The following is a 109066-nucleotide window of genomic DNA, read 5'->3' as shown; positions in this document are numbered from 1 at the left end:
AGAGATGTTTAACTGTAAGCAGCATTGTTCTAGCCAAGCCGCAACATGAACCAGAGATTCTGTAAGTTAATTTGCAACTTGTGACACTACTTCCGTGTATATAAATAACAGTGTCATCTGCATACATTTGAATGTTAGTATTAGGACAGACAGATGGAAGATCATTGATGTACAACATAAAAAGTAAAGGACCCAAAATAGATCCTTGTGGAACACCAGTGGATATACTTAGAGGAGCTGACTTATAATTCTGTATACTAACAAACTGTGTGCGACCTGACAAGTATGATTCGATCAGTGGCGGCTGCTGGTCTTTCAAAGAGGGGAAGCTCATTTTCGGCCTACATTATAAACTTATTTACCCTATTTTTTGCACTAAATCAATCTTAGGTGTTGATCTGCCCTGCTGTTTAATTCTAATTTTTTCCTCGTAAGGAAGACTTTCAAATGGCTTCGCCAAAATCAGGTCGACAATATTAGCACCGTCTGCCATCGTGCGCAGTTTCACCCGTACGACGCTAGCCTAGCCTACTGTATGAATGAATGAATGAACGAACGAACGAACGAACGAACGAACGAACGCTCTAAAACAAAATATATTAAACTTGGTAAAACTGAAACAAGGAATGTGGTGTATAATTGTGTGAAATGTATTATGCAAATTGACTAGCAATTTCGCCAAACAAATATAAAGAAATAGGTTGCAGCAGTTTGTCTTTCGACTACACTTGAGAAATCCGCGATGGGACTGAGCGCGAAATAGCTTCAGTGACTTCTTATAGTACAGATTCGCTGTCAATCAAAAGGAGATGCAGTCTTTCGACAGATCCTCCAATCATCACGCGGAAGCCCGGAGTCCGGGCCAGCCCACTCCTCATTCACCCCCAGAGACGCTGAGCATCCGTGGGCGGGACATAATCACAGCATTTATCCAATGACCATCTATTTTCGGAGCACTGAAAAAACTGTTCAGAGCAGCCCCATTGAAGTCAATGGACGCTCGGCTTCAACAGGGAAATGCACTGACGCTACGGGAATGTATGAGAAGTAAATCGAGTCAGCCGACCTGCTATATGTAATGTAGCTGATTCTGAACGAACTCGTCTTCGAGATGAACGTGTTCTAACGCATTTTTAGTCAATAAATTGTTTACACAATAGTACATATTTGACCATTATTTTTTTGACATTATAGGGGAAGCTGAGCTTCCCTTGCAGTCTTAAAGAAATCCCCACTGGATTCGATCCATCTCAACGTATGTGGAGAGAAATTAAAACTTAATAATTTAGACAACAGAATTCTATGATTTACGGTGTCAAAGGCCTTCCTGAAATCAAGAAACACAGCCCCGACAACCCCTCCTTTAACTAATAGAGACTTAACTTTCTCAGTGAAATAGCAATTTGCCATCTCAGTTGAATAGTTTGCTCTGAAGCCAAATTGCATTGGATGTAAAACAAAAGATCTGTTATTCAAATAATTAGTGATTTGTGCAGCCATCAATTTCTCTGCAACCTTTGAGACTATAGGTAGAATACTAATAGGTCTGTAATTACTAGCAGAGTGAGGAACACCGCTTTTGAATATAGGCACAATAACAGATGACTTCCAAGCACATGGGAACATCCCCTGAGAAATTGAAAGATTGATAATTTTAGTGATAGTATTAACTAACGACTCACTAAGCTCTTTAAGCATTACCACAAATATGTCCTTTGCTCTGGATGGTTTAAGAGATGTAATTGTTCTTATGACGTCTAATTCAGAGACTGCCCTTAGAGTAAGGGCTTGTTCACCTGTATTAACTGTATACATTTCTGTATACTTAGGGGAAAAACATTGTGTAATTGTGACTACCGAGTCAACAAAATAATAATTTAGTGCTTCGGCTACATCAGCTGGATTGTTAGTCAGCTTCCCGTTAACCATCAATTCAAGTGAAGACCTATCTTTTCTTTTGTCACATTTTAAGTAGCTCAACTTATTCCAGATTGTTTTTGAATTACCTCTCGCCTCATTAATTATCCTCAGAAAAAAATCAGCCTTTGCTTTTCTCAACGACTTTACCACCTTGTTCCGTAACATAGCGAAATGTAGCGTCTCTCAGCTGTGATGAGCCGTAATGCTGAAGTTGTTCGTTTAAAGCCGTTTAAAGCTATTTTCTAGTTGTAGTCGTGTAGTAGTAATACGAGCGATCATGGAGCAAAAAAATAAATACATGTAAGAGAAACTTATACAGTAACTCTTAACACATATGCACTACTCGTACACTCTTCTATGAGTTGCGCGAATGTCCCGATCTGAGGGGGGAGAGACTGAAACTGCATCCAGCTGATTCATACTCTGTCGTGTGGACACTTGTCACTCGAGCGGACACACTTGCTGCAGCTAGATTATAATGTATTGGCTCACGACTTACTGAATCATAATATATGTTTTAATATATATTTCTTATTTTGAAAAAAATTGGCAATATGCAGCTTTATTAATATGAGAGAGTTAGTTTTTTTGTGAGTTAAAGATGGATTGAAGTGAACGGAAAGATGAGTGAGGGTAGTCTTCGCCCCTTTATACACAGCAACAAACTATGTTTTTGATTTGGCTTGTTTTCCAATATAAATATAGAAAACTCTTTTAAAACAACGTCATTTTTTTGAACAACTAAACTGCAGAAGAAAAAATTGTTATCTGAGAAAGCTGAATATAATATTAAAAATACAAATATTTTAAAATATATATAAAAAAAATATGCAGCATATAAGATATTTATACTTTTAGAGGATAGATCGTGAATATAAGTATATTTTGTTTTTACTGCACTCGCAGAAGTATAACCAAGTAAAAAAATACACTTGTATACAAAATACACTTACTGTATATTTAAAATACATTCTCTTAAATCAATCTAAATATCTTATATGTCGCTTCTCAATTAAATGTATCTTGTTTTAAGGGTTTTTAGAGATTTTTAAATGGAAAACAAGACTAAAACACTTGATTACAATATTTTTTTTTTACAGGGAATTTCTTTACTGAATTAAATTTAAAAAGTATTTTTTTTTTCCCCCTTTAATTCAGAGAATGTCATTTAGAGGTATTTTTAAAAGAGGATTTTTTTTCTCGAAAGCTGTGATGAGCCTTAATGCTGAAGTTGTTAGTTTAAAGCATTTATTTCACATCTTTAGTAGTGTAGTAGTAATTGAGAAATCACAGAGTGCAGATGAATGAAAATTCTGACTGACAGACTGACAGCGCTGCCTCTGACTTAATGCACGTCACCTCAACTAGCTCATTTACACACAAAAATTTGCCGCCACCTGCTGGCTAAAATTTGAAGTCACAAAAACATATGTAAAGAGACACATCTAGCTTTTTAAACATCTGCAATGCTCTTACACTTTACTTTAGAACGAATCTCAGAGGGGTTCTGAATAAACCACACAGAATACAAAAATATATTTTGGGGTTTTATTCTGACGGCTGTTTATAAATGTGTTTTTCAAAAACAGAGGTTGATGGGGCTGTACAATTTTATTTGATTATTATTTATAATAAGGATACAAAAAGGAAATAAAAGGAAATGTGGTAGAGGCTAATGTTAAATTAAAATACAAACAGGGATTTAGCCTACCCATATGCCCATATTTTAATCATACTGCCAATGCAGCAGCTGACAGTGGAACAAAAACTCTGACAGTTTCTTCCTCAGCCTGGATTCTCTTTGTGGTTGCACTTGATCTTGCATTCAGCCACATTCAGCCAAATTTTTACATATTTGTGCTGAAAAACAGGCAAGAGTTTCATTACATATGCCAAATATGAGTTAACCATGACTGTGGGCTACAGTTCCCATTTCAAAACTTCCCCACTTATAAATAGATCTCAGAGGAGGATAAAGCATCATTAAAGCAGAGACATTAAAACTTAGAATTTTTCCATTTTGGGAGATCAAAGACTCTGATCTGGTAAAGAGTCTGGTAAAGCACAGCTGCGTTGGAAATCTGAAAAAATTAATTGTGAATGTTCGGTTCATGGCCTGCAGAAAGATAAAATAGAGTCCTCGTTGGCTTCAAAACACTCTAAAATGTTCTGAGCATGGTCTTGAGTTGTACCGTTTCAGCAACAGAAATCCGGTCGTGGTAAAAGCTCAAACCCGTCAGAAGCTCAATGTCTCGGATTCTCGCCACATGAAGCTGAAGCCACTCCTGGACCCATGAGTAACTTGTGCCATTCTGCAATAAATAAATAAATAAAATAAATACATTTTTAAACATTTGTTTACTAACAACTCTAACACTAATGAGCATAAAAATGGACAGCACCCACACATTTTGGGTAAAATAGTCAGTTTGTCAGTATTGAATGGAAAATAAGTAGCCTATATTTTTTTATCTAAATTTCCTTTGCTTCGTCCGCCATCTTGGATACATTTTTCCGCCGAGCTCACCGCAGTGCATTATGGGATCGCCTACTGGGGAAAGGATTCATACAGTACGATGCAACCTTAGAATTTGGCCAAAACGAACATCTTAGAAGGCAGCATAATTAAGATACATACTGTACCTTCTGGAATAGCCTGTCGGGAGTGCGCCTATGATGTCTTAAAATTCTGCCTCCGGAGGACTCTCACTAGGTTTTGGAACAGACCCAATGAGTGAACGAAATGAGTGAGTAAATTCAGACTCTGACGTACAGATTTGTCACATATTTACTTGTTTCTTACATGTATGCAAGCTTACTGTGGATGATGATAATAATAATCGTTATTTTTATTAATACAATAAAAATTTCCTTTGCTATGTTTATTTTCAAAATGTTTAAAATAGAATAATTATCTTAATCTTAATAATAATAATAATAATAATAATAACCGTCAACAAGAAAAAACACAGATGAACAAGGATATTGTATTTATTTCTTATTATTTAGTATCCTAAAACTTTCCTTTCCAAGCTGAGACGATCATGTGAACATAGTGCCCTCATGTGACCATGAAGCAATTCTAAAAATAAACCTAATATGTGAAACATCAAGCAAATTATAATTTTCACTGCGTATAGTTAATATAATGTCACCTCTGTAAATAATGAAATAAATTAACTTGGCATAATGCGGAGTTAATAGCAAAATGTTAAAATACTTAAAAAAAAAAAAAAAATCAATATAATTTCATCTGCATAATCTTACAAATATCTGTATTATTTTGGCTTGCTATATTTTAACATAATATTTTTCATCAAGTTTTTACTTTTCAGAAAGTGAAAAACTATAAAGCATGAAATAAAAGATTATTGGAATGAAGGAAACTGCAAACTGGCGTCTCTCTCTCTCTCTCTCTTGCGCACACACATTCTCAGTCAAATATCTATCTATCTATCTATCTATCTATCTATCTATCTATCTATCTATCTATCTATCTATCTATCTATCTATCTATCTATCACTTTGCATGTTGGGATTGTTGGGTGTGTGAGCGTTTTATGGGTGAGAAGAGCTCACTTTCTTTTTTGGAGTTGGTTTGTTATTAGTTTTTTGTTTGTTTGTATATTTTGTTTTATTTTCCGACCTCGTGGCAGGGTGTAGCGATGGAAGCTAACCCGAGTGAGTGGAATTCCTCTCTTTCACTCCGTCATGGAGTCAGGTGTATGCCTGATGCCGGCACGTCAGTGGAAGATGTGCTCGTGGCTGTGGGTGAACAGAATATCTTTGAGAATATCCTCTCGGCCTCAAGAATGAACAAGGCCGTCGTGATCTTTCTGAAGGAGCGCGGTTTGGTTAGTCGGTTGATTGTGAGCGGCGTGTGGGTAAGTGGCATTTTTTCTGTTATTTTACTGCTTGTCTCACTCTCAACGAGGGTTACTTTTTTCAATATTCAGCCGTTCATATCTAACAGTGATATTGAATGTGAATTGCTGAGATTCGGAGTGTAGCAGAAAACTTGCTAGTGGAATAAAAATTATTCCACTCGGTTGTAAAAATCAAGCGTTAAAGCATGTGTTTTCATTTGACGCCAGGTGTTTATGTTCTTGGAATCACAATCTCTGGATATCTCTTTCAGTGTTCAGCATGAAGGGAAATCCTACATGATTTATGCGAGTACTGGCAGTCTGAAATGTTTCGAGTGTGGAGATATTGGACTCAAGAAATGTGCTTGTCCACACAAAACCCAGACTAAGAATAATGTGAATATAAACGGAACTGAAACTGTGGTGCCAATAGCAGAGGAAAAAAGGGTTGAAGCAGGGGAAGATCAAAATGTAACCAAAAATTAGAATGTACAAGGTGTGGTTGTGCAGGAAAGTGTGGAAAGTTCAGCAGGTGTTGTGGTGGAGGAAAGTTCAGCAGGTGTTGTGGTGGAGGAAAGTTCAGCAGGTGTTGTGGTGGAGGAAAGTTCAGCAGGTGTAGTGGTGGAGGATAATAGTGAAGTGATAAGAGGCTGCTTGTGTTGAATCTGAAACCTCTGAAGTCATGTGTATTCTAGAAACTGTTAGTGAGGGTAATACAAGTGTGGAACAGTTTTCTCTTTCACAGATAGAAGAGGCTAGTGATGGTATGGAGATAGGTGATGATGATAACATTTCTGAAATGTCGGACATCCCTTTTCAGAGTGGCGGTGAACAGCTGCACACTGTAAAATATATTAATGATTTCTTAGATGAAACTTTTGGCAGAACAGTTGAAGTGCGTTTTGATGAGCTTAGTAAAAGGAAAGGTTTAGGGCCAATCTCATTTCTCCCCCTTACCCCTCCCCCTTTGTCTGCATCTTCCCCTTGGCCCTCAATATCGAGTGAAGGGGGGTAGGGGTAAGAATGTACTCTAAGAAATGAGACGCCACTTGATTACCGTTTGCGTCATCTTCCCTTGCCGCTAGCAGGCTGCTACGTCAACAGAGGCGACAAGCGCTGACATAATCAAACGAAGATGCCGTCATCACTTCACACTGATTTCAACTAAAAAACATAAATATGAAGTGTCATGTCAAGGATTATCAGATAGCTCAGCTCGACAAATAGCGCATAACTGCTAGCTGGCAGTTAAATAGCGATTCAAAACAAAAACATTACAATAAAAACCGCTTGAACATTTTATTAAAAGTATCATAAAACACGAGTGTCATAATTATAATATCAATTAAACTGCTGAAAATACTTACATTTGTGCGACTCAGTTCGCCGTTCAGCCATGAAAAAAGTTTGATGCCGGCACTATTGAGAAATTCATACGTTGTAACCCCTCTCTTTGAAGTGTAGTCCTCCGCAAACTTCGTTTCAAGGGCTATGTAGCCCTACGCCTTGGCCCTAGCCCTTAATCAAAATGAGAATTGAGACGCCACTTCACCTCACATGAACGCGCAAAACCGAGGGGGGTAAGGGGGAGAAATGAGACGCAGCCTTAGATTGAAGAAAATTTTCACAAAATTACAGAGAGGGAAAACCTCAACCAAAAGACTAACCAAACCAAGTTAATGTTTGAATCTTCTGTCTTGTCCTAGATTGTTTTTCCTCTCTCTTCTTGTTCTCTTTCTTTTCCCTCTTTTCATGGAGAGCTTAAAATTAGGAACAATTAATATTAATGGAGGGAGGGATAGAAAAAAAGGAATCATTATCAGAATTTCCCCTTCTGTCGCTCACTTCGACGTTGTGTCGTAGAACCGACACTAGGGGTCTCTCTTGAGAGCCTCGTGCATCTCTGAGCTTGAGAAAAGGCCAATGAGAATTTGGCAGACAGAATTTGCATGTCCCGCTCCCGGACATGGGTACAAAGGGAGGAAAATGCATTTGTCCATTCAGAATTTTTCTTTTGAGCCGAACGGTTGTGTGATCAGCGAGCTGCATTCACGAGACTGTTCACTTCATCTCTGCAAGAGTGTATGCTGTTGGATCTACGGAGCATATCAGCGGCTTTCCCCTTCTCTGCACAGCAGTGCAGCTTTGCTTCGACAGCACTTTTAAAAGAGAATATTTTCCTAAAAGAGTTTATTTCTCTAAAAGAACAATACACAGCTGGCGTTGAACGTGCTTTTCAGGACGTGTCTTTTTAAAGATGTCTTTCCGTCCCTGTGTAGTTCCTGGATGCGGTCGAATTTCTCTCCACTTCTGACGTCATAAGAGCTGCCTCGTGTGCCTGGGCAGCGTTTTATGAATGGTTCATGTTCCCATTGCGAGAATATAGCCATGACAACGTTTCGGTCACGGCTTTCTTTCCTCACAAGAGAAAGCCACTTCAGCCGCCGCCCCCCCAAGCTCCAAGCTGTCTCCGCCCTGCATGCCATGTCCCCTCTGCAATCCACCAGGCCAAGGCACTTGAAGATCTGCACTTGTGGCTTCCAAACATCAGACAGCTCCACTTCAACCTGGGCCCAGATCTCAGCCCCAGCGTCGAGCGTCCCGTCTCCCGAACGTCCTCGAGGTCCCGGTAGGCTCCCAAGCGTTCCTGGGACAGACCCAGAGAACGAAATGTTTGCCCAGGAGCTGGTAAGCAGACCACTCATCACGGCAACCCAGCGCCACACTTCAGCAGTCCCGGTACCCTGGATGTGGACGCGATAGAGGCTGTCTCTCCAGCCGAGATGAAGAAGGGTCTCTACAGCCCTTACTTCATCATACCTAAGAAAGGCGGCGGCTTACGACCGATCTTGGACATGCAAGTTTTCAACCGGGCCTTGTACAAACTCCCGTTCAAAATGCTCATGCAAAGACTCATCTTAACTTGCATCCAGCATCAAGATTAGTTCGCAGCCAGGTGCTCAGGCACCTCAGCCTCCTAGGGCTTCAGGTCAACTGGGAAAAGAGCAAGCTCACCACGGTTCAGAGCATCTCTTTTCTCAGCATGGAGTTAGACTCAGTCTCAATGGTAGCGTGCCTCACCAACGAGCGTGCGCAGTCAGTGTTGAAATGCCTCAACACAGGAGTCCCCTTACAGCAGGTGTCCCGACGCGCCCTGGTCACCACAGACGCCTCCAAACAGGGTTGGAGTGCCGTGTGCAACGGGCACGCAGCCGCTGGCTCCTGGAAAGGGCCCCCGCTGCATTGGTACATCAACTGCCTAGAGTTGCTGGCTGTATTTCTTGCCCTACAGAGGTTCCTCCCACTAATTCGGGGCAAGTACTTCTTGATCCGTTCAGACAGAACCGCGACGGTAGCGTACATATATCGCAATGGTCCTCCTTTGGAGCCAGCAGCAACTCAGATCGCTGCACGCCACTCACATCCTAGACACGGCAGCGGATGCGCTGTCGCGACAAGGTATGCTCAGCAGAGAGTTGAGGCTTCACCCCAGTCGGTCAAGCTGATTTGGGAACGGTTAAGGAAAGCACAAGTAGTCCTGTTCGCTTCCCAAGAGACCTCCCACTGCCCGCTCTGGTACTCCATAACGGAAGCTTCTCTCGGGACAGACGCGCTGGCACACAGCTGGCCCTGGGGGCTGCGCAAGTACGCATTTTCCCCAGTGAGCCTTCTTGCATGGGTGCTGTCCAAGGTCAGAGAGGACAAGGAACAAGTCATTCTGGTGGCTCCCTACTGGCCCACTCTGACTTGGTTCTTGGATCTCGGGCTCCTCGCGACAGCTCCTCCCTGGCAAATTCCCCTGAGGAAGGACCTTCTTTATCTGGCATCCACGGCCAGACCTCTGGAAACTCCATGTCTGGCCCCGTATTTATGCGTTTTTATGTGGACCGCATGCAGAGCTTTAAATATTCGGAGCAGCTTTTTTGTCTGCTTTGGAGGACAGCGGAAAGGGAACGCTGTCTCCAAACAGAGGCTTTCCCACTGGGTCATTGATACCATAGCATTGGCCTATCACACCCAGGCCGTGCCCACCCCCTTACGGGTTTGAACACACTCTACGATTAGTCATGGCTCTAATGTAAGTGGGGTTGTTGCTATTTTATTTGGGAAAAATTTTAATATGACTGTTGTTTCTTCTTGTGAGATATAAGTAAGAGGATGTGTTTAGCTGTTCAAGTTGATATAATGGGCCAATTGTTTGTATTTGTTAATATCTATGCTCAAAATAATGGAGCAGAGAGAACTAGGTTTAAAAAAAAAAAAGGTTATTATGCTTTAGTATGCACAGACTATAAGATTCTTGCAAAGTGTTTTTCAAATAGACTAAAGCAATACCTTGGGTATGTGGTACATAGTATGTATGGATAATCAAGATTTGTGTATACTTTGTCAATCAATATCGATCAAGAAAAGGCTTTGATAGAGTTGATCATTTGTATTTGTTCAGTACTCTTAAAGTTTTTGGAATTGGAAAGAAATTAATTTCAGGGATAAAACTTTTATATGCTGGGGCATCGGCCATGTTAAAGGTAGGAGGTGGGCTTAGTCGGCCAGTTTTAATACATACGGGCTTTAGACAAGGTTGTCCTTTATCAGGGCAGCTATATTCTCTGGCAATTGAACCCTCAGGTTTTTTATTTAAAAGGTTTGAAAACAGGCCTGTAAATGTATCTGTATATGCTGATGATATATCTGTTTTTATAAAAAATTATAATGATGTAAGAGTGTTAAAAGAAAGTTTAAAAATCTATGAAAAAACCTCATCTGCAAAAGTCAACTAGGAAAAAAGGTTTCATTATAGGGAACTGGCAAGAGAGAAATCCTCCTGTACTTCCAGGTGGAGTTGAATGGGGTCATGAAGGGCTAAAAATTATTGGTGTCCATTTAGGAAAGGAGGGGTATCAGTGTAAAGAATCAGACATGTCGGGCAGATCCATTTGCAACAATATTTTAATGGGCAGACTTCAAGGAAACGTAAAACTTCTCAGAAATGAGCAAACACAAGGCAAAGGTCCAGTCTGATGCCCGGGAGAGGGTTCAAGTCAGGGGAAAAGGTCCGGCTGGATCCGAGATCGGCAGCAGGTGACAGAGAGGCGTGAAACAGGCTTGGTTCGGGGCAGGCGGCGAGATATCAGAGTCCAGTAGCAGGCACGGGTCGTTAGGCAGGCTGCAGACAGGCAGAAAGGTTAGTAACAGGCTGGGATCGGAACAACAGAATCACTTAGAGAACGCTCAGACATGCAACATGAGGTGAAACAATACTTCGCACAAGATGCCGAGTTAATCAGGCAGATATAGTCTCAGGGTGAGGGTTTAATGCGGGACAGCTGGGGAGCAATCAAAGCATAATGATCCATACTGAACTGAAGCATGAAACTCTTAGTACTCAGGGGAGAGAGCGCGTGGAGTTAGCAGAGCAGGGCGCCGTAACAGAGCCCCCCTCCTGCGAGCGTCTCCTGGCGCGAGGAAACTGATGACGGCGCGGTCTGCCGCGGGGTCGAGGAGCCGGCCTGTCAGGGTGATGGCGGTGGAAGTCTTGAGTGAGGGACGGGTCTAGTATGTCACTGGCGTTGACCCAGGAACGTTCCTCTGGCCCAAAGCCCTCCCAATCGACGAGGTATTGGAGATGCCCGCCGCGACGCCTAGAGTCCAGCAGACAATGCACCTGGTAGGTCTCTTCGCCCTCTAACAGGATAGGTTGGGTGGCCGTCTCCTCTGAGTCCTCTCCGCGCTCTACAGATTGAGCAGAGGCTGGTTTGAGCAGGGAGACGTGGAACGTGGGTGAGACGCGCATGTGTCTGGGCAGGTCCAGATGAAACGACACAGGGGTGATTTCACGGACGATCTTGAAGGGGCCCAAGAATCTCGGACTTAGTTTCTTGCAGGGCAGCCTGAGGCGTAGGTCTCGTGTGGATAGCCACACCCATTGGCCGGGCTGGTAAACAGGTCCTGCCCTGCGATGCCTGTCTGCCCTCTCCTTGCCGCGTCTTATAGCACGCTGGAGGTGAGTGTGGGCCAAGTTCCAGGTCCTCTCACTCCGCCGGAGCCAATCATCCACGGCAGGGACGCTGGTGGGCTCACCTAACCAGGGGAACAGTGGGGGCTGGAACCCGAGGACGCATTGGAAAGGGGTCATCCCGGTAGAGTGCTTGCAGATGGAGTTCTGGGCATATTCGGCCCACATCAGGAAACGATGCCAATCCCCCTGCTGACGATGGCAGTAGGAGCGAAGGAAGCGGGAAATCTCCTGGTTGAGGCGCACCACTTGTCCGTTGGCCTGGGGGTGGTACCCCGATGTGAGACTCACGTTGATCTGTAGTCTCCCACAGAAGGCATTCCAGACGCGGGAAGTGAACTGGGGTCCCCTGTCAGACACAATGTCCTTTGGTAACCCGTAGAACCGAAAGACATAGTTACACAGATGTTCCGCCATCTGCAGAGCGGTGGGTAGCCTGGGGAGCGGGATGAGCCGGCATGCCTTAGAGAAGCGGTCGATGACGGTCAGAATGGTTGTGTAGCCCTCTGAGGGAGGCAGATCCGTGATGAAGTCCACCGCGATGTGGGACCAAGGCCGTTGGGGAACAGGCAGGGGTTGAAGGAGGCCCGCGGGTAGCAGCCGAGAGGATTTCTGGGTGTTACAGACCCTACAGAGGCGAATGAATTCGCTCGTGTCTCGAGTGAGCGTGGGCCACCAGTACCCGTTCTGAAGGAGCTGGGTCATGGCAGTGATTCCGGGGTGCCCGGAACAGGGAAGGGCGTGCACGTGGTTTATCACCTTGTCGCGGAGGGTTTCTGGTACAAAGATCCTCCCAGTGGGGCAGTCCGAGGGAATCTCGAGGTCAGCGTTGGCCTGGGTGCACTCGGTCTCGAGGTCCCATTGAACTGGTCCGAGGACGAGAGCTGGGTTGATAATGGGTTCTGGAGTCGGGACCTCCGTTTCGGAGTCGAACAGTCGAGACAGAGAATCAGCCTTGGTGTTCTTTGAACCGGGGCGGTAACTCAATGTGAAGTGGAACCGGGAAAAGAAGAGAGACCACCGGGCTTGACATGCGTTCAGTCTCTTGGCCGTACGCAGGTACTCCAGATTCTTGTGGTCTGTGTACACGGAGAATGGGTGAGTCGCTCCCTCGAGCCAATGGCGCCACTCCTCGAACACTGACTTCATCGCTAACAACTCACGGTCTCCGACGTCATAGTTCCTCTATGCGGAACTCAACTTCCTGAAGTAGAAAGCGCAGGGATACAGCTTGGGGGGGGTCGCCCTGACGTTGGGAGAGTACCGCTCCTAGCCCAGTGTTCGAAATGTCCACCTCCACCACGAAGGGTAGCTCAGGGTTAGGATGGTGCAAAATGGGAGCAGAAGTGAAGCTGTTCTTGAGTTGCTTAAAAGCCCGGGAGGCAGCCTCATTCCAAGCTAGCCCTCTCGTGCCCTTCTGAACCAGAGCTGTTAACGGGGCTGCTACGGAGCTGAAGCGGCGATAGAAATTGGCAAAGCCCAGGAAGCGTTGCAACCCCTTTAGGGTGGAGGGTTGGGGCCAGTCTACGACTGCTCTCACCTTATTCTCATCCATGGCCACGCCCTCCTGGCGGATGACGTACCTCAGAAAGGTTGTAGATGTCTGATGGAAGTCACACTTCTCTATCTTGGCGTAGAGTTGGAACCGAAGGAGCCTTTGAAGTACAGCGCGGACATGCTGGATGTGGGCTTCATGGGTGTCAGAATAAATCAAAATGTCGTCTATGTAGACGATTACACTTCGGTGGAGCAGATCACGGAGGACGTCGTTGACGAAGGATTGGAAGACGGCAGGGCTGTTAGAAAGGCCGAAAGGCATGACGAGATATTCATAGTGCCCAGTGCTCGTGGAGAAGGCAGTCTTCCATTCGTCCCCCTCTCGGATTCGAACCAGGTTATAGGCGGAGCGCAGGTCCAGCTTGGTGTAGTATTTGGCCGTGCGAAGAAGCTCTAGAGCGGCCGGTACCAGCGGCAGTGGGTAACGGAACTTAACGGTACATTCGTTCAGTGCTCTGTAGTCGATGCAGGGTCGCAGTCCTCCATCTTTTTTTTTGACGAAGAAGAACCCTGCTGACAGAGGGGAAGTGGAGGGACGGATGAACCCCTTTGCGAGCTCCTCCTCCACATATTTCCGCATGGCCTCGGTCTCAGGTTGGGACAGTGAGAAGATGCGGCCTCTGGGTGGTGTGTGTGATTGGGTACGAGGTCTATGGCGCAGTCGTATTCCCGATGGGGCGGTAGCTTGGTGGCTTTGACCTTGCTGAAGACCTCGACTAGATCGTGGTATACGGTAGGTAGGCGAGATAGCACGGCGTCGTCTCGGGGTTCGGTAATGCCTTGGACCCTTAAGGGTTTGACGACAGACAGACACCTCGAAAAACACCTCTCTCCCCAGCTGATTATCTGCCCGGTAGTCCACTCCAACTGGGGGTTGTGCTTCCTTAGCCAGGGTAAGCCCAGGATGACCAGAGTGTGAGGAGCTTGGAGAATGTAGAACTGGACCTCCTCATGATGGAGTTGGCCGGTACGCATGCGAAGCACCTGGGTCATGTGTGTGATGCGTCCTGTGCCGAGTGGACGTCCGTCGACAGCCTCTACTGACAGCGGAGGTGTGCAAGAAATGAGGGCTATCTCGTGAACCTGGGCAAAAACTTTAGACATGAAATTACCGGCTGCCCCGGAGTCAACTAGGGCGACGGTATTGACAGCTTGCCCCTTTATAGTGAATTCAAGAGGCACTGATACACAGGTAAGAGGATTTAAACAGTCGAGGGTCAGACTCACCGTGGTTCTGTCCTTGTGTGCAGGTCGCAGAGGGCAGTGCAGACGGAAGTGACCGGAACCCCCGCAGTACAGACATAGGTTCAGAGATCGGCGGCGCTCCCTCTCCTCCTCGGAGATGTGTGAGGCGTTGATCTGCATCGGCTCGTAGAAGCACGTGGTGCTAGAAGCACGTGGTGCGGGACTGACGCGCATAGCGCTCGTTGGGCAGAGACTGGGGTGTCGTGAGCGCATCAGATTGTCCAGCTGGATGGTGAGATGAACAAACTGATCCAAATCCTTTCCTTCGTCGCGACAGGCCAGCTCCGCTTGTAAATCGTGTCGGAGACCCCTTCGGAAGACCACCTTGAGAGCGCTCTCCGTCCAATTAGTTTGGGCTGCTAGCGTCCGAAATTTGAGGGCGTACTCTGAGGTGGGCGATCTCCCCTATGAGAGTTCCAAGAGAAGATCCTCGGATCCTTTCCCCTCCTTGGCATGCTCGAACACAGCTTGGAAACGTTCCAGAAATTCTCCGTAGGAAGAGAAGGCGGACCCATCCGGTTTCCAGACCGCGGTGATCCATTCCAACGCGCGACCGGTGAGTAGCGTGCACACGAAGGCAATTTTGCTGGCATCTGTGGCATGCAGGGCTGTCTGCTGGGCGAGATACAAAGAGCATTGAAGAATAAAGCCCCTGCATTTACCTGGGTCACCCTCATACCTCTCAGGGCGCGCGAGGTGCGGGTTGGCGCTCGCAGTGTGCGGCTGGTCTAGCGAGAGAGGCGGCGCGGTGAGTGTTGGAGCGGCCGTGGGTGCCGCGATGGACTTCTGCAGGGCTCGTACCGCTGAGACCAATTCCTCCGTGAGCGTAGTCAGGCGGGATAACTGGTGATGATGGGCGGCCAGCTGAGAGGCTTGGTTGGTGACAGCGGCCGACAGAGCAGTTATTGTCGCTGGATCCTCGTTTGGCGAAGTATTCTGTAAAGAATCAGACATGTCGGGCAGATCCATTTGCAACAATATTTTAATGGGCAGACTTCAAGGAAACGTAAAACTTCTCAGAAATGAGCAAACACAAGGCAAAGGTCCAGTCTGATGCCCGGGAGAGGGTTCAAGTCAGGGGAAAAGGTCCGGCTGGATCCGAGATCGGCAGCAGGTGACAGAGAGGCGTGAAACAGGCTTGGTTCGGGGCAGGCGGCGAGATATCAGAGTCCAGTAGCAGGCACGGGTCGTTAGGCAGGCTGCAGACAGGCAGAAAGGTTAGTAACAGGCTGGGATCGGAACAACAGAATCACTTAGAGAACGCTCAGACATGCAACATGGGGTGAAACAATACTTCGCACAAGATGCCGAGTTAATCAGGCAGATATAGTCTCAGGGCGAGGGTTTAATGCGGGACAGCTGGGGAGCAATCAAAGCATAATGATCCATACTGCACTGAAGCATGAAACTCTTAGTACTCAGGGGAGAGAGCGCGAGAGCGCGTGGAGTTAGCAGAGCAGGGCGCCGTAACAATCAGGCAAAGAACTGGGAGGGTATGGTGGAAAAGGTGTGTGCTAAGTTGTCTAGATGGAACTGGGTGCTACCTCAGCTATCATATAGGGGAAGGGTTTTGGTTGCTAATAATCTAGTTCCTTCCATGCTCCATGGCTATAGCTACATGACTGTGCTTAATCAACCAGAGGATGTTGTTCATGAGATACAAAAGAGACAAATGTACTTTTTTTTGGTCTGGATGTCATTGAACGAAGGCAACTGTGCCTTTTTTGCCCGTTCATGAAGGTGGGCATGAACTAATTGATGTGCAAAGCCATCTCATGACCTTCAGACTTCAAATTGCACAGAGACTGCTATATTCTAGAGCTATATTCAGATTTAAAAGCATGGAGATCCATTTTTAAACAGTAGAGAGACTTTTCAAATCTTGGAGACTGGATAAAATTTGAACCACTTTTCAGTAATCCCCTGAAAGAAGATAAGGTGTTAAACCTTAAGAGTTAAAGGACTACATTGGCAATGGTTTGAGAGCTGGTGAAACCTGGAAAAGTCCTGTGGATATGTGTTGCCTGATGGGTATTAAGTCTCTCAGGTTTATGAAGATGGTACTTAATGAAATGTATTCATATTTACATTCGATATCTCCGCTGGAGGAGGAAGGCTATCTTTTTTTCCAGAGATAAAGGGTTTTGCTGCTATTGCGGAACAACTAATGGTGGACTCGATTTTCAATTTCAGAACTCCAGAACAAACAAAGTTTGAGGAAACCTCTAAGAATGCAATGTATGTAACATGTGTGAAAGTGTCTCATCATGCCTCCCTAAAGAAGCTGAAGGAATCAAAATGGCTAGATCTATTTGGGCCAGACTCATCCCCTAGGGGCTGCTGGAAGTCCCTGTATAAGCCTCCCATAGAGAAACGCACTGCGCAATAGATTGTATTTGGACCGAAGTATGTTGCTTCAGAGAGAAATAGAATTTCTCTGATAAATTTTATAGTGGGTGAAGCAAAGTTGGCCATATGGTTGACAAGAAAACGGAAATTAAGGTGTGGGGGGGGGATTCAGTAGAACCTGAATTAACATTTAAAGCCCTTATAGCTGCTAGAATTAGAGCAAAGTTTGCTTTTTACAAAATGACAAATAATCTGTTTGTTTTTAATGATTTTTGGGGTATTGGTGGAATTTTATTTACAATAGAAGAAGAGAACAATTTAGTTTTAATTTTGTAATCATGTTTTTTTTTCTCTCTCTGTCTGTCTGATGGTTTAGCTAGCTAGCTAGCTGGTTGTTTGTCTAATTGTAATGTCTGTATAAACTCAAAACTTTAAGACTAGTTTAAACTTTCAGACAAGGTATTTTCAAGCCAACATCAAAGTTTTTCAACAAACTTTAATATCTAGTTTAATTTTGTGCCACCAAAGAAAATTGTTTTTAAGCATTGTCAAAGCCACACACTGCATGACAGTCAAAAATGCTTGGAGCACCACGAACACAGATAAGTGGATTGAAACAAACATTAAAGTATCTCAGTGCTATTATACTAAATATCAGCACTCTTGGGACAGCACTTGTGCAATTTAATTAAAGGACTGGAACTAACTTTAGTCAACTATTTGGTATTGTGCTTTTACAAAAGTGTGTAATGCAACAGATAGGTTGGTTGTGGTTTAAATGATAACATTAATTTTTTGTTTTACCGTGATAAGTAAACAGATTTAAATTGGGAGTGAGCGGGGTCTGTTAACATTTTGTCATCTACCTGCTCACTCCCAATTTCAATTTCTCTCAATTGCATTACCTGAGTGATTACTGTTCAACATGCTGTACATGCTGTCTTTAGTTTGACATCTAACTATGAATGTATGTGCGCAAATCACAGAATCACACCACAAGCACAAAGAGTCCATGACCTTCATAGATGTTGTTAGTTTCTCTTGTCTTATCCTCTTTCAGAATGTTTTGCGCTCCAACCAGCACATACTCTTTTCCTTAGCTAAATATCTCAGTCGGACATAACAAATATCTAGGACTGCTTGACCTCATATGGTTACCGTTCCCATGCTATTCCGGTCAACATTTATTGTCCTTGACTGTCTCGCAAGTCTTGCTATCACTATACTATTGGCTGTTGGTTGTTCTTTGTAATATGAAAGGTATAAATATTATGCTTGCCGTATTAAACTTGGAGTAGATTGAATAGAAATAACCGTGTGTTATCGTTCTTTCTTCTCCCTTCATGAAGTCTCCAGATACGCAGACTCCCGACTGCACTTACCTGGGCATGTACAGAAAGGGACCAAGGAATTCTTGATGGTAGAAGTGTTGTGTGCTAAACGAGATCCAAATTTCATTCCTAACAGTTTGGGGGCTCGTCCGGGATACCTCACAAACAGGTAGGGTCAATTTTTTGATGAACTTATGTTGACCTGTTTGTTGGGGTATCTCTGAACCGTATAGTGTGCACGTGGTGGACTCCCTAAGGAAAAAGGGAACGGTTTTGCTCTGCTAGGTCACAGAAAGGGAGCTGATCACTCCATATTTTGACCAGTGCACATCGAAAAATGAATTTAATAAAAAATTATTAGGAAAGGGTTTCTCTGCATCAGTGCGGCCCTGGAAAGGGAGCTCTAGCAGTTTAACATATCCTCACTAAGGTAGGAAGAGAACGGATACAGTCCTAGGGAATAAATTATAGTCTGGGAAAAATAAATAATTAGGAAAGGGTTTCTCTGCATCAGTGCGGCCCTGGAAAGGGAGCTCTAGCAGTTTAACATATCCTCACTAAGGTGGGAAGAGAACGGATACAGTCCTAGGGAATAAATTATAGTCTGGGAAAAATAAATAATTAGGAAAGGGTTTCTCTGCATCAGTGCGGCCCTGGAAAGGGAGCTCTAGCAGTTTAACATATCCTCACTAAGGTGGGAAGAGGATGGAGGCAGTCCTAGGGAAACAAATTAAAATTAGAATTAAAAAAATATTGAACTTCCAGAACTATTGAGGAAAAAACAGCTGCATGCCCAGTTCTGCAGGGCATGTGGGGGCTGTGTGTTTGGAGAATTACAGTATATGTTGTCTGTTATATGTTTGTTATTTGTTGGGACTGTTATTTGGTATTTGTTGGCATTTTGAGGTACATATGAGAGTATCCGTGGGGATGGGGACTGCAGTGTGATTGCATACGGGAGTGTGTGGTGCGTCCTTAAAAATAGAAGGAACACAGAGTGTATGTTGTATGTGCCCTATAAATAAAGGGACAAGTTTGAATACAATCCCCTGAAAGGGATACGATGAATGGAATAAATGTTGTTTAAATAAAGGAAAATTGTCTTTCATGTATTGAATGAATGTTGGGAATGAAAGCTGTCTTGTGAAACTTTAATTAAGGGAAAAGTATAAAAACGTTCAGAAATATTGGCTTTGTGGATTGATCCTGTAGGCGTTAGAACTGTGTGTTGGAACTGTTATTTGTTATATGTTGACATTTGATGTGTTTGAAGAGCTACTGTATTGTTGAGCAACAGCTGAACGTAAAAGCTTATGAAATTATTGGCTGATTAAGTAAAGTTATGACATTTTTAGACTTCTATACAGGTGAAACTCGGAAAATTAGAATATCGTGCAAAAGTTCATTAATTTCAGTAATTCAACTTAAAAGGTGAAACTAATATATTATATAGACTCATTACAAGCAAAGTAAGATATTTCAAGCCTTTATTTTATATAATTTTGATGATTATGGCTTACAGCTTATGAAAACCCCAAATTCAGAATCTCAGAAAATTAGAATATTACATGAAATCAATAAAAAAAAGGATTTTAAATACAGAAATGTCGGCCCTCTGAAAAGCATAATCATGCATATGTACTCAGTACTTGGTTTGGGCCCCTTTTGCATTAATTACTGCCTCAATGCGGTAATTACTGCCCCTTCACTTTCATTGTAAGTGCCTCACTTGAACCCGTGGCATGGATGCTATCAGCCTGTGGCACTGCTGAGGTGTTATGGAAGACCAAGATGCTTCATGCCTTCAGCTCTTCTGCATTGTTTGGTCTCATGCCTCTCATCTTTCTCTTGGCAATGCCCCATAGATTCTCTATGGGGTTCAGGTCAGGCGAGTTTGCTGGCCAATCAAGCACAGTAATACCATGGTCATTGAACCAGGTTTTGGTACTTTTGGCAGTGTGGGCAGGTGCCAAGTCCTGCTGGAAAATGAAGTCAGCATCTCCATAAAGCTTGTCTGCTGAAGGAAGCATGAAGTGCTCTAAAATGTCCCGGTAGGCGGCTGCGTTGACTCTGGACTTAATAAAGCACAGTGGACCAACACCAGCCGATGACATGGCTCCCCAAACCAACACAGACTGTGGAAACTTCACACTGGACTTCAAGCATCTTGGATTGTGTGCCTCTCCATTCTTCCTCCAGACTCTGGGACCTTGGTTTCCAAATGAGATGCAAAATTTGCTCTCATCAGAAAAGAGGACTTTGGACCACTGAGCAACAGACTTTTTTTTTTTTCTTTAGCCCAGGTAAGACGTTTGACATTTGAAGCCCATGTCCAGGACCCGTCTGTGTGTGGTGGCTCTTGATGCAGTAACTCCAGCCTCAGTCAACTCCTTGTGAAGCTCACCCACACATCTGAATGGCCTTTTCCTGACAATCCTCTCCAGGCTACGGTCATCCCTGCTGCTTGTGCACCTTTTTCTTCCACACTTTTCCCTTCCACTTAACTTTCTATTAATGTGCTTTGATACAGCACTTTGAGAACATCCAACTTCTTTTGAAATTACCTTTTGAGGCTTTCCCTCCTTGTGGAGGGTGTCAATGATGGTTTTCTGCACAACTGTCAGGTCAGCAGTCTTCCCCATGATTGTGAATTCAACTGAACCAGACTGAGAGACCATTTAAAGGCTCAGGAACCCTTTGCAGGTGTTTAGCTGATTAGAGTGTGACACTTTGAGCCTACAATACTGAACCTTTTCACAATATTCTAATTTTCTGAGATTCTGAATTTGGGGTTTTCATAAGCTGTAAGCCATAATCATCAAAATTATATCAAATAAAGGCTTGAAATATCTTACTTTGCTTGTAATGAGTCTATATAATATATTAGTTTCACCTTTTAAGTTGAATTACTGAAATTAATGAACTTTTGCACGATATTCCAATTTTTCGAGTTTCACCTGTATATATATTTACGCTCTGATACATACATGGGAAATGTGCATGGTTACAGTCACAACTCGATGGTTGAAATTGATAAAATGCAAGTGCAACCTGGCACTCAAATAATAACATTTCCATTAGATGAATAGAATCAAAAACCGCTATTGGCATGGTTGCAGATCAGAGGGCCCCTGGTTTTCAACACAATGCCAATACGCAATGAAGAACATGATAAAAGGATAGACGGTCTGAAAGGAATAAACACCTACTGACCCATTACAATTTTGGAGGGGATAAATACCATCAGTTGTGACTCAGCCATCAAATTACAGAAATTAGATTACTTTTGAATTAACACTATTATAGCATAGGCATAATAGTACTGTACATGACCATAAAATTGTGACTGCAATCATGAAATTCCTATTGTAATTATGTTTAATACTGCATACCACTGTTGAAAATGTTAACTGTAATAATCGTTCCACTAACTATGACAGAGGCACTAGCAATATGCGGAAAAAATTATTTTACCCGACCCAGTTAAATATCTTCTACAGTACGTGAATTTTTTAAAGAAACTTACGACTTACAGTCAATTGACAGGACGGGATTATAGATTCATACTGTCCAAAACCTTACCTCCAGAAATAACTGAATTGATATTAATTGATAAAGTGCCTTTGTTGGATAAAAAAACAAAAAGTTTGATCAGCCATAGAAAGAAAAAAAGGAAAAAAACCTAATTAGATCAATTCATGTGTTAATCCAAATCTATGGTTAAAAAGGGTGAAAGGACCCTCAGTGGGATTATAAATACATAAAACAGTCATACGAGGTGTGGAAGAAAATAAAACAATTCTGGGACAAAGGTCCTGAACAAAAAGAGACTAATCAAATGCACGCAGCGGTCTCTGTTTCAAAACAAGCTGCCTAAATATGATATTCTAGTCTAGTGAACAAAGCTTTAACCCCTAGCCTCCCAAAGACACCATGAACACTGTTGTATCCCGATTTAACACAATTTAAAGGGTAACTCATTCGCTGCAGCCGCGGACGTATTCGATTCAGATTCAAAGAAAGATAGGAACGAAGGTACAACAGCTGCATTTCCTTTATCAAGTGCCCAGACGGATATCATATAGTTTCAATAACATAGTCAGAGACGCTGGCTATATGCAAAGAATTACCATATATAAACCGCATACCTTTATCATCGATACAGGCACATCTAAAAGTTCATTAACTGCGCATTGCTATGAGGGCTCTATTACGGGACGCACTCTAAACTTTGTGGGAATTAATGGCATTCCTGTTAAGTGTCATATGACACCGAAATTACCCATAACATCTCCAGATAACACAAACTTTTTAAAATGCATGATTTTTAGATTTTGCCTGACTCTCCGTTCTGCCTGCTGGTCTGTGATCCGAACTAGGTTCTAACTTATTACAATTGCTGTTTCCCTCAGTATATTGTCAGTCTGTGTATACAGGAGATTGCAGAGAAGTTTGCAGCTCAACGTCTGTCAACACTTCTGCTGCAAAACAGGAAATGCTCAACATCGACCCAGCGCTATGGGCCGCCCACAAAGATGAGGTGGGCCTTATTAATATCAGACCATATGTTACAAAACTCCGCTCTGACATGTCGGTATACAGCAAAACAATACCCACTATCCAAGGAAAAGGAGGAAGGTATAGATCCCATAATACAACAATGTCTGAGTAAAGGTATTATAAACTCTCCATTTAACACTCCAATTAACCCAGTAAAAAAGGCTAATGGCACCTGGCGAATGACACAAGATTTAAGAAAAGTGAATGATCTGGTCATACCATTATCTCCCCTGGTGCCGGATGTGCAGTCGGTATTGGCTTCGATACCTGTACATCATGACTGCTATACTGTTATTGATCTATGCTCTGTTTTTTTCAGTGTTCCTGTTTCCCCTGTGACACAGCCACTGTTCGCATTCACATACGAGGGAATACAGTTCACATGGACCAGACTCCAACAGGGTTTTCGAGACTCGCCCGCGGTATTCTCCGCTGTAGTGCATGCAACGTTAAAGGACACAAAGCTGCCGCCACAGACTTGCCTGCTTCAGTACGCCGACGACATACTGGTGACTGGGGACTCCCCTGAAAGCTGTGAAATGGCATCCACCATTGTCTGCAATGTGGTGGCAAATGCCGGCTTCAAAGCCTCTAAGGACAAACTGCAGTGGGTGAGACCCAAAGTGAGCTACTTAGGTCACGTGTTGACTGCAGGCACAGTTTCACCATCCCTTAACAGGGTGAAACTAATATTGACTTTTCAACATCCCAAAACACAGATGCAAAGCTTCCTGGGTCTAGTGAACTATTGCAGGTCATGGGTACCTAACTGTTCTTTATACGATCGCCCTCTCAGGTCCACAACCACCGACTCAGCTCCAGAAAACATTGTATGGACCAGCGAATTAAATGTCGTGTTTCAGAGCCTGAAGGAAGCGCTGACTCAGACACCAGCCCTGGGTCAACCAGACTACACCAAGCCTTTCCATTTATACGTGCATGAAAGCAGGGGCACCGCTGCCGCGATCCTCGCACAGGCTCATGGGGACCCATATAGGCCTATTGCCTATTTGTCCAAAACACTCGATACAGTTGCTAGAGGCCTGCCTGCGTGCCTGCGTTCAGTGGCTGCCACAGCGTTGATGGTTCAGGACGCTGAGCGTATAGTGTTATCGCACCCTCTTACCGTCCACACCCCTCACCAGGTAAGAGTGATTTTGCAAAATCTCACAACACAACACATGACTGCACAGCGAAGCAGTGGATACGAAGCTACCCTCCTTGCAACAGCTAATTTGACCATCACTTCCACATCAACAACACATGGCCCTACACTATTTTTGCACAAAATGTTAACCAAGGGGGCATTTAACGACGAACATGACTGCATGTCACAAATCGCAGACCAAACCTCTTGCAGACCGGAGGTTTTAACGTCCGCTCTGGAGGAGGGGGATTAATGGTATATAGATGGATCATGTTCAAAACCGAACGATTCAGTGTATTGGTGCGGCTATTCAGAAACCCAACTTCCAGGTACCGTAATTGAGGCATATTCATTACCGTACAAATCAGCACAGGCGGCAGAGCTGTTTGCATTAATTAGAGCATGCCAATTGGTGAAAGGAATACCTATTAACATATACACAGACTCACAATGTGCATATGGGGTGGTGCACGATTTCGCAAAAATGTGGGAAGAGAGGGATTTCAAGACAGCTTAAGGAAAACCCATACCACACCAAAACCTAGTTGCAGAATTACTCAGAGCAGCACAACTCCCAAAGAAATTGGCTGTCATAAAGGTCGCAGGCCACATGGCAGGGGAGGCGAGAGGAAACAGATTGGCTGATTAAGTAGCAAAGTCGGCTTCAAAGGAAGTCGTGATAAGACCAGATCAGGCTGAAGAAACCGTTTCTATGATGCAGAAAACTTTAGTAAAAGATATTGGCATAAAACGTTTACAGGCAAACCCATCCGAATCTGATATTCAACATTGGGCCTTGAATGAAGTGAAACCTGATCAGAGTAATTTGTTAAGAGACAAGCAGGGTCATCTGGCCCTGCCCAAAATGGAATTACACCATCAAGTGTAACTGAACACTCTCCCTTTGAGATACTAATGGGTAGACCTTTCCCGACCTCGTGGGTCAAAGGTCGCGCTGGCTTTCTCTCCACAGGTGACACGGAGGTGGTGATTGAGGAATACGTGGTTTCTCTAATCAAAACATTGAATGGCATTAATGATAATATCTTTCTCTCTCTCCCTATACCCACAGAAAAACCCACTCACCCATTTGTTCCAAATCAGCAGGTCCTAATCCACCAATTGAAACCAACAAAGACTGGAGAAACACGATACCAAGGTCCGGCAACGGTCATAGCCATGACCCGAACAGCAGTCCTGACCGATCTACAGCCACAGTGGATACACGCAAGCTGCGTTAAGCCAGCACGAGAGGAGGGACTGAAAGGTGACTGTTGAGTGCGACCCCACTGAAGGAGCTGAACACGCAGCGTCAGTGGCAAGCACCACGCAGGCACCACGCAGGAGCCTGAAGGTCCTGAAGAACCACGATATATGTGGGACCTATTGATAATCCAAGCAAGTGGAAGGCATAGAAATAGGCCCAAAACAGTCTGGTGTCGTTTATTTGGACACCACCCTACCTGTGCAAAGTGTGATCCGGGCCGAGAGAAACAACCCCTAGTCACACAACAGGATGAAGGAAATCATGATGATACTGACCGCTCTCGGAGCCGGCACAGCCGTAAAGCACCTTAGTGATCTCGAGCACCCCGATCCACCCCACTCATACACCACAAACTTGTGGTGGCGATTAGCTAATCACACAGCCCGCTCGGCACACCCCAACGAACCATGTTATGTTTGTTCCCACTTTCCCCATAGTTCCAAGCACATGGGAACAAAAGTTACTGAATTAAGTTATCTTGAATCCCTGAAGTGGACGACGCATTACAAAGACACCACCCCAGCAGATCAAGCCCTGTGGGTAATACAGTACTTTCGCCTGAGAAACAGTTCTGGGGCATTGCCCAAGGTGACGTATTATCCATACCCTATAACTTAACTTGCCATGAACGAAGAGGAGGTAGTGACCCAGTAGGTAACATACCCGATGAACACTGCAGGATCACCTGTCAGAGCACACCATGGGGAACCCGGTTGATCTGCTGCCAATGGTGCCTGAGGAAACGTGACAGGTACTCCATGGGGGTCTTCTTAGTGCAGAATCAAATTAAACTCTCACAGTTTAATCTTGACAATAGCCTATCATCATACGCCAAAAATACCTGCGCAGTCACCATAACGGATTTTGAGCCACACCGGCAGCAAGCATACACCTGGATGCGAGCCTCACGGGCAGCCCGGAGACATTGCTCGGATGTGTGCCTCTGTGATACACACCCCTCAACCCCCATGGTCGATGGAACTAGGTCATGTGATGATAATCGGGGTGAGGCCTCCATAGGACACAGTCGAGTGAAGAGGTCACCTTCATCAACTCTGACCCAGCCAAACTACACCCCGGAAGATCAACGAATATGGGGCAGAGTGGACAAGTTTTTCCAATAATTTTTTGCCCCCATTGGCATAGTGAATGTTATGAATCAGATCGAAATGAATAGGTTTGACTTAGTTACGTGTATGAATGTTACAGAGCAAGTGTTAGAGGGAATAAAGAAAGAGCTCAGGGAGCTGCGTTTAATGGCCCTCCAGAACAGGATGGTCTTAGACCAGCGCAAGGAGGAGTTTGTGTAATGGTAGGTGAAGCATGTTGTACGTACATCCCAGAAGAGGATGGAGCAGGTGGAATCATAGAGCAAGGTATTAAGAAATATTTCTGAAATGGTAAAGAGGTCACAAGACCATGCCAATGGGGATGTTGATTTCTTTTCAGGTTTTTGGATGTTCATTTATAAAATTGAACATTACTTAATGGTCATATTCTGCGTTTTGCTTGTATTTTTCATCATCGCCTGCCTACGGCCTTGTTTTATGGCTTTAATCAAACAAATGATTTCCAGCTCTATTAGCTAAGTGGTAAGACCACCTCACGTTGCTTATTGACCCCTAAGAATGAGTCAAGAAGATACGAGGGAAAAAATTGTATGTGATTTTAGCATGGTATAATGTTCAATCTGATTGTGATAATTTTATGATCAAAGGGAGCACGTGATATCCGATCCCTCAGATGTCACTGCCTTAAAAAACGTAATTCATCTGAATGTCATAACATTGGCCCGGGAACACTTCGGTAAACCTTTGTCAGTCAACACCATTCACCACTGTATCCACAGATGCAAGTTAAGACTTTACTGTGCAAAGCAGAAGCCATACATCAACACTGTCCAGGAGCTCTGCCGACTTCTCTGGGCTCGGTCTCATCTTAGATTGAAAGTAGATCAGTGGAATCATGTTTTGTGGTCCGATGCAACTTTCTACACCCTCAAACACTTCTACAGCACAACCTAATGATCATTAAGATATAAATCAGTGGTTCCCATCCCTGTTCATGGAGGCCCCCCAACACTACACATTTTGGATATCTCCCTAATCAAACACCTGGTTCAACTCATCAGCTCGTTAGTGGAGACATCAAGACCTGAAAAGGGAGATGTACAAAACGTGCAGTGTTGGGGGGGCCTCCAGGAACCACTGGTTTAAATTATGAAAAGCAGATTACATACATGACATGTTTCCAGATGATCAGGACGATGTGGAAGAATGAAAGACAGAGCATCCAGAGGGCCGTCACAGCGCAGGACTGGCCAGGAAGAGTTCTTACAACTTGTAATAATCACAAAGAAATGTGTAGGGATAGATGCCCCATTCCTGAAAGGAGAGGGGAAAGATATGTATGAATACATCAAAATATCATCTGAATAAGGAAGGATGGCATTCATATGCATTTCTCCCCCAGAACTTTTCATTAAAGAAATAAGTAAAACATTTGTCCACCAGTTTGTCTGTTTAACAGACAAAATCCTTTGTAAAGCTGCTTTGGTACAATATACTGTATATTGTGAATAATAGCTAATAGATCTTTTATAAATTCCACCAACATTGGATCATTTGGAAAACTTACGGGGTTCCCTTGTTTATGAAGTCATAGATCCCATCAAAGTCTTTATCGAATATTGGTCCACTCACAACATTGACGCCATTCAGGTCTTGTGCATACTTTTCCAGCAAAACATTGTGGAAGTGATTCCAAATATCTGTCACGAAGACATAAGACATAAACAACATCTCAGTGACACTACGCACAAACGTGAAGGCTCTTACAGTGAACCAACATATACAACCAGCTTGGATTGATAATATGGAAAAGGCTTATATGAAAAGAAACTAAATGATATCCAATATGCTGGTTACTACAGTACATCTGTATGAGAGTGAACAACAAAGGAAATGGACAAAATTTCACCTTAATTAATTGGTTTGCCATTTTCTTTTTATGAATGATACACCAATGAAGTAAGCATAAACAATGCACATGTGTAACCAAGCCACTGGTAAATGCTCTTATGAAATGCTGCATACCCAAATGATAATCCTTACGTAATTGTTACATTCACTCACTTTCAGATCATCACTCTGTGAATGCACTAATATAAATATAGTTTGTCAGATGAATGATTTTTAATGAATTTCTAATGGAATGTACAGTATGTCATGTTGGAGGTCATTGAATAGTTATGCTGCGTTCCACTCAACTCGGAAAGTCGGATTTTACGAATTCCTACTAAGAAAAGTGCAATGGAATGCCACTTGAAGTCGGAATTCCAACTTGGAAACTCATGCAGGAATTTTCAACTCGATTTCGCCCGAGTTGCAGATGCGTGACGTCACGCAAACATGTCGGCACTCAGGGAGATATACAAAGTGATAGACATTCACTTTTATTAAGTAATATCGATAAATGAGTCAAAGTACCTACATTACATACAGGTGAAACTCGAAAAATTAGAATATCCTGCAAAAGTTCATTAATTTCAGTAATTCAACTTAAAAGGTGAAACTAATATATTATATAGACTCATTAGAAGCAAAGTAAGATATTTCAAGCCTTTATTTTATATAATTTTGATGATTATGGCTTACAGCTTATGAAAACCCCAAATTCAGAATCTCAGAAAATTAGAATATTAACATGAAATCAATAAAAAAAAAAGGATTTTAAATACAGAAATGTCAGCCCTCTGAAAAGTATAATCATGCATATGTACTCAGTACTTGGTTTGGGCCCCTTTTGCATTAATTACTGCCTCAATGCGGCGTAATTACTGCCCCCTTCACTTTCATTGTAAGTGCCTCACTTGAACACCGTGGCATGGATGCTATCAGCCTGTGGCACTGCTGAGGTGTTATGGAAGACCAAGATGCTTCAATAGCGGCCTTCAGCTCTTCTGCATTGTTTGGTCTCATGCCTCTCATCTTTCTCTTGGCAATGCCCCATAGATTCTCTATGGGGTTCAGGTCAGGCGAGTTTGCTGGCCAATCAAGCACAGTAATACCATGGTCATTGAACCAGGTTTTGGTACTTTTGGCAGTGTGGGCAGGTGCCAAGTCCTGCTGGAAAATGAAGTCAGCATCTCCATAAAGCTTGTCTGCTGAAGGAAGCATGAAGTGCTCTAAAATGTCCCGGTAGACGTCTGCGTTGACTCTGGACTTAATAAAGCACAGTGGACCAACACCAGCCGATGACATGGCTCCCCAAACCAACACAGACTGTGGAAACTTCACACTGGACTTCAAGCATCTTGGATTGTGTGCCTCTCCATTCTTCCTCCAGACTCTGGGACCCTGGTTTCCAAATGAGATGCAAAATTTGCTCTCATCAGAAAAGAGGACTTTGGACCACTGAGCAACAGACCAGTTCTTTTTTTCTTTAGCCCAGGTAAGACGTTTGACATTTGAAGCCCAGGTCCAGGACCCGTCTGTGTGTGGTGGCTCTTGATGCAGTAACTCCAGCCTCAGTCAACTCCTTGTGAAACTCCCCCACACATTTGAATGGCCTTTTCCTGACAATCCTCTCCAGGCTACGGTCATCCCTGCTGCTTGTGCACCTTTTTCTTCCACACTTTTCCCTTCCACTTAACTTTCTATTAATGTGCTTTGATACAGCACTTTGAGAACATCCAACTTCTTGTGAAATTACCTTTTGAGGCTTTCCCTCCTTGTGGAGGGTGTCAATGATGGTTTTCTGCACAACTGTCAGGTCAGCAGTCTTCCCCATGATTGTGAATTCAACTGAACCAGACTGAGAAACCATTTAAAGGCTCAGGAACCCTTTGCAGGTGTTTAGCTGATTAGAGTGTGACACTTTGAGCCTACAATACTGAACCTTTTCACAATAGTCTAATTTTCTGAGATTCTGAATTTGGGGTTTTCATAAGCTGTAAGCCATAATCATCAAAATTATATCAAATAAAGGCTTGAAATATCTTACTTTGCTTGTAATGAGTCTATATAATATATTAGTTTCACCTTTTAAGTTGAATTACTGAAATTAATGAACTTTTGCACGATATTCTAATTTTTCGAGTTTCACCTGTAGGTGTATTAATTATACTCTCTTTTGATAATCGTACACCTGCAGCACAAATGCTAGCAATGCAGCATTGTTTATCAGTTGGGTTGCTAGGAGACATCTCTGGTTTTGAGGGAGTTTTGCACTTTTGTTTCCTTACATGTCATCTTTAGAGCATCTGGCAATGGATTGATTGCTTTATGGTCGGAGATCGGAGATATCAAGTAGGAATATCCCACATCCTGACTTGAATGGAATGGAGCATTAATGGTAAAAATGAAATCTTTACTAAACACTTGCACTACACAGAACGAAGACAGCATTTACCATACACAGGTGTTGCAAGTACCACTGATGAGATTCTGAGGTTAAAGCAAAACATAAATTAATTTGGTACACATGATTAACTCCAATATTCTTTGAAAATGACTCTACAATCGTATCTATAAACAGCAGGTCTGGCTTTTTGGAATATCACCTGCTTTCAGTATGGCTTATGTACACATACAGTTGCTTTCATCCTAGAGTTTTGAACATGGATTGGTTTGCCAACTAAGTTTCAGTCTTGTGGCATACAGCCCCGGTCTGCTGTAATTATTAATCCTGACTCTGATAAGCTGATTTTAATTATTGGCTAGATTTAACTAGTGAGCATTTACTTTCTCTTACTGCATCAGCTAGTGTAGCATAGCTTCAATAAATAAAACGTAATAAAAATTCAAATAATCAAACACCGTTCAAAAACATTTAAATTCTGTTTTCTGAACATTTACAATAATAAAGAAAGTTAGGAGTGTGGCACATACTTTTCACAGCTCAGCAGATAAGTGTTCTTTAACAATGAAGCCACACACAAACAAGGAAGAGACAGTCATCTGAGGCTTTAAAGATCATTTTAAAACCCCGATGTTGGCAAACACAGCAATGTGGTGTGTGCACTTTACGCTAGCCACTGCGGTAATTGAAATTCGATGAAGTAAGAAAATCGATGTGAATATTATTGTTGCAAGCAGCAATTAAGCATGTTGTATGGTATATTACTTAAAGGAATATTCCGGGTTCAAAACAAGTTAAGCTCAATCGACAGCATTTGTTGCATAATGTTGATTACCACTCAAATTAATTTAGGGCATCCCTCCTTTTCTTTAAAAAAAGCAATTATCGATGTTAAAGTGAGGCACTTACAATGGAAGTCAATGGGGCCAATTTTTGGAGGGTTTAAAGGCAGAAATGTGAAGCTTATCATTTTATAAAAGTACTAACATTAATTAGTTAGTAACTGTTAAAACTAATTTATTATTTGAGCTGTAAAGTTGTTTAAATCTGCGTTTTAGGGTTTGTTGACTACATCGTCATGGCAACAAAGTTGTAAAATTAGCTCTATAGTCTTGTGACTATACTTTTGAAACTTTAAGTATTTTAATGTTTTCGGATTGGCCCCCTTCACTTTCATTGTAAGTGCCTCACTTGAACCTTGATTTTCCTTTTTTTAAAGGTCCCCTGACATGAAATTTTCACTTTCTGAGGTTTTTTAACATTAATATTAGTTCCCCTAGCCTGTATTTGGTCCCCTCGTGTCTAGAAATTTCAGTCGGTGTAAACTGAGTTTTGGCTATCTTTTTCTGCCTGTGAGAAAATGAGATCTCAGACGGGCTGATCTTGAATCTCCCCTGTATGACGTCATACGGGGGAAAGGTTACCTCACCCTTCTCTGCTTTGCCCGCCCAGAGAATTCGAGCTAGGAAGTACTGAACGCAGCGATTTTAGTTTATCCTCGAGAGATATCATGGCGTGTGACCGATCGAAGCACAAAAGTTGCTCAATAATTGAATGCACAAATGATCACAGAAGTCTTTTTTTACTTCCTTCATCCAATCCCCAGAAGGATCAATGGATAAATTTCATTTACTCTGGGAATGCACCGACACAACACACCAAATTTTTGTATGTCTGCGCCAAACATTTCACAGACGACTGTTTTCACAACATGGGTCAGTTCAGAGCTGGGCATGCTGAACGTCTGAAACTGAAGTCTGGATCAGTACCAACTCTCTTTGGCTCACCTACAAACCTCGGACAAGTCAGTCAACTAATTATATATAATTGTGTTGTTTTACTATTTATGGTTACCTAGCTTGTTACACGTAGAATGTGGCTGTAACATTAGCTATGCAGGTAACAGCCGAGTTAATGTCACTAATGTAAAGGTAGATAGCATCAGGTATATGTGTGAATACACACACTGTAACGCAAGTGTTGTACACTTCTTTGTTATTTGGATATCCGTTCTCCTGTTGGTGATATGTTTACAAAATTACAGACGTTTCAGATCTCTGCGTACTAGAACATCTAACGTTAGGCACAAAAAACAGTTTTTTCCCCATGCTATCTGCACACACTTGGCTAATGAAGCTCATTCTGATTCTGATTCAAACTGAAACGCTTGAACGACTGCGTGTCTAAGTGCCATTGCAATATATCCAATGTAAACATGCATGGTACCGTTGCCGCAAGCTGGTCAAGACCACACCCACACTACACCTTGCCCCGCCTTTCTCCTCCTCATTAGCATTTAAAACTACAGACACCGAAATGGCACGTCTGAAGGAAAGCTCATTAAGGGTTGGATTGTAGTGGCTATAATTCAGTACCAAGGCTGAATTTTGTAAAAGAGATTTCAGATACAGTACTAGGGACCACTAAGGCCTATATCAAAGCCTACAAAAAGAAGCATGTCAGGGGACCTTTAAAGAAAAGGAGGGATTAGTCCAAATTGATTTTAGTGGTAATAAACACTATTCCAAAAATGCTGTAGATTGAGTTTAACTTGTATTGAACCCGGAATATTCCTTTAAGAGTGAGGATCTACAAACGTGTCCCAAATTTGATTAAAATTACTCATTCTGTTAGGTAACCCCCTTTTACAGGGTGGAGGGCGGGGCTGGGTCGTGATTCTACACACCTGGCCCCTTATAAGGCTAATCAAGCCCCCAAGAGGGATAAAGGCCGACTGCGGATGGTGGTGCAAGAGAGAGATAGCGTTTATGTGCAGCTGTCCGTCATATGTGTGTGTTTGTGTCTTTTTGTTCAGTTTTATATTAAAACTATCATTTATATTGTCAAGCCGGTTCTCACCTCCTCCTCTCCATTAATCCCTTTTACACCCCCCCCACCCCCCACCCCCACCCCCCATAATCAAAACAAGCAAGAACAACCCCATTATTTCTTAATTTTTTTTATCCCCTTATCCCGGGGCCCTGGACAGCTCAGCAAGTAAAGACGCTGTCTACTAACCTTTCAAACTCACGACTCCAGGGGTGGTAGACAGCGTCTTTACTTGCTGAGCTCCCCAGGCCCCCACAATCCCCATTATAAACTCTGGTATCATTCTTGACACTTCATTGACCCTAGATGCCTATATTAACAAACTCTCTAAAGCAGCATTTTTCCAACTTTGTCGTATCGCCCAACTTCGTCCCTACGTTAGCCCGAATGATGCTGAATCATTGAATTGAATTGATCATTACATCTCGCCTTGACTACTGTAACGCCCTTTTTCTGGACTACAGGCACACTCTATCTCCCACTTGTAATATATGAAAAATTCTGCTGTGAGAGTACTAACATACACTAAACGATCTGCACATATTACTCCCATCCTATTTAACCTTCACTGGCTACCTGTCGCATGCCGTATTGCATACTAAATTCTGCTTACATTATATTCACTCCACGATCTAGCTCCTTCTTAACCTCGCTCACTCCGATCTTCTGGATGCAAACTTCTTGTTCCTAGATTACACCTTTCATCAATGGGCGGCAGGTCTTTTTCTGTTGTGGCACCTAAGCTATGGAACTCAATCCCCCTCGCTCTCTGAACTACTACCTCTATCTCTGAATTCAAATCTCATCTCAAAACCTATTAGTTCTCCCAATATTATCAGTCATAATGTGTATATGCTTCATGTACTGCTCATTGTATTTGTATGTTTATTTGTATTCTGATTGGGCCTACACTGCATACACATTCTATACTGTCTACACAATGTTATGTGTTGTTTTGTACTGGATTGAAATGTCTAATTGATTGCATGATCTGATAGCTGCTATATGCAACTGCATTTGCTTTTGTTCCAGACTGGGCAACTGTCCACTGTCCATATGTTTGTCTATATGATTGTTATGTTACTGTTCTTTATTGTGAAGCGTCCTTGAGCTCTGGAAATGTGCTGTATAAATGAAACATATTATTATTATTATTATTATTATTTACACCACGATCAGTGAAAACATGTAAATGCTTCCTGCTGCAACCAGCCATATTCAAGACACATCTACGCCTTTGAATGCTAGTGTTCTGGGGGGTTGCTAGGGTGTTGCTAGGTCATGGAATTTCTTCAAATCCATAACCAAAAGTAAGAGAAATAGTGATAATGCTTGCCTTAGTAAGCACCACATATAATCCTGATAAAACAACACAGTTCTCAGCACTTTGGATCCCTAAAATAGCCTACAACAGTGATCAAAATAGCCCCAGAGGTACACTAATGATAGGTAGAATACAGACTTGGTAAACAACAAATATTTTTGTAAATATTAAAATATGGGCATTCTAAAGAAAGACCATGAAATCATGCAGCTCTTGCCACAACAATTAGTGCAAGTATGCTCAAGTGTGCAAATTGCAAATACACATGGAGTCACAAATCTCAAAAAGACAAACAAAACTTACTAATAGCAAACAGAGCCCAGATAACAGGCATTCTTTCACTCACTAACATACAGTCTAACTGTGTGTAGTGTTGAAATCTAAGGAGAATGTAACAGATGCCTTACCTTTGAAAGCGGGAAACATGGGTACCATGTTGCTTGTAATTAATGAGTCTGACTCGGTTCCTGTAGGACTGAAGCCTGAGAGAGAAATATATCATTTACAGAAAATAAGCCAAACAGAAAACATTAAAACTATGGTGTAATCTGTGCAGTAACTACAGCAGCTGTTATATCAGGATGATATAAGGCCATCCGATTCTGGTATATATATATATATATATATAATCACTTATAACTCTATAACTAACATCACACAGTCAGTGTTTTGGATTGACAATCATACTGTGTTTTCAAACAGGTGTGACTCTCGAATTTGTCTTGTTCATACAACAGTTTACAGGAGTGGATCAAATACCCTCATATGAACAAATAACCAAAGTCAAGCCTCTTGTCTTTGGGCTTTAAATGCTTTTTCTTGTACTGAGTGAAAATGGCAGCATTTCAATCATGACCAGAACACAAATCTGGTGGGAGTATCTTCGTGGGAAAACTGTGACTGGTTCAAAAACCTTCAGATAGCACATACAATAGCTTATATCTCTGTAAACACATGGGACAAGCATGTGCTCAGTGCAGAGATGCATCAAAACGTATGTCATGAAAGCCTGATCTCATGAAATTGACATGAACATGACAACATTTTTGCAATTCAACTTTTTCGTGCCGTATGACACATTTTGCTGCAGGTTTCCAGTGAAATGTCCAGCTGGGGGCGCCAAAAGCAAGTAAAATTGTGTCGTATTCAGACGATGTTTATGGGTGAATTTTAGATGGATGTTTTTAGAACATACCTCCCTATGTAAATCTTTTCCTGAACCTAACCAATAGTGTTTTCAAATATAAATGAGACATTTAAAAAAGTCATCCACACCAAATAAATGCCTAAACTTAAACTTGCGTTAGAGTAAAAGTGTGTCAATAGCAGGGTCTGAGTAATTGAGAGAAAAATAAGGGTTTATAAAGTCATAATCGGCCATTAAAGTCATGATTTGAGAGTAAGTTAATAAAACACACAGTTGTTGTAGCACCTCTAGTGTTAATTTCTCTTGGAAACTGCAGGGAATTGTACCTGGAGACACCTATAACAAGTTTAACAAAAATGTATATAGAGTCACATAGAGTTCACTATGAGACTAGGTTGTTTTCTAGCGTTGTTCAGTTCACACGGCACAAGCTATTCAAACTCAACCTCAAAGTTCCCACACAAAATCTAAGAGAGGAAAGAAAGGAAGGTGTATTGTGAGGTTTGTCTAAAGATCTAAATATAAGTACAGAAATACTGCTGGACTCACTGGGTGGATGCAGAAGGCCAAAGGTCAAGATGGAATTGTTCTTATAGAAAGCGCAGGACTGTCTTGCGCTAGCCTGCACACGCATATCTGCTCGCACGCATGTGTCTACTGACGGCAGCATGCTGACCTTTGTTTGACAAGGAGAGAACAAAGACAGACAGAGAGAGAAAAAAGGAAGAAAGGGTGCTTACTTGACTTTTCTCTAACTCAAACACTCATCTAGTATATGATGCAAATCCTGTAAGTAACTAAACATTACAATAAGAATATCCTCATTGCTGACCAAATAATCCACATTTCCATGCATTTACATTTGAAATGTTTTTTGAGCTTTATCAGAAGGTGCAGTTTGCTGGTTACTTTGATTTGTTGACATGCTGATTACCACAGAGAATAATTTTGAGCACAAGTTGTTGTTTTATTAAACAAAATTAGTGGTTAGAGAAAGGCACTTAAAGGGGAAGTACATGGGACTAAGCCATAAACATTAAAATAGTCACCGTTTCAAAAGTATAGCCACCAGACTTAAACATTCTACTGGATTTATTAAAGGGATCTATTTTTCTATTACAAAAATAAAAATTCTCTCATTTACTCACCCTCATGCCACCCCAGATGTGTATGACTTTTTTCTTCTGCTGAACACAAATTAAGATTTTAAGAAGAATATCTCAGCTCCGTAGGGCCATACAATCCAACTGAATGGTGATCAAAACTATGAAGCTTCAAAAAGCACAAAAAGGCAGCCTAAAAGTAATCCATATGACTCCAGTGTTTAAATCCTTGTCTTCTGAAGCGATCTAATGGATATTAAATGAGAACAAGCCAAAAAATAGCTCCTTTTTCACTATAAGTTTTGACATCAGCAGTCTCCTTGGCGATCATGACTTCAAGCTCGATTACACTTCGTAGCGCCATCTAGCACTCTGTGCATGCATCAAGCAATTGCAATTGAACTTAAAATCATGACCAAGCCAAGAGACTGCAGTGACAAGATATAAAGTGAAAAGGTTATATTTTGGTCTGTTCTCACCCAAAGCTGATTAGATCACTTCAGAAACATGGATTGAACTAATGGAGTCACTTTTTTAGATTACTTTTACTCTGCCTTTATGAGCTTTTTGAAGCTTCAAAGATTTGATCACCATTCACTTACATTGTATGGACCTACAGAGCTGAGATATTCTTCTAAAAATCTTTGTTCGTGTCATTTTCATTTTTGGGTGAACTATCACTTTAATATCAGGCAATGATCTAGTCTGTATAAAGCTTAATCAAAGTCTTAAATATATTAATGTTGTGACCATACAACACTGGTAAATTTGCATGATACATGCAAAGATACCAGAAAAGGACCATTTATATAAAGCAAACTTCCCTCACAGGAATCATTTGTCTGTAATAAATAACCAGAATTTAATTCAGCTAGAAGAGTGCTCCCACTTCAAATAGGATGATTAGGACAACTTTACAGCTCAGTTTTTACAGAGCAATTCATGTACTTCACATTTTTGCTTTTAAAACAGCTGGAATGGTGGCTCCATGTTATTCCATTATAAGTGCATTACCGTAACTATGATATTTACTGCAAGATCAGACCTGAAGCCCTTTAGGGAAAACATAGTCAACAAACCCCAAAACACAGTCAACAAACCCCAGTCTGATCAAATTGATCACAATCTCAAGTTTTAGCTTGCAGTTTATGAGGAATATGAATCAGAACGATATTGTTTGACTGACTCCTAGTCTCAACCTCAACGGTACACCCATGGACTGCCAACAGTTTGGGGTTGGAGGAACTCAGGGAATAAGAAAATAGCAAATTGTAGTCTGATTTCATGTTTACCAGTTTAACGTAAGGAATGTATTCGGTACTTGATACACTTAAATTGTATTTCCATAAAAGCAGGTAATAAGTAATCAAAAAGTAATGTTTTTAATAAAATAATTCAAGGAAACTGTCGTGGCTTTATTTAAATAATGTGTTTCCACATTGGTTTGTTATGTAGGGGATAATGTACAGGCAGCCGGTTGTTATCGCAAAATAAACTACGACAGGGTGATCAGGGTCTTGTATAACCCCGAAGGGGGATTACAGCCAGCTGACTGGACATTATCCCACATGCTACAGGGCTACTAACCAAACAAATAAATACATGTCCATAAAAAATCGATTTGTGTTGAAATGATGTACTTATGAACAGCTGAAATCAACCTCTGGTTTGCGTCGGAGTTCTGTTGATGTTTATTTTGTAAAACATGACCGTCTGACTCCTCATTATCCAGCTAAAAACAAGGATACTTGCCTTGTAAATTAAACATTTATCTGTGTTGAAATTATTTTATTAAATTACTTGTAGAGACTGCACAACGATCTGAGAAGCAGGAATGATGGCTCGCAATCACCGGATGAGCAGTCTGATTTGTGGATGTGCGGTTGTTACTGAGCAATATCAGAGCACTAGATGGCACCCTCCTATATATAACCCTCCTCCGAAATGGTGTAAGAACATTACTAGCTGTGATTAGTCACTTTACATGAAAACCAAATTGCTCTTCCTGCCTAAGTGGGTGGTTCTTGGCTAGAATAATCCATTTTATCAAAGGTCTGGCCATACGAGGCTAACTGAATAAATAAAGCCCAAAATACAGCAAAGCAAGTATGATAGCAAACATAAACGATGCATGTAGTCCAAAGAAGCCAAGAAAGTTCTCCTTGATTGTGAGTAAGGTCAGTATGTATCTCACTCTGCTGGGTGACAGCGAGTTTGAAGATGATACAAGATACTGTGATTTACTCTGCAGTCGGCCAATAATGACTAGAACATGCTCCATTTGGTCAGACAATACGTTCCAGCAGCCTCTCTTTCCTCTCCTTAACATCTTCATACCATCTTCTTATTAGACAAGTCATTGCACATTCGTTTAAAGTTCTTTTGTTTTTATCTAAATTTCAAATTCAGTTTTTCAAACAATCCACCACGATATAATAAGTAATTTGTCTGTCAACACTAAATGCAAAACTGCTGCGTGAAGTGACAATATAACAACTGATTTTGGTCCAAAGAGATTTCCTGTTGGGCGGGGCTACACAGCATGCCACCACAGAAGTAAGAGAGAAGCAAACTACAAATTGTAACACTCATTGCTTGTCGCAGCTGGTTAGGACAAAAACTCTAACCAGCTTTATCACTTCCTGTCTGGTTAGGACACAATGTTAAGCAATGAATGGGCAGAGTACATTCAAATCCCAGCGAACGTCTCCAGCTAGTTATTATAAGGAAAGATCAAATGAAACCCCTGCTGAGTAACACTGTAACAGCTTTAGATGGAGAATACAACAGCTATTGGATGAGATTTCCAACCAAACATTAAATTAAAACCCCATTTTAAGCCAAGTCTCACCATTGCATTCAAAGAGTATGAGACCCAAAGGGGCATCAGGATGTCTCTGCTGTATCCGCTGATGTACGCAGTGTGGAGGAGAATACAGTAATCTGACTTCTCTTGAAGAACACGTGGGATTCCAAATGGCAAATGAAGATGTTTCACATTTGAATCTGTAAGTGGAATAAAACAGAAAGATTTATAAGAGGTATTGAAAATTTCACTGTAGGAAGTTTGTAAATAGTGGTCGACCGATATGTGCTTTTCAATGGTCGATGTTGATACCGATATTGGCCAATGGCCAATATAAATGCTGATAAACATAATTCAATTTAATAATAGAAAATCAGATGTACATGAAATTTGTAAAGTGAAACAAACACATATTTTCTGCTTGATTTAATACCATTTTTAAAAACTTGAAAAGCAAAAACTTTGAAAGCAGAAAGTGTTGACTATCTATTAACAAAGCTATTGGAAGATTTTGGAACTGACACTGACACTTCTGTCGGCCAAGCAAACACGTTTTTCAACCGATGCCAATAATCAAAAAATGGCCAAATATCGGCCTTAATTGGCCTTGACGATATAACGGTCTATAAATATTTTTCACCACAACAACAAAACAAACATTGTGTCATTTCATATGTGGACTATTCCTCACAGACAATTAAACTCACTTGAATCTGAGTCAATGAGTCGTTGGTTGAAACGGTTCACCTGAAACAGATCATAGGGAAATGTAATATTCTGTATTTTCTCATATTACAACAAGTGACAAAATTAAAGGGATAATTCATCCAAAAATGAAAATTCTCTCATTTAGTCATCCTCAGGCCATCTGAGATATATATGGCTTTCTATCTTCTGCTGAACAAAAACTAAGATTTTTAAAAGTATATTTTTAGTCTGTTGATCCTCACAATACAAGTGAATGATGACCAAAAGGCAGTATGAAAGTAATCCATATGATGCCAGTGGTTAAATCCATATCTTCTGAAGAGATATGATAGGTGTGGGTGAGAAATATGTAAGACCTGAATATGTAAGTACTGTATGTAAGAGTGTTTGGTTAAAAATCGTTCTAACATAAATTATGTTAAAATCTGTATATACTGCATATGACAATGAACCATAATCAGCTTTATTGCCAAGTATGCTTACACATACAAGGAATTTGTCTTGATGAACGGAGCTTCCAGTGCACAACAATACAAAACTGTAACAAGACATAGATAATAATAAAAATAATTAAAAAAAATAATACATTTTCTTTTATAGAAAATAAAGTCTATAAATAGAATACAAAATAACACAATATATATATATATACACACTCACCTAAAGGATTATTAGGAACACCATACTAATACTGTGTTTGACCCCCTTTCGCCTTCAGAACTGCCTTAATTCTCACGGCATTGATTCAACAAGGTGCTGAAAGCATTCTTTAGAAATGTTGGCCCATATTGATAGGATAGCATCTTGCAGTTGATGGAGATTTGTGGGATGCACATCCAGGGCACGAAGCTCCCGTTCCACCACATCCCAAAGATGCTCTATTGGCTTGAGATCTGGTGACTGTGGGGGCCATTTTAGTACAGTGAACTCATTCTCATGTTCAAGAAACCAATTTGAAATGATTCAAGCTTTGTGTCGTGGTGCATTATCCTGCTGGAAGTAGCCATCAGAGGATGGGTACATGGTGGCCATAAAGGGATGGACATGGTCAGAAACAATGCTCAGGTAGGCCGTGGCATTTAAACGATGCCCAATTGGCACTAAGGGGCCTAAAGTGTGCCAAGAAAACATACCCCACACCATTACACCACCACCACCAGCCTGCACAGTGGTAACAAGGCATGATGGATCCATGTTCTCATTCTGTTTACGCCAAATTCTGATTCTACCATCTGAATGTCTCAACAGAAATCGAGACTCATCAGACCAGGCAACATTTTTCCAGTCTTCAACTGTCCAATTTTGGTGAGCTCTTGCAAATTGTAGCCTCTTTTTCCTATTTGCAGTGGAGATGTGTGGTACCGGTGGGGTCTTCTGCTGTTGTAGCCCATCCGCCTCAAGGTTGTGCGTGTTGTGGCTTCACAAATGCTTTGCTGCATACCTCGGTTGTAACGAGTGGTTATTTCAGGCAAAGTTGTTCTTCTATCAGCTTGAATCAGTCGGCCCATTCTCCTCTGACCTCTAGCATCAACAAGGCATTTTCAGCCCACAGGACTGCCGCATACTGGATGTATTTCCCTTTTCACACCATTCTTTGTAAACCCTAGAAATGGTTGTGCGTGAAAATCCCAGTAACTGAGCAGATTGTGAAATACTCAGACCGGCCCGTCTGGCACCAACAACCATGCCACGCTCAAAATTGCTTAAATCACCTTTCTTTCCCATTCTGACATTCAGTTTGGAGTTCAGGAGATTGTCTTGACCAGGACCACACCCCTAAATGCATTGAAGCAACTGCCATGTGATTGGTTGATTAGATAATTGCATTAATGAGAAATTGAACAGGTGTTCCTAATAATCCTTTAGGTGAGTGTATATATATATATATATTTATATTTATATTTATTGTGTATATACACACACATACACAAATGCACATACATAGTGCAAATCTAAATACAAATCTGTCATATACAGTGCAAGGGAATGTAATGGCAGAAGAGGTATGGTATGTTGGATAAATATAAGAAGACTAAACTGTGAATTGCACATAATTATTGCTCAATGGGGCAGTTTTAACTGTTCATGAGATGGATGGCCTGAGGGAAAAAATATTTCCTGTGCCTGACGGTTCTGGTGCTCAGAGGTCTGAAGCGTTGTCCAGAAGGCAACAGTTCAAAAAGGTAGTTGGCAGGGTGAGTGGGGTCTAGAGTGATTTTTTTCAGCCATATTCCTATGTATAGTTCTTGAAGGGAGGACAGGGTGCAACCAATAATCCTCTCAGCAGTCCGAAATGTGCATTGTAGTCTTCTGATGTCTGATTGTAGTGCCCAGGAACCTGAATGACTCCACTGCTGCCACAGTGCTGTTTAGAATGGTGAGGGGGGTCAGTGTTGGGGTGTTCCTCCTAAAGTCCACAAACATCTCCACCGTTTTGAGCATGTACAGCTTTGACTGCACCAGGCAGCCAGCTGTTTAACCTCCCTTCTGTATACAGACTCATCATCATCTCGGATGAGGCCGATGATAGTAGTGTTGTCTGCAAACTTCAGTAGCTTGACAGAGGGGTCCTTGGTGGTGCAGTCATTGGTGTAGAGGGAGAAGAATGCTGGGGAGAGCACACATACCTGGGGGGCACCAGTGCTAATTGTACAGGGGCTGGAAGCGAATTTACCCTGTCTCACAAACTGCTGCCTATCCATCAGAAAGCTGGTAATCCACTGACAGGTAAACGTGGGAACAGGGAGTTGGTGTAATTTAGTCTGGAGAATAGATGCGATGATGGTGTTGAAAGCTGAATGGAAGTCCACAAGCTGGCATATGTCCTGGCATATGTCCCTGGTCTGTCCAGATGTTGCAGGATATGATGCAATCCCATGTTGACTGCATCATCCACAGACCTGTTTGCACGATAAGCAAATTGAAGGGGATCTAGAAAGGGTCCAGTGATGTCCTTCAGGTGGGCTAACACCAGTCTCTCAACCGATTTCATGACCATTTGAAGCAGCATGGGACTTTACACTGATCCAGTGATCTGTTGAAAATCAGTGTTAAGATGGGAGCCAGCTGGTTAGCACAGGATCTAAGACACGCAGGCAAAATGCCACCTGGGTCCTGTGCTTTCCTTGTCTTTTGTTTTCGGAAGACATGGCACACTTCCTCTTCACAGATCTTAAGTGCAGATTGAGTAGCAGGAGGGGGAGGAGGGGGTTGCAGGAGTTGTTGGTGTTTGTGTGAAGTGAAGGTCAGAGCGGGTGTGGGGTGTGAGATTGGGCCAGTAGAACACAAACAGGTCGGCAGCCAGTTTTTGCACCCCTACAGTGTTGGGGGCAGGAGTCCTGTAATTTGTGAGTTGTTTCATGACACTCCACACTGGTGCAGGATCGTTAGCTGAAAAAAGTAATCACTGGCCTGATTGAACAAGATTTTATCCCCACCTCTGTACATATCCTCTTTGGCCTGAAGAAGCTGCCTGAGTTCTGCTGTGAACCATGGTTTGTCAATGTTGAATGTTAAATAAGTAGAAATGCACATATCCTCACAGAAACTGATATATGATTTAACAGAATATGTGAGCTCGTTCAGATTGGTGGCTGCAGCCTCAAAAATACTCCAATCAGTGCAGTCAAAGCAGGCTTGTAGTTTCAGCTCTGCTTCATTGGTCCATCTCTTTACAATCTTTACTACAGGCTTAGCAGATTTATGTTTCTGTCTGTAGGTTGGAAGAAGATGAACCAGACAGTGATCAGAGAGTCCCAAAGCTGCACTAGGGACAGACTGATATGCATCCTTTATTGTCATGTAGCAGTGATCCAGTATATTTCTGGTTGGGCATGTAATGTGCTTTTTGTTTTTGGGCAGTTCACGTGTGAGGTTTGCTTTGTTAAAATCCCCAAGAATAATAATAACTGAGTCCAGGTATTGTTGTTCAGTGTCTGTGATTTGATCAGCCAGCTGTTGCAGCGCGGCGCTCACGCACTCGTTTGGCTCGATATAAAAAATCACCAGAATAAACAATGAAAACTCCTTGCAGCTTACAGTTAATAAAGAGTGCTTCCAAATTTGGACAGCACATCTTCTTTAACGTTGTTACATCTGTACATCAACTTTCATTGATGTAAACATGTTTCACCGCCTCTCGTTTTCACCGTTTAATCAGCGAGGCGATCCGCTCTGAACAGCTTAAAGCCCGGCAGATGTAACGCGCTGTCCGGAATGGCTTCAATCAGCCAGGTTTCTATGAAGAACAAGGCAGCAGTGATTGAAAAGTCCTTGTTTTTGCATGGGTGAGGAGATGTAGTTCACCCGTTTTGTTAGGAAGAGAGTGGAGATTTGCTAGATGAATGCTCAGCAGAGCTTTTGAAAGCTGCGCCGACGGAGCTTGACCAGCGCAACTGCTCATCTCCCTTGCTTGCATCTCTTGAACAGCACAGCTGCGCCTCTGACTAAAATGTCCAGCAAAGCGTCCGAATATTCAAAACCCGGGGAAAGATTGTCTGGTATATGCTGCCGAATGTTCAACAGTTAATCCCTGGTAAAACTGATTGGAAAAAGATTACTAAACACAGGACAAACCAAAACAACAAAAGAATTGGTGCGCTCCACACTGAGGCGGCCATCCGCGGTGCCATCATGATATATATCAAGGAGGATATATAGACATTTTGCATTTTGAAGTGTGAAAAAACAAACTTTTCTGTGAAAAGTGCTTTAGTGAGAAACTTCAAAGTTATGTATTAGTAATGAGATTACCTTTTTTTTTTCCATAAAGAAATTAGTAAACGGATTACAATTTTAGCAAAGTAATTAGTCATTGGAAGTGGGTTACACTTTTGATTAACTTACCCAACACTGCTCACAAAATAAACTTTTTTTATCAGTACATTACAGATTTTTATACTGGAGACAATAAATTATTTGGAGTGGTTAAGCGCAAATTGCTTGACTCATTCCCTTTCAAAAACCAACAAGCTGCATTTGTGAGAGTGACATACCACAAGAAAAAAATAAAGAAATCCAGACAACACCACAAAGCCAAAAATGAAGGTGGGTCAGCATAGAAAAATAAACAACAATCATAACAATCATAATTCATCAGTGCCCAGGACTAGACTGCAGACACTCTAATGACATCCATGCAATAAAAAAAAAAAAAAATGCTAAATGGGGGAAAAAATCCCTGAAAAAGAAAACATACTGCTATTTGGCAGCGTTGGTTGGGACACCTCTCAAGTTTAGCTTAATTGAGTTTTATTTGTGTGCAATGCTAAGGTTTGATGCTTAAAAGTTTAGTTCACCCAAAAGTTAAATATCTGTTATCATTTATTCACCCTTTATTCATGTTGTTCCAAATCCGTATTTCCTTCTTTCATCTGCAGAATACAAAATGTGACAGGCAGAAAAGTAAATGGTGACTGAGACTAACATTCTGCCAGACATAAGGCATACGGGTTTGGAACAACATGAGGTTGATTAAATGTTACCGGATTTTTCATTTTTGCCTGAACTATCCCTTTAAATCCAAGACGACAGGAAACCCATCCTCTTTTGAGGAATGAGTCATCTAATAACAGCCAGTTCAAAAGAGAAACATTATCGTATTAAGCAAGATTGTCGTTAACTTTAAGTCTTGAACTTCATTTTAAGTAGTCTTAGCACAGAAAAAGTAGATTAAACCAAGCCCACAACAGCCTTTAGCATGCAGCTGCCCTGAATGTTGTCATGAATGATGCCAACCTCGGCCTCAGTGAGAGAGTCACAGGTGCAGCCGAGGGGTAGGTACACACTGACAGAGGTACATGTGGATGGTGCAGAGCGCTCTGCAGGGTACACCGGCTGGTGCGGTGGGTTCTTCAGTAGGTGGTTTAAACTGCCATGGGTGCCGTTATTGGGGGCAGGAGGAATACCCAGCAAATCTGAACAGAAATAATTAGAATTTGCATTTTTATGTTCAGCCTGATCTCATGAAATGTACTTGATTGTGGTGACATTTTTGTAAAATTATATAGCATGATTCCTTTGTCTCGTGCCAGTTCTGAGGGAAAATGTCCACTGTGTGGCGCTAAAAGCGAGTTAAATTTGAAAGTTTTTTAGGCTAATGCTCTATCAAGTTTTAAACAAAAAAACTTGCCTACCTACCGCACTTGCTTTATAATAAGGAGCTGTTAAGCAGAATGTTAGCCTCAGTCACTATTGACTTTCATTGTATGGAAAAAACATGCAATAAAAGTGAATAATGTCTGAGGCTACCACTCTGTTTAAAATTTCCTTTTGTGTTCTCCAGAAGATCTGGATTTTGTCATTGAATAATGATTTTTGGATGAATTATCCTTTTAATGCAGTACCATTGAAGGTGTCAAGAGAACATTTCGCCACTTAAAGGGCCACTTTGTATTCAAAGTGGGTCACAATGTCCTTGGCTCTAATTGTGGATGGTGGAGGATGTGGAGAAAAACAACAATCTCACAAGTCACCACAAGGATTTAAACCAATATGAGCTCAGTATAAACTTTCCTATGTGTGTGTGTCGGCAAACTGACATTAGAGTGCTGTTTGCTGGCCATGTCATTGAGCTTTAACACTCTTTGCTATGTGGCAAGATGCCTTATCATCCTGAAATATGACTTCATAATCACCAAACCTATTTTCTATTGATGGAATGTGAAAATTCTCCAAAATGTCTATGTACACCTGTGCATTGACTGTTATGATTGCCATCTCCCCTGGTCCTTTACCTGACATGTAACCCAATATCATAAATGACTGGGGAAATTTTATTATAGGCAGTCATCATTTCATTAGAACGGCACCAGACAAATGTTCCAGCAACATCGGTCAAGCAGAGTCATGATACATCATTGAATATCACTTCCATCCAATCATCCACACTCCACGATTGCTTCTCTTTAGCCCACTCTAGCCTTGTTTTCTTATGTTTAGGTGTCAGTGCTGGTTTTCGTTTGCCTTTTCTATATGTAAATCCCATTTCAATCAGCAGATTTCTTACAGTTCTGTCCCAAACGTTGACTCCTGTTTCCGCCCATTCATTTTTCATTTGTTTTGTTGTGCATTTTCTATTTTCAAGGCATATTACTTTGAGTTTTCTATCCTGATGCTTTGACTAAACGTATATTTTCTCCTCAACATTCAGTGATTCCATAATTTTTTCCTCTACTTGATCTGGAAAAAAACAAATGAACGTAATTTAATTTGTTTGAGGGATGTTTCACGAAGCCAGAATGTGTCATATCTGTTATTTGTTTATTTGCTACTAGAGATGCACTGATACCACTTTTTCTCTTCTGATCTGATTCCGATATCAGAAATCTCGGGATCGGCCGATACCGATCCCAAGCCGATACCAGTGTTGTTTTTTGCATAATCAGTTTAGAATATCTTTATTGTGTGGAAATGATTTGGAGTACTCTTTAATACGTAAAGAAACAAAACCTTTAACTACACATTATTTCAATATAAATGTATATCTTATTAAGAAACACTTTATTATTAACTAGTATACTGCATAATGTAGCAGCAAAATTAACAGTAATTCCAGTCTTCAAGACTTCAGCAGAAAAGAAACCAATGTTTTATTTTTGAATTTTCTTCAAAATGTTTCAATGTTTCAACTTGCATCTGGACTTTAAAGGATTCAGATCTCTTTTTTTGTTAAAATTTAGTTGTAAGACATCAGTTCACTTTTCATTCACACAGTTATTTTTTGGAATCTTTCAACTATTCAACTTAAACATTGTTATAAATTGTAAACAAATACTAATGATGAAAATAATAATAATATTAATAATAAATAGTTTTTATTATTATTATTATTATTATTATTGACTTTTCATTTTCATTTTAAATACAACAGTAATATATTTAAACCATGCACTTTTTAAACCCTCACGCTTTTATTTTGACATTCTGAACTCTCCAGGACGTCCTGGGTCTGTTACGATTCCTGGTTGTCTGCCCCGTGTTTCTCGTGTCACCTCATGAACTACAATTCCCACAATTCCCGGCCCTCATCACTGCCAGCTTTCAAACATTGTTCTCACCTGTTTGTCATTTGATCTTCATTACCCCTCTGTATTTAAACCCTGGTTGTTTGTTCAGTCTCTGGCGTTCGTTGTTTTGATGTTTCGGAAGGTAAATAATGATGTCTGTGATTTATTAGATTCATTAATTAACATGAGTAATTGATTTGATTCAAAACTTTTAATCTATAGACAGCCCTCGCAGAAATATTTAAAAACTGTAAAGAGAGAAAAAAAGATTGTGTTCAGCTCTCTGAATATGGCCCCCATTTGCCATTAACTCACACCATTGGTCAAGTTAATGTTGTTTAGTAGGGCTGGACAGGTTGCTCAAAACAAACAGGGGAATTTTCAATTTTCGAGAGAATTAACCCACAAATGGCTTACTTTTAGTTGTCTCTGCATTGACACTGTATTGTAAGGCGAAAGTATTTTAACCCCAAAAAAGTTACACACTTCGGCTTTAAATATAGTAACAAACTGTACTTGGTTACTACAGTAAATATACCTCTAGATACATCACATTATAACTGAACTTACCACATAGGAGGTTATAGACTTCGATGTTCTCAAAGGGAGCCACGGTAGTTTTGTAATGCAAACCAGGTCCATATCCGATAAAAATGGTCTGCAAACAATCACATTTAGTTCATTTGATTAAACTTCATTAACACTTGGTATTTGCAAACATTTGAACCATTCTTTTGTTTCAATGCAAATCCCTTGAAATAGTGCAGAATCTTAAATATTTATTTTCCTTTTCGGTAATAATGTTTCTTTGTTTTACGACTTTTTAAACCATAAAATGTGGTTTATTTCCAGGTTTAAATTACAATTAGAATTTTCAATGTGGATTTTTGGACCCCACTGTACTTAGAACAAGAGGGCCATGCAGGTTCCTCAATAACACCAGTAACAAGCAAATCAGATACTGATGCGCCCAACATGCGCATAATAAGCTGTGCAGATATATTTGGAAAATAAGTGGGCGACAAAAATGGCCACAAGTACATTAAATACTGGTATAAATAACTGAAAGCACTTATTTTGATTTGCAGTCAAAGCGAGACACACATTCCACTCGCCTCTGTCTGAAAACAAGAAACGCTAGAGTTGAGGAAACTAGACTGATCTCATTGCCTTGACTCTGAATGTTTAATCCCAAAAAATCATCTTCATTCACCCTAACAGGAGATCTCCATTCCACTAAGAGGATCTAAAGTTACAGTCATAATAGCCATTCCTGCAGTTTCCTTGGATTGCGTTGAATAGTTTGTGCAAGTTACCTCAGTAAGTTAGATCGTTGCCTCTCAAGATTTCCTGAAAGAAGGTTTTGTAAACCCTACAGCTACATTAGACTTTACTAAACAACCACATAGTCACAGATGGGCATAAGGCACAGCGGTAACGTCCACATGCATCACAGACATAAACAGCACTCAAATGTCCAAAATATGTCTTGCACGTGTTTACAACGGTGTCGTTTCAACCTCCGACAGCTTGAAGGAACGTTGCAAAGTGTGAATCTGGAACTCGTACGTTAAACTCAAAGGATAGAGGGTTCATTTAAAGGGCATGTCTGGATTTTTCTCAGTTTCTTGGGTAAGACCTTGGGTATCATGATCCCCTTCATGGAAATCTAAAGCCTTTAATATGAATTTAGTATAATCCCCTTCAAATTACTTGGTCTCCAAAAACTCATTACTTTGCAAAACCGAAGCATTCATACAAACACTTGAGCAGAAACTGAACGCTTAACTCTAAGCTCTGTGCAGATCAGAAATGTACATTGGCATCGATGACAGATTCAACAAATATTTTCACTGGATTTAGGGGATAATCCCCGATTTTGTGGATGGGGTTAATGCTGATGGGGTAGATGGGGAGATTCACTGAGAAGAGAACGCTGGAACAGCCATGAAATCAACTAACTGAAGGCAGTTCTGCAAACATTAAAAAAATACAAAGCTCAATCTTAATTGTTACTGTCATTTTTGAGTATTAGGCAGGGCTGGCAACTTTTGAGTTCAGCTCAGCGGGACAGTTGTTCAGTGGGGGTGGGTGGGGGGGAGACGGAGACGCTGTGCTGCGGTTTTCCCCTGATTGGTCTGAATAACTCGCTGCTGCACGGTGCGGCATGCTCTGTCTTGTCTGTCTGTGCGCTGTCAGTGTCCTCTTTGCTCTGAGGCATTATCACTGCATGAGAAAAAGGCTGTGTGGTGTGAGAGCGTGAGAATGTGAGAACAGTGTCAACAGAGTTGGCAGCCCTTCTATTGAAGTGGATGGTTTATGAATTACTTTCACACACAATTTGTTCTTGTAAGAAGGCATCTTCTACAAGCATTAATGTATTAAAAGATGCCCGTGCTTGCAAATCTGTAATAAACTTATTCACTTCTATAATACAAAGCATACTGAATGTTTTGAATACATCAGTGTTTAGAACACCAACCTGCATGTTCTTGAAGACATTATCTGAGCCATGAAAGCCACCTCTGCAGTTAGTGTTGTTACTTGGTTGCCTGTGAACCAGGTTGAGAATAGAGGGAAATTAAAAAAATGGCAACACAAAACAGAGGTCTACTAATAAAGATAATAACTTTTAGTTAGCATATAGAAATAGGAAGGTTTACACATGAGCAACTTCTAATGTCTATAACTTTGATCTTTAACATTTTAGGAAATGTATATGAATGAAATAGAGAGTTCACCCCAAAATAAACAACAACAACACAACAACAAATCAATAACTCTTTATAATAAGGTTGCACTTGTACCATAAGGGATATAGTACAGTCAGCTGGTTGATATCGCAAAATAAACCCTGACAGGGTGATAACACCAAATAAATAAATACATGGACATAAAATACTGATTTGCATACAATTAAAATGATGTTATGATGTGAGAAAAAATAAATCACTGAACAGGTGAAATCCACCTCCAGTTTGGGTATGTTGGTGTTTATTTTGTTAAAATGACCGTCTGACTCCTCATTATCCAGTTGAATACAACGCTATTGCCAAATAAATGAATGTACATAAAACATTGATTTGAGTTGAAATTGTTTTATGAGCTTACTTGTAGAGATTGCACAGTTATCTGTGAAGCAGGAAAAATTGCTCGCAATACCTGGATAAGTGGTATGATGCGTGGATGTGCGGTTGTTACTGAGCAATATCAGACCACTAGATGGCGCCATTGACCAATCAGAGAGACGTGAAATAATGTTTTTTTTATTTGTTTTGGATTTTCTATCCTTTTTCTCCACATGCGCTCCAAGTCCTTGTGGTGGTGGAGGACGAATCTCACTTGCCTCCACGCCTGAGACCATCAACCCACGCATCTTATCACGTGGCATGTTGAATGTGTTACCGCGGAGCCATAGCGCGTATGGAGGCTTCACGCCATCCACCACGGCATCCACTCATCACACGCCCCACAGAGAGCGAACCACATATTAGCGACCACAAGGAGGTTACCCCTTGTGACTCTTACCCTCCCTAGCAACCAGGCCAATTTGTTTGCTTAGGAGACCTGGCTGAAGTCACTCAGCACGCCCTGGGATTCGAACTTCCGAACTCTAGGGGTGGTAGGCAGCGTCTTTACCACTGAGCTTTTTTCTTTTTCTTTATCACAATACCTTTATAGAACTGATTAATATTGGTTAGTGTTAATTTCAGCATATACTAATTACAGCTGTTGATTTAACACGTTAATTAATATTGAATATAATATTTACACAATTAATCATGTCCCCGGACCGTAATAAGGAATAAACATATCATTGGAGAAACTCAAGCTTGAAGGACCACCTATTTTCTCCAGGGGGCAGTAAGTGAATCTCCAGCTGTATAGGCAACGAGCAGCAATACAGAGAACAAACCAAACTAACCTGTCCAACAGCAAACAGCACAAGATGAGAACACATTCTTGTGTTCAAACACAGCTTGATTGAGTGCAAATCAGAATGCAAGGATCTCAAGATGTGTTTTTCTAAATTTCAAACTACGTTTTAAATTGGCACAGCGACCTAAAAATGTGTTGATGACATGACACAAATAACATGAGATGCTCCAAAAGCATGCGTCTGATGTATGTGTACATGGACGAGTCCTTAGAAAAGCCCTTGTAATATATCTAAGACTGATGAATTCAATTGCAAAATGGGTTGCTGTGAACTGTAGGCCAATTATATGCTTGTTCAGTAATATGGAAAGAAATAATATACTGTATTTCCTTCTAAAGCCACATTTTGTGTTGTTTATTTTTTATTCTTTACTCAGTGGCCACAATCATTTATTGCATTTTAATTATCTGAATTATTATTTTTCATTTTATATATGTATATAATATATATACATATATAATAATAATAATATGTGTATATAGTATATTATTTATAATTATTTTAAATATAACTATATAAAAACTGTATCATTATATATTGAATTATTATTATTTGAGGGGCTTTCTCAGCAAATATTTATACATGCATTAATTGTGATTAATTAATCGGCATATCACGTAATTATTTACATTTAAAAATATATTGATTGACAGCCATAATACTAATATTTTTTACAATTAAAAGTTGTAAATGTTAACATTAGTTCATGCCTATGAACTAATGTACTGGAAACTAACAGTGAGCAATTCTATAAATAATATTAACCGAGATTAATGAATAACGTTAAAAAACATTGTTTATTGTTAGTCCATGATTTCTAATGTACTAAATGTCAACAAACAGAAACTTTTTGTAAGGTATTATCAAAAATTCTGTAATTATTTAATCATTTTTTGGGTAAACGATTCCTTTAATACATTCAGGATATTGATCACCTTTACTATCGTACATCATTTAACATAACAGGCATCAGATGTGGTTTATTAAAAATCGGAAACACAAACTTACAATGCTGCTTGCCACTGAGGCTGCATATAGAGATGTGCTCTCTCGATACGTATACTTTTCGCAAAGTGAAGTCTTTTGGGCAGGTGCTCCTTAAGATAGGGTCTCATTGGCTGATCAAATTTCACACACTTTGAAAGACAAGAATATCACAAGGTGAATCAGAGAATATAGGTTACAATGAGATGAATTAAAAGATATGGTCTATACATAGTGTAGAGATGTTGTGACAGGTTAATACCGAAAGGTTCTTCACCAGACCTTCATAATCGACTGCCAAATGAATAGAGGAACAGAGAAGAGAGGGATCATTTGACTTCTCACAAAGGTGAGGATTACAGCCAATTAAAAATCATTACTGACATCATAATTTTTGTAAATACAAAGATGCTCAAGAGCAAATGCATAGTGGGCAAGAAGTTTTCAGAAATGGCTTACAGGAAAAGAATTCATCAGGCAAACGCCTGGGCCGGACTCTGGCTGCAGGGCCCTGGATGACGGTGATGTCATCAATGTTTTCCAGATATCTGGAGACATATGCAATTTTCTCACATGATGCTTCTTCCATCCCTGCATATTTTATAGATGCACAGCGAGAAACAGGTGTCATTAAAAAATGACATATATTTTTAACAGCCTGATCTCATATATATGACGTGAATGTGGCATCATTTTTGCAAAATGACATTACGTGGTTCATTTCACGTATCGCGGCAGTTCTGAGATGAAATGTTCACTGTGTCCACTACTTATTAGTTAATACTTATAACTAATTAGCCTGATAAGGGGCCGGGTGTGCGGAGTCACGACCAGGCCCCACCCTCCGCCCTGCAACATTCCTCCCTCGTTCTCTCAGGCATGACGTACACCCCCCCCCCCCTTTCCCTGGGGAGGGGCGTGCCTTCCACCCCATCTGCTAGCGAAGTGCGTGTCTTTGTGTCTTAGAGCATTTATTGTCATGTGTCAGGAATAAAGGGAATAAAAGTCCTTGTTGTAGCGCCTCTAGTGTTTCACCAGGAAACTGATATGTGATACGTACAATGAACCATGTCAATCATTTTTGGAAAAATGTAGGCATAGTTATATGATTCTAAGAGGCAAGGTTGAATTTGCTTGTTGCTTATTTGAATGTATTTAAATCAAGAAGCACAACTTGATATATGATAACTATATTTTTCTAAAGCCATATGCCTCATGAGGTGGGTAAATAGTTGTAACATGCAGTCTCTCAAGGCTTTTTTCATTTCATAAAATAGTCTCCATGATAAATTAAATTAATGAAGAGTTTTGAAGGATTATTAGAATAAACAATTTATTTTGTTCACTATCCTAACGATTTACCCTGACCAAGCAATGAAGTAACTGGGTGCATCAAAATAGAATGTACAGTTACAGGTTTGCATTTATTTATATTTAACTGTTTTTTCGATTATCCAATCAAAATACAGGGTAACATTTTATATTAATGTTCCCTTTGTTAATAGTTTATTAATTAATAATAAATAATTTACAAATTAATTATAAATAACTGATATGCAGTTATAACAACATGCATAAAAAGTGCAGCTTATTTGCAATACCTGCCACATTGTAAGCCTTTTTACATCACAAGTTATTAATACTTAATAACAATTATTCAACATTAGTTACCTATGAAAATGTATATTTAACGATGTTTTTGAATGTGGCTTATCCAATCAGAATTAGGGTAACACATCACATTAATGTTCCCTTTGTTAATAGTTTATTAATTAATAATAACTCATTTGCAAATGCATTATCAATCATTTATGTTTTTACAACATGCATAAAAAGCACAACTAATTTGCAATACCTGTCACATTAAGAGCCTTTGTCCTCATGTTATTAATGCTTACATTAGAATAAATGTGTACATTTGTTTAATGGTTTATTATATGATATATGCTATGAATTAGCATTGAGACCTGAAAAGTGTCTTGCAGAGGACTTCAGGTAGGACTAAGTGAGTTGGGACACCACTCAGAGTAGCACCATTCTTTGGGCATCAATGTGTCAAAGAACGTGACAACACAAGTGAGTCAAGACATTACAGTAATTAATATAAACAAAGCAGACAATAGCCAAATGACATAATCCATACTTTTAATCTCACTAAAATAATACATTTTTGCTGCATTGTGACATAAATCATGAATTTGGGAATTTATATTTTGATTATTATAAGAATAAGTGTTTTTATTAAGCATTTTATAACATGCGAGTTCAAATGCTCACTCTTTGAAAAGTAGAGCATGAAAGTCACCCTTTTAGATCATGTTGTTATAACCACATATGAATGATTCTACTGCACTTGTAAATGACTTATTAGTCAATAATAAACCCCTTCATTTATACTTAACAAAAGGAACATTAAAGAAAATGTTCAGATCCATAATGTGTTTTACACCATTCACTGAAGTGTCAAGAACAGCGTATAATTAGCTTTAAGATGACAGTAATAGCTTATCTCCCCTTCTCTCATTATATTTTTTATGTAAGAACAAATTAAAATCAATGATGCAACAAAAATGCAGTACATCAAATCAGGTAAGCTCAACACGCATTCACAATCACTCCAACCACAAAGGCAGAGTGACAAGGCAATTAAAAACCAAGAGGTTAAATTAGCAAGCTAGCAAGCCCTATCATGTACTTCAAGGATAGGAGACACATGGGTCTACTCCACATGTGATCAAAAATGAAGACACATGCCAAGCAGATGCCATGAACTTGCCTGAGCGATAAAGAAGCCTAATTGAAAGCTACAAGACGATCAGGAATATAACTTTGAAGGTTTTCTCTTTAAATAATGCAATGACTGATGTGAGGTAAATGCTTTGTGAGATACTGTCCATGTCTAATCACTAAATTTCCCAACAAAAACGTCTCTCCACCTTCCTTCAACATTTCTAATGACACTGTGGTTCAAACATCTAACATGATCAGACTTAATAACTCGGTTATAGCACAGACTATAATAGTTAATAAATCACATACATTGGGTGTGCAATCACATACAAAATTGTGCAATAAATGCAATAAGTGCAAAAAATATTTACTAATAATGAGGGGTGGACTGGGAAGAAAATTCGGCATGTGACATAGCAACTGGCCCAAAAATTGTTTTCGGCTCATTTCAGCTTATGGCGGTCCATTCGGCCCATTACGAAGCTGCCAGTCCGCCCCTGATCGCCCCCAAAGTGCGTCGGCCCACAGGGAAAATGCCTGGTATGCCATATTAACAATCCAGCCCTGCTAATAACTGTTCTAGCATGTTTTAAAATGTTCCACATGTTTGTGACTAATAAAGTCACCAAATAATTTTGGCCTTAATTTTTAACAAAATATATTCTTCTGCCAATCTTTCTGAAATGTGTGCTGAAAAAAGAAGATGTGTGGAAAAAACATAACATAACAATAACAGCCCTCACCGTGGTCAGAGAGTAGAATCAGGTTGACACATTTGTCCAACTGTCTCTCCTTGAGACCTTCCATTAACAGCCCAATCATCCTGTCAACCTTCTGCAAAGCCTCAATCACCTGCAACACAAAGCTGACATCACTTTTCCAACTGACAACATTTTCACCAGCAACTTCCAAAACAGGGGCAATTCAAATATTGTGTACTTTCACCAAATAACCCCAATAAATTACTGGTGAAATATTGCAAAAAGTGACGAAAATGGATTGGTTATATCAAATGTTTATATTTTTTGTAATATAAATTATAATAACTGTGTTTTGAACATTAAATGCACCATGAAATCAAAATTTGACTTTTTATTTTCTTTTTTTATCCCCTTATCTCCCAATTTGAAATTCCCAATTCCCACTGCTTAGTAGGTCCTCATGGTGGCGCGGTTACTCACCTCAATCCGGGTGGCGCAGGACAAGTCTCGGTTGCCTCCGCTTCTGAGACTGTCAAACCATGCATCTTATCACATGGCTCGTTGTGCATGACACAGCGGAGACGCACAGCAAGTGGAGACTCATGCTACTCTCCGCAATCCACGCACAAATTACCACACGCCCCAATGTGAGCGAGAACCAATAATCACGAATACGAGGAGGTTACTCCATGTGACTCTACCCTCCAGTTTGGTTGATTAGGAGACCTGACTGAAACTGTGACTTTTAGTTAATCTCTATTAGCTTTGAAGTCATATTTATACCAGTGTGCATCTTAAAGTTGACTATATAAACTTTAAGCTGATATACACATTCAAAATTGACAGACTACTTGAACTCCATTCATGGTTGTGATGTAAACTAAAGCCTGTCTTCAATGTTGTCCACCAAACTTCCTGTTTCAATAGGAAATACATTTACACAGGAAAGAAAACTAATCTCGTCAAGCTATTTCGTGAGGTCTTTAAGGTTTGTGCATTAAAAGGAATGTTTAGTATGGACCTCATAAGAAATAACAAATCAGTTCAGATTGAAATACACCTCATTCACCTCAACATCATTCTGTGAAAATAAATAACATCTTTACCTGGCTACTCATGGGTCCGAATTTATGGCCAGCAGAGTCAGGCTCTTCAAGGTATAAGGTGTAAAAGTCTGGCCTAAATCAGAATTAAAATACTTCAATTGTTTATTTTACAGTTGACAGTGAAAGAAGTCACTATTGATTGTACAATCATTCCACTGTTTTAGGCAACTCTGACCTAATCACCACAAATAAAACCAAATTACAGCCCAAAATTTTAGCAAAACGAAATTACTTCTAAACAAATTTTGCTGCAGTTTCCCAGTGAAATGTCCAGCAGTAGGTGCCAAAAGCGAATGAAATGGTGTCTTAATTAGACAAGGTTTTTAATGTGAATTTCACATTAGGTTTTAATGAGAAAAGTGTACCTCCCTAACCTAAAACTTTAACCTAAACCAAAACGATAGTGTCCAAAAACTAATTAAGAAAGGAAAAGCACATTTTATGAAGCAACCACGTCATTTCGTGTCACTTCCATGACACTCTCGTCTCATGTCAACTTGTGTGTTTGACTGGTCTCCAATTGCGTACTTCAGAGTTCAAAGCCCAACACTCTATCAGGTGAGCTACTGTGGAAGCAAATCATGTTAAATAAGTGTGTTAATGTAGGTGAGTCTGTAATACAACATCTGAACTTATACATTATAGTAAAAGTGTTTTGATATCATTATAACGCAGCAGTATGAGTAATAGAGCAAAAAGTGTTTATAAAGTCATAATCAGCCGTTGAAGTTGTGATTTGTGTGAAAGTGAATAAAACGCACAGTTGTTGTAGCGCCAGGATACCATTTCACCAGGATACTGTGGCAAGTAAAACTCGGCATGTAAAACTCGGTTTGCAAAAATGTAGTTATAGTAGCGTTCTATGAGACTGAGAAATTAACTAAGAAATTAATAGCATTACCTTTCTCCTTCAGGTAATCTCAACCATTCCAAAATTGTTGCCACCCTCTTTTCAAATGGGATGTTTCTAAAGAAAGAAACAACAGAGGTGTTCCTTGCTCTTTGTGTGTTTCAGACCATATTAGAACATGTCAGAATATTAGTTCCTTATAATGGCTTTAAAATGCTAATATCCAGTCTACAACAATGGACACCATGTGGTGGTGTAAATATACACCTGTCAAACTCCCTCCAGAAATTGGGGTATTTTCCATTCACTTTCACATCTGATCCAGGCCAGAAGAAAGTTGCTGTTTTAAGTTTGTGTTTCATGGCTGTGAGCCAAACCTAAAGAAAATCACAGGAAGAAATGGATAAGAGGCAGAAGATGTACTGTAGAAAATATAAATGATATGTCAAATAAAATGAAAACCTTTCCTTTCCCGATAACATAGTCAAAGGTCAATGCAATGTACTGTGTTCCACACTGTGTGCGACCTGCTCCATGTAAAATAAAACAGCTTTTATTGGGTTTCTGATATGACTGTAGTCTTCAGCTATAGTGAGTGTACATCATTTTCAACATATTTATTTTTCCCCGCTTTTTTTCCCAATTTGGAATGCCCAATTCCCAATGTGCTTTTTAAGTCCTCGTGGTCACGTAGTGATTTGCCTCAATCCAGGTGGCGGAGGATGAATCCCAGTTGCCTTCGCGTCTGAGACCGTCAACCCACGCATCTTGTCATGTGGCTTGTTCAGTGCGTTGCCACGGAGACATAGTGCGTGTTGAGGCTTCACGCCATCCACCGCAGCATCCACGCTCAACTCACCACGTGCCCCGCCGAGAACGAACCACATAATAGCGATCACGAGGAGGTTACCCCATGTGACTCTACCGTTGCTTAGGAGACCAGGCTGGAGTCACTCAGCATGCCCTGGGATTCTAACTAGCGAGCCCCAGGGTTAGTAGCCAGTATCTTTTACCTCTAAGCTTCTCAGGCCCCCATTTTCAACATATTTAAAAAAAAAAACCTATTCACGTCTTGCAAAATATAAAGTACGCCAAGCATAGTGATGAGAGAGAGCTTCAGCCAACTGTTAGTGAGAATGTAATACACAAGTAGGCCTAAGGTCATTGTTTAAGATAAATGCTTCCTTGTGTAACCTTCACATTGCATTCCTTCAAATGCGACGGGAAGTTTTCTCGGAATTGCGGCCCGACGGCGGAACACAAAGTGAGATTTACTTCAGTTAAGAGTAACAAAACAATTTAACATGTTACATTTGAAAGTAACATTACCCAGTCCCCAATTATAAAAGGTGGCTCAGAAATCACACGCATTAATCGTTCTTTCAGATTTTGAGGAATTGGCCAGTTCCAGCTTCCTTTGAAAGAGCAAACTAAAGCTAGCATTGTGTTTAAAATTCGAGCATGCACGTCTGCAGTCTGAAGCCACAAAGCCAGCTTCTGTAATACTGTAAAAGAACACATCTCTCAGGATTATAGATAACAAAGGCTACCATTGAATGGCAGAGCCTTGCACATTTAAGAGAGCATATTGCTTTGTCTCAGAAAATTGTCTTGTTTTTCCAAGCAACAACACCCTCTATTACTAAGCAAATCCCTGTATCTCCTAACAGAACTGAGCTAGATTCAATGAGAAAACGGAAAGGGACATGTGCTGCAATAATTCAGCCTGATTCTGGATGAAGGTTCTTTGGAATCATTGACCTACAGCAGATTTTGATTGCACTCACTGTTTTGGTTTGATATGTTCATCATACTGCATGTAATATCTGTTGGAATGCCTATACATTATTGAAGTAAGCTTTTTGAGATCCTTTCAGCAGTGTTAAGGCCCTCTTACTGCACAGATTTCAGCACAATGGAAACAATCAAAAGGATCCAGTGTTTGAGTTCATGAGTACATTGAGGAGTCTGGCGAACCCTGGTCATCACCAACCATGATAAGTTAAAGCCTGAGCTTGAAACTGCGCATTGCAAAACCCTTCTAGATTATCGTCAGACCGTTAATCATTCATGCTCTGTGTATTTTCTGAGTTTTGAATATGTGAAAAGAGGTTATGAATTTTCAATGGCCCAAGCACTAAATCACAGGTGTTCCTACTCTTCTAGGGTTGTCTGGTTTTTGCCAGCGCTTCATGTTATGAGCTATTACTAGCTGGGTCATACCTACATGCCTTGGTTGCCAATCGTGAAACAGCTCAGTGGATAGCAAACCCTTGCATACTAAATATCACACCTTTTTGACCATTGTTACATGAACGTATCTATGGCTCACTGTAAACCCTAGAGTTGTGGTACTCAACAGACAGCCAGCATGCTGCCCCCACACTATCTTTTTGTGGCCTGCATGATGTTGTCATCACATAAAATTATTGAATGTGTATGAATTTTGAGATGACAATTTTCTAGAGCCTGTACGGTAATTTGGTACTGATAAACTGCTGAACCGCTATATAAGAAAATAAATGGCAAATGGATAAAAAATAATGAATTAAATGACAAATCCGAGAATAATGTGAATATAAATCTGAATATAAGCCACCTTATATAACATGAGTGCACCATAAGTGGTACTGACTCAAAGCATGATATGGGTTCAGATGACATGCAAGGTTTGTGTAAGACAAACTTTACTTGTTTTGTGCTAGTGCAGCAGGTTTCCACGAAAAAACGAATTATAATGAATGGTTACCCATAAGAGTTAACAGTGAAAACTTTTATGCTTGTCTTCAGTTCCTTCCCACTATATAGTTATCAAAATATTTAAAATAGACACACATTTAACCACTAAATATAATATCTAAAGAGCTATTGAACCTATTGAAGCTATTGAGTTTAAAGTTTTCACAAGAAAATACTTAAATGAAATAATCCACATGAAAGAGGTCATCTTAACTCCATAACCACTGCAGACGTCCCGTGTCTGTGGATCTGTTTTATTGGTGTATATATACTCACTGGTTCACCCTGGTACCATGAAGGATTGAATTTCTCTTCTGCTTTCAAACTGAAAGAGGCATTGCGAGTGACATCATACATATTATTGTCCACAATGCCATGGCATTCTGGATATAGACCCTGTAAATATAAACATAGTATGAAAGCTTTATGTCCCTCAAGAAGTAATCAATGGGTTGACAAAAACATGATTCCCAAAGCAGATAACAAACCTTTCACAAGCTTTTTGGTTAAATTCGAATTATTCGTTGTTGATGTCTGCATTACTTCCATACACTCACACTGTGAATCCCTCACACACACACACACACACACACACACACACACACACACACACACACACCAATGACGGCAGAGCTGCCATGCAAGGCGCTAGCCTGCCATTGGGAGCAACTTGGGGTTCAGTGTCTTAACCAAGGACACTTCGGCATGTGGAGTCATGTGGGCCGGGAATTTAACCGCCAACCCTGCGATTAGTGGCCAACCCGCTCTACCACCTGAGCCACAGCCCTCAGATAAAGGGAGGAGCCAAGGTGGTCTAAAAGCACCCAAGTAACTAATTATAACTTAGTTATGAATGTTTTGACTTTTTGCATAGTTTTCCTCTCCACTTTTGCAATTTCTAAAACAACGTTGCCAACTCCACTTTGAAAAAGAAAATTAACAAACAGCAAATGTGCGATATTATTCAAATATAAAATATTCTTAAGATCTCACATGCTCATCCTGTATTAACTGAACTGATAGAGATTTCTCAGTGTAAAGAGCATTAAACATGTATCTGTGATTTCATTGTGATATGCATGTGTAGCTTTTCATGAGCAGTTAGTGGATTCATTTCAAGCTGTCACTTACTGTCACAATGGTGTAATGATTTGGGAAGGTCTTGGTAGGATAAGTAGGTCGCATATATGGCGTGGAGGTCCCACATTTACCTAAGGAGATAAGTTGCAGTTAATTCATAACATGCCCCAAGTTAATTCATAACAGGACAGAAGCCTATTTTAACACTGTGATATGACTTTAAAGGGAAAGGAATAAATGTGAAAATTAATTTTCATGATTTTACGAAACAATTAGAGAATGCCATGAATAGATGGAACAGACCTTCACAGAAGCTTAAATAACAGAATAATAATAATAACATCTGTTTTATGCAGGCCCCGACAGAATTTGTATAGTACACTTTTAAATTTTCTGTGCTTGAATGTATTTTCCCCAATTCTGAATGGATTTTAACATTGTATACTAGGTCACATGGTGGCCATACAGTATTTGTAACACCACTGGGCAACTCATTTCTAGTTACGCAAGTATAGCTATAAATCCTGAATGAACTCATAGTATTTCCTCGCCTTTATACCCGTATGTCCAGGGGCGGGGTATGCAAATACTGTCTTCCCACTTCTCATTGGCTTTTTTTCATAGATCAGAGGTATATTCGGCGCTCAAGAGAGACCCCTAGTGTCGCTTCTCCGACACAACGTCTCGTTCCCTCCATCAGGGAACGGAGGTTACATTCGTAACCTAGACGTTATATATCATTAAACTGTAAATATGAGGATAAATACATAAATGGCTTTAAATTCTGGACCTCCACGACTTGTGGACAAATTATGAATAAAGTTTTCCTCCTGTGTAATATATGTTCTGTTAGATTGTTGACATCAACAACAACAACAAAAAATGTCACTTGATGCATGCATTTATACTGGAAAACCATGAACGAAACTATGCAAGTTAAAAGAAAATTCGACCCAGGATACATTAAATACAGGTTATGTTTTTACTATGGTGGGTCGCCATTTGATGTCCAGTTTAAAATCTGGGTCCCAATGCAAAACCAGTTGAGAAACACTGGCTTAAAGCATAGCTTTGGCTTTAAAGATTGGCTTTAATTGTAAGAGGGACATCAAATACAGCCGCCATTATTATATGTATGAGAATGACCTGGCTCATTCTTATAAAGTCTATAGAATTTTATGAATTCAATTCTAGGGAAATCTGCATTCTGGGGCGCAGATTCTGCGTGGGCCTGGATATGTGCACTGCTATAACAACACAAAACATGATCAGTTGGGAATTTTTTCATACCATCATTTTGTTACATTTTAGTAAGTACTCAAAGTAGTGGTTTCTGTTAGATTTCAATAGAACAACTGCCTTTATGGAGCTAAATGGCTCAAACTTTAGACAGAGTTTATGTGACATACTGAGTTTGTTGATGATGGGAAGAAGGCTGCAGTACGCATTCATGTATCCTGCCCTGAATCCATCCATAGACACCAGGAGCAGTGGTGGTTTAGAAAACCTGAGGGAAAAGATTCGTTTTTTAAAAATGTGCTTTTCATACCATGCAAATTATAAATGTTACTTCCTCTTTTAATTCTCATGTTTGGTTAAAAATAGCAGTGAAGCATGAACATGGTTTCAGAGAACAGCTGAACAGCATACTATATTACTATTCGTACTATTGTTGCGGCGGCATATATAGTTGTATTCAGGGCTGGACTGGTAATCTGGCATACCAGGCATTTTCCCGGTGGACCGATGCAGTTTGGGGCCGATCAGGGATGGACTGGCCATTGGGAGAACCAAGCGGGCCGCAAAACGGGCCGAATGGGCCATGATAAGCTAAAATGAGCCGCCGCGTTATGCTGAGCGGATTACAAAACTGAGCAGTGATATGCAGAAAATTATAGCGGGATGATAACTGGCGGCACTCATTGAATTAAACGCGAGGGTTTTAATAGATATTCTTTAAAAGTAGAAATTCACTAGGAACATATGCCTTTTGTGTGTGTGTGTGTGTGTGTGTGTGTGTGTGTGTGTGACTTTGTGGGGACCAAATGTCCGCATAAGGATAGTAAAATCCGAATTTTTGACGTTGTGGGGACATTTTGTCGGTCCCCATGAGGAAAACAGCTTATAAATCATACTAAATGATTTTATTTGAAAGCGGTAGTGTAACGGTTAGTGTGCTGCGCTACGAACCTGGTGACCCGAGTTTGATTCCTGCTCATGGCCAACACCAGATTATCTGAACCGGTCCTGGGCCTCCCCTAGGTTGACTCAGCCTAAAATGAGTACCTGGTGTGGTGTGTAAAACAGCACTTGCCACCCACCCCCTTGTGTACTGTTCTGGTCTTCATAGGTGCTCACTAACATCACTTGCCCCTACAGTCTGTTAAGGCTAATTCGATCTTTGGTGTGTGTGTGTGATGTCTTACTCTGTAATGGCAACACTATGAAGTTGATTTAGTATTCTCTGTCTCCTTAGAGACCCATCAAATCAACCATCCTAAACAATTTACATGAATATCTTTCACAACTGCATGTATGTTCCAATTTATTTGCAGTGTTATGTGCATTCTCTCCAGCTCATTGTGGGGGTTTTTTTTCAGTTAGACGCAATGTTTTGCATTACATAATGACCATACATTAAAAAGGAAGCATAAAGCTGTTTTAAAGTGTACCAAAAGGAGCACATGGCTCATTAAACTGGCTATTCATGTCATTGCCAGTGAACGCCATTATAGGCAAAGGTGAATGTATTTCAGAGAAGGTTTATTGTAGCTCATGGAAAAGACAACATGGAGTCCATTTACCCCGAGGCATAAAACATATTCACCTAAACATTTCTCTGTGCATCTAAATAGACTTTATTTATATTCAGTATAGCTGCACACAACTACACTCACCTAAAGGATTATTAGGAACACCATACTAATACTGCGTTTGACCCCCTTTCGCCTTCAGAACTGCCTTAATTCTACGTGGCATTGATTCAACAAGGTGCTGAAAGCATTCTTTAGAAATGTTGGCCCATATTGATAGGATAGCATCTTGCAGTTGATGGAGATTTGTGGGATCCACATCCAGGGCATGAAGCTCCCGTTCCACCACATCCCAAAGATGCTCTATTGGGTTGAGATCTGGTGACTGTGGGGGCCATTTTAGTACAGTGAACTCATTGTCATGTTCAAGAAACCAATTTGAAATGATTCGAGCTTTGTGACATGGTGCATTATCCTGCTGGAAGTAGCCATCAGAGGATGGGTACATGGTGGCCATAAAGGGATGGACATGGTCAGAAACAATGCTCAGGTAGGCCGTGGCATTTAAACGATGCCCAATTGGCACTAAGGGGCCTAAAGTGTGCCAAGAAAACATCCCCCACACCATTACACCACCACCACCAGCCTGCACAGTGGTAACAAGGCATGATGGATCCATGTTCTCATTCTGTTTACGCCAAATTCTGACTCTACCATCTGAATGTCTCAACAGAAATCGAGACTCATCAGACCAGGCAACATTTTTCCAGTCTTCAACTGTCCAATTTTGGTGAGCTCTTGCAAATTGTAGCGTCTTTTTCCTATTTGCAGTGGAAATGAGCGGTACCCGGTGGGGTCTTCTACTGTTGTAGCCCATCCGCCTCAAGGTTGTGCGTGTTGTGGCTTCACAAATGCTTTGCTGCATACCTCGGTTGTAACGAGTGGTTATTTCAGGCAAAGTTGCCCTTCTATCAGCTTGAATCAGTCGGCCCATTCTCCTCTGACCTCTAGCATCAACAAGGCATTTTCGCCCACAGGACTGCCGCATACTGGATGTTTTTCCCTTTTCACACCATTCTTTGTAAACCCTAGAAATGGTTGTGCGTGAAAATCCCAGTAACTGAGCAGATTGTGAAATACTCAGACCGGCCCGTCTGGCACCAACAACCATGCCACGCTCAAAATTGCTTAAATCACCTTTCTTTCCCATTCTGACATTCAGTTTGGAGTTCAGGAGATTGTCTTGACCAGGACCACACCCCTAAATGCATTGAAGCAACTGCCATGTGATTGGTTGATTAGATAATTGCATTAATGAGAAATTGAACAGGTGTTCCTAATAATCCTTTAGGTGAGTGTATACATTGTATATAGATACCCTTTCAAAGGAAGCAATTGTCCTTTTATGCCAAAAGCTGATGATATTAAAAAAAATAAAAATAAATGATCTTAGAGATGTGGTGGGAAAACAAAAGAAACACAAGCATAATCTTGCATTAAATGCACTAAAAGTATTCCTTTGCCAATGATTGTGATAATAAAAGAGCATTTAAATTTATGATAGCAATTCCCAAGGTACATGACCCTATATTAGACATTAGATAAGATGATCTTTCAACTAATTTTGTTACCCAGCGGGACACTGAGGAGTCCTGATGTCCTCACAGTCCTCTTCAAGCCATGTTTTTGCACCTGTGAAACAAAACAGGAATAGAAAGCTAATTCGAATCTCTGGCCAGGTGTATTAGTTATTTTTGCCATCTAATTTTCTAAAGTTTGCATCAACTGAAGAGTGAGAAAAGAGAAATGAAAGGGCAATGAGGAACATTTTCGAGGGAGGAATAGGGTTGGATCATAGAACCAAAATAACATTGCACATCCATTTTCAGACATAATCGATCAAGAATGAAAGCCAAACTTCCATGAAACTTGAGGAAATCTGCCTTTCTAGTCTTCTAATGACATAAACAATTGAATCCAAGCATCATTTCGAGTGATATTAATTAGCAGCCAGCAGGCTGTGGTATTGACAGTATGGCTGTGATTGTGCAGATATACATTACTAAGGTAAACCAACTTCTGGGATACTGAGCAGACACTACTGTGTTTATCACACAGTGTCCTGTATGATACATTTTTCTGTTCAGAAGATTCTAAGAGCAGACATAAGTGATATACCAATGCACCCATTGCAGCTGCTGAAGAACTAAAGTCATACACTTCTGGGATTGCATGAGTGAACTATCCCTTTAAGCTCTTACACAAATAACCTACAAAGAAACATGTTTGTCACTATCAGCCATTCTGTCCAAACATGCCCAAAAGAGAGATCAGCACTTAGATATGAGGTGAACATTTGTGAAAACATATACAGTATATATCCCCTTTTCTCCCAATTTGGAATGTCCAATTCCCACTACTTAGTAGGTCCTCGTGCTGGCGCGGTTACTCACATCAATCCGGGTGGTGGAGGACATGTCTCTGTTACCTCTGCATCTGAGACTATCAATCTTATGTCTTATGCATTTCTTATGCACATGGATCATTGTGCATGACACCGCAGAAACTCCACATTTGGAGGCTCATGCTTCAATACGCGATCCACACACAACTTACCATTGAGACTGTCCCATTGAGAGTGAGAACCACTAATCGCGACCATGAGGAGGTTACCCCATGTGACTCTACCCTCCCTAGCAACCGGGCCAATTTGTTTGTTTAGGAGACCAGACTGGAGTCACTCAGCAGCACACTCTTGGATTTGAACATGCGACTCCAGGAGTGGAAGTCAGCATCAACACTCGCTGAGCTAACCAGACCCCCCTGAAAATATTTTTTTTTTTTCAAATAACTGCCCATGAAAACACAGTGTAGAAACTTCACTGCTCTTTAACCTGCTGACTAGAGATGATCTCCAGGACCAAGCAACTTCAGAGGCAAATCCTACCAATCCATTACACTTCACAGGCATGCCAAAAAAACACAACAAAAAACCAACAACAAAACAAAACAGATGTGCAAAGCTAAATTACACAGATGTAGATATCAGGAAACATGATGGACAACATTCATCCCTCTAGCACAAGTTGTCCCGGCCATGATATGGTACTATGTCTACAAAACCTACTTGTGATATCGCTATCACACTGAACATCAACAGAACTTTACATATAAGAAGTTTACATGGAATCAAGAAGCCTGAAAACACGGGAAAACAATACAATGCTTATGGGATTGTCTTAAAAGTCCCTTTTGACAAGTTGTTGTCATATGGGTTTTCTTTTGTATGAAATAAATGACTACAAACAGAATAATGTAATTACCTTCACATGTGCTCTTGTAGTTTGAACAACAGTCACCCACTTTGACACAGTCTGCAGAGCAGGAACAGAGGCTGTTTGTCAAGCGCTCCTCGCCACAGCGGAATTTCGAGCAAGTCCAGTGTTGACCTGAAAGTCATTGACAAATGAAAAAGTGGGATTAAGGATAATGAGAGAGGTGGAACAAGGATGGTCACTATACAGTTTATTAAAAAAGGAAATTGTCAACTAATCAACCTCATGTCATTTCAATATGTTTTTATATGGAAGCCAAAAAGAGGTAAGCGGAGTGACATTTAACCTTGTGCGACCCTGTGTCCACATATGTGGACGTTGCATCTTGGCTTCGCTATATGCAACGCATAATTTTAATGAATAAAACTGACTGAATAATCTACTCAAATAATAAGCCTTGGGTGACAAAATCAATGAAATATGTTTTAAATGAGAAGAAACAGGTTTTTTACCAAGGAACAGATTTGGAAAAGAGGCAGGTTAATAAGGAAGTAAAACGAGAAATTAGGAGGGCAAAAATGAAATATAAGGAATCAATGGAGGAGAAGTTCATTAAGGGAAATATTCAGTCAGCATGGAAAGCAATAAAAGCAATGGCTGGTGCAAAAAATAAAGAATCAACTGGAATTATTTTGACTGAGTCTAGGATAGAAAAGGGAGAGATAGCAGATGAATTTAATGATTTTTTTATACACACGATTTTAATAAAATGAGTAGGGATTTTTATTCAGGTTTGAAAACAGAGGAATATCTGCAAATTGATAAAGCTTCTGTTTTGAAGGTTTTACAGACCACCCAACAAAATAAAAGCCCTGGGCCTGATAAAGTCAGTGGGAGAATTTTGAAGAGCTGTGCTTATCAGCTCTGTGATATTAGTCATTTCATTTTTCAGACCTCATTGAAATTACAGAGAGTACCCTCAGTGTGGAAAAAAATCAATTATTGTACCGATTCCTAAAAAGACCAATGCCAAACAAATGAATGATTTTATACCAATTTCTTTAACATCATTATTAATGAAGTGTTTTGAGAGAATTGTTAAATTTTGGCTCGTAGAGCATACTAGTCAGCTGACTGATCCGCTACAATTTGCCTATAGGAGAAATAGGAGTGTGGAGGATGCCACTCTGACACTCTTAAATTACATATATAAACATGAAGTCCACATACTATATTAGTTTTTTTTAATAACTTTCAACGTTAGCACATCTGTGGGTCATTTTGCTTCATTTTAATATTTTTATATATATTTTTTGTTTTCTTTGTACAGTACGGTTCTATTCATTAACATTAGTAAATCCATTCCTATATATTTACTGTTCATTTTTAAAGGGTAACTAAACCCTAAACCAACTTTTTTTAGTTAATGATCTGTAAGCATGGGGCTTTATTAGTACTGGTCATTGATTCAAGTAATTTTTTTGACATTTGTGTATAAAGTGTTTTAATTCTACAATATATGGTGTAAAAACGTCTGAGTGCTGCCCTCTTCAGGTTGAACGGTGGCTACTGCAGTTGAATTTTCCTATTGGCTGTTGCGGTACTTCGTGACGTAAGCGGTGACAGCTGACGTAAGCAGGTTCCAGCTCACCACGCCAGATTCATGTACATGTCGTCTTGCGACCGTGTGAGGAATAATAATAACATAGAGTCTGACAGCAGCTGTCAATTAATCCGTCACTACGAGTCTCAGGTGCCCCCCCCCGCTCAGCCCCGCACTCGGTTCGTTCCCTCTATCCCCGCCGGGGTCTGCTCACTTTTCCAGCATTTTCAAATATTTCTAGTGGGTGGAGTCAGACTCTGAGCAAGTGTTTAGTTACCCTTTAAATTGAGAATCAATGGGTTCATCCAAAAGCTGAAAAGATTTTGGCTTTATATGGAGTTAGGATGAAAATAAGGTGCATTTCGAACTGTTCTGAGGCCAGTGCAGACAGACAGCACACTGGATGTTAAGTCATTCACTAAATAGGGAGGAAGGGAGCATCCTATAGCTTTCCTGTGCAACCAAGCGCATTCAATCCTAAAATCCAACCAAAAGTTCAGTTTCAGGCAGCAGATGATGTTTGGACCACTCAACATGTTTGGTAGACATGACACAATGAAAATCAGTACATAGATTCAGAATTTTATAATGCAAAATTTTATTTTAACATGGTTGGCAGTGATTTAATAATGATGGCCATTAATTTGAATAAGAAAAATTTTATAACAATTTATTATTATTAATTCAGCTTGATAGAAAATCAGCTGTAATGTCTATAGCATCTCAAAAATATGAATAGGCAACACTATTGGAAATAAACATTTTAATGAAAAGAATCTGGCTTTCTATAGCTTGGCATTTAAAATGTCACAACGTAGTCTCACTATGCACTTATGTGGACATCTATTTGTAGGAAAACTATTCGCTCTAGAATTATTATTTGTTGCTTATTTATTATGTGCTAGTTACAAATAAAAAATGGAAATGGAAAATGCTCACAGCAGTCACGCTCGGGTCTTAAAGGGATAGTTCACTCAAAAATGAAAATTCTCTCATTATTTATCATTTACTCACTCTCATGACATCCCAGATGTGTTTCTGTCTTATGCAGGACACAACATTTTTTAGTAGAATATTTAAGCTCTGTCCGCCCATTCAATGCAAAGCAAATCCATGTCTTCAGAAGGAATATGATAGGTGTGGATGAGAAACAGATCTATATTGAAGTCATTTTTAAAAAACCCAAAGAAACTTTATACAGGGAAAAAAAGGTTTATAACTGTTCAAGCAACATTCTCATGATGTAACTACAGTAGATGTCACAAAAGTGCTCAACCCAATCTGACTAACACAGATTTCTAGCATCTGCAGTCAAGACACGTGTTTGCAGTCTGTGAAAGTGCTTCTCCAGAATCATATCAGTGAAACTTATTCTAGGTCAAACAGTTTCCCATAAAACAGCAGATTCAGATTTTTTGTGTGTAAATGATACATTTGTGAAAGGCAAAGGCCCTTTACTGGCAATGAGGTTCTACAGTATTGTGCATGTGAAAAATCGAGATAGGAGGAGACAGGAAAAGAGTCCATATCAGCAGACTGAAAGTCACTGATTCTTTATGTGCAATTCACCAAAAGAAAGCAAAATCTCACACATGCAGTGCACACAGCAGGTGCAACAGGGAGGAACATTTTGCTCCTGTTTTGGAAATTGGAGTGATTCAAAACATGAGGGTTAAAAAAGCTGGGAGGGACTTTGAGCCTGAACATGAAGAATGCTATAGTGACTCTGCAGAGCTTTCACTGTACTGAGGGTATTTTCAACAGGTAGGTGCAGGGGTGGACTGGGAAGAGAAATCGGCTGCCCCCTTCAGCACATCGCAATGCCTGTTTGTGGCCCGTTCTGCATAAAGCGCCGGCTCAATTCAGCTTATCTCGGCCAATTAGGCCCACAACGCAGCCAACCCGGTTCTCCAGATGGCCCAAAAGTGTGTCGGCCAACCAGGAAAATGCCGATATGCCAGATTACCAATCCAGCCCTGGGTAGGTGTTCATGGTACAGTGCAAACAGACATTCTTGTGTCTAATGATCGCAAAGCCAGGTTTTTTTTCTAGGTTTCTACTCCTGGATAAATGGTGTGTCAGTAAACACTTCCAATATAATGTTCCCTCCCTGCTGAAAATTACAGGATAGCTGTTTACCAATGTTGCATTTTGGATGCTGGTCCACGTGGGACATTGTGCTGGTTTTCCCATCAGGATTTGTAACCAGGTTATCCAGTTACATTGTGTTGGTAAACACTCTCTGTGCTGGCCCACCAGCTAGACCAGCATAAACCACCCTAGACAAGCATAGAAATTCAAGCTGGTCTTTTTAGCAGGGCTATTTCTCTCTTAGACAAACAAAGCTGATGTGCTGGTGTACAGTTAAACTGTAACTCAACACTTAAACTCAAATTAAACACTGTAAGTGTTACCATGATCCGATGTTGAATGAGAAAAAGAGAAAGAGTGAGAGAGAGATTGACAATAGGCCAGGTCAGAAAACAGTGGGCAGAAGCCAAATAGAGACAGAGAAAAAGTTAAAAAGTAAGAAAGTGAAAGAAAGTGTGTGATCACTTACTTGGTTCCACACACACTTCCTCATAGTCCAGACAGCAGGTGCCTTTATTCACACAGAACGAGTCACAGTGGCACGCTGAATTAGCATCATGACTTTTGGATGTGCAGCGGTTCTTACAGCTGCTAACTAATGTAAACACAAGAAATAAACAATATGTAAACAATGACAATGATATTTCAAGAATCATTTCTGATGTTATGGTAAATTGTAATAAATATACCGGGCATCATTCAAGTTCAATGACCTCTAAAAATAATTTAAGTCAAAGTACATATCTAAACATATAGGCCCAGTTTCTTAAGCAATCCTTATAAACAAGACAGAGTCGCAATATAAGGGTGATCTTTCATCAAAATTGAGACTAGGCCTAAACGTATGACCAGGAAACTGGGAACTTAAAGGGATAGTTCACCCAAATATTAAAATTCTCCCATCATTTACTCACCCACATGCTGTTCCAAGATGTGTTTAATTTTCTTTTTCCTGCAGAACACAAACGAAGATTTGGTTTTCGTGAATGGTGGCCAGAACTCAAAAAAAGCTCCAAAAAGCACACAAAGGCAGCATAAATGTTATCAATAAGACTCCAGTGGTTAAATCCATGTCTTCAGAAGCAATATGATAGTTGTGTGTGAGAAACAGATCAATATTTAAGTCCTTTTTTACTATAAATTATTTTCCCTGCACAGTAGTTTGTGATATGCGTGGAGAATGTGAATTGCCAAAAACAAAAGAAGAAGAATGTAAAAGTGATAGTGGAGATTTATAGTAAAAAAAAAGGACTTAAATTTGTATCTGTTTCTCGCCCACATCTATCATATCACTTCAGAAGACAAGGATTTAACCCCTGGATTACTTTTATGCTGCCTTTATGTGCTTTGTGGAGCTTTAAAGTTTTGGCCTCCATTCCCTTGCACTGTGCAGACAATGGATTTGGGATGACATGATGAGGGGGAGTAAATGATGAGAGAATTCAAATTTTTGGGTGCATTTTCTCTTTATTTAATTGGAAAGTTAAAAATGGAATAACTGCAAACAGTAGAAAATGTATATGAGACCTTTCTCAGTGCAGCGGAGTTTCAGTAGAAATATGATTGTGAGAATTAAAGCCAGTAAGCAGAGTAGAAGGACCTATACAGAGAAAAGCAAGAAATATCCATATTAATCTAGACTATTTATACAATATATATATTTTAAAAAATTAAAGAATATACAGTATATATTTATATACTTCATATAGGCTGCTGTATATATTTATATACAGTATATACACTGTATATATACTGACAGAAAGTTCTCCCATAAAATGCAATACCTCCCAACTCAATTTTTAATTAAAAGGGAAAGAGTTTTGTTTCTGGAAATAATAGTTGTCTATTCTAAAGTTGGTAAATCACCAGCATATCCTCCAGCCAATCAATAATATAGAGTTTGATAATATTACATTAGCCAACTTTGTGTGACATCTTCAGACTGCAGAAACCTTGCAATATAATTGTATTAAATGTATGTCACTATATGAGACACCCCATTACAGCCTCCTACCAGCATCAATGGTCAAATATAAAGACAGAATGAAAACAAAAATGATATGAAACCTTTATAGTCCTATACCATCACCAATGATCAGATATTTTAATTTTTAAAGTCAGGGAATGTTTTTTCTCTATAGTCTCCCCCATGAGACTTCTCTTACCCCAAAGAGGATTTTCACGTATGTTGACTTTCTTCTCGCGGCTCTTTCTGTCTGTTTAAACTGCTGTCCGGTTCCCAGCGTGATGGCGGCGTGCTCGCGTTCATCCCCCCTCGCTGGATCCATTATTTATCAGTGTGACTTGCGCAGGTTTTTTTCCTCTCATTTAATCTCATTTCAAACTTTGTTCTCTAGTGACATTCTGATGCACGCAGTATGAGGACCGCCCAGCTGCAGTTCAGTCAACCAAAGGTAACATGAGCGGGGCTGTGGGCTAAAACAGTTTTTCCCAACTACTGTGCCGTGGAAGATTGTCAGGTGTGCCGTGGAAAATGATCAAATTCCACAAAAATACCGTTTTTTTTGCGGAATATAAGTTCATCTGAATGGTCCTGCGATATATTGTACGAAGCGATTTATATATATAAATATAAAATATAATTATACGTAACTGATGTCACCTGAACAAACACGCACCAGAACAGATCAAAACATAGTGAATGCAGAGACGGTAGAAGCGTTTTAACCCTGTGTGACCTTCGGGACATTTTTGTCATTTTCTTTTTTCTTTTTTTTCTCGATCATTTAGTGTTAATGCCAAATACATTTTGCCAAAGGTGTGTATTTTGGGGGAGCTTTGATATTTCAGTTCCTATAATACATATATTGCACACTGTGTACACAAAATAGTTACACTCAGGACCTTAAGGACAAAAATGGCCCCGTTGAAACCCATTAAAAGTGCAAAAATGGATCCCAGTGACATTAAAGCATAAAATCCTGAATAATATGATATTATGCTTTCATTCCAGAGCCCTGGCTTCAAAAGTTTGTAATATTTTCCACCAGATGGCGCCATTTTCTCATGTTTAGCCTATGGAGCAAGTACATGCTTTTCCCCCTACTTTTCTGTTTGCTGTATTATAGAGCACTGCTGATCAATTGCATAAATGATGCAGCTAAAATTGTGTGGGTGTGTTGGTATGGATGTCACTGTGTGTGTGTGTGTGTGTGTGTGTGTGTGTGTGTGTGTGTGTGTGTGTGTGTGTGTGTGTGTGTGAGAACAACAGTGGCATTATGTAAAAAAACTGGCATTTATAGGGTTAAATCCTGAAAATTAATGAATATTAAGTAGTTAAGATCAGGACTGATGTTGGTTAAAAAAATTTACTAATTGAAAGTGGATAATATTAGTAATATAATATTATCGTGGCAGTTTTTTGACGTGGACACTTTTATTATATATATAAATATATATTTAAATAATATTTTGTCCATCATAACAAACTCTAGTCCACTGTCAAACGCAACTCCTCACATGCCCATAAAATGACGCTTCATCAAAAAACATTCAATCAGTGGACCAAATAATTCATGCATTGCTAAAAGGGTTGCAAACAGAGGCGTCATGCCCCTTAAGAGTGAGGGGGCACGTGCCCCCTCAGTTTTTTGAGCCAAAAGGATTTTGAATGGTTTATTTGTACTTCCAAAAATGTATTTTTTGTGAGAAATCTTTATTCACATGTTTACATTTTGTCATTGAAAATCCAATCATGTCACATATGTTCTGATTTACGCAGCATCGAGTGCTGTTTTGGAGATCGCATTGATGGGGTAAGGTCCAGCACCATGGGAAAGCATGTGTCATGGTAAAAACATACAAATTTATTGCATCAACTTCAGTGAAGTGAACATTTGTCAACTATGCCTGATCTCTGTGGAACAGTCAATCAGTTTTTTTTATAGTCTAATATAGAATATGTTTATGTTTTCTTCAGATCGGTTGCTGTTCATTTACTTTAGTGCTGAATTGCATTTGACAGGTTTTGCAGCATCTTAACACTCTCTTTTCTTAATGTTTAAAGAAAGCAGCATATTTCATATTTCAATGTGAATCCTGTCCTTTTCGTTCATGATAAAACGAACGAAAGGCATGGTTCTTCGGTAGCCGCATGTTCTGTATTTTCAGTTGAAGAAGGCGGCTTGGGCAGCCAAACGGGTCGAAGCAGCAGCGCTCGTGTTCACGAGACATGAGCCACTTTGTTTCATGAATGCTTATTGCACAGGATAAAAAAAATCTGTTACCTTTTCGCAGCTGCTGCGTGTCATTGACCACTCAGGTTCACATGACTTTAATCAGCTGGCATTTAGCTTTTTGACAGTTCCCAAACAGTCTGATCACTTTGTCCCTATTCCCTATATAGGCCTATACTACATACTGTTTGGGACTATGATGGGAAACACAGACACTGAGTATATTATTAATTGCATGATGACTGTCAGTGTTACGCTACATTTATTCGTTTACAAAAATATGTGATTCTCTTCAGAACTTGGATGCAAGCTCTGTTAAATTATAAGGAATGTAAGTATTATTAATCATTTTCATCTACTGACATACAAATCATGACTAGTAGCCTATTAAAGGTTATTGTATCGGCACGCACTACACTTCTAATGGTCGATTTAGATTTTTAAATATGAAATTAATTTAGTGATAAACAAAAAAATAAACCAAAAATATTTCAAAATTGAAATTACACTTCAAACGAAACAAAAATATAATCAAAATAACAAAGTGGTCAAAACATTATACCAATTCAAAAACATTTTGGTCGCTCCTTCCATCGGCCTGTTTTGGAGTGACTTAAAAATCACTTTACGCATTACGCATTAGATCATAAATACTAGATCCTTCTTTACCATTATGTTGTTGTCTGCTCAGCTTAGTTGAGATGTTTGTCATAATGTTTTGGTGCCTTGTTGTTTATTGTATATTTGAAATGTTTGCTATAAAAATCTGTATATGCATTGTGTGTTCATATTTAAGACACTTAAGACCATATTTGTGACTAAAACATGTTATGGATAAATAACACAACACGCTTAGAGAAATGCAAACCATTTCATTAGTTACATTTCTTAGTTTTATTAGTTTTCATTGACACTGAACACAGAATACAATATTTACAGGATTGCCTCATTCATGGTTTCACTCTCTATTGAGCTGAATTAGTTGTAGGCATCGTTGTGTTTGTTGTACTGGTGTCTTTTGCACCACTTCTCATGTATGGAAAGTGCTGGCAAGATTGCAAAATAGTGATGTAAAACAGCCTAAAGTTGTCAGACATGCACGCTCATAAACTCATAAAATATAATCAAAATGTATCCATTACAGGTAGACATTTATTGACAAACATCATCAAATGTAATAGTTATTTTAAAAAAGTGATAGTGTTTCCTGTGATTTACAGGAAGGGCGTTGGGAGTTTCGGTTGGAATAGAGTTTACATTTACATTTACGCATTTGGCAGACGCTTTTATCCAAAGAGATTACAGTGCACTTATTACAGGGACAATCCCCCCGGAGCAACCTGGAGTTAAGTGCCTTGCTCAAGGACACAATGGTGCTGGCTGTTGGGATCGAACCAGCGACCTTCTGATTAACAGTTATGTGCTTTAGCCCACTACACCACCACCACTCCACAAAGAGTTGCGGCTGCTGTCCTTGGTGCCCCCTCAAATAAAAATAGGTGCATGATGCACCTGGTTGCAAATATCCGCAGTCACTGATGTTAATATATGAATAGAATACAACAGGTGTATTGTTTTACTCATAGACTAAAAGCTGTTAAACAGATGTTACGAACAGATGTGGCTTACTTGTGACCTTTCAATCATGAAACGTAACCGAATATGAGAAACTGTTACACACGATTACAAAAAGCAAACCCTCCCGTTTATAACAAGCCCCAAAACACTGTGAAACAATGTGTAGGTTCTGAGGTGCTGTAATACTCACGGACCACGTTTGACATTTGAACTGCTGAAGGGAAGTCTGTCAGTGCGAATTATCTACCTTATTTTGTAAAGCGGAAGAAAGCGGCGGCTGGCATCGGCCGCAGTGTAAATAGGTTATAAAACCAGAATTTAGTGATATGGGCTTATAAACTAATTATCGTATCATTTTCTAAAGTCAGCATTTATAGTAAAAGAGTAAGTAAACAGTCACTTGTTGCTGTGTGTTGTTGTATTGAAGAGGCGGTAATAAAATCTGATTCTTTTTTTACCGAGATCGTAACGATGCAGTGTTTCTTGTCTCCATATATACCTCCATTCATATGTACCTGCATAACCTCCGACGATGCCTTTATTTATTTCCAAAGGCGATGTTTCATAAGCCATGCAGAATGCGTAATCTTTGTGTCTGTTTACTATACACTGTTAGGAAAGAGAGAATGCTCTCTGACAAGAACTGAGAGTAAAATGCATTTATTGTTTTGTCAAGATGAAAAAAGATGCAGTTTTGCAAAGAAAGTTGAAGTGGCTTATACCGGAAGTGGTACACATTTAAGTTTAATAATGGCGGTGCCCTAGTTTCGCTGAAAAATAAGGTGAATTCAGAGATGCGACTTATGTGTGGTTTTTTTCTCTCTCTCTCTCTCTCTCTCTAAACAACTTGTTTTGACACGATGCAACTTATAGTCAGGTGCGACTTTATTTCCGGAAAATACGGCAAAATTAATTTACAAGAACAAATTGAAAAAGAAGCAAATTTGTTAGTTTTTCATTACCCATTAAGCACTCTTGTCACCTGTGACCTCATTATACAGAGTACCTATGTTACTAGCATTTTTTGCATAGCCAAATGTAATGCTTTATGAGTAAACACGCTACTAAAACAGACAACCTGGACATCTCCTCACGTGGCAACCGCAGGTGGAGAAAAAGCTGTGAAAATTCTGTCAGAACAAGACGAAAAGTTCCAAAAAAAAATAGAAGAATATAATAATAAAAATGGATGTAGCTGGGAAGATAAGCAGAAATATGCAATTACTGTCTATCAAAGTGTGATAAGTGAGTTGTTTACAAACCATCAGATTTTTGTCTTGCAGTTAATTTTTCACATTTCAATCTTGAATAAAGAGAAAGACATCAGTATGATGAATAATGTTCAGCTTGACATTAATTTCTTGAACTTGTCTCTTCTGTTGAAACTATTATTCACAAATGTATGAACCATTATATATATATATATATATATATATATATATATATATATAATGCCCCTTTTGAAACAGAAAAAGGTTAGAGTGGGCAAAGAAACACAGACATTGGACAAAAGATAATTGGAAAAGCGTGTTCTGGATCATCACCCCATTGAGCTTTTCTTTTTCTGTTTCAAAAGGGGATTTTTCTTTGCAATTCTTCCCATAAGGCCTGCACCACTGAGTCTTCTCTTTACTGTTGTACATGAAACTGGTGTTGAGCAGGTAGAATTCAATGAAGCTGTCAGCTGAGGACATATGAGGTGTCTATTCCTCAAACTAGAGACTCTGATGTACTTATCCTCTTGTTTAGTTGAGCATCTGGCCTTCCACATCTCTTTCTGTCCTTGTTATATATATATATATATATATATATATATTAGTGTTGTCAAAAATATCGATATTTCGATAAATATCCATACTGAAATATCTGAACGGTACCAATACTAATTTCCCTAAGTATCGATACTAGCCGAGCTGTCACTTTCACTTCTCTCCAAAGGCGCGTTGACAAACACCACACACACTCGCACTCCTCTCATTCAGCTCTGGTTAAATAGCAAAAGTGAAGTGAATGTAAAGATGGCGAGTGCATGCGGCGCCCAGCGACCAGTTTTGTTTGATAAAGAACACAGCAGGAGTGCTATCTGGAAATATTTTTGATATGAAGCCAGACATCCCAAGTCTCCCGGAAGTTCCGGGAGTCTCCCGCATATTGATAGCTTCTCCCTGATGCCCGCAATTTAGTTCAAATCTCCCGGAATCTATAGCGCACATGCGAGACAGAACATACTGCACGCATAACATAGATAGCGCGCACACAACATACATAGCGCGTGCACGGCAGAGAGGGAGAGAGCGAGAGACCTTATGAAAGCTAGTCAACCCCCTGACGTTTAAGTATCTTTTGTTGACATTGAGATTGGATTTGATTTGACTTGGAAATACAAAAGATTGCACTTTTTATTTACTTGCACTTTATTGGTTTTTGAATGTATGGCAATCTGAGAGGCTTTTGAACAAGTGCAATACCTCAGGACATTTTGTTCATGTAAAATATACCTCATTGTCATGTTCTAGACAGTTCTACCCTCTTAATATTGTGGCAGTTTTTTTCTCTGTGGTATCGAAAATGGTATCGAATATCGATATTTTTCAAGGTATCGTATCGAAGTTAGAAATTCTAGTATCGTGACAACACTAATATATATATATATATATATATATATGTGTATATACACTCACCTAAAGGATTATTAGGAACACCTGTTCAATTTCTCATTAATGCAGTTATCTAATCAACCAATCACATGGCAGTTGCTTCAATGCATTTAGGGGTGTGGTCCTGGTCAAGACAATCTCCTGAACCCCAAACTGAATGTCAGAATGGGAAAGAAAGGTGATTTAAGCAATTTTGAGCCGGTCTGAGTATTTCACAATCTGCTCAGTTACTGGGATTTTCACGCACAACCATTTCTAGGGTTTACAAAGAATGGTGTGAAAAGGGAAAAACATCCAGTATGCGGCAGTCCTGTGGGCGAAAATGCCTCGTTGATGCTAGAGGTCAGAGGAGAATGGGCCGACTGATTCAAGCTGATAGAAGAGCAACTTTGCCTGAAATAACCACTCGTTACAACCGAGGTATGCAGCAAAGCATTTGTGAAGCCACAACACGCACAACCTTGAGGCGGATGGGCTACAACAGCAGAAGACCCCACCGGGTACCACTCATCTCCACTACAAATAGGAAAAAGAGGCTACAATTTGCAAGAGCTCACCAAAATTGGACAGTTGAAGACTGGAAAAATGTTGCCTGGTCTGATGAGTCTCAATTTCTGTTGAGACATTCAGATGGTAGAGTCAGAATTTGGCGTAAACAGAATGAGAACATGGATCCATCCTCTGATGGCTACTTCCAGCAGGATAATGCACCATGTCACAAAGCTCGAATCATTTCAAATTGGTTTATTGAACATGACAATGAGTTCACTGTACTAAAATGGCCCCCACAGTCACCAGAGCTCAACCCAATAGAGCATCTTTGGGATGTGGTGGAACGGGAGCTTCATGCCCTGGATGTGCATCCCACAAATCTCCATCAACTGCAAGATGCTATCCTATCAATATGGGCCAACATTTCTAAAGAATGCTTTCAGCACCTTGTTGAATTAATGCCACGTAGAATTAAGGCAATTCTGAAGGTGAAAGGGGGTCAAACACAGTATTAGTATGTGTTCCTAATAATCCTTTAGGTGAGTGAGTGAGTATATATATATATATATATATATATATATTAGTCATGACCGAAAGAACTAGGTCACGAGTACAAGCGGCCGAAATGGGCTTCCTCAGAAGGGTGGCGGGCTTCTCCCTTAGAGATAGGGTGAGGAGCTCAGTCATCCGTGAGGAGCTCGGAGTAGAGCCGCTGCTCCTTTGCGTCGAATGGAGTCAGTTGAGGTGGTTTGGGCATCTGGTAAGGATGCCCCCTGGCCGCCTCCCTAGGGAGGTGTTTCAGGCATGTCCAGCTGGGAGGAGGCCTCGGGGAAGACCCAGGATTAGGTGGAGAGATTACATCTCCACACTGGCCTGGGAATGCCTCGGGGTCCCCCAGTCAGAGCTGGTTAATGTGGCTCGGGATAAGGAAGTTTGGGGCCCCCTGCTGGAGCAGCTGCCCCCGCGACCCGACTTCAGATAAGCGGTTGAAGATGGATGGATGGATGGATGGATATATATATATATAAAACTTTAGAAGGGGTTTTTGTAGGGACTGAAAAGTATTCTTTCCAGTTCAAACTGGATGTAATTGTTTTTTGTAATTTTCAACAGATTCTGTTTCTTTATTTATACAGTTTGGGGGGTTGCATGCTTGTATGCATGTTCAAATCTTTAATTTTAGTAAAAAACAAAATAATTCTGTGAAAGGATAATAATGGTTTTCGTAAGAGTTTGTCAATATCACAATTGTTTTAGTCATAAAAAGGTTAATAAATTAAAGGATACAGCAAATACAGTGTATTACATGGTTTTGTAAGTGTGGGTCCCACAAAATGTCTAGTTTGGTTTAAGAACCCCTGGTACAGGCTAAAATCATGACCATTCACAGGAGATGAAGACTGACCACTTCAAAAGCTCTTTTGAGAGGGTCTCCTCATGGGGGCCCATCCAGGATCCTAGCTGTCAGTGTACATCCAAAAAATACAGAGTGCACCTTTAAAGTATAAAAATGGGTTGGGTTTTTAAAAAAGTGTTATTTTTATAGATAGGCCTTTTTGTTGGTTGGTTTGTTTGTTTGATTATTTTTAACAAATAAAGTTGTAGCTTATATATAATGAAAAGAGTAGGCAATGCAATGATGGATTATCACCGAGTTTATAGGCTTTGTCGCTAGTTTGTTTTAATGACTTTAGAGTAGCCTCTACAGCTGTGACTTGAATGACAGATGAACAACAACAAAAATATATTAAAACATGTGAAAATGCAAAATATGCAAGGTTCATACCTTTATTTGTACCTCACAATGTGTATGGATATATTGCACAACAACGTCCTCTCGTGGATAGTCACCACATGTACAGGTCATAGTGCATCTGATTTTCAGAAGGAGAGACTTGGGGTTGGCTGGCTACAGGGGTTGGTTGGCAGTTGGCACATAGCTAACTTCTGGTCCTTTTGTCATTAATTTCAGAAAAGAATCACGTTTTGATTCTGTCATGTCATGACAAACGAAGATGCCAATATCTGTCCTTTTATTATTGGATAGCAGATCTGTTGTTTGAAATCTGGGCAGAGCCGTCGGTGATGATTATCTGAGCTTTCCTAATTCATTTAGTGGCACTAAAATACAAAGAGAGGGCATTACATTGAGCTCAATTATTGATGCACATCAGATGTATTTCTTTAGTAAATAATGATATTGCATAGGCATATATTTCAAGATCATTTTTAGTCTATATTAGGCATAATAATAATAATAATAATAACAATAAGGCATAAAGGGAATACAAATCTACAACAGGACATTCAGAGGTGCCTTTAAAATGTTTTTGTTAAGGAACTCTGAATTGACGCATGTATAGACTACCAATGGGCGGTTATAAAGATGAAACGCGTCTGAAATCTGTTGACTCAGTGGGCACATGTCCACCCGTGGTGCTGAAGGAACAGCTCAGTGAGTCCCGTTGCTTCACTCCTCACAGTGTCTGTCGCAATGAAACAGTCCGGTGCTCCCTCATCACCATCAGTCTTCAAAGTTTGTGGCTAATTCAATTTGCCCTGACCATGAAGAGACAAAACATTAGGACCCTCGTGTTAATCATCTGCACTTTCACTTATTTGCTCGTCGGAGCGGCCGTTTTCGACGCTTTAGAGTCGAAGATGGAGATCACCCAGAAGAAGGTCCTGCACGATCGGAAACGGGAGCTCATGGACAAGTACAACTTGAGCAAAGTGAATTTTGACGAGCTGGAGCGGGTCGTACTGCATCTGAAGCCGCACAAGGCTGGGGTCCAGTGGAAGTTCGCTGGATCCTTTTATTTCGCCATCACTGTTATCACCACTATAGGTAAGCCAGAAACACGGTACAAACGAGTCTCCATAAAGCAAACTTTGATACGTTTTATTTAGTTACATTTCCTTACACACGACTGCCCAAATAATCGTTATGACCATACACTATACAGTCTATGAGCAATTGGGCTCCTGTGTTGAAGACTCCAAGGGGCCGTTCACGCCGAATGCGTGTTTGCGTCAGTCAGCGCTGTTTTTCAATTGTTTTTCTATGTAAACATAGCCTACTTAGACGTTGTTTAAAGTTAAAGGAATATTCCGGGTTCAATACAAGTTAAGCTCAAAAACAGCATGCATTTGTAGCATAATATTGTTCACCACAAAAAAATATTTCAACTCGTCCCTCGTTTTCTTAAAAAAAGAAAAAGAAACTGAAAAGCAAAAATAGAGGTAACGGTTAAAAAAAAATGTTTAATTCAAATTTGTACAGTCGTTTTAGGGTTTCTTTACATTACGTCGTCATGGTGATGAAATTGCAAAATTGGAAATAACACTGAAATCATGTTAACACTCATTGTGTCTCGTTTGGAAGGCTGCGTCCTCCGGAGGTCGCGCATTTGTCGGCCGCATACGTCATCGAGGCTGTCTCGTTTCAGAAAAGAGAGCAGGACAGTCCGAATGCGACCTTCTTTCACGGGAATCACGGGCACTCAGAACCCACAATTCTTTGCTTCAACGGAAATGTCTTTAAAAAAAAATGGCGCCAAATTTCCCTTAAATATGATGTTCAAACGCAAGGAATGTTAATTCCAAAGTTGTAGTACCTCAGTAGAAGGGTGCAGAGTATATAACATGTATAATTATATTAATATATAATTCAAATAAAGTATTAGACTAAAAGTACACCTATTTTCTTTTCACTTTACGTCATTATAACTCTTAAAATGTACCTCATATATTACCTTCTCACTCAAAGCGCTCGGATTATTTAAATGGCGTGCTGTCATAGCACCCATGTTACTTTCCATTTCCATTTGTCCTATGAAGGCCGTCTCATTTAAACAAGGCTTGTTTAAAGGAGGACAATCGGTATACTGTAGCCTTCAAAGGACGTGTCCTACCTAGCATGCAACCTTCGAAACGAGACACAGTTGTGCCAGGGATGGATTAACCACCAGGCCAATTGGGGCCTCAAGCTCTAAATCAATTATTTATCTATTTATTTTGAGATATCTATTATAAATTCACGTAAATGTCAGCCTTATATGAAATACAATTTGTTCGGCCAAATGCATGCTGGAATACAGCAGCACGAGCACATGCACTCGAGTGCCCCCTCAGGGAATCCGCGTCTCACAGGTGCTGCACATTTATTTGGAGGTCTACAGAGAACAGCCTGTAGGCCCAAACACACTCTAATCATGTGTTCAGACCAGAGGCGGCGAGAGCGTCAAAATTAGCTCTAGCTGCCCTGCCAACAACGCTATCAAAGATTCGGGGACGCTCTGACTATAAAATAGGTGGCAACGTTCGTTCAGAAGGCTAGGTTTTGTGAACTATATTTAATGGGATGCAAAACATCCAGACATGTCGACTGGTATCTTTTTGTTGACCTATCTCAACAAGTGTATATCCTCATGAAATCTTTCAATATATTATTATATAATATTATAGAAACAATAATATCCACTTCATAAACTCAACTGGCACACCAACAATTTCAGACAACTTTGTCCATGCATTGTTTTTTTTCTTCATATCCCTGTAAGCAAACAGGGACAGATCATATATTACGGGAAAACCCGCCACGGCAATAATCAGTTTCTCTTCCATTTTGTCTTCGGAAATAATGTTTGGTGGGAACCAACGTTTACACTGTTTTGTTCTCTAGACTTCGCTAGAGCGGAGCACTTCTATACTCCAATAGGTTGCCGCCGAACCATGTCAAAGCTCATTACCATAATGTTGCCTGCACTTGAACTTTCCTCTGATGGCCACACCGCCCAAGACGCGCCGCACCGCTTCTCGCCGCCAAGAGACGCTGGCTGCCATAGAAAATGAATGACTTCTGGTCAATTTGACGCTCTCGACGCCTCTGGTCTGAATGCACCATTAGTACGTGAACGCAGATGCAGCTTGCTACGCAAGCTCGATTTCACGCATCGTTGCATTGTGAAATGTGTGCAATTCATAACCTAACAAAGCTGATAGTTTAAATTCATATAAGCGACAGAATTCGTGCAACAGTATGGAGGACTTTAAAATATTTAAATCCTGCATGCATTTAATGCAAAATGATAACGCGAAAGTTGCCTTAATACCTTAAATATGTGCAAGGTAACCGTTTGTAATTTTTGGTTAACCATAAGAGTTTACAAACTGTTATTCTGTTATTTGTCAGGACTAAAAAATGTATTGCCATGGATTCGTCAAACACAAACTCAGATTGGCAGGGAATAAAGTGCAGTGAGCTATTTTATTTAATTCTTTAGCTTTTTAGGGAGCTAAAAAGAACAATACACAGATCTCTTTCCTCAGAAATAGCGAACACAAAATGGGTTAAACCTTTAACATTCATGTTTGCTATAGTTATCACTTGTCAGTCACTGCAATTGTGGGAGTAACTCCTGTATTCCATACTCACATGGAATGAAAATTTAGGTTGTCACTCCTGAAACTCTGTAATGTGTACGTAGCCCATTTCACTCGCTTTTGTCGCCCCCCGCTGGACATTTCGATTGTAAACTGCAGCGAAACGTGTAACGAAGCACATAATTTCAATTTGCTACATTTTTGCCACGGTCACGTGTGTTCATGAGATTAGGCTGCCTAATGAAACACTTTCTCTTACATTTTCAAAATATGTTAATGTCCATTTTATTTGCCAGCAACTAAAAAGACAAATATTTCTTATTCAACAATACTTTCCTATTATCGTCTTTCTTGAAATAATAATGTAGATATTGATTATTTTTGAACTTATGTCATTATGTAATTGACTGTAAATCATATTACCAAAACTAGGATTAGTAACTTAATACACAGTTTAATAAGTTAACGCAACTGAATTAATGTTCCATTGTCATGAATGCTGTGTTCCCTCTTATCAGACACATTCTTGGTAAGATCTGTTTCATGTGCCTAGTATGGATCAGGTTACCGTGTACACTTGCCATGAGTAATCTAATCAACAGTAAAGGAACCAGCCTGCCAGCACCTTATTGTCAATGCAATGCACTCTGTAAACATGGCACTGTTTACTGTCAGCTGTCTGTGGTATAGTAAACCTGATCCCCCCATTCATTGTTGCCACTAGGCAAGTGTTGTAGCACTGCACCAGTGGGGATTTCTTTAAGACTGCAAGGGAAGCTCAGCTTCCCCTGTAATATCAAAAAAATAATGGTCAAATATGTACAATTGTGTAAAAAATTTATTGACTAAAAATGCGTTAGAACACGTTCATCTCGAAGACGAGTTCGTTCAGAATCAGCTACATTACATATAGCAGGTCGGCTGACTCGATTTACTTCTCATACATTCCCGTAGCGTCAGTGCATTTCCCTGTTGAAGCCGAGCGTCCATTGACTTCAATGGGGCTGCTCTGAACAGTTTTTTTCAGTGCTCCGAAAATAGACGGTCATTGGATAAATGCTGCGATTATGTCCCGCCCACGGACGCTCAGCGTCTCTGGGGGTGAATGAGGAGTGGGCTGGCCCGGACTCCGGGCTTCCGCGTGATGATTGGAGGATCTGTCGAAAGACTGCATCTCCTTTTGATTGACAGCGAATCTGTACTATAAGAAGTCACTGAAGCTATTTCGCGCTCAGTCCCATCGCGGATTTCTCCAGTGAAGTCGAAAGACAAACTGCTGCAACCTATTTCTTTATACTTGTTTGGCGAAATTGCTAGTCAATTTGCATAATACATTTCCCACAATTATACACCACATTCCTTGTTTCAGTTTTACCAAGTTTAATATATTTTGTTTTAGAGCGTTCGTTTGTTCGTTTGTTCGTTCGTTTGTTCATTCATTCATTCATACAGTAGGCTAGGCTAGCGTCGTACGGGTGAAACTGCACACGATGGCAGACGGTGCTAATATTGTCGACCTGATTTTGGCGAAGCCATTTGAAAGTCTTCCTTACGAGGAAAAAATTAAACAGCAGGGCAGATCAACACCTAAGATTGATTTAGTGCAAAAAATAGGGTAAATAAGTTTATAATGTAGGCCGAAAATGAGCTTCCCCTCTTTGAAAGACCAGCAGCCGCCACTGCACTGCACAGTGACCAGGTGGTTTAATCGATTGGTATAAAGATAGGAGGCTTTATTGCAACAGACTCACCCACAGATTATATTCGTTGTTCCAGAAAAAAAGAGCATTTGATAGTTTAAAATGCTTCAAAAAAGCAGCTTAGATGAGACTAATAAAATCTACCAAAAGCTTCAACACACTTTAGTCAGTGTCTCCAATCTGGTTCCAGATTCACTTTACCACAGTATACCTACATTTTTGCAACGTGATTTCTTAGTTGTTTGTTGTATGTGTCTCAACAGATTTCTGGTGAAATTAACACTTAAGGACTTTACAACAACATTGACTTTTATTATCTTTTACACAAATCACGAGTAAAACAGCAGATTAGCAGTTCATAAACACTTACTTTTTGCCCTGTATTTTATACAATGCAATCTTGTGACATCTAAACAGTGTTGGGCAAGCTATTTAAAAAAGTTTAGCTAGCTAAGCTACCAACAACTGAACAGAAAAATGTGTTACGCTAAGCTAAAAGCTACACTTCAGAGAAACTAGCAAGTTACACCACAAGCTTCATTCCAAAAGTAGCTTTCTACATTTAAGCTACAACCCCAATTCCAAATATGTTGGGACAGTATGAAATATGCTAATAAAAAATGGAGTGATTTGTAAATTATATTCACCCTTTGCTATATTGAAACCACTAAAACTACACAGTATATTATATTTTTCCTTGTGAATTTCATTGTTTGTTGAAAATGTACAAAGTCATTTAAAATCTGACGATTGCAACACACTACAAAAAAGTTGAGACGGGCAATATAAGACTACCGTAATTTCCGGACTATTGAGCGCACCTGAATATAAGCCGCACCCACTGATTTTTAAATAAAATATTATTTTGAACATAAATAAGCCGCACCTGTCTATAAGCCGCAGGTGCCTACCGGTACATTTAAACAAATGAACTTTACTCAGGCTTTAACGAAACATGGTGTGGCAGCGGGGGCGTGGTCAAGCGCCCGTCCGGGAGAGAAAAGCGGTAAGGACGCTTACACCTGAGCTAAATTATGTCTAACACCTGTGTCTAATTTCAGTAAGCATGGGGAGAGCAGCATAAAAAGGCAGCAGCCACAGAGCTGAGAGAGTGACACACGTCAGTCTAGTGTTGGCGCATAGAAGAATTGAGAAACTTTATAAAATTGATTGTAAACATTGCTGTGGCCATTAAAAGCCTTACCTGGAACGTCAAGTGCCCTGCTGAAAACTGTCACACTGGTGCCCGTGTGACAGTTTTCCCAAGAAGGACACGTGAAGCAGGGCACTTGAAATTAGACACCGGTGTTAGACATAATTTAGCGCAGGTGTAAGCGCCCTTACAGCTTTTCTCTCCCGGACGGGCGCTTGCCCAGATAGCAAACTGACTCCGGAACGGATCTGCCACGGAGGTATCACAAGCTCCGTAACGGATCCGCAAAACGGATCCGGAACGGAGTCCACTTGCACAGCGCAACGAATCCGGAACGGATAAGGATTGCGGATCCAGACTAGATCCGCAGCAGACCCTACCCGTATCCGCTGATAAAGCAGCTCACCCGCCGCGGATCCGATCTGGACCCGTTCATTTCGGTCTGAAAACCTTTCAGATCCCTCATTCAAAACTAGTAATCTGGCCAAAACTACAGAAATGTTTCAAATCTAATGTTTTTTAGATAGACTAGATTGCTCTATAAAAGCTTGAATAGTTATTAATGTGTATGCCTTTATTAATATTAATAAAACATGAAATCATTAAAAATTTGAAAATCATAATTTTTAGCCAGTAACAATAAAACTATATATATATAAAAAAAAATAGGTCATTAAAGTCTATAAATGTATTTACTATTTTTTTTACTATTTTAATAGTTTTATTCATGTATAGGCTACATTGAATAGACATTACAGAAAAATGAAATTCAACCATAAATTGTTTCAAGAACATTGTTTTATTGATTTAAAAACATTTTACTAAATGAAATAACATTAAAAAATATTTAAAAAAAATTCACTACTGTTGGGTCAGGATGCTGACAGTGGGACGGCTCCTTGAGCTTCCCTATCTGCTGCCAGGTTGAACCACCGTATTACATTCTTCAGTAATCTCGTCATTGGTGGCGACACGGGAGACATGGCTCTTTCTCACAGCACCTGTAATACACAAGCAGATTTTCATTAAATGACATGAAATCACACTGAAACTACCAAGTTGTTTTTTTTAAAGGATAGACATAACCACTGCCTTTAAAACAAAAGTGTACAATCTGACATTTATATGTACACTGTAACTTTTGACGCTCTAGCGGTTAATAAACAGAAACGTATGCATCTTGCGGTAGAACATTGTAGCCAGAGCTACTTCTCTTGGTTTATTTCTATGGCAAGTCACGGCAGGTAATGGGATACTCCGTAGCGGTTGGCATCTCTGTCTAAAATAGTCAGAATATAAACACTTATTATTTGCGAATTTTTAAGCCATGACAATTTAAATATTCAAGCGCAAGGAGACGAGGAAGTCCCCGCGTCTCTCAGTTTGGTACTCCACTTTGGTGGAGAATTTATTTGTCATGATGTAAAAAAAAAAATAGACTCAAACTAGTAGAAAAGTGTTAAATGCTGTAGTGTGGACCAGTGTCAGTATTTGACAAAATAGCTGGCTAAATTTGAAAACGGTTTGAAACAGTATTTAATCTTACTTTACTCAGATGAATGGAATAGATGAAACTCCAAAACCAGACTGGTGGCACTTGAACGAACTGTAAGCTGCAACAGAACACACACACACACACACACAGTATCTTAATATGATATGAAATAATTATCTGAAACAACATTACATGGGGAGGTGGTGGAGAATATATTTGTCATGATGTAAACAAAAATAGACTCAAACTAGTTTAGCAGAAGAGAGTTAGGCTAAATGTTGTAGTCTGGAGCAGTGTCTGGACCAGCTGGCTAAATCAAGTTTGAAACAGTACTATTTAATCTTACCTTACTCAGATGAATGGAAAAGATGAAACTCCAAAAAAACTGGTGGCACTTGAACGAACTGTAAGCTGCAACAGAACACACACACACACACACACACACACCATATCATGATTTAATATAATATTAATTAATTTTTCTGAAACAACATTACATGGGGTGGTGGAACTGTCAAAATGTAAACACAAATGGACTTAAACTAACGTTATAACAGAAATTCAGTTTTAAAAAGTTCGGTAGGCCTAACACGATCATTTCTCGCCTGACATTTTACTGGAAAGTGGAGAAAATATGCGCTCAGGGTTTGATAAAAATCCGGAGAGCTAACTTACGTGACCTCACCTCCCAGAGAGAAATAATTCCATCCAAATATATTTTTAATCAGAGTTATTAATTACCAAATACATTTTACTCAAATCTACGCCAATGACAATTTGCTAAGTTGTTTTGCCACAATCATTTCAGAAATAAAAACATCGGTATGTTGAACGGTATGAATATTACAGGCTAAGTAACGTTAACTGTACAAATAAAGCATATTTTAACTATTCTTACCGTGTTCCGTCCTCGCTGAACTGAAGGCAGCTTTTCCACTGTGGAGAATGATTCAGTGATGGTGACGGTTGAAAATAGGCGCGTCCAGTCAGCGAATCCGCCCAGCGTCTGTAGCGAGTCCGCGAGTTGACAGTGCGCTGTCTGTAGGCGGGGCATATTCTGTGCGCATGGCAGAATTGAGTCTGAGAGAATAGCGGACCTGGCGGTTTGAGGGCGGATCCGCCCCGGAGTCTATTGCTATCAGGGTGACCACACCCCCGCTACCACACACGGCTTGTATAAAACATTTGCAGTAAACAGTAGCCTACCAATAAAGTCACTGGTCACTATCTTCCTCGTCCTGTGCACTGAAACCACTGAAGTCATCTCCTTCGGTGTCGGAGTTGAATAGCCTCAGATTTAGTTGTCTTTTTGCACTCAATTCCTCACGCTGCTGTTTCCAACGTCTTATCATCGACTCATTAAGACCAAGCTCCCGTGCTGCAGCTCTATTTCCTTTTCCAACAGCCAGATCAATCGTCTTCAACTTGAAAGCAGCAACATATGCGTTTCTCCATGTCTTTGCCATGGTGAGGGTGACAAAATTACTACCGTAATCAGAATGATGGGAAGTTTGAGCGCGCTCGATTTAATCTAAACAGTAAACAAAAAAAGTTGTTTTGAACTTAACCCGTTCGGCAATTTCATTGGTCTAATGAAAGCTTCACGCCGCCAAAAAACTGAGCACGTCACAGAATGTTTTTTTTTTTTTTTTAATAAAATTTGAAAGCGGGAAAAATCCATATATTAGCCGCGTCATTGTATAAGCCGCGAGGTTCAAAGCGTGGGAAAAAAGTTGCGGCTTATAGTCCGGAAATTACGGTAATAACAATTTGACACGTTCAAATAACAAGGCAATGTGAAACAGGAGATGTTAAACAGGTGAGGTCACTGATCCAGAGTCAACTTTTCTCATCCAAAGGCAGGTTTTCCTTTCTACATCCGTTGACTGTTGGGGGCTAGTGCTTCTTGGTTGGGTGTTCCAACTCCTCCCATTCATTTAAATAGAAGTAACTCATCTCTATCTGCTAAATATTCTCTGGCCTCACACTCTATAGAAATACAATGCCCATCATGCACTACGTCTCCTCCTCGAAGTTTGCACAATTTTACTCCTGATTTCTGGCAATACAGGAACAGTAGAGGTGTACAAAAGCAACGCATTACTTTATTTTAACTCCGATATTATGGACTAAAATAAACAATAATATGTTACTTTACTCGTTACTCGAAAAAAGTAATCTGATTACATAACGCACATTGCTTTTATCGAGTTACCCCCAACACTGGTCATAGTATACGAGGAGCCTCCAAAAACAGCCTAGTCCTTCAAGAGCAAGGATCATTCGAGACTTGTCAATTTGCCAACAGATGTTTCAGCAAATAATCCAGCACTTTGAGAAAAATTTTCCCCAAAGACAAATTGGAAGGATTTTCGGCATTTCCCCCTCTACAGTGCACAATATAGTTAAAAGACTCAAGAAATCTGTTCAAATCTTGGTGCGTAAAGGGTAAGACGAAAACCTTTCCTGAATGTGCGTGATCTCTGATCCCTCAGACGTCACGGTCTTAAAAACGTCATTCATCTGTTAAGAATATCATGAGTATGGGCTTGGGATTACTTTAGTAAACATTTGTTAGTCAACACCATTCGCCACTGCAGCCACAGATGCAAGTTAAGACTTTACTATGCAAAGCAGAACATCAACACTGTCCAGAAGCATTGCCGAATTCTCTGGGCTCCTTCTCATCAAGTAGACCAATGGAACCGTGTTTTTTGTTTTCTGAGCCAAAGAGGAAAAGACCATCCAAGCTATTATCAGCCTCAGGTCCAAAAGCCAGTGTCTGTATGGGCCAGGGGTGTGTTAGTTTGCGAGTTACCCATAGCTTGGGTAACTCGCACATCTGTGAGGGCACCATGAATGCAGACAGATAGGTACAAATTTTGGAGCAGCATATACTGCCATCCAGAACAGTCCTTTCCTACATTCATACTACATAGCCTGCCTTTAGTCCTGACATCTCCAATTGAGAATGTGTGGTGCATTATGAAGCGCACAATACGACAACGAAGACCCTGTACAATTCTGAACCTGAAGACCTGAATAATGGATGAATGGGGAAAATTCCACTTTCTAATCTTAACAAACTTGTGTCTTCAGTGCCCATATTTCTCCTAATAAGTGTTATTAGATGAAATGGTGATGTTTCACAGTGGAAAACACTCAATTGTCCCAAAGTTTTGGAGTGTGTTGCAATCATTTGATTTGAAATTACTGCACATTAAAAAAAGGTAAAACATCATATAATGTGTAGTTGTAGTGCTTTCAATATAGCAAATGGCGAATATCATTTACAAATCACTCCTTTTTGTTTTTATTAGCATTTTATATTTTGTTCCAACTTTTTTGGAATTGGGGTTGTATTTCATTTCTTTTTTTCAACTGGATGCACAAAGCACAGTCATAGACAAACTTCTAAAATACTTATTCACATGATGTTTTTTTAAGCCATGGTACAGCATAGTGCTGTGTAATGCAATTCTGGATACAAGTTTACAGTATGGTGCAACATAAAATGTACATATGTGAATGTAATAAAACAACTATAGATTAATTTACAATTCATCTTATCCTGTAATTTTGTGTGTATGATATCCATATTAATATACCATTGTATTTACATGGTGCTCCCAGGTAATGGTACATGTCCAAAAAACTTGGTAATGCCATATAACTTATTGATGTGTTTTCGTGTAGTGTTTTGATGGTAAAACATTTACCTGTAGTAATCATTCACAAGCTGCACACATGTTGAACTTAAAGGGATAGTTCACCTAAAAGTAATTTACTATGCAAAGCAGAACATCAACACTGTCCAAAAGCGTTGCCGAATTCTCTGGGCTCCTTCTCATCTTAGATGGAAAGTAGGCCAATGGAACCGTGTTTTTTGTTTTCTGATCCAAAGAGGAAAAGACCATCCAAGCTATTATCAGCCTCAGGTCCAAAAGCCAGTGTCTGTATGGGCCAGGGGTGTGTTAGTGCCCATAGCTTGGGTAACTCGCACATCTGTGTGGGCACCATGAATGCAGACAGATAGGTACAAATTTTAGAGCAGCATATACTGCCATCCAGAACCGTGGATCACCCTCGTGCCTCGTGTATGACTTCTTTCTTTTGCAGAACACCAATTATGATTTTTAGAAGAATATTTCAGCTCTGTATGTCCACACAGTGCAAGTGAATGAGTGCCAAAAGATTGAAGCTTTAAAAAGCACATAAAGGCAGTGTCCATGTGTTTCATCCATGTCTTCAGAAGTGATAAGATAAGAAGCAGAAAAATATTTAAGTCCTTTTTGCTAAATAATTTCTCCTCCCTGCCCAGTAGGGGGCGATATGCATGAAGAATGTCACCAAAAACACCAGAAGAAGAATGTGAAAGTGGAGTTTGACTGAGCAGGGAGGAGAAAAAGGAACTTAAATATGTATCTGTTTCTCACCACACCTATCATATCACTTCTGGAGACATGGATTTAACCACTGGAGCCTTATTGATTATTTTATGCTGACTTATGTGATTTTTGGAGACTATTTTAATAATATTGAGTGTTTCCAGCTAGCCTTTGATTATTGGCAAAATCTGCTTAGAGAAAATATTCCTATCAATTATTCAACATAAATTATGAAAAGGCAATTTATTTCAACAACACTAGTAAAGTGTTTGTTTCCTAAACCATTTCTGATTTCTGAATTTGTGTTCAGAATGTTGAATGTGAAAGACTTTGGGATCAATACAGTACAGGGTCCAGCGAAAGTACAGCAGTACATGAGCTCCTCTCTTGCCCTCCTCTGCAGGGAAGGAGTGTTTTGGATGGAAAGAATGTGAACTGAATAAATAAATACCCCCCTGGCCAGCAGAGCAGCAGGTCATACATTGGTCGGAATCTGTGGCTTTTTGCACTTTATATATTTTGGATGACTTTTCACATAGAGAATCTGTTGGTCAGTTTGACAGATTTAGTGTCCCAGCTAATTTTTCAAAAGGACAATTGATTGACCATAAAGTTCTTTACAGCAATTTACACTTAAGTCTGATTAGGATATTCAGATTATTAGGTTAACCAATGTCTCTTTCAATGGTTGATTCTAAAATAATTATATTTGGTTCCCCCTAATCTCCAACCCCCAAAACATTCAATCCTCTGAACTACCAACCTGCAGGATTTCTGCTGGAGAAGAAAGAGATGTTTAAGCATTTTTAGTGCCTTGTGATGTCTATTTTGGGATGACTGTACTCCAGTGTGAGATCCTCATATGTGTGGATACATATACACTGATCAGCCACAACATTAAAACCACTGACAGGTGAAGTGAATAACATTGATTATCTCGTTACAATGGCACCTGTATAGGGTTGGAATATATTAGGCATCAAGTGAACAGTCAGATCTTGAATTTCATGTGTTTGAAGCAGGAAAAGTGGTCAAGCGTAAGGATCTGAGTGACTTAGACAAGGGCCAAATTGTGATGGCTAGACGACTGGGTAAGTACATCTACAAAATGACAGGTCTTGTGGGGTGTTCCCATTATCAGTGGTTAGTACCTACCAAAAGTGGTCCAAGGTAGGACAACCGGTGAACCAGCGACAGGGTTATGGCCCCCAAGGCTCATTGATATGCATGGGGAGCGAAGGCTAGCCCGTCTGTTCCAATCCCACAGAAGAGCTACTGTAGCACAAATGGCTGAAAAACATAATGCTGGCCATGATAGAAAGGTGTCAGAACACACAGTGCATCGCCGCTTGCTGCATATGGGGTTGCGTAGCGGCAGACCGGTCGGAGTGCCCATGCTGACCCCTGTCCACCACAGAAAGCACCTACAATGGGCACGTGAGCGTCAGAACTGGACCATGGAGCAATGGAAGAAGGTGGCCTGGTCTGATGAATCACGTTTTATTTTAGATCATGTGGACGGCCGGGTGCATGTGCATAGTTTACCTGGGGAAGAGATGGTACTATGGGATGCGCTATGGGAAGAAGGCAGGCAGTGTGATGCTCTGGGCAATGTTCTGCTTGGAAACTTTGGGTCCCGACATTCATGTGGATGTTACTTTGACATGTACCAACTATCTAAAGATTGTTGCAGACCACGTACACCCCTTCAATGCATTGGTATTCCCTGATGGCAGTGGCCTCTTTCAGCAAGATAATGCGCCCTGCCTCACTGCAAAAATGGTTCAGGAATAGTTTGAGGAACATGACAAAGAGTTCAAGGTGTTGACTTGGCCTCCAAATTCCCCAGATCTTAATCCGATAGAGTAACTATGGGATGTGCTGGACCAACAAATCCGATCCATGGAGGCCCCACCTTGCAACTTACAGAACTTAAAGGATCTGCTGCTAACGTCTTGGTGACAGATACAACAGGAAACCTTCTTCACTCTCACCCTATACATTATTACCTATTACCCAAACCCCATTACCTAAATACACTATTACCCTCATACAACACAATATAAATAATAATATTTATATATTATTATAAACAAATTTGAAAGACGGTTTCACAACAGATATTTCCATATGTTGAAAGTTATAATAAAAGATAATTTAAAGCTTAAACAGAACAAAGATTCGCAATATTTGAAAATTTATTGGTACAATAACATTGGTAATATATAGTATTGTTTACATTAAAATAATGTGATTAAAATATTATTAAATTATATAAAATACAATTATACTGTTATAATATTATGCATAAAATGCTATATATTATAAATATAAAAATATTTTTGAAATTAATTAATAGTAGCTCACTGAACAAAACAGCACATAACCACATAAATAGACTATCCAATTTACCACTGGTAAAAATGATCAGATTTAATATTTTTATTAATATTAAAATAATATAAAATGTTACTGTTATAAAATTATATACAGTATAATATTACATAATTTATATTACATTATATATAAATACAATATATATTTGAAATATCACTAAGATATATTGGAAATGGATTAATAGTATTGATTACAGAACAAAACAGCATAACAAAATAAATGTATATATATATATACACACACACACACACAGCTGTGGAAAACATTAAGAGACCACTCAAAATTTAAATTAATATTTTAGTTTTATTCTAGAAAATACTGACAACATTTTTCCCAAATTACACAAAAATTATTGTCATTAAGAGCTTTTATTTGCAGAAAATGACAACTGGTCAAAATAAAAAAAAAGATGCAGTGTTTTCAGACCTCAAATAACGCAAAGAATAGAAGTTCATATTCATTTTTAAACAACACAATACTGATGTTTTAACTTAGGAAGATTTCAGAAATCAATATTTGTTAGAAATACAGATTTTCAATCACAGCTTTCATGCATCTTGGCATACTCTGTGACATTATGCAACTCCTGGCACAAAAATTCAAACAGCTCGGCTTTGTTTGATGGATTGTGACCATCCTTCTTCCTCTTGATCACATTCCAGAGGTTTTTAAAGAGGTTTAGGTCTGGAGATTGGGCTGGCAATGACAGGGTCTTGATCTGGTGGTCCTCCATCAACACCTTGATTGACCTGGCTGTGTGGCATGGAGCATTGTCCTGCTGGAAAAACCCATCCTCAGAGTTGGGGAACATCAGAGATGAGAAAGCAAGTTTTCTTCTAGAATAAACTTGTACGTGGCTTGATTCATGCGTCCTTCAGCCTTGCTGAAACACCCCCTGATCATGCACTGCAGCCACACTATTGGCTGATTAGGTTATCCCATGGATGATTGTTGGTGCCAGACGGGCTGGTTTCTGTATTTCTGTAACTGTTGATCTCCTGGGATCATGCACAACAGTCTCTTGACTGAAAGAGAATGGTGTGAAAAACAAAAAACATCCAGCGAGTGGCAGTTCTGTGGGTGAAAACGGCTTGTAAATGACAGAGGTCAGAGGAGAATGGCCAGACTCGTCCAGTCTGACAGGAAGATGACAGTAACCCAAATAAACACAAGTTACAACAGTGCTATGCGGAAAAGCATTTATGAACATACAACACGTCGAACATTGAGGCAGATGGGCTTTAGTTGCAGAAGATCCCTCTGGGTACCACTACTGTCAGCTAAGAACAGAGAACTGAGTCTGCAGTGGGCACATGCTCACAAAAACTGGACAGTAGACGATTGGAAAAACATTGCCTGGTCTGACAAATCTGGATTTTCTACACAAATGGTAGGTCCACTGTAGCCTCAGTTTTCTGTTCTTGGCTGACAGAAGTGGAACCCAATGTGGTCTTCTGTTATAGCCCATCCTCCTCAAGGTTTGACATGTTGTGCATTATGGGGTGCTATTCTGCTCACTACGATTAATTGTACAGAGGGGTTATCTGAGTTACTATTGCCTTTCTGTCATCTCAAACCAGTCTGGAATGCTTTTCTGCATAGCACTGTTGTTTATTTGGGTTACTGTCATCTTCCTGTCAACTCGAACCAGTCTGGCCATTCTCCGTTGACCTCTCTCATCAACAAGGTGTTTTCATCCACAGAACTGCCTCTCAATTGATGTGTTTCGGTTTTTGCACCATTCTCTATATATTCTAAAGGCTGTTGTGCATGAAAATCTCAGGAGATCAGCAGTTACAGAAATACTCAAACCAGCCCGTCTGGCACCAACAATCATGCCACGGTCTAAATCACTGAGATCAAATTTTTTCCCTATACTGATGGTTGATGTGAACATTAACTGAAGCTCCTGACATGTATCTGCATGATTATATACTTTACACTGCTGCCACATGATTGGCTGATTAGGTAATTGCATGAATAATTAGGGGTACAGGTATACCTAATAAAGTGGCCGGTGAGTGTATATAATCAAGGAACCAAATTATTACATAAAAGAGAAAAAAACAAATAGCATTATGCAATAATGTAACTCTGCAGCACTGGTTTGCTACTCTGGATTTTCAAGAAGATGTGAAAGATTAAAAGTGGCAGCAGCAGGACATCTGACCAGACTCTGTCAGCCCTGAAACCATTGCTAGAGTTACTTATACTAAACATAGCTGCTCAGCACTAGAATTTTAGTTTTATACGTACCCTAGGATAATCTGTTTATTAATCATTTTTTTGCTCCTTTATTTTGGGCTGATGGGCTGACAATGACGTAATTTTAATTAAGGTGGATGTATTCCAGATCTGCCTTTGATCTATCTTAACATGCACTTAGCTACATATACTGTATATGTGGCTAGATATAGCTGAAACATTAGTCCTACTTTTGTGTTTGTCCCTTAATGTGGTTTATCTTTTGGTTTAACCAATGGAAAACACCTTTAATCCTTTATTTTGCATCATCCCTTCCCCAACACCAAACACACTCACACCTTCTCTAAGTATTTAATCCCCAACCCCTTTTTAATGTGTTAAATTACAGTGTGGATTTTCCATGACATTACAGTACAGTACATTTGATGATGAGGTGAAATAACCATTCAGAAAAATAAAAAGTTATTTTGGGAGATTTAAGCTGAATGGATTAAGAGAAGCAGAGACATGAAAATGAGCTCTAGACATCAGCCCTGTTTGTACAGATGGCTTGCTGAGTCAGTTTCAGTGAAATAATTCATGCTGCTTCTAAAATAAGAGCAATAGACTGCATCGAAGTGCAATGCAAATACAAATGGGTCAATGCAAGAGAGGGATGTCAATGATTCCAGTTTATCCAAAGAGCTCTTGATACAACAGGTGTTAGACTTCAACAGGTGAAGGTATGGATCGTCTTGTACATTGTGCAGTGTTAAAAAAAAATCACCTCTTACATTTAATCTTTGTCTGCCTTTTCTTCAAAATGATCTGATATTGTGCTCTAAATACATAAATAAGGGTTCAATTCTACCCATCAAACCAATAGCAAAGAACTTTTTTGATATTCTCGTTTCATTGAGTCTATCACGGAACTATTCTCAGATGAAAGCAATACCAAATAATGAGTATTCTGCCATTGTTTACTCACCCTAATTTTGTTCCAAAGTTGCCCATAGACAAAGTTGTCTTTCTTTTGTAAAACACCAAAGACATTTGTCAATATGTTAGTCTAAGTCACCATTCAATTGTATTGCATCTTTTGTCTTACAATGGAAGTGATTGGTTACTAAAGGCCTTTGCACACCAAAGACAACACAATTATGAGAGGTGAATCGCCAACAAATAGTCCTTTCACATAAAAAGTGACACAAATGATCACCTTTATCACATTCACCCATTTTGCAATACTTGGTGCTAATCAACAAGCAATTTTACCTTGGCATGGTTGGTGATGCAAAGCCACCTATGACAAACTAGCAGCTGGAGGTAACTGCCGGAAGATGGAGGGGCTTTTCGTTGGCAGCAGCCAATCACTCGCATGCTTGAGTGGAAGAAGTTTCTTCCTCCTTCATAATAAAAGGCCCAATGTTATATTTTCTGAAAGCATTAGTAAAATGGAAAAACAGAACATGTTTTAAATAAAACAATGCTTCTGGATTGTTGTCTTTGATTTACTTCAGTTACTTCCTTTTATAAAATCACTGGGGATTGTCATGTGACTGGCATAACACCTTCAATTGAGGGCTTTAGTTAAACTATAAAATGCTTATACTAGCTATTAAACTATTAAATATATTTAAACATATCAAATTAAACGTATAAATTCATTGTTTCATTGCCCATGGTTTGTTTATTAAGCAGATCTTGGATCTTGTCATCATGCATGCCATTAACAGCCTAGTTGTGGTGAATTATGGGATTACCCAAGTTGTTTAAGGCAGTTTCAGTAACCAAAATGTTTTTCTTGACATTTGTCTGTCATCACCATTCCATGTCTTTCTCAGACTATAACATATATTAATATTGGGCAGAAATGTTGTGTAATTCTAGTTGTGTTGTTTATATCCTACAAAATAGGAATGGCCCAATGACAGCATTTTGTTGTCCACAGACATTTATTTAAACTTATAATATTGTTTTGCAAAATACGAACATTTCAAATTCTCTGATTGATAAGAAGGGCCAGCAGAAGACTGTGTAGTTCCCATTGGGTTTGCAATGGTGACATGGACTCAAGGACTTGCATTTGGAATATGTGACCAGATCGGCTTGTGTTAATCCATTCATCCATTCTCTTAATTTCAAATTATCTCATTCAGAATACAAGACTTGTAATAATAATGACAATGCTAACTATATTAAATCAAATCTTTATACATACAATTGAAGAAATATGTTAAAACTCTGGCTGAGTTTAGCAATTGGCTGCTGTCACTGTTTGGACACTAATGATTGACTGATGCCAGAAGCAGGTTCCTCCTACTCTTCAGACATTGGTAGGCACTTCCTTCTGTCAGGTGCTATTTTTTCACTGAACCCCCTCTCAAGCACCTTTGAGCTGACCTGCCTTCCGCCTATCGATGATTAGAACAATGACAAATGTACAAACAGATGAGTTCTCCAGCAAGTAGATTGAAAAAAGAAAACCGATTTCTCTACAAGCTTCAGTAGTAATGAAGAGTGTGTTGTTGATTTGCTCAATGAGAAAGAAAACATTTAAGACACTTATACAAACTATTTCTGTTCACCTGCTAGTCAAGTTGACTGGCAGTATTATCATGTATACAAAGTCTTAGGGCTGATTAGAAAGATTAATATTAACAATTAAAACATGTTATCATTTGGAACAAGAGTGATTATATGTCAATGCCATGCATATACTTGTGTAAAGTAAGTTTGTTTTAAATCACTGCATAATGCGCACTCACATTGAATGTTAAAACAAATGGATAATTGTATCTCATTGCCATGTACATCTACTATCAAACCATTAAACGTGACAACATTTAAACGCTCCAAGAGTCTATATAACATACACAATAAAGCACAACCCATCTTCAGTCTAACCCATTATTTGATACTATAAATCTTAACTACTGTCAATGACTGTAAATGATAGCACAGATATAACAATTACAGAATTTTGTGGAGACACCACTGGATTTTTTGTATACAAAGGCATTGACTTGTCTGCTGCTTTCGACACAGTGATCCTCCTGTCCACCCTCTCTAACCTGGGCATCACAGGAACTACGCTTGGATGGTTTGAACCATACCTCACTGGCAGATCTCTCAAGGTCTCCTGGAGAGGAGTGATGTCCAAGTCACAACAGCAGACAACTGGTGTTCCTCAAGGATCAGTACTTGGACCCCTCCTCTTCTCAATTTACACAACATCACTCGGGCCGATCATTGAGGCAGATGGCTTTTCCTACCTCTGCTATGCAGATGATTCGCAGCTCTACCTGTCGTTGCAGCCTGATGACCCTACTGTCTCAGCTTGTATTTCTGCCTGCCTCCTTAATCTCAACCTTAAACTCAACCTTGTCTAATGTCTCGTGATCCGAACCAACACATATGTTGAAGCCAAATTCAATATTCATCTTGGTTCAACTACACTAACACCAACCAGAACAGCCCATAATCTGGGAGTAGTGGTAGATGACCAACATAATTTTACTGTCCATATCTCATCAACTGCCCGGTGTTGCAGATTTGTGCTTTACAACTTCAGGAAAATCATACCTTTTCAGTGTGAGTATGCTGTACAGCTCCAGGTCCAAGCTCTGGTCATTTCAAGACTGGATTACTTAAGTGTTCTGTTGTTGGCCTCCTAGCTAACTGCAGATGGTCCAGAATGCAGCAGCACATCTGGTCTTCAATCAGCCAAAAAGGGCTCATTTCACCCCACTCTTTATTTCACTCCACTGGCTACCTGTTGCTGCCCACATCAAATTCAAGGTTTTGACTCTGGACTTCCAAGACCAATGGAACTGCACCCTCTTACTTCAATTCACTTCTCCAGGTCTCTGTCCCAACTTGTCTTCTGCTGTCTAAGGATGAGCAGTGTCTGGTGGTCCCATCACAAAGAGGACCTTCACACAATCTGCTGATACCATCTCAACATTCAAGAATCGTCTGAAAACACATCTGTTCCTTGAGCACTTAACCAGTCCACACTAATTGTATCTACTATTGAATTTTACTTGCACTTACTGTACAAAAAACTAAGAAAATTCCTTCCCTGTCTCTTTCTTCTATGCTAGTTCATGTACTACTCCAGCCACCCTGAGAATCAGATTCAGAATGATCTTTATTGTTCTTACATACACATGGAATTTTTTGGGGTGATAGTAGAAATAATTGCACACAGAACATTACAGTGAGGCACGGAATATAAAACAAGGTAAGAGTGTAAATAGACATACACATAAAATGACATATAACATAATGGTGTATGTAGATGTGCAAGAGTTAATGTATATGCAAGGTAAGGGTATGTTCAATTATTTAATTAAATATGTGAATTTACATAAGTACATGAGATGTGTATTTACATTATTGCACTATGGGGGAGTCCTGATGCATTTTAATTTTTCTTGAGGAAAATGGCATGAGGGTAAAACTTTTCTTGTGCTTGGATGTCCTGCCATTCAGTGCTCTGTAGTGCCGGCCAGAGGGCAACAGTTCAAAGAGGGAGTGGTCAGGGTGTGTGGGGTCCAGAGTGATTCTACCTGCACGTTTCCTCACTCTGGAGATATACAGGTCTTGGAGGGTGAGCAGGGGGGCACTAATAATCCTCTCAGCAGTCCTGACATGAGGCCGATGACCATGGTGTCATCTGCAAACTTCAGGAGCTTGACAGTGGTGTCTTTTGCAGTGCAGTCATTTGTGTACAGGGAGAAGAGCAGTAGAAAGAGAATGCATCCCTGAGGAGCACCAGTGCAAATAGTGAGGGTCCCAGATGTGAGTTTCCCCAGTCTCACTAGCTGCTGCCTATCTGTCAGAAAACTAGTGATCCATTGACAGATTGGGATAGGCATGGAGAGCTGGGTCAATTTGGTTGAGAGAAGATCAGGCATGATGGTATTGAAGGCTAAACTTAAGTCCACAAATAGGATCCTTGCATAAGTCTGTCAAGGTGTTGAAGGATGTAATGCAGTCCCATATGGGTCCAATGATGTCCTTCAGGTAGGCCAAAACCAGTCTCTCAAATGACTTCATGACCACAGAGGTGAGAGCGACAGGTCTGTAGTAATTAAGTCCAGCGATTTTTTTGGGGGACCGGAATGATGGCGGAGCATTTGAAGCAGCAGGGAACTTCACACTGCTCCAGTGATCTATTGAAGTTCTGTGTGAAGATGGGGGCCAGTTGGTCAGTGCAGAATTTCAGACAGGCAGGTAAAACACTGTCTGGGCCTGAAGCAGGGAGAGGGGTGTGAGACTGGGCTTTTCAAACCTGCAGTAAAACACATCAAGTTCATCAGCCATTAGTTGACTCTCTACAGCGCAAGGGGTAGGTGTCTTTTACTTGGTGATGTTTTTAGGCCTTTCCACACAGATGCAGGATTGTTGGCTGAAAACTGTTTATTTTAGCTTCTCAAAGTAACTTCTTTTAGCTACTCTGATTCCTTAGTAAGTGTGTTCCTGGGCTTGTTGTAGAAAATGTTATCCCCACTTCTGTAAGCATCCTCTTGGCATGAGTTTTCCTGTAAACCATGGTTTATCGTTATTGAATGATAAAATTGTCCTAGTAGGGATGCACATGTCCTCATAGAAACTGATATATGATGTCAAAGTATCTGTGAGCTCATCCAGGTCTGTGACTGCAGCCTCAAAAACACTCCAGTCGGTGCAGTCTAAGCAGTCTTGTAGTTCCAGCTCTGCTTCATTGGTCCATCTTTTTACAGTCTTTACTACAGGTTTAGCTGATTTTATTTTCTGCTTGTAGGTTTGGAGAAGATGAACCAGACAGTGATCAGAGAGACCTAAAGCTGCACGTGGGAAAGACCAATATGCATCCTTTACAGTGGTGTAGCAGTGGTACAATATATTTCTTTCTCTGGTGGGGCATGTGATGTGTTGTTTGTATTTTGGCAGTTCAAGGGTAGGTTAGCTTTATTAAAATCTCACAGAATAATGATAAGGTGTTGTTGCTTTGTGTCTGTGATGTGATGTGATCAGCCAGCTGTTGCAATGCTGCGTTCACGCATGCTTGTGGCAGGAAATAAACACTCACCAGAATAATGAGGAAAACTCCCATGGCAAGTAGAAAGGCTTACAGTTAATGAAGAGCGTCTCTAAATTAGGACAACACATCTTATTCAATGATGTTACATCTGTACACCAACATATGTTCCACCACCTCTCGTTTTCAAAAATGTAAATACATTTTGATACCAAGACATACTGTGGTTCGTACATACAGAGTGCACACAGTCAATCAAATCAAATCACTTTATTGTCACACGACCATATGCACAAGGGCACGGCACAGATGGAGGAAAGTTCAATCCTGAACATGAGTGAAGCAGCATATCAAACAACAGACAGAATTGGCACTTAGAGTATAGATTTGATTCCTTTTGTAGAAAGTTTTTCAAAAATCTAATGAAATGTTCTTGGAAAATGTCTCTATGCAAACAGTTGTACAGATGTAGATAAGTTTGCACCAGTTGGCGAATAACTGCATGCCATTATGTTCATGTTGACTAATCTTAACTGACTGAATGGGAATTAGTTGTTGGCCTTAAAGTAGTGGGGGTCACACATACCAATAACGTGGACCAATGGCAGTAAGAAGGTGTTTAGCAGCCAGTAAGAAGTTTTCCTGAAAGTTTTCTCTGGCGAGCTATTATGAATCATCAAAACGAACACAAAAACACCTTGGTATTGACCAGATTTCATTCTAAATGATGTCACACCCATTCATTCTTCGGTTTCGTATAAAGGGAGTCCTGAAGTACACACAAGACGATGCATGAATACAAAATTTCACAATATGACTTAGTTGCTTCAGCAATTATGTTTTCCATCTCACACTTGTCTTATGACACTAACAGCGAGGTTCAGGTTTAAGGTTTCGGTTAGGGAGGCCAGTTCTGTTGATTTAAAACTCAGTAGAGAATCTAAACTTAGAAACCTCATCTGTTTGGGAGAACATTTAACTTGCTTTTAGCACTATACAGTGGACATCTGACCTCTGAACTGCTGTGATACGTGTTATGAACCATGTTATGTCATTATGATAAAATGCTGCCACAGTCAAATAATTGTCTTGAGGTCAGGCTGAACTGAATGCTTACTACAATGAGATTAATCACCTTGACAGCCCGAAAAGTATGCAATCTCTCTATCTGTTTGTTTAAGTTATGCCCATTATATTTTGTAGGATACGGCCATGCGGCACCCAGCACAGATGGCGGGAAGGTGTTCTGCATGTTCTACGCCCTCCTGGGGATCCCGCTTACTCTTGTGATGTTCCAAAGTCTGGGTGAACGCATAAACACCTTTGTGAAGTATCTGCTGCATCGTGTCAAAAAGTGTCTTGGCCTTCGGCACACCGAGGTCTCCATGGCCAACATGGTATGCATTGGCTTAATATCTTGCATGAGCACACTGTGTGTAGGGGCAGCTGCCTTTTCCCGCTATGAGGACTGGAGCTTCTTTCATGCCTACTACTATTGCTTCATAACACTCACCACCATTGGCTTCGGGGACTATGTGGCCCTGCAGAAGGATAATGCTTTACAAACCAACCCCCAGTACGTAGCCTTCAGCTTCATGTACATACTGACCGGCCTCACGGTCATCGGCGCTTTCCTGAATCTTGTAGTGCTACGTTTCATGACCATGAATGCCGAAGACGAACGCCGTGATGCCGAACAGCGCACGCTGCTGTCCCGCAACAGACACTCTGGAGGGGCTGGAAACAACCACTGTATGTCTGACCCACCATCGTCTTCTAGTGCGGGCCACGGAGGAGGGTCGGGGAAGGGATTGTGTAATGTCTATGCAGAAGTTTTGCATTTCCAGTCCATGTGCTCTTGTCTCTGGTACAAAAGTCAGGAGAAAATGCGTTACTCCATTCCTATGATCATCTCTCATGATCTGTCAACTTCAGACACCTATATGGAGCACAGCGAGACCTCTGACGCTCTGCACTCCAACGGCTGTGTGTGCAGTGCCTTGCAGGAGCACTCCGCAACCAGCTACACTGGCCTGCTCAGCTCAGCACATTACCAAAGACTCTCCAAACGCCGCTGCTCTATCTAAAGGGGACTTCGCGTTGCCTTGCATTGGAATCTTTTTTGCCTTATAAAACCAACCGCTGTTAACTTGGGGTTAAAAACTACTGCTTCTAAGCTGCTTGGATCCTCTGTAAGTCAAATATATGTAATGTGGTGATAGACTGGGGAGGGCAGCCTGTCTGCAGATACTGCTTCCTGGAACAAAAGGCATACATAGCAGCATGCAATAAAAACACAGTATAGGCCTGTATTTTATGAATTGCACATTGAGGTTTTAGAGAAAAGGGAGAACACAAACTCCTAGCTCTGCTTTGAGCTCATTGTTGAACGAAATGGAAGCAAATGCAGTGTCAGGCTTTTCTGATTTTAAAGTTGGAATAGATAGAGAACTCACTTAACCCCGACAGGTGAGAATCTATCTTGGGAAGTAACAGCCTCAACGATGAATACTTAATTGTCTTTATGTATTTGCAGGAAGAATATATATATATATATATATATATATATATATATATATATATATATATATATATTGAGTCATGAAATAATAATAGCTATAAAAGCAAACTTTACTAATGATGAATATTCACATTTTGTTATTTTTGTTATTTTTTTCCACACTCAAGCTCACATTCACTATGTTTCTATTGTTTAGACAGTTTGGTGACACTTTATATTAAGGTTTCCTTTGTTAAGTGTTTATAAACACTTATAAAGGTGTTTATTAATGACTAATAAGCCATTTACAAGCACATTATATGCATTTATAACAACATGAATAAAAAGGTGACAACACTTGCGAAATAGTGAGCATTGGAACTTGCATGTTATAAATGCTTAATAAATGCACTTTAAAGAGGGATCATGCCAATTTGCTACAGTCTGCTTTGTGTTTATATCCATTACTGTAATGTTTCCTTGTCACGTTGATGACAAAAGAATGTTGCTGCTCTGATT

The 109066-nt window shown here is 40.1% G+C and overlaps 2 protein-coding genes across 2 annotated transcripts; one reads left to right on the top strand and one right to left on the bottom strand.

Moving 5' to 3' along the window:
• Nucleotides 1-3467: 3467 nt before the first annotated feature.
• On the bottom strand, nt 3468-74726 carry LOC127624128 (ectonucleotide pyrophosphatase/phosphodiesterase family member 1-like). The gene is made up of 25 exons (XM_052098800.1): nt 74560-74726; nt 73922-73994; nt 72864-72989; nt 68749-68874; nt 67057-67117; nt 64082-64179; nt 62724-62803; nt 61869-61988; nt 59121-59230; nt 58905-58970; nt 58004-58076; nt 56940-57048; nt 53926-54057; nt 53729-53760; nt 53491-53618; nt 51025-51094; nt 49113-49200; nt 46273-46451; nt 40536-40575; nt 39874-40028; nt 36469-36595; nt 35180-35254; nt 27896-28028; nt 27498-27642; nt 3468-4232 (listed from the first exon to the last, which is right to left on the bottom strand). Exons 1-25 carry the CDS (start codon nt 74680-74682, stop codon nt 4080-4082), a joined length of 2622 nt encoding a protein of 873 aa, XP_051954760.1. The 5' UTR covers nt 74683-74726; the 3' UTR covers nt 3468-4079.
• Nucleotides 74727-83787: 9061 nt separating this feature from the next.
• LOC127624322 (potassium channel subfamily K member 3-like) lies at nt 83788-108551 on the top strand. The gene is made up of 2 exons (XM_052099102.1): nt 83788-84165; nt 107251-108551. The coding sequence occupies exons 1-2, from the start codon at nt 83883-83885 to the stop codon at nt 108132-108134; spliced, it is 1167 nt and encodes a 388-aa protein (XP_051955062.1). The 5' UTR covers nt 83788-83882; the 3' UTR covers nt 108135-108551.
• Nucleotides 108552-109066: the final 515 nt, after the last annotated feature.

This window comes from Xyrauchen texanus, chromosome 30, assembly GCF_025860055.1.
Source record: "Xyrauchen texanus isolate HMW12.3.18 chromosome 30, RBS_HiC_50CHRs, whole genome shotgun sequence".
NCBI lineage: Eukaryota > Metazoa > Chordata > Actinopteri > Cypriniformes > Catostomidae > Xyrauchen > Xyrauchen texanus.
The sequence above is the reverse complement of the archived record's forward strand: the minus strand, read 5'-3'. Positions and strand labels throughout refer to the sequence as shown.

What these genes read in the sequence shown, in the direction of transcription:
- LOC127624322 (XM_052099102.1), top strand. Translation starts at nt 83,883, where the DNA reads ATGAAGAGACAAAACATTAGGACCCTCGTGTTAATCATCTGCACTTTC. An exon ending in CACTGTTATCACCACTATAG is followed by an intron (nt 84,166 to 107,250) that starts GTAAGCCAGAAA and finishes TATATTTTGTAG; the next exon opens with GATACGGCCATGCGGCACCC.
- LOC127624128 (XM_052098800.1), bottom strand. Translation starts at nt 74,682, where the DNA reads ATGGATCCAGCGAGGGGGGATGAACGCGAGCACGCCGCCATCACGCTG. An exon ending in TTCTGGAGGGAGTTTGACAG is followed by an intron (nt 58,971 to 59,120) that starts GTGTATATTTAC and finishes TTCTTTCTTTAG; the next exon opens with AAACATCCCATTTGAAAAGA. An exon ending in TGGCCTTCTGCATCCACCCA is followed by an intron (nt 35,255 to 36,468) that starts GTGAGTCCAGCA and finishes TTTCTCTCTCAG; the next exon opens with GCTTCAGTCCTACAGGAACC.